The sequence below is a fragment of the Alosa alosa genome, chromosome 13 (assembly GCF_017589495.1).
Source record: "Alosa alosa isolate M-15738 ecotype Scorff River chromosome 13, AALO_Geno_1.1, whole genome shotgun sequence".
NCBI lineage: Eukaryota > Metazoa > Chordata > Actinopteri > Clupeiformes > Clupeidae > Alosa > Alosa alosa.
In genome coordinates this window covers 32,482,099-32,594,127 of record NC_063201.1, presented here as the reverse complement: position 1 = coordinate 32,594,127, position 112,029 = coordinate 32,482,099, and the positions used below count along the sequence as shown (strand labels likewise).

General features: G+C 42.0%; 2 protein-coding genes across 3 annotated transcripts; one reads left to right on the top strand and one right to left on the bottom strand.

Moving 5' to 3' along the window:
* Positions 1-9,367: 9,367 nt before the first annotated feature.
* entpd3 (ectonucleoside triphosphate diphosphohydrolase 3) lies at positions 9,368-64,355 on the top strand. Of its 2 annotated transcripts, none has more exons than XM_048260455.1 (10): positions 9,368-9,531; positions 10,072-10,194; positions 11,419-11,536; positions 12,632-12,791; positions 26,562-26,721; positions 26,892-27,119; positions 27,986-28,258; positions 29,013-29,123; positions 61,652-61,773; positions 61,872-61,971. In XM_048260455.1, exons 2-10 carry the CDS (start codon positions 10,075-10,077, stop codon positions 61,873-61,875), a joined length of 1,296 nt encoding a protein of 431 aa, XP_048116412.1. In that variant the 5' UTR covers positions 9,368-9,531; positions 10,072-10,074; the 3' UTR covers positions 61,876-61,971. The 2 variants fall into 2 exon arrangements, with proteins under 2 accessions (XP_048116412.1, XP_048116411.1); XM_048260454.1 differs by having other exon boundaries at positions 9,372-9,531; positions 61,652-61,786; positions 61,872-64,355.
* Positions 64,356-72,219: 7,864 nt separating this feature from the next.
* LOC125305605 (gamma-aminobutyric acid type B receptor subunit 2-like) lies at positions 72,220-99,740 on the bottom strand. Its single transcript, XM_048260448.1, has 20 exons — positions 99,418-99,740; positions 99,237-99,278; positions 97,582-97,719; positions 95,367-95,537; positions 91,878-91,979; positions 91,586-91,651; positions 90,345-90,533; positions 89,896-90,138; positions 89,629-89,689; positions 83,660-83,737; positions 83,422-83,572; positions 83,176-83,308; positions 82,979-83,086; positions 82,573-82,695; positions 82,330-82,434; positions 75,245-75,469; positions 74,600-74,734; positions 73,739-73,850; positions 73,518-73,590; positions 72,220-72,438 (listed from the first exon to the last, which is right to left on the bottom strand). Exons 1-20 carry the CDS (start codon positions 99,652-99,654, stop codon positions 72,312-72,314), a joined length of 2,619 nt encoding a protein of 872 aa, XP_048116405.1. The 5' UTR covers positions 99,655-99,740; the 3' UTR covers positions 72,220-72,311.
* Between the last annotated feature and the right edge of the window lie 12,289 nt (positions 99,741-112,029).

Here is a 112,029-nt window from a genome sequence, read left to right as displayed (position 1 = left end):
GGTAGAGTTAAGTAGTGGTAGAGATGTGCTCCAAAGTACTTCAACAGTGTCTCTGAAAAAAAAAAAATATTGCATAAGTGCATATTTGATCGAAAGCAGAATGAGTTTATTTTGCTATCATTACTTACACTCATCAACAAGCAATTCCACATGTAACAATTCATATTCTATTGGCAAATGAGGCATAATCAAAAGTAACGCTTAACATGGTGATCTACTGCAGCCTAAATATTAGGGTAGCACCGCTACATCACTTGCCACTATCTTAATCAAATGTAAGTTTATTTCCATCACAGAAGTCTCCCCACCCAACATGGTATATTTTCTCAAACACTACCATCTCTCACCAAAGATCTTAGAGCAGAGCGCACGTACTGTTCCATCTTTGCCTATGAAGCTGGAACGTTACCGATGCCCAGAGTCGCGCTAGTCAGTGGGTTGGGACTGGGAGCCTGTGCTTAGGGACCGTTCGTTATTTATAATCGGGGTCACCGGAGGGATTTTGAGTGTTTCAATCAAAAATTGCATGACCCTGAAATGTTTCAACAACCCTCCAGCAGTGTTTTCAAAAAAGACATGACCCTCCCCAGCCAATTGTCGATACCTTCCGATCACGTTATAAAGCGCTATAACACATCGACGTATGCTATCGTTCTAAACTCACCCTGCTTTCTGATCACATCACATCACACTTCACCAAGATGGTGGCCATTTCAGTAGATTTATTCACTAACATTGTTGTGGAAACACAATAAGCATGGAAACTAAATGCACACTTCCTGCAACTGCATTAGCCTAGGCTACTTGAAATAAGTTACTCCTCTAGTAAGTATTCACATGAAATAAAACAATAAAACATTGAGACCATTTAACAAAGCACACTGGGTAATAACAAATTCAACACATGAACTTGTTGCTATGGACTCGTCTCTAGGCTTCCTCAGTCATTGTAAAGCTGCGGCTGAACATTATCCAAAACTCTCAGACGAAGGCCAATTTGGGAGCATGCTACACTCCTTACTTCTCAAATGACTTGAAAAGGCCGTTTGCACAATTTCATTTTGCCTATTTCACTATCATTTTAACTTTTCCCCGCTGTCTTGCCGTTTTAATATTTTCCCGTAGAATATCACTAACTTTAATTTACAACATAAGCCCACCTATGGCTAGGGTACATGCTTGATTGAACATCCAAAACAATCCCAATATCCTTGACATCTGAAATACACCTAGATAAATATATATTAATGGCCCAGGCTTCCAACTCAGCGGTTAGAAGCGTTCTTAAGGTTAGGGCTGTAAGGATTTACACGGGCAACTAGCACGCTAGTTCAGTCTGCCTCCGTTATATAAGTCTCAAAAACAGGGTGACAATGCATATGGCTGGAATTCCTAATGCAATGTTTTTGTTCAACTCCTTGAATTAAAGCTGAAAGTCTACACTTCAAGCACATCTTAATTGTTTAACTTCATGTCCATTCTGGTTGTGCACCGAAGCAGAATTATAGAAATTGTTATTATCCAAATACTTATGGACCTGACTTTGTTGATCTAGTTTTGGTGATCTTGTTTTGTTTTTGTGGTTATTGTGATCAAAAATCTTTGTGTTTGGTGATCACAGTTGTTTCACATTTTAATTTTCATTTATATTTATTCATTGAGCTAACACTTTTTATTCAAAGCAACTTACAGATGAGGACTGATGCTATAGTGCAAAAAAACTTTTAGATAATATCCTTGGATACAAAGAAACAAATGTATGCATGATGCTCATTCAGTGCTATACAATGGATGCAGCAGAATGAGCACAGAGTAATATGGAGGAGTTTATGGGCAGTTCCGTTATTGATTACTACTTGTAATGGCAATTAGGGGACCCTTTTATGACTCTCCTCTACTGTATTGACTCTGTGGTTGGCTCTCTGTATATTGTGGTCTCCAAGTGTGCCCAGTCTGGGGCCAATCTTGTGTTTCCAAGACTGATGAAATCAGATTGACAGTGGCAGTTTATGTAGGTAAACCTTTTTATATTTTTATGGAGGGGATATCTCCCAGTTTGGTATAATTCACAGGAAAAGGCTTGCATCAGTTAGTCCAGTGTTTCCCAAACTTTTTTTCTAGGGACCCATTTTTAAAAATGACAGACTATTGCGGCCCAATTCACTTCAAATGTAACATGCAACCACCAATATTGCCCAAAATGTCGATGTTTAAGGCCACAGGTTCTCAAACTTTTCTATAACCATTCTACAGTGCCATATCTAAGTGGTTGGATCGATATCTAATGCCTATACAGTAGGTCTGGCCCACTACTAGGGTTTGGTGATGCACTGACTCCTCAGTTTTCCCACAATTCTGCAATCTCAAAGCTGTTAAATTCTAGCTCAGTGTTGTACACACAAAACCTCAGGTTGTCCTCATCCTGCTTTGAACACCGTTGTGTTGCATTTTGAACACCATCAGCTTGGGAAGTTGGAAATGACTAGCCTACCGAAAAGATGAATTTTAATGTACATCCGAGAGTTTGGGGATATTCTATAACAGAGGTCGTAATTTGTCCGCCACTCAAGGCCCTTGCACCTGCCACCTCACATAACACCGTGGGCAATTCTGATGTAAATAGCAAATAACGACAGAAATATTATTTCATTTTGTGAGTGAGATATCCGCGCTCCGGCGTCCACTCTGCGACGTGTTCGCCCCCCAGTTTCAGAGCTATTCTAAATGCAAAAAGGCACAGGAGTTATGACAAAACCGTGACTTAACAAGCTAGATCCTAATAGAAAGCTGTTAGCTTTTCTAAGCTATATAAGGTATAAGCTAGGCCTATTACACAACATAAATTGTCACTAGGCTATGCTGGCGACCCAAATAAAATATCCTGCGACCCAGTCTTTGGAATCCAATGAGTTAGGCTATAGCTCCCTTTTAAAATGAGACCTGACAGAATGGAACGACTAGTGAGGCATATGAGAGTATTAAAACCTTACCTTTGGAGCATGTAAGGGCATACTTCAAAGTCATATCTGATGGTAATACAGGCGCTAATCCATTGAGTGATTTGAAAACCAGTCAAAGGATCTTAAAATCAATTCTTAAAACTAACAGGCAACCAGTGAAGAGACATTAGTTGTGTCTCAACGCCCCATCAGGGTTGCAGATATGTATTCCCTGTAGTTTTGTTTAGACCATTGGTGCTCTCCTATATTCGCCCCAACAAGAATCACGCTGAATCATGCTGAAGAGGGCCGCCTGGCCCGTAACATTACTGGGGCGATTAAAGAACTATGAGTGCTATCCTTTATTCACACATTTAAACGGACGCTTCAACAAGTAGCCTGTGCCATTGTTCGTCTTTGAAGATTTGTTTTGCTTATTTTTTTTTGTGTGTATTGTTTTATTTGGGTTTTGATCTATATGTCATTTTTATTCTTTGCTTAACATGTATGTGGCTGGGGGTAATTAGTGCCCTGGGCCATGGTGCGTACTATGGAATACAACCCTATCTATCTATCTATCTATCTATCGAGATGGACCATGACCCTCAGTTTATAAGCAGTGACTTCATAGATAGATAGATAGATAGATACTTTATTGATCCCCAGGGGAAATTCAAGGTCTCAGTAGCATACAGACATCACAAACACATTCACTAACAGCAGAAAAAAGTAATTAAAAGTACATAATATAAAAAACACAACTAAGCAATAAGGACAGTAGAAGATAAAGAATATACTAAAATACACATTATACTAAATAACACTTGATCTAAATCAATTCTTAAAACAGTATCCACATAATGGGTGATTAATCAAGAGGCGCTTGCAATGACTGAGGCAGGGACTGAGCCTGTGATTCTCTGTGCATAATAAAGTTGCTTCCCAGACATATTGGGTGTGTTCGAAACGGGAGACAGCTGCCTACTGCCTCCCTCCCTACATAGAGAGCTGTCTCACTAGACATGACTTTGGATTAAATGCATCTTTTAAAAATGAGCGTAGCACTCTAGAATCTTTGGTTAACACTACGGTATGACGTTAGCAAAGGCCTGACGTTAAACTAAATTAGCTTACATAAGCTAGCAGGCTAACGGTATAAATTAGTTTTACGGCCGGCAGATATATCAGACCAGACGCTATTAATGGTTACAACAATGACATAATCAGATAGTAAATTGTTTATTTCTAATCTGTAATCTACAAATCTAAGCAAAATAAGGTCACACAAATGACATTTTAAACAAATTCAGCAGCCATTACCGATGTCATCTGCCATGTTTGTTTAACTTTCACAGTTGTTTCAGACGTTGCCGCAAGGGATTATGGGTAGGAGGGAGCATGAAGTGTGCATCGATGCTGCCTTCAAAAATGACCGTTATTTGGGAATTCTAAGATATCTTAAAAGGCAGCAGAATTTGTTTTTTCGGTTTCGAACCGCACTTGCTGCCTTGCTCCCCAGTTAGATATCTTAAAAGGCAGCAACTTTACCCGTTTCGAACACACCCATTGTGTTCTGGCCATGCCCACCTAGATCTTCTTTCAGGGAGATACTAGTCTTTTATATATATATCACATTATATATCACATTATATATATATATTCTATTTAATATATATATAATGTGATAGGATAGTGGAGAATGACAGGAAGCGAGTGGGAGAGAGAGTCGGGGTGGGATCCGGAAAGGGGCGGGAATTGGACCCGGGTCGCCGGAGTATAGTGCAGGTGCCCCAGCCAGTTGCGCCACGGCCAGGGAGATACTAGTCTGGAACACCATACAGTAGTTCACTAGCGTTTCCATCGGTCGGCAGATTATTTGCCCAATCAGCGATGAGAAGGGATGATGCTATGATTTTGAAATCGAAAGTGGCTGTGGTAAACGGTAGTTGCAACGCCTGCAAACATATAAAATTGCAGACAGAAGAATGTCTAAATTTATGTACAGCAAAAGGTGGGCTCACACACATTGTTTCCTGACTGACGATACATTCAGTTTGTAAAGTTCAGGCAAAGCAGGAAGTAACGTCAGGAATCCCTGATCAATGTGATTTGTTAGACTGGAATCAATCATTTACATCGATCACAAACAAAGTTAGCGTTACATCAATGCCCGTCACCAAGCCAATGTTGGAAAGGTTTTGTAATCGTGAGTGACCATATTCTATTCACAAAGTGGACGAGTTTGGTTTACCAGACTACAAAAAGAGGGCATGTGAGTGAACTTTTTAAAGATTCCGGTTAACCCAACCTGTTTTCTAATAGGATCTTACAGTGTAGTGGCTGACTTGTTACGTCTAATCCAGTCATTATTAATGCAATCCAGAGACAAAAGGAGAGAAAAGACTTTCAGGATATGAAAAGCCTCAAGAGTGTTCATACCATCACTCCCAAAATCTAATTTTTAAATGATATCCTTTCCGGCATTCTGAAACCAGTCGGTGTCAAGTCACATAATTTGCTGCTAAAAATACTGCTAAAAATGCTCTGCCTGTATGATGTTACCAAATGGTGACAGCATTGACTTGTGTTGTTCATTATAACTATTTCAAAATTCTATTATTCTATTCTATTATTCTAAAAAACTATTCTATTCAAAATACTATTTGCTAAAAGTCACTAATTTTCTTTACTCAGTAAAAGTTTCTAGATTTTTAACTATTGTCTTGTCTATTTTGTATGTGGCTAATTGAAATGTCTGAAATTTAAATAGAAATAATCTGTCAAGAATATGTTGCAGGGAAGTTGTGTTATGAGTAATGTAAAATTAATTAGTTAATCAAAGATGATAACTTGCAAAGAGTTGGTGATAGCGAATAGAGAACTTCATCATAAGTATAAGTACTTTTTTGATCCCGTGAGTGAAATTTGGTCTCTGCATTTAACCCAATCCGTGAATTAGTGAAACACACACAGAACACAGTGAACACACAGTGAGGTGAAGCACACACTAATCCCTGCTACAACAGCGGCACTCAGGGAGCAGTGAGGGGTTAGGTGCCTTGCTCAAGGGGAATTCAGCCGTGGCCCAGTGGTCGGGGCCCGAACGGCGACCCTCCGGTAACAAGTCACTGCTAACCAGTGGGCCACGGCTGCCCTGTGTGTGTGTGTGTGTGTGTGTGTGTGTATGTGTGTACATGGCCAAAGTGATTTAGTAATTTAAAGTAATACAGTAAATTTACATATTGGGGATAAATTACAAATCTCCACAGAAATACAAACATTACCATATGGAATTTAAACATTAAATGTCCCCGTCAGTAACTAAACTGCTTAATAATATACTAGTCAATAGTAATACTGTGAAATTGAAGCTGATCGAAGCTGTTAATGGCTGTAGGTACATTGGTATTTGCTTTTTCCCATCAAGCCTTTTATGACAGGTCACTGAAAACCACAGAGCTCAGGATTCAGATTTCTAGCCACTGTAACCTCATCCTGTGTGTGTGGGTATGCTTGTGAGAGTGGGCGTGGGGGGGTGATGGGGTGTGTGTGTGTGTGCGCATGTGCGCGCACGCGAGTGTCAAGACGGGTGTAGAGAGAGCTCCACTAAACTACCCCAACACAGTCCATGGTAACTGCCGTCGTTAATGCAAACAGATGCAATATGCTTTACATTTGGAGAAGGAGGTGTTGAGTATATCCTTAACATATGCTGTACTGGGGCCTATTGCACAAAACTAGGATAAGGGATTAAGCCGGGATATCTTGGTTATCCTGGCTCAATTTATCCGTGATCCAGTTGCACAAAAGCGGGATAGGGGGCAGCAGGATATGTTATGGTATAAATCACCATGGCGATTTATTCTGTGGAGCTAGCCTGCTCCAGACCAGGCTAAGTTCCAGGATCTATTTAATCTCATCCCTTATCTCAGTCAGTAGTCACCACAAATGGAAACCAATAGTTATTCCACTGCCCACTACACATTATCATCACATATAACTAGACCCACTGTCATTATTTAAACGTTTGTGATCATTAATTAACTTTTACATATTGCCATTCCCGACCTGTCATGCGACAATGTGACGTCACGGGAGTGCCTAACCATTTCGCGCATGGTGGTCGCGGCACTAGTTGCAATATTCTCCTAAACAGAGGTGTTGATGTTTGTTGCTGTTGTGAAAAGGCTATCTACCTACTTCACACCGTAGAAGAAGCAATAAAGCCGCTCTAGTTATGTCTAGTTGCCATGGTGAATCAGTGAATCTGTGTTCGGTGGCGGGGTCTATTTGAGGGAGCCGTGAGTGCACACTTATCCAGGATAGGTTTCACCTGGCTTGATGAATCCGTGTCTGCTCATCCTGGCTTGCTCGTCAAGTATAAGTATAAGTATACTCTTTTGATCCCGTGAGGGAAATTTGGTCTCTGCATTTATCCCAATCCGTGAATGTGAAACACTCAGCACACAGTGAACACACAGTGAGGTGAAGCACACACTAATCCCGGCGCAGTGAGCTGCCTGCTACAACAGCGGTGCTCGGGGAGCAGTGAGGGGTTAGATGCCTTGCTCAAGGGCACTTAAGCCGTTCCCACTGGTCGGGGCTCGTACCGGCACCCCTCCGGTTACAGATCCAGAGTGCTAACCAGTGGGCCACGGCTGCCCAAATCTGTGTCCTTATGTAATATTTATTCTGAATTGTGGACACAAATAAAGAAGTAGAATGTGTGCGTGCCTGTGTGTGCATACATGTGAGTGTGTGCGTGCCTGTGTGTGTGAATGTGTGTGCGTTCTTGAATGTGTGCTGTGTGTGTGTTTATGTGTTTGTGTGCATGCGTGTATGTGTGTACAGTACGTGTACATGCGTGTAGCCGTAATCCCACGAAACTTGACATTCAGAGGGTGTCATAATCCTATACAGGGCCGGTTCTTCCTATATACACACTACGCAAGTTGCGTAGGGCCCCGCAAGTAAATGAAGGCCCCGTCCCCCGTCTCACCTTGAGTCAAGTGAGGACAGGTATACAGTTATAGCGAGTGTCTCATACATTATGAAGATGAACATGACACCAAATTACCATTCAGGGCATGGGAACCGGAAAAAGAAACTTCACGAGAATGAACAGCAGGAACAACAGTCGGGTAAACTTGTGTTCGTTCCATGGTTTAATGTCAACATACAGTATACTGTATCTCTCCAGCACATGTTGCTGTCCCAGCCTAGGCCTACCTAACAGGGCAGTAAATCCCCTGGTCTGTGTGTGGCCTGCTTGCCAGCCTTTCCCAGTCAAAGTACTTCGCAAAGTTGTGAAATATAATTGCATATTCCGTGTTTTGAATGGGGGCAACTTGCTACATTTTTAAAGAAAAAAAAAAACGATTCTTTAAATGTGTTCATAATAACATGCAGCTCGGGATGAAACTAGCAGTTTTTCAGCAGAAACACAAGACCTGTTGAAACTAATCAGTGATTTCACTCTTCCCATACATTTTTAAATGAAGTAAATAGTTTAATAATATTTCAGTCAAGCTTTAGTTGGTTTAGATAGCCAACGTATGTAAAATGGAAAGTAGCCTTAAGTATTAACTTTGATTTACTGTGCTGCATACTGAACAATAGATGCACATCGTAAAATAGGCCCATATGAAGTATTAAAATGATTGTATAAAATAGTCTACGTTTGAAAAAATATTGAAGGGAATCAGGGGGAGCCAGTTTAGTAGCCTACTGTATGTCTTTGGCAAGTAGCCTACTACAGACACAGATGAAGAACAGTCAGCTTCAGCCAGTAGGCTAGCACAACAAGACCCTTACAAAAAATAACTGCATTACTTCAAGTGTCAAACTGCAGACTTCTGAGTATCAAAACCACAGTTTTGGAGGAAATATTTGCAGTTCTTATACAGGAAATGCCAGTATGCATACTGTAATTTATTGCAGAAATGCAGTATTTTGGACATGAAAATACTAGGCTACTGCACTATAGGCTACTGTAGTACTGAAACTGCAGTTATTTTTTGTAATGGGGTATGTACAGCAAGCATCAAATGCAAGCAACCCAGACCCAGACCCAGACTGGGCATTTATAGCTGTGAAGGTGAGTCACACACAATTATTTTTGTTTTTCCTAGTCCTTTATGGGGAAAACACTATATTAATGACCACTGCGCAGCGAAGCGGCGGTCATATAGGGTTTAGTCAGAGTTTTTTTGTTTTTTCCTTTTTTTCAATAATTTTGTGTCAACTATTCACGGGACACTGAAAGACCGGGTGCACGAAACTTGCCCGATAAACCTTCGCTGTGCGGCGGCCATAATAAGCCATCAATATCTGTGCATCAGTCTTCTTGATTCATATTTTGTAAAACAGGAAACCTCACCAAAGATCTTTGCTTAAGTGATCACATGCCTTTTAATGGTTAATGTGGGAAGAGCTTGCTTCTGTGGGAGGAGTTTAAATGGAATGATGTAGTCTGCTGGAGCAAAAGATAGACCCATGCAGTTACAGCTACAGATGCAGGCTCATGTCCAGGCAGGCTTTTGAACTGAAGCTGCATTCTCCAACCTCTCAACAACTGGTTTGACACAAAAAGGTAAGTAAAAATCCTTGCATAACAAGTGCCTCCAACAGCACTCTAAAGTATCTGTGAGTGTTAGTGTATGTATAGGCAAACTGTGATAGTCATTTAGAGCAATGGATGTATTTAAATGAAGATACTGGCGAAAAATTACAAATCTCCACAAGAAGAAGTTTGAATAAAAGAGAAAGAAATATAGATCTGTACCTAGGATTAGGGATGCTTTGTGTCCATAATAAGAGTGATGTGTGTATATATATATATATATATATATGATTTCTTACTAAATATAAAAGACTCCATTGATTTAAGCAGCTTTACTCTCACAACAACGTAATATGTGTAAACAAAGTACGCTAAGCACCAGAAAAACAAATGCACAAGCCAGTTGTCAATCAACATCGGTGCTTTTACTGGTGTTTGTGCTACAAAAATAATTATAGATTGTTAGATCAGGTTAAAATATGTCAAGGGTGCTTATATTGTGATCTACTGCAGCTAAGTACAAAAAACACTGTCACTCTTTTATATTGTTTTGTTTTTGCCTGTTCACAGATAATGGCTTCAAAACTGGTGGCAACCTTAGCTTCATTTCTTCTCCTGTCAAGTGTAGGAGTAATCATTGCCATTGCTATAATCCAGACATACAAGATAACCTATGTGTCTCCAGGATTAAAGGTATGTCAGTAAGTCATAAAAAGTGGCACACAATTACAATTAGATTAGCATAAAAGATTAATATTTGAGGAGATGGATCTAATCTTTTCAGAAATTCTCTATAATGGATTTAATTGAGTAGGACACACGATTGCTGTGTGGTATCTTAAATGTAAAAAGTTTCTTGCTACAGACAGAAATAACGCACCATCAAGAAGTGGTGTCTATCAGAGAAGTGAAGCAGTTGAGTGTAATCACTGGTGCACCAGATGCATTGCCACGCCTGTTGGGTAACATACTGGGTGAGAATGGGTCAGAAATTCCAAATACTCTGTAGAGAAAAGCATATAATACATAATTTCCATATATTCAGCAATACAAAACAACATTCTTATATATTATGCAATGGACTCGAGTAAAAAGGTACATGTGTAAAAAAGTACAAAGTATCAAATAAAGGTCAATAATTTAGACTTGATTCAGTATTGCAGTAGTGACCCAATCTGCACACATTTCTCTATTTTATTTAAGTAATTGAATAAGAGCTGGAAGTAGATAAAAAGGAACAAAACAAATTAAGGGAGATGAGCAATGACTGTGGCATTAATATTCAGAGGTCAGTCTCAAAAGCACTGGAGAGCTTTTCAAGCCATATATTTTGGGTTCAAAAGATTGGAGCCAAAGCCACCCCACCCACCCACCCCTCAAGTCTATTTAGAAATAGTGCTTCTATAGTGTCATTGTGAATGACATAGAATTGTATGCCATGGAAAGAATGTTAACATAATGTCTGATGCCTGGGGCAAACTGACTGGATCAAAGGTCATATTTGTGACTTGCTTTCTACTGAGGGAGAGGTTGTTAATTGCAGGCGTCCTCATAGTGAAGGCGCTTTATGAAAGTTTTGTTCAGACAGGAAAGATGTCAATGTGTTCCACTGTGATCCATTCCATATTAGTTGAATTTTGCTTGCTTGAGTTCCATCAACAATATTGGAGTGCTGGTTAGGTGAGAAGAATTGTTCAAGTCATTGTCATTATTCATAATTATCGCCAAAATAATAATAATAATAATAATTAATAATAAATAATACATCAAGGTATATTGAAACTACAAACCCACAAAGCAAAGGTGGTCAGTTTTCATATTTTTCCAGTGTTTTTGTGGTAATCATAAGAATGCAAGAATGCATAAATGTAAATGTAAATGCAATGTCATATGTTAATATCACTTTTCTTTGTGCAGTATGGGATTGTCTTAGACTGTGGCTCCTCCCGCACTACTGTGTATGTATATGAATGGCCAGCAGAGAAGGAGAATAATACTGGGATCATTACAGAAACTGTTAAATGCAATGTTAAAGGTAAAATCAATATATCTATATATATCTCTCTCTCTCTCTCTCTCTCTCTCTCTCTCTCTCTCTCTCTCTCTCTCTCTCTCTATCTATCTATCTATCTATCTATCTATCTATCTATCTATCTATCTATCTATATATATATATATATATATATATATATATATATAAAGTTTTTGGGAACACTGGATTCATATTACATACAATGTTTACCATTTAGATTTGCTTATTTAAATTTAACTGGAAATATCAATTTTGGATTATCAGCCAAATTGCATTCAAATTATATTGAAGAGGTTAATTAGGCCTACTGTTATACTATTTTACACTGTTTTTCTGTACAAGCCAATAAGGTAAATTTGTGTACCTGACAAGTTTCGGCTACCTTGCCTCTGTAGCCTTGATCAGAGGTGTCACGTGATGTTGGTGTGACGTTGTCTGAGATGTGTTATATGGCGTTTTCCATCCCACCCAACATGCAATAAAACGTACATAGGAGAGACAGGCCGGCAATTCAGCACACGAAAAAAGGAACACCAGAAAGAATGGAAAACGTCTGGAACGCTCATCCGTGCAACAAGAATGAAAGCAACACAGGAAAATCTGAAATCTGCCATTTCAGACCACTGTAAGTGGGAAAACCATCTAATGAACTGGGATGCAGCCAAGGTCATCAGAACGGAAAGCAACAAATTCCATCGATGGATCAAAGAGGCGGTTGAAATCAGGAAGCGGGCCCCAAAGACTGTAAACCGGGATGAAGCCTACCAACTATCCCACACCCGGAGCACCCCGGGGGGACACGCCCATCCCACCACATGAGGTGGGATGGAAAACGCCATATAACACATCTCAGAAAACGTCACACCAACATCACGTGACCCCTCTGATGAAGGCTACAGAGGCAAGTAAATTTGTGAGGCTACCTTGGGTAACTTTACACAAATTTACCTTTTTGGCTTGTACAGAGAAACAGTGCATTCAAATGATTTAAATCCCTGCTGCAGGTTTGAATGCAATAAAACAATTGTATTGAACTGAACATAAATATATATATTTAACATTGGTATTTCTATATACATTTAATTATTTACCTTCCAGGTCCAGGCATCTCTGACCTGGGTCGTAATTCAAGTCAGGATGAAGAAACATGGAAACATTTCAAGAGCTGTATGGTACAAGTGAAAGAAAAGATTCCAGCTTTCAAGCACAACTCCACTTCCATCTTCCTTGGAGCCACAGCTGGAATGAGACTGTTACAGTACGTCTGTCAGCATGATATGAATACTACTAAAGCTTTTAAGTGGGGTCTAATTGGCTAACCCTCTCTTTCTCGCCAATAAGGCTATATTAACAAGCAGGAAATTGGCTGATGAGATGCCTGTAAATCCCATTTCATATTGATTAGTCTGGCATTACTGCACTTACAAACACTAGGTTTGTTTTAAATGTGTTTGAATGTGATTTTAGCTGAAAGAAAACCCTCTGATGGAAAGAACAAAGCCATATCATTCTGTCAAGAGAGAACACCTAGTGGAGAAATGCATTTTATTGAAATGGAACGTACAGTACCATGCAGAAGTCTAAGGCCACCTTACATATTTTGCTTTAGCAATGTTAAAGGGACAGTATATATTTATTTCTCATGCTTTATTACAATGCAATAAGGAAATACAGGAAATACACACAGTATTAAAAAATAAATGTTTTTGTTCTGGTTCTGGTAATGTAAAGTAATAATGTAATGCAATGTGATGTAATGTAGCACACCAACCATCAGTGCTGGTTTGGTGGGAGTGAGAGGGAAAACTTAACCTAATTAAGTGCTACGGGGTTTGTTATCTTATTTAACTATTTATATATAAGCAAACCAGACCCCGGTTTAAAATGATTAGGACAAGGTTGATAATTTACAATTAAAAATGTAAGTGAAGGAAGATACAGATGGTAATTACAATATTTGCAGAATGAAGGTAGGCTATTTACCCCCCAAGAGATTTTGGTAACGCTTTAGAATAACATGTGCTTATTAGGTATTAACAGTGCATAATAAGCTGTTAACAATTGATTACTAACAGTTAGTTAATGGTTGTTATCCTTTAATAACATTAAAGGATGTTTAACATGCAGCTTGTAAGTGTAAATAAGCAGCCTTTTCAGTTACTTACAAGCACATTTGTTAACAGTTGTTGCGTGTTGATGGTGTATAAGATAAAGAGGTGGATAACTAATTCTTACCTATTTGTAGTAAATTTTGCAGCCCCCCAATCTAAAGCGAGGACCATGTAGCCTATAGTTCCACAAGCCCAACTTTCTATCTATACTGATGAACATTTTCGTCAGCAATATAGGAACAGGAGTGTAGCTCAATAAGTAGGGATGCACTCTCTGACGCAGAAGACCCGGGTTTGATTCCTGCTCACTGCAGCAATTTTGAAAGTGCATTTCTCACAGCTAAACCAAGCTAGATAGATAGATACAGTGTATAGAGATAGAAGGTTGGGCTTGTGGAACTATAGCCTACATGGTCCTCGCTTTAGATTGGGGGGCTGCAAAATTTACTACAAATAGGTAAGAAAGGTCTTATACGCATATTAGTTATCCACCTCTTTGTCTTATACACCATTAACAAGCATTAACAAGCTGCTTGTTAACACTTACAACTGTTAACAAATATGCTTGTAAGTAGCTTAAAAGGTTGCTTATTAACACTTACAAGCTGCATGTTAACAATTAGTTAATGTTATTAAAGGATAATAAGTAATCCTTTACTTGTTTTAGTAATGAATTGTTAACTGCTTATTATGCACTGTTAATACCTAATAAGCACATGTTATTCTAAAGCGTTACCGATTTTTTTGTATTTGGTTTTGTACATCAAGAAAATATGTCCTCGTTTTACTAAATCATGCGCTCATTTTACTGAATTGTGCACTCATTGTAATAAATAGTTCACTGTGAGCTCATTTTACAAAAAATGGCACAATTTAGCTAAATGGCAAGTACAATTTAGCTAATGAGCCCAGTTTTTGTATATCAATGACACCGCCGGGGTTACACACACGCACACACGCACACACACAGAGAGAGAGTTGGGGGCAGCTGTGGCCTACTGGTTAGCGCTTCGGACTTGTTACCGGAGGGTTGCCGGTTCGAACCCCGACCAGTAGGCATGGCTGAAGTGCCCTTGAGCAAGGCACCTAACCCCTCACTGCTCCCCAAGCGCTGCTGTTGTTACAGGCAGCTCACTGTGCCGGGATTAGTGTGTGCTTCACCTCACTGTGTGCTGAGTGTGTTTCACTAATTCACGGATTGGGATAAATGCAGAGACCAAATTTCCCTCACGGGATGAAAAGAGTATATATACTTATACTCTACTAAATACAGTAGTTTGCATTGTTTTTGCACAACCTTGAATTTAGTGTTGAATTTCATTGTTTATGTTTTAGTTACTTGATTTATTATAGTTATTTTTAAAAATTCAATTGAAATACATATGTGCTTACTATAGTAACCTCTGCTGCCCTTAAAGGGGCAGGAGCTACATAAATGGCCAAATGGAACAAATCAAAGAACAGACTTGACCTCTTAACCTATTTTGGCAACAATAAATATTATTAACCATACTATATTAAATACAAATATAACCGCAAGCGGTGATTTACGGGGTCCGAGCAAAACGAACATGAGGTAGCATAGCTTTTTAGTTTTACATATGCTTTGATTGTTTGGGCCCAATTGTTCTAAAGAAACGTGATCGGATTTCGGCTATCGGATTGGATCAAATCTTGAAAATGGCTTGTTCAAAGGGAAACAAGGATCCTGAAATTCGATTAGATCACATAATCTATCTGATCTGGATAAAACCTTCACTTTGTGTTGTTCAAAACTTTTGAGTTGGATTGGAATAAATTTGATGCTTAAAATTAGGATTACCCTGTGCTGTAACGTTATAGTGTGCTAACCAGGGTGCGATTTGTGTAAAAAACCAGAGGAGGGGTGATTTTTTTAATAAGTTTGTAACCCCCCCCCCCCCAAAAAAAAAAAAATGAACGAACGATTCATAGCCTAGTAATGTCATGGCTAATAATAGCCTATATTAATTTTGCCACCTTTTGTAACATTTTAGTTTTAGTTTACTGTGGTGTATGACTTTAAACAGCGAGTGTGTTTGGTATGATGATCAGCTCCTCTAATGCAGGGTAGGACTACGTTTTGACAAGCATACAAATTCACCTTGTTCTTGCCCCATCTGAAATTACTCCTCTACTTTTGCTGCCTCCATCCTTTCTGTATTTGTTGTGCAAAAAAACGTTGTATATGATGGCACTGAAGTCTTAAGTTAGTGAATTGGCTAACAGTTTTAGTTGCGTAGGCTACGTGCATTCTCTCTCCTGCTGATTTGCGTTCAGTAGCCAAGTGCGTAATATTGCAAAAGTTGAAAAAATAAATGTGTTTATTGTAGCCTACAGAAAATAAATAGCCTACTATCATACTGTCAGTTAATTGGCTACAGTGCAGTGAAGAGTTTGGAGAGTAAAGTTATAGGGCAACTTGAAGTTTTATGAAAATAATTTATGAACCAGAACATAAAGACCATGAAGCTTCTATTTCTTGCAGCTGTTAAAACACCCGCTAGATAGTTTAAATACCCACCAACATTCGTTTTTGCAGTACAGATTATTTCTGAAAGTTATTTGTCTACTGGCTCCTGGCTGATTTATCAAACGAGTGCTTTCTCGTTCGTCTTCCGCAAACTACAGGTGTTTCGATAAAGAGCCATTGAATAAGCGATGCCAAGCAATTTCTGTAACACTTTTTGTGACATTCAGCAAATATCTCCTCATTTAATGTAAGTTCCTTCGGACAATAGGCCTATACGTTCTACTCTACGTGCAGTTGTCCTCCATCTTAGTTGCATCAGTTTTCTAATTTTGAAGGTTCTAAAATATGACTATATGCTTCACTGAATCCTTCTCGTATTCTTTCATTTGTCCAGCTAACTTTTCCATTGAAACTAGCCATTTATGATGGATTACACACTCGACATTCTGAAATGTCCTGCACGATCAAGGCCAAATTAAGTTATCACGCAGCCACTGTGTCAGCACAGCAGCATGAGTGCTGACGGTGACGGTGCGTTTCTGATGTCAGATTATTATGTAGGCTAGCCTACTAGACTGTTCTCACGTTGCAGCGCTTTACTTATATGAAGTAGCATTAATCAATATAAAGGGCAGAGGGGGATAAATATTGTCCCCACCAGGGATAAAAATAATTTAGCAGAGGTAGGGATGGGAAAACCAGAGGGGGGGAAATCCTCACCATCCCCCCCTACAAATCGCACCCTGGTGCTACCCTCCACAACCTAATAGTATTCTAACAAGACCCTATTCTAGTGTGCTAACCTCCACAACCCAACAGTATTCTAACAGTAGTATTCTAGTGCGCTAATCTCCACAACTCAATAGTATTCTAACAATACTCTATTCTACAGGACTATGCATTTGTCATGGATAAGATGAAGGGTCTGATAATGGAAGGCAGTGTTTCCCACAGAATGGAATTGTATTTGTGGTGGTAGGTGAAGAGGGGTGGGGGTGGGTTCTGTGTTGGAGTCAATAAGATGAACAGCCTATAATTATGCAGTTATACTTGCCTTGCACGACAAGTCCTGACAAATAGCTGTAACGTTATAGTGTGCTAACCTCCACAACCCAACAGTATTCTTAACAGTATTCTATTCTAGTATGCTAACCTCCACAACCTAACTGAAGGAACTGTAGGGGGCGATGTGGGTCTAGGTAGAGTGAGTGTGTGGCGAGCAGGCAGAGCCTCGGTCAGAAGGCTCAATGGTATGGAGTGATGACACGAAGATGGCAGGTTTCGGTGCAACACAAGTGAACTTTGAGTTTCAATTCATTTGTTCTTTTGTTCTTTACTTGTATGTGTGCTGCATCAAAGAGGAAACAAACAGAAAATGGAGTAATCAGTGAAATGGGGTAAATCAGTACAGATCCCAACTCACAAACAAACCAATTGACATTTGAACAATAAACTGAAATCATATGGCTATATAAGGTACAACTAAACAATACTTGACATCCCAAGTCAACCAACATCACCTAATCATCTCTCACATGGGACTCCAACACACCAAACCAACAAACAAAGACCTTAACTTTACACATGATGGCAGAGCTACTCTACAAACTGATAAACATCACAAAAGTCATAGTGAGGGTCATTTATGGCGGCCTTACATTGTACGATTTTGGTCTGTTTTCACAGTCGCCGACTAAATTTCCAAAGTCGGACAGAAATCATGGGAGTTGTACTGGAATCGAAGCGCGCTCCCGTCAACTAGATCGTTAAGTGTAAGGTGCCAGTCTTAGCGGTTTTAAGTCAGTCGGAGTCAGTCTTTTTCTAGTTTTGCCGTTACGACAATATCAAACATGTTTGATATTATCGCAAGTCTTTCTAGTCGTGGCTCATGCAAATAGTGACGTGAACAATATATAAACCAATAGTGACCTCTCTCCAACACCGAACAGGAAGGGGCAAAGTAGGCGACAGCTGTAGCAAGGGACCTGATGAAACCCATGAATATGATCATTTGATATTTTGTTTCTTATACATCATTAGTCGGCTCTTCCATGTGATAGAACAGCTCTATATCTGTTAGGGATGTCACGCATGAAACAATGCTGCAGAAACACGAAAATATGATTTTAGTAGGCTATCATTTCAGTTCCTGTTGATATCTATTGCACGATGGGTAATAATTTAAAGGAATCTAGTTGCAGTCTTGTAAATAGTGATCCTGCAAGATCTCTAGTCATTGCAAAATCATAGTCTGTGACTTAAAACTCTATTACTTGTCTTTAGATGTGAGAGGGTCTGAGACTGTAGTCTTTCAAAAATATTTTCCAAATCTGAAGATTTGATAATTTTTGAAGCCGGTGAAACTTTTTATGATGTTTGGCTTTTCTCTGAAATTGTGGCAAAAGTAAACATTTTTAGAGCATAAGACCAGGGTGAAAAAGATGCATCTAAATGTAGAGATTAATATGATGAAAGAATTTTGAGTCTAGGTCAATCTGGTAAGGAGAAATAAGCATTTTTTGACAAGAGCGCCACCTTTGGGTGCAGTACCCAAATTTTGGGTTACGGGTAGTGGGGGGTACTGGTAACAATACTTGAAAATGTGAAGTTTCTAGGACTTATGTTTATAGGAATATAGGTGATCTAGGAAAAATGGCCTAAGTGGTCTAACTTGGCCTATATCTCTGAAATGGAACAAAATATCAAAATTCTGAGCGATAACTTTTGTGAGGCTTGGTCTAAACATTGTCTGTGAGAATTTTGGTGAAGATTTAATTATTTTTGAAGAGTGTGAAACTTTTTATAATGTTTGGCTTTTCCATGAAATTGTGTCAAAAGTAAACATTTTTAGACCATAAGACCAGGGCCAAAAAGATGCATCTAAGTTTAGAGATTAATATTATGAAAGAATTTTGAGTCTAGGTCAATCTGGTAAGGAGAAATTAGCATAATTAACTTTTTTTCCCAATAGCGCCACCTTTGGGTGCAGTACCCCAAATTTTGTACTGGCACTGGTAACCATACCTGAAAATTTGAAGAGTTTTGGAGTTACGGTTTAGGCTGCAGTATGACTTTTACAGAATTTTGGCCAAAAATGAACGGTACAGAAACAATAGGGGTCCTGCAGCTACGCTGCTCGGACCCCTAATAATATATTCATGACATTTAATAATATATATATGACATTTAATAATATATATATATATATATATATATATATATATATATATATATATATATATATATATTACTTGTAGTAAGTAAAACTATTCACTACATTTTGTGCCCAAGCAACCTAGTTACACTCTTCCCCTTCTAAAAGTTTTTGATGTCCCCATCTAACTAAAGGTAAGAATTTAGTGCTAAGATCACTGAATATGCTGCTAAGATATAAAACCCCAAGGAAACTATTTGAATCTAGCACAACCAGAGCATAATGCCAAAGGGTGACCCCAAAAGGTGTGGCTTCCACATCTTCCCAGGTCTTTGTAGGTCCCATAGCCGGCAAGCACTCCTCTGCTCAAGATATTCAGTGTTCTATCACAGGGATTTCCTGGAGCATCGTAGCCAAACCTCGCCACGGGTCTACGCTCTCCTCGGGGTCTCTCAGTCACCGGGCTTCTCTGAATGTCAGCCTCACTGTCTCTGGAGTCTTCTCCCCCTTCTAGAGCCATCTCTGCAGCAGGATCCAGGCTGGAAAAGACCTCTACGACTGGCATATCACCGGATCAGCAACATCACACCGTTCAGCTGCGGGTAAGTGGATCAAAGGTAAACACTCTTTCCAGGTTCCTTCTTCTCCCTTGATGCTGAGGACAGTTGGGATCCAAGGCAGACATATTCGGACTCAGAGGAGCTTGTAGCAGCAACCTCAACCAGACCCCCTGTCTATTGACATCTCAAGTCATCAAAGTCAGGAGGCGCTATCCGACGGGACCTTTCTCTGAATGGCTTTTTACCACTCAACCGGATCCAATGTTCCACCCCCTTGGCCAGTCCGACATCCCACTCATCCATGGAGAATACTCCTGTCCTCTCAGCCAGCTTTCTTGAGAGCCTCGCTTTCCACTCCTCAGGAACAGGAGAGTCTTGAAATTCAAACAGGGCTGGGTTAATCCTTCTAGTGGAATTCAGCTCAGCTCCTTTGGGCTCCACCATGGCATCAGCAACATGAAGGTGTACAATAATACAGTAGTGCCAGTAGGAATGGAGGTCTCCTTGAGCATTCCTTAACATGACTAGAAAATTGTTCTTGTCAAGAGCAGAAGAAAACAGCATAGTGGGCTGGACAAACACACTGGTGGGGAGAGCAATAGAGGAGGTGCGCTCTGTGATGAGGTTGCCTTTCTTTTGTGGCTGCACTTCATGTGCCAGGTGCTTGGTGTACCAGCTGTCAAAAATGATGGTCACTTGTGATCCACTCCACTTTAATCTGAGCTGTGGATGGTGGCCCCACAAGACCTTCAGGCAAACACCCAGGTCAAGTTCTCACTGCCCCTCTTCTTACCCGGACATCAGAGGAATCATTACCAGCTGAGCCACCTCGTCCTCTTGTGCGCTGCACATCGATGAACTTCTGGAAAACTTCTGTCGGTCTTCAGGAGCTCTGCACTTTGTGGCAACATGCCCATCCTCACCATCCTCACCACATCGGTAGCAAAAGAGTCTGTGAGTATGCACGGCGCTAATGGGGGCTGGGGGAAGTCGGCTGGTGGGCTGGTCTCTCTGTGGCTGCTGAGGCTGGATGGACAGTCATGACTTTGAGCTGCTTTCTTAACTTTCTCACTTCTTTTTTCAGAGCATTTACATCTCCACTCTCACATTCATTGTCAGTGGAGGGCACTGGCGCCACAACACTTTTCACATGAACAGTAGTGTTGAGACAACCAACTCTTTTACACAAGTTGGTTCAACCGGACAGGCCTACCTCGGTTACAGTCTCGTTCAGTAAGTAGCCTGATGTGCGGTCTCTTTGTGACAACCGAGGCCAGCAACGTTAACTTTTAACATTTAACTTTATAACTACCCAGATAACGTGTATTTGTAGCCTACAGTATGTGATGTAGGCTACTTCCCCATCGATAATGTGTGAATTGCCATGAACATAATCATCTACGATGTACTAGAATAAGGCTTGGTTAACTTGCCGAGAACCTAGACCGTTTGATAACATTAGACTCACCTTCGGTTACGGTCTCATTCAGTAGCCTGGCACGGTCTTCGTTCACATTCACTAACATTTATAACTTCAAGATAACAGTATGAGATGTACTTCCCCATCAATAATGTGTGAATTGCCATGAACAATCATCTACGATGCACTAACAATTAGCTGGTTAATGAATCAAACTGGACGAGAACCAAGACACTATAAAGGGTACAGAGCAGTTGCATTGTTACATTCGGTCTCCTCGTGACAGCCTGCAGCCTACAGTCATTCACTTCTAAGCATTTATTTAAAGGTAAACTATGCAGTATTGGCATATTCCTTACTGTTTTCTCGGTTTTTGCTTCTTTTTCGCTGGTTCTGTCATGATGAATGTCTGAGAAACTCCATCGCTACCTTTTTCTAGCCGGTGCCTGGCGTGTATGTGTATTTGAGTAAAGCAATTCGTTACACTCGTTATACTTCCTGACACTGCCCACCGCCGGCCCACAGTTGCAAGGGTGGTTTTTCCGCTCACAGGCGCTAGGGTGAAGCGAGACGGCCACCATTCAACCCGAAAAAAGTCATATAACCATTCCAATGACTCTGAAGCTGTTAAATTAAGGTAAATTAAGAAAAACTTGCACATTAAGCTAAAACTACAACAACTTGGTAACTACCAAGATAACATTAGGCCTATGTGTATTTGTAGGTATGTGATATAATACTTTCCCATCGATATAAATTTCCATGAACATAATCATCTAGTTTATTAGTTTCAACGGGTTCTCGCATGTTTCTGCTGAAAAACTGCTAGTTTCATCCCGAGCTGCATGTTATCATGCATTTAAAGATAAGGTTTGTTTGTTTAAATGTAGCCAGTCGCCTGCATTCAAAAACGGAACATGTGATTATATTTCACAACTTTGCTAAGTACTGTGACTGATAAAGGCTGGCAAGCAAGCCGCAGACAGATCAGGAGATTCACTTCCCTGTTTGGTTGGCCTAGGCTAAGCCAGCAACACGCGCTACATGTAGACATCAAATCATGGAATGGACACAAGTTTACCCGACTGCTGTTCCCGCTGTTCATTCTTCAGTTTTTTGCCATGCCCGTCTCTTTTATTGAGCAATGCACCAAGGGGTGTGGGAATTAAAGTCACACTATGCAAGATTTTCAACTTTCCGAAGCCAATTTGATGGTAAACAAACTTGTACTAGGTTAAAACGTTCACCTAGAATAGCTATACAGCATAGACGTAGCGAGTCCCTACCGAGAAAACCAGCCATGCAACTTCCAAGAGCGGCGCCAAGCCAAATCTCATGAGAATCGTGAAACATTACCTTATCAGTAGATATAGCTCTTTGGAGATAGTTTTTGCCTATTGTTAATCATTCACCTCCCCAACAAAAACCTTTGCATTGTGTACAGGGGGGCAAAGTCATGAGAAGTTTGCTATGTACAATAGTAACATATAAATACATTGTGACTCTAGAGGGAACTCTACACTTGCCAAAAAATACCTAAACCTACCTTTAAATACCTAAGGAGGGGTCTAGCGCATTATCTAAAAATTGCTATCGTACATTACCTAAAACGCATTACGTCACTGACCAAGAGAAACATGGTCAGAAATCCATGAGGAGTTGTTTATATGTTATTTTAAGAGTGCATTATCAACAGTGATATGGGCGGGTGCACAACACATCCTGCTTCTCTCATCCACAGTTACGCTGCTTGCTAATAAAGGGAATGACAGATGTCATTCTCATTGGTTTAAATTATGTTTTGATTGATGAATGATGACTGATTGACAATCATAGGAACGCCTTGTTGCGTCATCTGCTCGACGTTTGATAACGTTTGATAAAAAAAACACTCCCAATGTGGACTGGACAACCCACTAAATTTAATTAAGCAATTCACTAGTGACCATACGTTTTAGATCGCTAAAATAGGGGCCGTAAGGTATTTGAGCGCAGCGAAGCGGCGGTCATATTTTTTTCCGCATGTGTAATTTTCCATCAAGGATTCCCGGGACACTGAAAGACCGTGGTGCACGAAACTTGGTGGACATGTAGCCCCACAAGGATAGCGTAGGTGGCACTCTTCCCTGTGGCCAAAAGTCACCAAACAAATATCAATCCCAATGCCCTATTGCAGTGACAGGGACACTGTACTGCAGGAGATGTTTTCCTTTGCATGAATGTTAAATTGAGGTCCTGACTCACCATGGTTGTTAAAGATCCCATGGCACTTATTGCAAAGAGTAGGTGGTTCCTTGATTTGCTTTATTTACGTACACATACATAAAGACACACCCACACACACACACACTTACATAAAAACACACACACACTACACATGCACACACACATACATGCACACACACGACACGCACAAACACATAAACACACATACACACACACACACCCTCACACACATGCACCCACCGTGGCCCACTGGTTAGCACTCTGGACCTGTAACCGGAGGGTTGCCGGTTCGAGCCCCGACCAGTGGGCCACGGCTGAAGTGCCCTTGAGCAAGGCACCTAACCCTTCACTGCTCCCCGAGTGCCGCTGTGGTTGCAGGCAGCTTACTGCGCCAGGATTAGTGTGTGCTTCACCTTACTGTGTGCTGTGTTTCACTAATTGACGGATTGGGTTAAATGCAGAGACCAAATTTCCATCACGGGATCAAAAAAAAGTATATATACTAATACTATACAAACACACCTACATACGCAAACACACACACACACACACAAAAAACACACACAAAACACATATACACAAAAACAACCATACACTCTGCACACACTCAATTACAAACACAAAAAAGGAACAAAGTAGGAAATGAACACAATTTGCTAAGCGTGAATTATTTGTGTGGAAAAAAATGTGCTGGACTGGGCAGCGGTCACATTTTGTACCTCTCTGCGGTACATATAGTCTCTGAAACAATCTCCTTCCAAACTTTCTGACAGAACCTTTTTTCTCCTTTAGTCCCGCTCCTGAGCCAATCAAAATATTACAATATTAACAGTCACATGAAAAGACCAATCGCCAAACAGCTCACAGTGCATGCAGCAACAAAACAAAAACAAAAAAGACTTTAATTACTGTGATAACCTCTGCTGCCCTTAGACCTTAAAGGGACAGGAGGTACATGTAAGGGATAATGGACGACACGGTGGTCTGTTCACAGAAGTTAATGCACGATCGAGGTTGTAAAACGGCCCCGATGCGAAGCGGAGGGCCGTTTAAACCTCGTAAGTGCATTTATTGGTTGCTACGGCCAAAGGCGCGTCGTTAGTTCTATCTCTCCCGCTGTCAAGCGGGCGTATCCCACGATTCTGATTAACTTTAGCTTTGAAACATTGCTATTTTACTTAGCCTGCTGTCATCCATCTAGCTAAAAGCCACCCCCGCCATATGCTACAATGTTGCTATTTTCTGAACGTCTGCATTTTACAGCTCAGATGCAACATGACAGTTCATTTAAACTTCACAACGAGTTCGGCAAATTAATATACAAGTGTGATACGGCCAAAAAAATGGATCTACTTCATAGGTGTGCAAATAACATACGGTTAATGGTCGTTACGGTTAAATTATGTAGGACAATGGGAAATTCAACCAAACAGTGGAATAAAAATACATAAACGCCCAAACGGAACAAATGAAAGAACAGATTTGACAATAAATATTATTAACCATACTTTGAATACAATAATATATTCATTACTTTTAATAATATATGTATTACTTTTAGTAAGTAAAGCTATTCACTACATTTTGTGCCTAGGCAATTCGGTTGTTAAATCCGATGTCACGCGCCCAACAACTTTTTCGTCTAAAATGCTTACTAGCGCAGCTAGCTGGTTTTTGCAACTTGTAAACATTGTCACCCTCACCTACTGTAGCTGTGCAGCTAGATGATACAATCAAGGGGTAACGCCCGGGCTTCCATGAAAAATAGGATTTTATTAGGTTGAGGCAACAAGTGAGTAGTAGGACGACAAAAGGCTGCTCTGAATAGTGGTAGAAATAGTTCATTGTTGCTGTCTAGGGAGAAAAACGAGCAGCTCTGAAAGCTGTTGGACCCGGAGAGAGTCCAGCCCGAATGGCTTAAACCACATTTGAATGTGTTGTTTTAGTAGTATTTTAATGACCAATTTTGCCAGGTTTACTGAGCCATCATTCCCCACCTAGGCCACTGATGGGCAATGTGTCAAAACTAGAACCAACCGGCTCCATCTACAGCTTCTCCCAGCGAGATTGTTAACACTGCTAAAACAATGGAAGAAGTGTGGTCTGCACAATGCAATTGCTCCAAAAATATAAACTCTATTATTTTAAAAACATAGCAACGTTTCAATCACCCTGGATCTTCGTCAGGCAAACATTTCTTTGGATGTGTGCGCCCACTCTCCAAAACATTGCTAAAACAACAAATCTAATGGTGGCCTAAGACTGATACCACAACAAGAAGTACTTGGGTAATGCGGTAAAATTATGTAGGATGTATAGTCGAATACATTTTCATTGTGCTGTTGTAACAGAGGTCGGTTCGTCCGCTGCTCACGGGCCTCGAACCCGCCACCTCAACACACACCGGTGTGGGAGTTGGACGCTCTAACCACTGAGCTAAAAGCCCAGGCTTCCAACTCTGTGGTTAGAAGTGTTCTTAAGGTTAGGGGTGTGAGGATTTACACGTGCAACTAGCATGCTAGCTCAGCTCGCTTCCGTTACACTGAAGTGTTCCATTATTTAGGTAAAATAAGAATAGTATTTCCAGAAAATGGGTCAATGATAAATAAGTGATGATTCAGTAATTCAGTGAAAGCAACACGATGGAAAATTCTTATTTACCCCTTAGCTTCAATTTTCCAAGCATCGGGTGCATCTTTAGGATCATTATTCAATGTGCACGGTAACATGAAAGTCTTATTTTGTAATTTTATCAGACTGCCTTTAGCCAGTGCGTCCAAAATTAGCCAGTGCGTCCAAAAATGACAAAAAGGGTCATGTTCCTGCACAGTACATAGTGCAATACCAGGCATTCTGGGCAAGCAGTAGCAAAGAGATACCATACTTCCTACTATAAGTAAGTCAATCAAAATAAGTTTACTTAACAATAAGTTTGGTGATGTTATTTTAAGGGAAAATAATTGCATAGTATCTCTTTTCTTTAAATTTGAATTTCCTAATTGAGTTAAAATTCCATTTCTGAAATGTACATTGTGAATCCAACATTCATTTCTAATCCCTCTGTAGGCTTCAGAATGAAACCGCTTCAAATACAATCTTGCAGGATATGAGGAATTACCTGCAATCATTGCCATTCCAATTTCAAAATGCTTCTATTATTTCTGGAGAAGAAGAAGGGTTGTATGGCTGGATAACAGTGAACTATTTAATGAATAACTTTCTGGAGGTTTGTCTTTAATATTCTGTTCAAGGGACACTTACCGGTATTCATGTAGGCTCATTATACCTATACAATTACCTAGAAGTTCTGATATTCATTTTTACTCAATTCTTTTGTAATATAACCAATATATATCTGCCTATCTAAATGTATAATAATGTTTTTTGTACCTGTAGAGGGACTTGTGGAACTCCTGGGTGCGCCCCCATGGAGCTAAAACAGTAGGCTCCCTTGACTTAGGAGGAGCATCCACCCAAATTGCATTTACAACAACTGATGACGCCATGGGGGAGGGCCTGACAAAGGTCACTCTTTACGGTTATGACTACACAGTGTATACTCACAGTTTTTTGTGCTTTGGGAAAAATGAAGCTGAAAAAACTGTGCTTGCGAAGTTCGTCCAGGTACTGGCTTTTCAAGGGTATTGTTAACATTTGAATGTGTTTTTTGTCATGCACTCTCTTCTGCAGTGCTGATGTATTTAGTAATAAATGCATTTCATGCTCTTGAATTTTGCACTAGCAGGGCTGATGGGGGCAGCCGTGGCCCACTGGTTAGCACTCTGGACTTGTAACCGGAGGGTTGCCAGTTCGAGCCCCGACCAGTGGGCCACGGCTGAAGTGCCCCTGAGCAAGGCACCTAACCCCTCACTGCTCCCCGAGCGCCGCCGTTGAAGCAGGCCGCTCACTGCTCCGGGATTAGTGTGTGCTTCACCTCACTGTGTTCACTGTGTGCTGAGTGTGTTTCACTAATTCACCAATTGGGTTAAATGCAGAGACCAAATTTCCCTCACGGGATCAAAAAAGTATGTATACTTATATACTTATACTTGATGGATCCTAATAATATATTCTCTCCATAATTGAACAAAACTATGATGTCTGTTTATGTTTAAACAACAACAGATTAATCCTATGAATCAGTTATAGATTATACATTCTGTAAATATGCTAATGATATCAGAACATTTTTAATCCCATGGCACTTGAATCAAGTGTAGTATTAAATATAGTATGACTAAGACACTAAGTATTGTGATCAAAATTATCAAAAGATGAAGGATACATACTGTATTCGGGTCAAATCTCTTGATCCATTTTTAAAAGTTCCACGTTTAGTTTGCTGGTCATGGACTGTCATGCTCCCATATTTCAGATTCATAATTATATTTGGCCATAATTGAACAGAATGTTTACCTTGATATATGGTATACATTATTTTTCTATGTGTAGCATTTATATCTACAGATTCTACATTATCTGTTCTTTAGGGTTCTACTGACCTCAACAATGTTCAGAATCCCTGCTATCCTGTTGGATTCAACATAACAATGACCGAAGAGTTCATTTTTGGCAGTGAGTGCACCAAGGACTTACGAATATCCAACTACTCTCCAGAGCGGAACATCACCATATTCGGAGGAGGAGATGCAGCCGAGTGTAGAAATGCTGTGAGACAGATATTTAACCTCAGTTCCTGTGATGGTTCCCAGAATTGCTCATTCAATGGAGTCTATCAGCCACCAGTGTCAGGACAGTTCATGGTACTACTATCTCAATTAATCTCAATATAAATGCATAGTGTGTGTGTGTGAGTGTGTAAGTGTGTGAGAGAGAGAGAGTGTGAGAGTGTCAACGTAAATATAGTTGAGAATTGATACGCTGGGGCTTTACGTCAATGAGTAAATGACTAGTTCAATCATAAAACTCTACAGGTGGTACAGGTGTTTACACTTGTAATATGGCTTTATTCTTTAACTTTGACAGAGTGGGATTCTGTTCATGTCTTGTACACTGCCTGCCTGGCCAAAAAAAAGGTCACCACCTGGATTTAACTAAGCAAATAAATCTGGGGTTTCTGCAGTTAGTCAGGTACAGTACAGTAGGTTCAGTAACGTTATGTGCCCAAAGAATGAGGTCAGCTGACTACTTGAATATACTGAATGACCAGGTTATTCAATCAATGGATTTTTTCTTCCCATTCATTGAGCTCAAATTGTGAAAGAGTGGCTCAGGGAGCATGAGACATCATTTTCACTCATGGATTGGCCACAGAGTCCAGAACTTAACCCCATTGATAATCTTTGGGATGTGCTGGAGAAGACTTTGGACGGAAATAAATGTTGAGACATTGCAGAAGCTTGTGGAGATGCCGTAATCAAAGCTAAAGACGGTCCAATGAAATATTAGAATGTGTGACCTTTTTTTTTTGACCAGGCAATGTATGTAATAATTATGTTATTTATACTGTTTATATGTTCCGTGATATTTCGTCACCATGTGTGGTTTTGGATCCAGGCCTATGCAGGATTCTACTACACTGCCTGGGCTCTGAAGCTTGTTGGAGCACCTACTCTTGATAAGTTCAACTCCACACTGTGGTCATTCTGCTCCATGGACTGGACAAAAGTAAGTATGCTTTACAAGAATCTGGGATGGAATACAGAGTTACAGAGACAGAGAGAGATGTATTGACCTGAATAGGATAATATCAGGTGTCAATAAGGGTACAAATTCATTCATTCATTCAACCTTTATTTATTCTCTGAGGTTTGTTGAAGGTAGTCCTCATTTCAGTGAAGCCGAGCTTACAGTAACAATGAAACAGCAGAAGAAATAGTATGACAATTGTACAACCCGAATTCCGGGACACTTTGTAAAATGTTAATAAAAAAAACAATGCCATGATTTACAAATCATGTCAACCCTATATTTAATTGAGAATAGTTCAAAGACAACATATCAACTGTTGAAGGAGAGAAATTTGACTATTTAATGGAAAATATAAGCACATTTTGAATTTGATGCCAGCAACAATCAAAAAAGTTGCGAAAGGCTGGAAATGTTAGTGATGATAGGAACAACAAAAGGAAGAACATTTCACAACTAATTAAGTGAACTGAAGTCATGAATGGGGATAAAAAAAGAGTATCCCAGATAGACTGAGACGCACCCTGGGTGAAGGTTTAATAAAAGTGGAGTGCATGGCGAGAAATTCATCACTTTATTGGGTGTAAGATAAGAACAAGCCCTTCGTCGTGCTTTGTGCCAGGTGTACGATAAAGCTCTGAGTCTCTCAGAAATAAAGATGAGGAGGTATTCATCACTCTGTGTAAACCAGTGTGGGCAAATGATGAAACAATATATAAGGATTATAATGTTTTTTAACATTAAATTGCGAGGGATTTGATGATTTCATCAGTAGGGCATAATATCATTAAAATATTCTGATAATCCAAAGAAATCTTAGATATATTAGATGGCCATGTTCTTTTGAACCTCAGATGGCACTGCATTAGAACCAGACCTTTTTCTGTAAAGTAAATCATTGTGTGGGCTCAGGAAAACTTCTGATAACCATTGTCTATGAGTACAGTTTAACGCTCCATTCACAAATGCTAGTGCTAATGCTAGTCCCATGCAAAGAAGAAATTTTATTTAGACACGATACAGAATTATTGTATTTAGCAGAAGCTTTTGTCCAAAGTGACATACAAATAACAACAATACAAAGTTAAATTTAACATTAAACAATTTAAAAAGTTGGTGGGGCAATTTCTCTGACGCTAGCTTAGCCACTTTTTAGAGTTTAACATGGTTTAAAACTCGCCGGTGATGCAAGAAGTTACTTGACGTCTTAAGTTCCATTGCTATGTCATATACCTGTGGTTTAACCCGTGTTGGGAGCGTTGCTCAAAAAAAGTAATGTATTACACATTACTCATTACTGTAAAAAATGTAATCCCTTACATTACTTCTTTACTCTCTTTACTCTTCCAGGCAGCGCTGCATGGAAGACATAGGATTAAGCAAGGGTTACAGTTAGGGATAAAGTTAGGGTTAGGTGCCTTGAAGTTGATGCTCTCATCCAGGGGTCGGGAACCTTTTTTGCCTGGAGAGCCACTTTTACCAATATTTTTTAATCTCAGATGAGCCACATAAAGACAAGAAAAAGTTTGGATATTTAACTTACAGTTACTTTCATTCAACAGAGGATTTTTTAATACATTTTCTACTAGTTTTAAAAGTAATGTGCAAGTAACTTGAAATGTAAAGTGGAATGACAGAAGTATAGGCCTTTAGGCTTCCCATGTAAGCTAAATACCACCCCCTATTTTACCAGTGTCCTTTGGTAAGCAAAGTAACATCATAGTTAACAACACAACACTCAATTTTCGAATGCTAAGATTACACTCAATTAGGCCTACTAGAGATTAGATTGGGTGATGGTCTTGTAGTCTGACTGGCTCATAATCAGTGAGGTGAAGTTTCATGCAAGAATTGAGGCTGTCATCATCTACAGTAAGGGCAATTCCACGCAAAACTGTCATATCATTAATGGCAACTAGTAGGCTACAGTTTTGCGCGGAATTGCCCTTAAACGTGAGCGCAGGTTTGTCTTTATATTTTTCATACGTGAGAAAGATTTCTCACATGCAAGTGGAACCGAACAGGGTTAGCACAGCAATACTAACTCGTTGCAGTGTGCGATATATAACGGGCAGTTCATTTCGCGTTTTCAGAATCAGTCTTCGGATGGAAACTTTCCCATTTCAGCCCACTTGTGCTCGCTCGCAAGCTATGTGTAACCTGCGTTGTGTTGAACCTGCGTGATTCAGCCCTGCACACACCCGGACTCGAACCCGCGAACAGCAGCACCTCGGATCGGGAGGCGAGCATGCTAACAATTGAGCCAATAGCCCAGGCTACCTGGCTCGCATGCCAGCAGCACTCTTGAGGCGTCGGGGAGTGAGGTTTACCAACGTTCCACAAGCACAGCTAAGCTAGCTGGCTCCGTTACATATGCTCGCTGACTTTTCCTTTTTGACATTTTCCTTATCTAGCCTAAAGCAAGCGCACACATCAACAATAACAATTAAAGTGTTCTCGTTGACTGAAATGGAGGGAGATCTGTGATTTTGTTTGATATTGACATCGCAACGAACCGCGAAACAATATTGTGCAAGCTACGGTTACGGAGTCAAGTGAGGTGGAAAGTTATATTAAATTACTCAGATAGACCTACATATTTGCCATGAAGCCTTGTCATTTTAATTTATTTGTTCATCTTTCGCCAACCCATGCTCTCATCGCTACCTTGAAGTTGACGCTGGGGGCTTAAACATGTCCAGTCCATGTCCATGTCCATGTGCAGTCCACTATTCCAACCACCCCAGGCATACTGGCATGAAAAACGCCGTGGAGATGTCTCTCTGTTCATCCTCGTTTGCCATGGCTGTGTAGTTGAGGTGAAGTGCGGCGATCGATATAATTTTTTGCTCCTCGTAGTAATGTTCTATTCGTGACAATTGATTGATTGACTGATTTAATTTCATTAACACACTAGATGAGGTGAGGGCAGATTCAAATTCCAGATTTCCACTAAAACTAGCCTAGACTATTTCATGATACATGATCATGCATTGCAATACATTTCATGTATTCACACCAAGTTGACCTACCATAACTTCCCAACCAGGGTTGGGTCAGATTACTTTGAAATGTAATCCATTACTGACTACAAATTACATGGCAATTTTTGTAATCAGTAACAGTTTGTTACCAAAAACATGTAACGTAATCTGATTACTTTAGGATTACTTCAATAAATATGCCCATTAAGTAAAAGACACCACCACAGAATTGATGAAAGAATTCTCATTCTATTTTTCTTCTCCACTCTTCTCCAAACATGCACAACTCAGCTTAACCTTTATAAGGGCACACCTGGACAAATAATTTAGCTTTCGCTGGATTTCTTTGACCCAGGGACATGGCCTGAGATTGGCATAAAAAAGGGAAGTATAAACCCAAATGACACCATGTCCGTTTCAATTGTGGGGGTGAGAAAATTATTATTTTGGGATGTTTTTCAACTGGGGGGACCTGGTGACTTTCTCAAAGTAAACGGTAACACTAAAACAAGAGGCTACATTAAGATTAGGAGGAAAAGATCAGGCAGTGTGCCGAGAGACCTGCCCCAATAGTAGCCTATGTAAGTTAGTAAGTAAGTATATCTTTTGATCCTGTGAGGGACATTTGGTCTCTGCATTTATCCCAGTCTGTGAATTAGTGAAGTCGAACTGGCAAGCCCAAAGGCCGAAGCCATAACTAGTAGGCCATGGCTGCCCCAAAAGGCAGCATTTGAACATTAAACCACACAATGATCCAAAACATACAGCCAAACAAGGCAAGAAATGGTTAACAGAGAACAATATCAACATTTTAGAGCGGACCTCAATCCGTCAAAAAAGTGAGCAAAAGGCCAAAGTGATGGCAAATAATCGGTCCTGCCTCAAAACCCAGATTGCTGCTAAAAAGGTGCAGTCTACAATCATTGTGGAGACATGAAGAGGCTTGGTGGGTATTATATGAACCATTTTGAGAGCTGTGGTGGTAAATAAAGATGTTTCCAGTGATTCCAGTGATTGTTCAAAAAGGGTATGAATAATTTTGAACACGCAATTTTTCATAAAAATGTTAAAGATAAAAACACTTTTTGTTTATTCCATGTTTTTACCACATTGTCTTGCAACCTTTTGGCATGTGCAAGTGTCATTTTAAGTAAGAACAAACATATTGGTCAAGAGAAAAATCAATATTTGCCAGGGGTATGAATAATTTTGTTCTTAACTATATCTTAAAAAAGTCTAAAAAGTGAACATCCGAATGAAATACTTGTCAAATTAAAAGATACCTAGGCTATCATAAAAAATTTGCATTGTTTGCATGATAAAAATGTAATCAGGTAATCCCCAACAATTAACTGTAATCTGATTACACAATTTTGTTATTGTAATCTGGGCTGATTATAGTTACTTGATTTTTGTAATCTGATTACGTACTGTATTTTCCGGACTATAAATCGCTCCTGAGTATAAGTCGCATCTGTCAAAAAAATGCATCATGAGCAGGAAAAAAACATATATAAATTGCACCGGACTATAAGTCGCATTTATTTAGAAATGTATTTCACAAAATCCAAAACCAAAAACAGACTATGTAACTGGATTATTGAGGCTAAAAAAGATTAATGTTAATGAAGACGAAGGAGTGAAGGCAGCCAAGAGGAGGGCAGGAAGGTAATTGCAAAGCAAAAGATCCACTGAAAGAAAATGCCATGTGGTAGACCAAAATGTATCTAAAATGTGGAGAATACAATGCAATCAAGCATTTTGGGCGATGTGGAGTCACAAGCTGGCAGCAGATTAAATGCTCAAGAGAGAGAGAGAAAGATGCAGTTTTAAAAAGGCCTGACGGTAATTGTAAAGCAATTTACAAAAGATTCAATAAACAAAAATGCTGATGTGGTACATAAAAATTTAGCTAAAAATGTGGAGAATGCAATGCAATCAAGCATTTTGGACGATGTGGAGAGACAAGCCGGCAGCAGATTAAATGCTGGAGAGATAAAAAGATGCGGTTTTAAAAGGAAGTGCAGACCGAAGCTGCTGCAAGCAGGTGATATTTAGAAATATATTTCACAGAATCCAAGACCAAGAACAGACAGACTATGCAACTGGGCACATTGAGGCCAAAAATATTGAGAATTCTACAGGGAATGTTACTGAAGACGAATGAGTGAATAGTGGCAAGAGGCAAGCCGAAGGCTGCTGACAAGGGCCCGACGCTAATTGTAAAGCAATTTACAAAAGAAATCACTGAACAAAAATGCTGATGTGGTACATGAAAATTTAGCTAAAAATGTGGAGAATGCAATGCAATTAATCATTTTGGACGAAATATTGGCACAGGCTGGCAGCAGAACTATTGCTTGGCTGGCCACCTCCGAGAGAGCAAGAGAAAAAAAGATGTGCATTTAAAACCAGGGTCTAAATTCCAGTGCGGGATTGCGGGTATTGCGAATAAATTATTACTGGGTATTGAGCATAATAATAAAAGTCCCGCAAATCTAGCCATCATAATGCGAGAAATTCCCACACATTTTACAGCGCTGTCTGACGTTAATATAATAATGGAGCGGCCTGAATGCGCGACTATTGACGGACCAACTCTGACTTCAATTGAACCCCATGCAGAGACACACACGCGCGTGCGCAGGACCACTTTGGGGGTGCCTCTCTCTCGTTGCTCTCTCTCTCTCTAGGCCTTTTCACACAGATCACGCTAAATTTGCGGGAAGAGGGGACGTCTTTTTGCCGTCTTTTTGTGTCTGAAAGCGAGGTGAAAATTTGCCGGCCTGCTGATCTGTTCACATGATGCGGCATTTTTATGAAGGTATATTGGGTGTAAAAGTGGCGAGCACATTTAACTGCAGATTTTGCATGTGCACACTAAAGTCATAAATGTGTAACAGTAAAGTTGAAGTTGTACATATTTTTTTATATCTTGTTAACACAAAATAAGGGCTACGGGCTACACAAAATAACTTCATATAGCTGGACTTACCCCACGTTTTTGTCTGTTCTTGTGGCAAAGCATGTTTATAATCCAACGCTATCATGTGTTTCTCTATGGCAAAGCATGTTCATATTCCGGTTTTGAGATCCTAGCAAATTCCTGCATGGCATCCAATTCAAGGCTCACATTGCATCCCAATTTGTTCAACAAATAAACACCTTTTTACCTTTACTTTGTTCATGGCAATGCAGTAAAAAGTTGAGAATTATTATGACTGCATACACATAGGCACGCAGACTAACACGCAACCTCGGGTCAAGTCAGGTCAGATCAGTTCGTGTCACAGATATGGAGCGCAGAAAGGTCATTTTTCATCACTAAATAAAAAATGGCATTTATTTCCGTAAATCACACAGCACATATTTCTGTAAATTGCTCAGCCCCAGAGTATCCCTCCAACATGGCAATTATATTGCCCGATTCAGGACAGTCTGCCCTACACACACATGAAATGCATGTAGAGCTGTGAGCTTGCTGTGGTGAGATACATGTCTAAATATAATAATTTTTATAATACACTTTTTATATTTTAATTCTTTAAAAATCTAAATAAAATCAATGCTAGTATTAATACATGAAATGATGATCTGGATAGCCTAGACTCTCCTGAAAAAAAACAATATATAATATGTGTGTGTGGCACTTACAATGACCAGAATAAATCCTTATGAATAAAGGTAGTGAAAATGCCCTAAAAACAGCTTAGGGTTCTAAGGGTTAATTGAAACATGCTTCGCGCACAAATGATAGCCTAGGGCAAAGAGAATGGACATCTCAACATAAGGATACATTAGAAGATGATGATTAGTGTAAACTTTGTCACACGACGTAAAAACGCAACGTTCCATTCAGTCATAAATCATTCAAGCGTAGGCCTAGTGCTCGTTATGAAAAGAAAACAGCAGCTTAATATTTTTCAGGTGTTTTAACAGTAGGCCTAGGCGCACTGTTAGCAGTTATGCCGAAGGCAGTGAGATTATTAGGCATTGCATCCTGTCACTCAACATCGCAGTTCGGGTTGATAAGATTCAGTTAATGCAATTATGGATCGTCTCAAAGTTTGGGACAACCAAACAGCAGTGTAGGCAATTGTTAGGTTACCATAGCTGTCTTTTCTCTAGGCCTGGGCCTATCGGAAATCGTGACATAAGCACATTGTTTCTTTTTTCTTTTCTTTCTTGTTCGCGTGTTGGGTAGTGAAGCGATAATGCATTTAAAGCAGTACATCATGTGAGCCAGAGCCGATATGGCCAGAACTGCTTGCTCTGTAAAGGTATTTCTGTCCCACCCAAATTTGCTGAACTACTTGCGAAGTAGCCTATTCATCACAGACATAATGTATCACACGAAAGAGCTTTTTCTCAGCCTTTAAACGATGTTAGTCTACCCATTCATCTTGGTGGAAACTTTCCCTCAACACAGGACAAACCACCAGAATAAACAGCAGACCTCACCGAACATAAAGGTGTAAAGCCCTGCACAGTTAGCCATTCCAGAGTAATCCGGTTTTAAATTTGCAGCAATGTCTTTATGCATGTCTCCAACTTTGCGTTCCTAATGTGTTTAAATTGTTCAATAAGTCTACATGATTTTAACAGGCCGAATACAAAATAAATGTTACAAATATCGCCTAGATATCTGTAAGCATTACAATCAGAGGATAGCCTATACATATAAGGCAGACAGACGCTCATGAGTTCATGCTTTGTTTTATCGCTGGATTTTAGGATAGCCTATTATGGCAACTGATTCCATTCCAAGCTACAGTCAACTTGTGACGGTAGTGGGGTAGCGTAACGGTTGGGCGCCAGGTGGATTTATCCACCACCACTCAGACAGAGTGAAGATAAACTAAAGTTAAGAAATAATAACTAAATGGCTTTATAAAGCACCACAAAACATTGAATGATTTTAACTCTAACTAAAAGACTTCAAGAAATGCAAACATGTGTGTTCAAAAATGGAATATATTGTCCAGGACACACATGAACACCACACAAGCCAACAAATCACCACAACAGCAGTAGCAGTCCATTCAGCCTATTTTTAGGTCAGGCCACTAGGAGGCGGTAGGCGGTAGCCTCGACAAAAATGCAAAAAGGCAAGACACAAAAGGTCCAAAAACGAGAGGGAAAAGTATCTTCGGTCAAAAAAGACCTCTTCGGCCTAAGGCCACAATAAATTCAAACACTATGTAGCAGGTTAAACAAATTATGCTGCTATTACAAGCTACTCAAGTGCAGCACAAACAAGACCTTTTATTTAGGCTATAACTAATTGGCTACTATAACATAGCCGACTGCTTCAAAGCTCCCAGTGTGGATAAACCAATAAACAAAATAACATTAAATAGCAAAATCACTTAACAAAAGAAGAGCTCTCCAAAACTAGAGCACAAACGTGATTGCTTTCAGTTTACAGTTTAGATTAGATTACAATAAAGGCAGGCCGGCACCGGAGGAAAGGAAAATGTAGAAATAAAAATATCCCCAAAAGACAAAATAATAATCCCCAGGAAAACCCCTAAGGAAACCCTCCCCAGTAGCCTATGTAATCTATATTCAACTTAAACTCGCTACCACGACTAAACAACAAGAGCTTTTAAAGAGCACAGGACAACACAGAGAAGTGGGCCAGCTGCTACAACTTCGCTACTGTCGCGTGTCTCCTGCAAACAATGGTAAAACAGTTCTAATGCAAGGAGATCATGGAGCGAATGGAGTGCACACCAAAGGACCAAACAACTCGCACAAAACTACTAGCTTACCCACGTTGCATGACTCCTGCCAACAATGATAAGAAAGTTACAGCGCAAGGAGATCACGGAACGAATGGGGCAAGACAGGCCGACAGGCCAGGAACAACAACTTTGCTGCCGTGATCGCTTGCTGAACAATGATAAAACAGTTCGTTATTGCAAAGTGATCACGGAGCTCGGTTTGGACTAGACCAAACACGCACAAAACTCTGAACAACTCGGTGGAGTTATCAACCTGCCAAACAATGGAAAGACAGTTCTTTGAGGCTAGGCAATACTCACTGAGCGTCCGAGACAAGGACCAAACCAGGCCGCTCTCACAAGGCAAAACACTCTACCTGTCGTCACGTTCAGCCTACGCAGGGCAACACCAGCGAACCAAACACACAGCAGACGTAAAACACCGTAGAGGGAAACGAGAGAGGCGGAGACAGCGCTACCTGGGCTGTTATTTATAGACGCTGACCATCTTCCGTATGTAGCTGCCATGTTTTCATTATATTACTTTATTATAGGGGGTCAGGTTTGATCGCCACACTCTTCTCCCCTTAAAAAAGGACAAAAGTGGACCACCCATATTACAAGATATTCAATAGGTGTCTATACCTAAGAAAGAACAGAAACAAGAAAAGTTGATCGTAGGAGGACATCCTAAATGAAACCTAGGAACTCATCAACATCAGGTTCCGAAAAGATTTTCAAAAGTTGCTCTCGTTCTCTACGGTCAACTTCAGCAGCAGTGGGAAAGCATTGCTTAAGGCGGCTCACATGGACTGTACGCAAGTCCTCCCCAGAATCTTCTCTCACCACTTGATAGTTGACAGGTCCTAACTTTGACACAACTCTATAGGGTCCAACCCATTTAGGAGCCAACTTTGCCGAGAAACCACGAGACGCTTGAGACAAGGGATAAGCTCTCATCCACACTCGCTCTTTGTTGTCGTAGGTAATTTCCCGACGAGTTTTGTCGTAATTTCTTTTCTGTTTTTCTTTTGCTTTTGCCAAGTTCTTGGCTACTAGCAACCGGAGATGTTCAAGATCTCGCGGAGCTCTGTGATGTGACTGAGGCTGTAACACCCTATCAAACGGTCCCATTACTTTACCTCTGAGCAGTAGCTCAGCAGGTGAATGGCCAGTGGATTCCTGCACAGCAGTGTTGATGGCAAAACGCAGTTCTGGGAGGTGTTTATCCCATAGTTTGTGCTGATCACCCACATACGAGCTCAACATCGTCTTAAGGGTACGATTCACCCTTTCAGTGAGGTTGGTCTGCGGGTGGTAAGCAGTTGTTAGTTTTTTCACCACACCCCAGCGATCACAAAGGTCTTTAAAGACATCAGACACAAACTGCGGCCCACGATCTGATAAAATGTACTGCGGGACACCCCAACGAGTGAAAATGTCCTTAAGCAGACATTTGCTAATTGCTTCTGCAGTAGCTTGACGTAGTGGGAAGAGTTCAACCCACCTTGTGTAGTAATCTACCACTACCAGTAACTGGGTGTTCCTCAGAGAACTTTGCGGCAAAGGACCCATGAGATCAAGACCAAGCATCTGCCATGGTTCTGAAACTTCAGTCTGCTGCAAGTAACCAGCAGGTTTGACACACTCTGGCTTATGGGTCTGGCAAACACGACAGGTCTGGACATAATCTCCAACATCCTTCCACATCTTTGGCCAGTAAGCCACATCCATTACTCTTTTCAGAGTTTTATAACGACCCAAATGACCACTCAGTGGGCTGTCATGGTAAGCTCTGAGTACAGAGTCACGCAATGGTCTGGGGAAAAAGATCTGATAATGTGTACCCCGCTGAGGATGCACAGTTTTACGATAGACCTTATCTTCCACAATTGCATACTCTAAGGCACACGGACCAGTGGTGCTCTCTGCCTCAGTTACCATTCTGTATAGCCCCTGACTTTCAGGATCTTCCTGTTGTGCTTTCCACACGTCCTCGTCAGTCAAAGGGAATGGAACAAGCTTGTCTAAATCTGCACTGCACACAGCCAAGGAACTCTCACCGCCAAGGCAGATTGCACGGGAGAGCGCGTCAGGAGCAGCGTTCAATTTACCCTTCCTGTACTCTATGGTGAAACAAAACTCCTGCAGACGTAGGGCCCAACGCACCAGACGAGAGTTTGCTTTAGTGGTGTTGAACACCCAAAGAAGAGAGGAATGATCGGGTCACCACTACAAACGGTTTTCCCTCTAAGTAGTGTCTCCATCTCTCTAGCCCACATCACAGCTAGACACTCACGCCAGTGGTTGAATAGTTCTTCTCTGCACCAGAGAGTGACCGGCTCGCATATGCTAGCACTTCCTAATCAGCCAACGCTGACGATCTCTGAGCAAGTACAGCACCGAGACCTATGGCACTCGCATCTGTGTAAACAATGAAGGTGCAGTCAGTGTTAGGATGACCAAGGATCGGAGGAGCAGTCAAATGTTGTTTGAGGGTGTCAAAGCGACCTCTGACACTCAGCTGTCCATCTAAATGTCATCCCTTTTTCTTCTTTAGAGCATTCAAAGGCTCCAAGCAACGACAGAAAAATTCGGTACCTATGGTACCATCCAGCTAATCCAAGGAAGCGCTGAACTTCCTTCAGATTACTGGGAACTGGATAGGCTTTCACCGCTTCGGTTTTCTCAGAGTCTGCTCTCACTCCCTCCTTACTCACAACATGACCAAGGAACTTGATTTCTGGCATGCAGAAGTGACACTTCTTGAGTTTAAGGGTGAGGCCGGCGTCTCTGAGACAATTAAACACAGTCTGGATATCTTCAAAGTGTTGGTCAAGGTCAGCAGAATATATGATAATATCATCAAGATAAACAAAACAGCATTTTCCAAGACAACTTTGTAGAACGCTATTCATGAGCCGCTGGAAACTAGCAGGCGCGTTTTTTAGACCAAATGGCATTTTCTTGAAAGAATAGAGGCCAAAAGGAGTGATGAAAGCGGTAATGGGACGACTGGCAGGTTCAACCTCCACTTGCCAATAGCCGCTATTCAGATCTAAAGAGCTAAACACTGCAGACCCTGCCAGTGATTCCAGGATCTCATTCACAGTCGGCAATGGGAACGAGTCTCTCTCAGTGTGGGAATTCAAACGACGATAGTCAACACAAAATCTAGTGCTACCATCCTTTTTGGGTACCATAACGACAGGTGAAGCCCATGGGGAATGGGAAGGCTCAATGATTCCCTGAGATAGCATGTCTTCAATGTGAGCCTTTACTTCCTGACGTTTGTGAACAGGCAGGCGGTATGGCTTTTGAGTAACTACAACATCACCCTTCAGCTTTATTTTGTGCTGCAGCAAAGAGGTGTGACCCAGTTTGGTGGTACATACCTCAGGATTTGCCAACAGAAGAGTCTGTAACTTCTCTGCATTTTGACCACTTAAACTACTCAGACTCACAGCAGCTTGTAACAGTGACTGCAGGTCCTCAGCAGGAATAGACCTACTAGGTTCTGCCAAACTGGAAAATGGAGGCATAGTGGTTATGACAGTGGCAGAAGTCGTGGTTAGAGAGGATGGCTAGAATTCATCCCAGCAGGAGTAAAGCTACTAGGCTCCAGAGGAACAAAGGGAAGATGGTGGCAGAGAGAGCATGAGTGAGGCAGCAGTAGTGGTTGGAGAAGACTGAATACCCCAACTATCTCTGGGTCTTGCCATGACTTGAAAAGGGAAGGCTCTACCATGTTGGTCCCCCAAAATAGAATACGCTTGATCCCTCACATTAAGCTGCATTCCACTAACAGAAATGAAATCCAACCCAAGCACTAGAGGGATAGGCGAGGACATTAACAGCAAGCACGCAGATTAGAACCTCCAGCTATGTCCATGCATACTGTACTCCTAACACCTTGCAACCTACAGGATGGGTATTTGTACCGTTTGCAAGATACAGGGGTCCTTCATGCCATGGCTCAAGTTTCTCATTTTGGAGCTTTAATTGTGTTCCACAAATCAAAACTCATTAAGCTATATGTAGCTCCAGTGTCTACCAAGTGCCTTGCCCTGGCAGCTGCCTGACTGTGACTGGCACTGCCAACCAGCCTCAATACTACCACTGGACCAGACTGGGGAGGCATGGAGTTTGTCTTAGGCCTAACAACAGGCTGAGACTTAAGGAGGGCTGGTTTCACACTTCGTAACCGTGGAGACAGTACCCTTATTGGGGTTAGCCTGGCGAGGACCAAAGCTTTTCACTGGCTGATTTGAGGTTGAAACTGCGGACAGCTTCCAGGAGGGTGTGCGCTTTGGCAACGCCAGCACAAAGAGAGCAGCAGGTGGTTTGAAATCAGCTTTTGACTTCTCTTTGACAGTTCTGAGACATGGACAGGGGCTTCAATTTTAGGAGTTTAGTCATAAGGACCTTCTGCTCATACATTCTTTATGTATTAGATCTTTCTCAAGCTGCTGCCCAAGTCTAACAACTTCATCCACAGTGTGCGTCGTCCGCCAGTTGGCTAACTAACTGAGGATTCATTGTTTTAAAAAGCATTTTAACAATCTCATCTTCCGTCGCTTCAGGCTTCCACCTCTTGTACAGGGCCTGGAATGCGAAGGTGAAATCCCTCACACTCTCATGGGGTAACTGAACTCTATGTCCAGTTCTCTCCTCTAACTCATCTGCATAGTCTTCAGACAAGAGCGATTCTAAGAACTGCCTCTCAAACTCAACCCAAGTGTGCACCTTTTCTCTGGCTATCTCCCACCAGTTACATGCTGTGCCATGCAAGACATTCCTCATAGTGGCTAAGATCTCAGAATTGGACATGGAGTGCATGAAACAAGGAAGTCCTTACACTTAGGAAATATACAAAAGTGGGTCAGTGTCATCATCTGAACCACCGAAGAGGAAAAATCAATTTGATTGGCAAAAATGCCCGATCACCAGTATGGAGGAACTGAAGGTAAAGCATCAGGTTTGGACTCGGGTTCGACATTAGTAGAAGACCTCTGTTGATAACCGATACCAGTAAAAGAGCTCACGACTCTTGAAGGTGGATAAGTTGGTGTAACATTCAACTCATTAACTTTTTCAGCAAGACTTTCAACTGAATCTTTGATGCCACAAATCTGTAACTGCAGGTCCTGCAGCTCAGGCTTAACTAGTCTATTAAGTTGGTCAGAGACAGAAATAGAAAAAGAATCAATAAACCAGTGTGTGATGCTTTTAGAAGGGTCTGGAACTCAGTTGATGTCTGCTTAGAGTTCCACTGAATGTGTTCTATGCATTTTGAAGTAACTCTCTGATCGCTCTGCAATAGTATTAAGCAGGTCATCATTAAACTTTTTTTCCACTAAGCGAGAAACATCCTTTGCTTCAACAGCTTCTTTGGAAACATGCTTCAAGCCCTCCTCAAGCCATTGTCTCCTGACAGGCAATGGTGCTTTCAAACACTGTTTTCATAGAATCAATGGCCTGGGAGAAAACCTCAAGATCAACTATTGTGCCCTCATCATTATCTGGAGGAGGTGGTGGGAAAACAGGATTTTCTATATCTGAAGAGTCTAACTCTACCATTACACCAGGTGTAGGAATAGAAGGGGTAGTAGAGGGACATATCCTCAGAATCTGATATGGTCTCGACAGGGCCAAGCTGTTCCATGATTAAATTATTTTACTCTAATGTACCACAGATCAAAAGTACAGTAAGCAAATTCGAAACTGATTACACAATGCTACAGTCAGTCAATACAAATGCAACATATCACATAGATTCAAATTCAAACAGGCCTGCAAGCTCTTATCTGAATGATACACAATTCAACAATGAAATTCAAAAAACACTTCCAAGTTCAAAAATAAGTACAATAAGTACAGTTTGAGCAATAGTTCGGACCCCGTTGGGCGCCAATATCTGTGGCGGTAGTGGGGTAGCGTAACGGTTGGGCGCCAGGTGGATTTATCCACCACCACTCAGACAAGTGAAGATAAACTAAAGTTAAGAAATAATAACTAAATGGCTTTATAAAGCACCACAAAACATTAAATGGTTTTAACTCTAACTAAAAGACTTCAAAGAAATGCAAACAGGTGTGTTCAAAAATGGAATATATTGTCCAGGACACACATGAACACCACACAAAACAAACAAATCACCACAACAGCAGTAGCAGTCCATTCAGCCTATTTTTAGGTCAGGCCACTAGGAGGTGAGGCGGTAGCCTCGACAAAAATGCAAAAGGCAAGGCACAAAAGGTCCAAAAGCGAGAGGGAAAAGTATCTTGGGTCAAAAAGACCTCTTGGCCTAAGGCCACAATAAATTCAAACACTATGTAGCAGGTTAAACAAATTATGCTGCTATTACAAGCTACTCAAGTGCAGCACAAACAAGACCTTTTATTTAGGCTATAACTAATTGGCTACTATAACATAGCCGACTGCTTCAAAGCTCCCAGTGTGGATAAACCAATAAACAAAATAACATTAAATAGCAAAATCACTTAACAAAAAGAAGAGCTCTCCAAAACTAGAGCACAAACGTGATTGCTTTCAGTTTACAGTTTAGATTAGATTACAATAAAGGCAGGCCGGCACGGAGGAAAGGAAAATGTAGAAATAAAATATCCCCAAAAAGACAAAATAATAATCCCCAGGAAAAACCCCTAAGGAAACCCTCCCCAGTAGCCTATGTAATCTATATTCAACTTAAACTCGGCGCTCGACTAAACAACAAAGCTTTTAAAGAGCACAGGACAACACAGAGAAGTGGGCCAGCTGCTACAACCAGCTACTGTCGCGTGTCTCCTGCAAACAATGGTAAAACAGTTCTAATGCAAGGAGATCATGGAGGCGAATGGAGTGCACACCAAAGGACCAAACAACTTCGCACAAAACTACTAAGCTTACCCACGTTGCATGACTCCTGCAAACAATGATAAGACAGTTACAGCGCAAAGGAGATCACGGAGCGAATGGGGCAAGACAGGCCGACAGGCCAGGAACAACAACTTTGCTGCGTGATGGCTTGCTGAACAATGATAAAACAGTTCGTTATTGCAAAGTGATCCGGAGCTCGGTTTGGACTAGACCAAACACGCACAAAACTCTGAACAACTTCGGTGGAGTTATCAACCTGCCAAACAATGGAAAGACAGTTCTTTGAGGCTAGGCAATACTCACTGGCGTCGAGACAAGGACCAAACCAGGCCGCTCTCACAAGGCAAAACACTCTACCTGTCGTCACGTTCAGCCTACATGAGGGCAACACCAGCGAACCAAACACACAGCAGGCGAAACACGGTAGAGGGAAACGAGAGGCGGAGACAGTGCTACCTGGGCTGTTATTTATAGGCGCTGACCATCTTCCATTATGTAGCTGCCATGTTTTCATTATATTACTTTATTATAGGGGGTCAGGTTTGATCGCACACTCTCTTCCCTTAAAAAAAGGACAAAAGTGGACCACCCATATTACAAGATATTCAATAGGTGTCTATACCTAAGAAAGAACAGAAACAAGAAAAGTTGATCGTGGAGGAGGACATCCTAAATGAAACCTAGGAACTCATCAACATCAGGTTCGAAAAAAGATTTTCAAAAGTTGCTCTCGTTCTCTACGGTCAACTTCAGCAGCAGTGGGAAAGCATTGCTTAAGGCGGCTCACATGGACTGTACGCAAGTCCTCCCCAGAATCTTCTCTCACCACTTGATAGTTGACAGGTCCTAACTTTGACACAACTCTATAGGGTCCAACCCATTTAGGAGCCAACTTTGCGAGAAACCACACAGACGGCTTGAGACAAGGGATAAGCTCTCATCCACACTCGCTCTTTGTTGTCGTAGGTAATTTCCCGGACGAAGTTTTGTCGTAATTTCTTTTCTGTTTTCTTTTGCTTTTGCCAAGTTCTTGGCTACTAGCAACCGGAGATGTTCAAGATCTCGCGGAGCTCTGTGATGTGACTGAGGCTGTAACACCCTATCAAACGGTCCCATTACTTTACCTCTGAGCAGTAGCTCAGCAGGTGAATGGCCAGTGGATTCCTGCACAGCAGTGTTGATGGCAAAACGCAGTTCTGGGAGGTGTTTATCCCATAGTTTGTGCTGATCACCCACATAATGAAGCTCAACATCGCCTTAAGGGCAACGATTCACCCTTTCAGTGAGGTTGGTCCTGCGGGTGGTAAGCAGTTGTTAGTTTTTTCACCACACCCCAGCCGATCACAAAGGTCTTTAAAGACATCAGACACAAACTGCGCCCACGATCTGATAAAATGTACTGCGGGACACTAACGCAGTGAAAATGTCCTTAAGCAGACATTTGCTAATTGCTTCTGCAGTAGCTTGGCGTAGTGGGAAGAGTTCAACCCACCTTGTGTAGTAATCTACCACTACCAGTAACTGGGTGTTCCTCAGAGAACTTTGCGTGCAAAGGACCCATGAGATCAAGACCAAGCATCTGCCATGGTTCTGAAACTTCAGTCTGCTGCAAGTAACCAGCAGGTTTGACACACTCTGGCTTATGGGTCTGGCAAACACGACAGGTCTGGACATAATCTCCAACATCCTTCCACATCTTTGGCCAGTAAGCCACATCCATTACTCTTTTCAGAGTTTTATAACCGACAAATGACCACTCAGTGGGCTGTCATGGTAAGCTCTGAGTACAGAGTCACGCAATGGTCTGGGGAAAAGATCTGATAATGTGTACCCGCTGAGGATGCACAGTTTTACGATAGACCTTATCTTCCACAATTGCATACTCTAAGGCACACGGACCAGTGGTGCTCTCTGCCTCAGTTACCATTCTGTATAGCCCCTGACTTTCAGGATCTTCCTGTTGTGCTTTCCACACGTCCTCGTCAGTCAAAGGGAATGGAACAAGCTTGTCTAAATCTGCACTGCACACAGCCAAGGAACTCTCACCGCCAAGGCAGATTGCGCGGAGAGCGTCAGAGCAGCGTTCAATTTACCCTTCCTGTACTCTATGGTGAAACAAAACTCCTGCAGACGTAGGGCCCAACGCACCAGACGAGAGTTTGCTTTAGTGGTGTTGAACACCCAAAGAAGAGAGGAATGATCGGTCACCACTACAAACGGTTTTCCCTCTAAGTAGTGTCTCCATCTCTCTAGCGCCCACATCACAGCTAGACACTCACGCTCAGTGGTTGAATAGTTCTTCTCTGCACCAGAGAGTGACCGGCTCGCATATGCTAGCACTTCCTAATCAGCCAACGCTGACGATCTCTGAGCAAGTACAGCACCGAGACCTATGGCACTCGCATCTGTGTAAACAATGAAGGTGCAGTCAGTGTTAGGATGACCAAGGATCGGAGGAGCAGTCAAATGTTGTTTGAGGGTGTCAAACGACCTCTGACACTCAGCTGTCCATCTAAATGTCATCCCTTTTCTCTTTAGAGCATTCAAAGGCTCCGCAACGACAGAAAAATTCGGTACCTATGGTACCATCCAGCTAATCCAAGGAAGCGCTGAACTTCCTTCAGATTACTGGGAACTGGATAGGCTTTCACCGCTTCGGTTTTCTCAGAGTCTGCTCTCACTCCCTCCTTACTCACAACATGACCAAGGAACTTGATTTCTGGCATGCAGAAGTGACACTTCTTGAGTTTAAGGGTGAGGCCGGCGTCTCTGAGACAATTAAACACAGTCTGGATATCTTCAAAGTGTTGGTCAAGGTCAGCAGAATATATGATAATATCATCAAGATAAACAAAACAGCATTTTCCAAGACAACTTTGTAGAACGCTATTCATGAGCCGCTGGAAACTAGCAGGCTGTTTTTTAGACCAAATGGCATTTTCTTGAAAGAATAGAGGCCAAAAGGAGTGATGAAAGCGGTAATGGGACGACTGGCAGGTTCAACCTCCACTTGCCAATAGCAGCTATTCAGATCTAAAGAGCTAAACACTGCAGACCCTGCCAGTGATTCCAGGATCTCATTCACAGTCGGCAATGGGAACGTCTCTCTCTCAGTGTGGGAATTCAAGCGGCGATAGTCAACACAAAATCTAGTGCTACCATCCTTTTTGGGTACCATAACGACAGGTGAAGCCCATGGGGGAATGGGAAGGCTCAATGATTCCCTGAGATAGCATGTCTTCAATGTGAGCCTTTACTTCCTGACGTTTGTGAACAGGCAGGCGGTATGGCTTTTGAGTAACTACAACATCACCCTTCAGCTTTATTTTGTGCTGCAGCAAAGAGGTGTGACCCAGTTTGGTGGTACATACCTCAGGATTTGCCAACAGAAGAGTCTGTAACTTCTCTGCATTTTGACCACTTAAACTACTCAGACTCACAGCAGCTTGTAACAGTGACTGCAGGTCCTCAGCAGGAATAGACCTACTAGGTTCTGCCAAACTGGAAAATGGAGGCATAGTGGTTATGACAGTGGCAGAAGTCGTGGTTAGAGAGGATGGCTACTAGGCTCAGAGGAACAAAGGGAAGATGGTGGCAGAGAGAGCATGAGTGAGGCAGCAGTAGTGGTTGGAGAAGACTGAATACCCCAACTATCTCTGGGTCTTGCCATGACTTGAAAAGGGAAGGCTCTACCATGTTGGTCCCCCAAAATAGAATAATGCTTTGATCCCTCACATTAAGCTGCATTCCACTAACAGAAATGAAATCCAACCCAAGCACTAGAGGATAGGCGAGGACATTAACAGCAAGCACCGCAGTTAGAACACTCCAGCTATGTCCATGCATACTGTACTCTAACACCTTGCAACCTACAGGATGGGTATTTGTACCGTTTGCAAGATACAGGGGTCCTTCATGCCATGGCTCAAGTTTCTCATTTGGAGCTTTAATTGTGTTCCACAAATCAAAACTCATTAAGCTATATGTAGCTCCAGTGTCTACCAGTGCCTTGCCCTGGCAGCGTCTGACTGTGACTGGCACTGCCAGCTGCCTCAATACTACCACTGGACCAGACTGGGGAGGCATGGAGTTTGTCTTAGGCCTAACAACAGGCTGAGACTTAAAGGAGGGCTGGTTACGACTCGTAACCGTGGAGACAGTACCCTTATTGGGGTTAGCCTGACGAGGACCAAAGCTTTTCACTGGCTGATTTCGAGGTTGAAACTGCGGACAGCTTCCAGGAGGGTGTGCGCTTTGGCAACGCCAGCACAAGAGAGCAGCAGGTGGTTTGAAATCAGCTTTTTGACTTCTCTTTGACAGTTCTGAGACATGGACAGGGGCTTCAATTTTAGGAGTTTTAGTCATAAGGACCTTCTGCTCATACATTCTTTGATGTATTAGATCTTTCTCAAGCTGCTGCCCAAGTCTAACAACTTCATCCACAGTGTGCGTGCGTCCACGCAGTTGGCTAACTAACTGAGGATTCATTGTTTTAAAAAGCATTTTAACAATCTCATCTTCCGTCGCTTCAGGCTTCCACCTCTTGTACAGGGCCTGGAATGCGAAGGTGAAATCCCTCACACTCTCATGGGGTAACTGAACTCTATGTCGGATTCTCTCCTCTAACTCATCTGCATAGTCTTCAGACAAGAACGATTCTAAGAACTGCCTCTCAAACTCAACCCAAGTGTGCACCTTTTCTCTGGCTATCTCCCACCAGTTACATGCGGTGCCATGCAAGACATTCCTCATAGTGGCTAAGATCTCAGAATTGGACATGGGTCGCAGAGCAAGGAAGTCCTTACACTTAGAAATATACAAAAGTGGGTCAGTGTCATCATCTGAACCACCGAAAGAGGGAAAAATCAATTTGATTGGCAAATGCCGATCACCAGTATGGAGAACTGAAGGTAAAGCATCAGGTTTGGACTCCGGTTCGACATTAGTAGAAGACCTCTGTTGATAACCGATACCAGTAAAAGAGCTCACGACTCTTGAAGGTGGATAAGTTGGTGTAACATTCAACTCATTAACTTTTTCAGCAAGACTTTCAACTGAATCTTTGATGCCACAAATCTGTAACTGCAGGTCCTGCAGCTCAGGCTTAACTAGTCTATTAAGTTGGTCAGAGACAGAAATAGAAAAAGAATCCAATAAACCAGTGTGTGATGCTTTTAGAAGGGTCTGGAACTCAGTTGATGTCTGCTTAGAGTTCCACTGAATGTGTTCTATGCATTTTGAGAGTAACTCTCTGATGCGCTCTGCAATAGTATTAAGCAGGTCATCATTCGCTTTTTCCACTAAACGAGAAACATCCCCTTTAGCTTCAACAGCTTCTTTGGAAACATGCTTCAAGCCCTCCTCAAGCCTTTGTCTCTGACAGGCAATGGTGCTTTCAAACACTGTTTTCATAGAATCAATGGCCTGGGAGAAAACCTCAAGATAAACTATTGTGCCCTCATCATTATCTGGAGGAGGTGGTGGGAAAACAGGATTTTCTATATCTGAAGAGTCTAACTCTACCCGTACACCAGGTGTAGGAATAGAAGGGGGTAGTAGAAGGGACATATCCTCAGAATCTGATATGGTCTCGACAGGGCCAAGCTGTTCCATGATTAAATTATTTTACTCTAATGTACCACAGATCAAAAGTACAGTAAGCAAATTCAGAAACTGATTACACAATGCTACAGTCAGTCAATACAAATGCAACATATCACATAGATTCAAATTCAAACAGGCCTGCAAGCTCTTATCTGAATGATACACAATTCAACAATGAAATTCAAAACACTTCCAAGTTCAAAAATAAGTACAATAAGTACAGTTTGAGCAATAGTTCGGGCCCCACGTTGGGCGCCAATATCTGTGGCGGTAGTGGGGTAGCGTAACGGTTGGGCGCCAGGTGGATTTATCCACCACCACTCAGACAGAGTGAAGATAAACTAAAGTTAAGAAATAATAACTGAATGGCTTTATAAAGCACCACAAAACATTAAATGATTTTAACTCTAACTAAAAGACTTCAAGAAATGCAAACAGGTGTGTTCAAAAATGGAATATATTGTCCAGGACACACATGAACACCACACAAGCCAACAAATCACCACAACAGCAGTAGCAGTCCATTCAGCCTATTTTTAGGTCAGGCCACTAGGAGGCGGTAGGCGGTAGCCTCGACAAAAATGCAAAAGGCAAGGCATAAAAGGTCCAAAAACGAGGGAAAAGTATCTTCGGGTCAAAAGACCTCTTCGCCTAAGGCCACAATAAATTCAAACACTATGTAGCAGGTTAAACAAATTATGCTGCTATTACAAGCTACTCAAGTGCAGCACAAACAAGACCTTTTATTAAGGCTATAACTAATTGGCTACTATAACATAGCCGACTGCTTCAAAGCTCCCAGTGTGGATAAACCAATAAACAAAATAACATTTAATAGCAAAATCACTTAACAAAAGAAGAGCTCTCCAAAACTAGAGCACAAACGTGATTGCTTTCAGTTTACAGTTTAGATTAGATTACAATAAAGGCAGGCCGGCACCGGAGGAAAGGAAAATGTAGAAATAAAAATATCCCCAAAAGACAAAATAATAATCCCCAGGAAAACCCCTAAGGAAACCCTCCCCAGTAGCCTATGTAATCTATATTCAACTTAAACTCGCGCCGCTCACGACTAAACAACAAGAGCGCTTTTAAAGAGCACAGGACAACACAGAGAAGTGGGCCAGCTGCTACAACTTCGCTACTGTCGCGAATGGAGTGCACACCAAAGGACCAAACAACTCGCACAAAACTACTAGCTTACCCACGTTGCGTGACTCCTGCAAACAATGATAAGACAGTTACAGCGCAAGGAGATCACGCGAACAGAATGGGGGCAAGACAGGCCGACAGGCCAGGAACAACAACTTTGCTGCCGTGATCGCTTGCTGAACAATGATAAAACAGTTCGTTATTGCAAAGTGATCACGGAGCTTCGGTTTGGACTAGACCAAACACGCGACAAAACTCTGAACAACTTCGGTGGAGTTATCAACCTGCCGAACAATGGAAAGACAGTTCTTTGAGGCTAGGCAATACTCACTGAGCGTCCGAGACAAGGACCAAACCAGGCCGCTCTCACAAGGCAAAACACTCTACCTGTCGTCACGTTCAGCCCGCAGGGCAACACCAGCGAACCAAACACACAGCAGCAGGCGAAACACGGTAGAGGGAAACGAGAGACGGAGACAGCGCTACCTGGGCTGTTATTTATAGACGCTGACCATCTTCCGTATGTAGCTGCCATGTTTTCATTATATTACTTTATTATAGGGGGTCAGGTTTGATCGCCACAAACTCTAGCAGGCATTGAATGACTGGAGACTTTGTGAATTTATAGATTGACATAATGTGCTGTCTCTGCTATTGCTGCTTTTGATCAGTTAGATTTATTTGCAATCTCCTGTGGTGGGCTGGACATAGCATTAAAATGCCCGCCCATTCCCCTTTCCGCCTTGACCCATTCACACTGGTGGCGGAACGAAAAAACTTGGCAAAATGTCTAGGGGGCTTGGTAGTAAATTTGGCGAGACACTTTGTCCCGCCGTTCCGCCTCGGTCTATGTGAAAGGGACAGTCGTTCCGCGATTCTGGTAGCCTACATAAAATCGCGGCGATTTTGCCAATGAAAGGGCCTTCTCTCAGCAGGATTTGTCACCGCTGAAGTGAAATTATAGCCTAGGTGCTTCAACATCAACCGCTATCGAAAGGAAAGGAAAACAAACGTTTAATGATCAGGAACCGTCAGGAATTTTGCAAACACAGAAGCATGACCGCCTATAACACGAGTGAGCTCCAGAAATTGAAACTCAATCAGGCCAATGAAATCTTGTATAGAGTCGTTAGGTGGGCTTAACATAATGATTGATGGCAGAGTCGCAACGGTTTGGCTTGAATTCCCTGCTACTTGAAAACAAATAAGATGGTACTGTTGGCGAACAGTGTGAGACGAGTTAAGCTTTTATTAAGTTGGCAAACGTTTGAACTAGCGAAGTAGCTTCCCATGGTGGGAAACGCATGGGACTCATAGCGCTGCCGCTGTCCTATTGCGTGCAGAGGGAATTTGAAAGACAACTGATTATCCCGCCCCTCGGACTGAGCACTGCGAACGGTGAGTGCCCAGACCCTACATTTTAATGTGGGTCTGGCTCGTCAGGCTACTGAGGCACGCGACATAGAGGATATAAGCGCACATTTATCATCCTTTTCGGGAAAGCAATGTTTCACTAATATTACATGATAATAATAACTGTAAGCTGTAACACCTGCAAACTATAACTTTATGGCAAGCTAAAATAACACTTTAAGTTGGACATCGAGTCTACTCATGGCATTATTTGAAAACAAAGGCTAAAACACACATACACACCCACTAGGGTGACCCTCCAAACCAGCAAGGACGAGGTTGTGCACAACATCTATAGGCTACTATTATTATGCATGTTTTAAGTCTGACTGAATAAAATGAGTCCTGTAATTATTTTCTATGTTGAGCATTTACACGCTTTAGCCTACAATCTCCCCAGATACTATTAAGTGAAGATACACACATGCCAAAACATTTTCATTGTTACGGGCTATCATAATTATGACCGCCGCGCGGTCATAATTATGATTTCCGTCAAGGATTCCCAGGACACTGAAAGACCGGGGTAGACGAAACTTGGTGGGCATGTAACCCCATATGGATAGCATGGAACCATCGTTTTTCGTTTTGATCTGTAGCCCCCCCGCTGGACTGCACCCCCCGAAAGGAGGGTAAGGCAGACACAGTTTTCTGTAAATATCTCGAGAACCGTAAGGTTTAGGAGGACCTTTTTTTTTTATATATGTTGATCTCTAGGGGCCATGTCAACCCATTCCATAACCACTCATTTCATGTATAGTGCCACCTAGTTAAACACAAAAAAGTAAAAATGAGGTGTTGTAATCGCAGGTATCTGTGACCTAACATAGTCAAAACTGCACGAAATTGGAAGTGTAGGATCATTATGACACCCTCTGAATGCACGCCAAGTTTCGTGGAATTCCATTCATGGGGGGCCACACAATAAATTAATTTATGTTACTATACACCAGTTTTCTCTGATTACTTAAGGGGGCATGTCAACCCATCCCATTACCACTTATTTCATGTACAGCGCCACCTAGTTAAAAATTAAAAAGCAAAAAATTAGGTGTTTTCATCACAATATCTCTGGCTGACATGGTCAAAACTGCACGAAATTGAAAGTGTAGGATCATTATGACACCCTCTGAATGCATGCCAAGTAACTTTCGTTCATGGGGGGCCTTACAATAAAATAATTTATGTGTACATTTAGTGACCGTACATCAACAAGGATTCCCGGGACACTGAAAGACCGGGGTACACGAAACTTGGTGGGCATGTAACCCCACATGGATAGCATGGAACCATCATTTTTCGTTTTGATCTGTAGCCCCCCCGCTGTACTGGACCCCCGAAGGAGGGTAGGGCAGACACAGTTTTCTGTGAATATCTTGAGAACCGTAGGGCCTAGGATGACCAATTTTTTCCGTATGTTTGCCTCCAGGGGTCATGTTAACCCATTCCATGTGCACACACATACACACGCACACACATACATTCACAGTAATCATACGTATGACACATACTCACACAGTAGACATATGTACGCATGCATGCACATGCACAAACACACAAGCACGCACACACACACACACACACACACACACCCACACACATAAACATAAACGTGTACACGCACACATGCACACAATTCAAGAATTTCTCAGAATTATGAACAGGCAAGATGGGGGTGGAGTTGTATAAAATGAATTTTACATGTGAAATATGAAATATTTCACATGTAAATATGAACTAATCATGATTTGGTACTTGTTGTCTAGCAGATACCAGTGAGAATTGAGTGTGGATAATGCAATTTAGTGAGACAGTTAGAATCATATAGGCCTTTCAGCGTGATTTATTTTTGTGGAAAAAATGTGCTGGACTGGGCGGCGGTCATATTTTGTACTGCTCTGCGGTACATCTAGTTTCTGTCATTCTAGTGTCTTTCTGAGTGCATGCGTGTGTAGCCTACGTGTCTGTATGCCACAGAAATGTGATAGGTTTGCTTGTTGTACTGCGTCAAGATTGACAACAATTTCCACCAATCATGACTGACTTCAGATCTCAAAACGTTGAGTGCATTCTGAAGCCGGCCACTCGTTGATTTGTTGTGGATAACTTATTTTATTTTTTCTCCTCTCCGCATCGACGACAATCGAATAGCGCAATGTAAAATGCAGATGGCTTCTTTGCTACTGATGCATGTTGCAGAGAAACGCTCAAATGCATGTCAATCGAAAACGGAGGAGCAGGTGGTCACCCAGCCCTCCACACACACACAACAGCCCTCCCTGCATGAAACGTCCCTCTTCATTCTGCTAACATTTACAGTAGCTATTCTGACCTCTTCCTCAATTTGTCCCAGCTGGGTAACGTCTCTCTCCTCCTCCTCGTAACGTCTCTCTCCACCTCCTCCGAATTCACCTGTACTTCTCCTTCCTCTGTGTTACTACACTGCACATCAAACGTAACATCTCTCCTCCTCCGAATCCACCTGTACTTAAGCCTTCCTCTGTGTTACTACACTGCACATCAAAGCTGTGTTCCACTCCTTCAGCCTGAGCACTCGATGTCGACGGCCCTGCACCCGCTGTAACAGTCGACCTTGGGGTGAACATTTCTGTGATTTTGACATTTTGCTGCGTCCACTTGTATTCTTTTTAGCCTTTTGTCTCGCCCCCCCCCCTTGCACTTTTGTGGTTTATTAGGCATATTAAATTATGACAGCACCGGCCCAAAAATGTGCGTCGGCCCACGGTACGCCCGATGGCCAGTCCATGCCTGATGACTTCTCCATTTGACGTTATAATCGATTGCGGACGTGAACAGACAGCTACAGACACAGAGAGCACAGTAGGCCTACTTTCACTTTCTTTGCGTATTCATTACGTGAAAGATAATTAGTAGCAAAACAGCGATCAAATATTACATGACAGTGAGTTTTGTTTTCAAATGTTTTCATGTATGTCTAGATAACGGGTGAGGAATGTTTAGGAGACTCGTAAATCCTCAAATTTAGTCTGCGCAAAGCACAGCACCTTTATTTGGCCATGGCTTGTATTCGAGTCAGCTATATAGTCCTTTATTTCTTGCGTTTTATTGTGAGACATAGGCCTTTTCGTTTGGAGCGGCATGGGTAGGCTATCAAAAGCAGATGTTCAATTTGAGATTTAATTTACGTTTGGACTGTTTGATTATATTGCTAAATATCGGGACTGATGACCACTGAAATCTGTGGGGTATTTAATGGCTTACTATTAAGTTTCATGTAGTGTTGGGATTTCGATTGCCATCCACTTATTGCGAGATAAGGTATCCGCACTTTCATTCATTCATACGTGTGCTGTTCTGCAAGGGAAACCTTATTCCGTGTAGCCAAAGAGGTCTAAGAGCCTAAATTTTGTTATTTTTTAAATTATGCATGATTTACTTTCATAGGCTTCATAGGCTGATGCCTGGCATCAACAATTGTGTTTAAATGTAGGTTACTGCTTCAGCCTCTAGCTCAGAAGGGGGCGGCATGCGACTGGTAGCTTGAGAGCAATGAGAGCAATGTGTTGGAGACTCATGGTGTAGGAGAATGAATTTTCATTGGCAACCATTGCAACCAACAATATAAAATATTAAGAAGAGCTGTTTTATGAGTTAAATTGAAACAAAATTATACTGGCTTTTATTTGTCCAAATCTGAGGCCCGGCTATAAATAGAATCCCGGCCATAATTTGATGATTTAGGTATGCACGTGTGTTTCAGGCATAGTGCAAGCACTAATCTCTGACTGAAAGTGCACAGGACTTGTGCATTTGAGAGCGCTCTCTCGCGGCTGTAGACGTAATGTTTCACGTAGGGTTCATGTCAGTTAATATAAATTAACATTTAAAATAGTGCTGGGCGGTATGACCAAAAATGTATATCACGGTATTTTTCAAAATTCTTACGGTTTCACGGTATATGACGGTATTTTTTTTTCCATGCATAATCAGATGTTCACAGCATTTTCTACAGGTTTAGAGAGGAATTGCTGCAGTACATTGACTAAGGATGGTCTATTTTACTGTCATGATGTAGATCAGGGGTCTCAAACACCCGGCCCGCGTCAGGCCCGCGACGTATGTCAAAATAATAACGTAATCCGGCCCTTGAGACTTTTTAATTGCGACAAACAATGATACTGATTAAAATAGACGATAGTTCCAAGTACGGAGACGAATCTCATTTGTACTCTGCTCCACTATGTGCTAGACATCCAGAGCTTCATTAAAAAAAAAAAGTTTTCAGGAAATACTTGTATTACACTCGAGAAACACAAAGACGTGCATTTGTAATGACGCGGAAGCGATGCAGGCCATAGTGTTGCAGAAATTGAAGCAGAAATTAAGCAGAAATAGGCCTACACCAAATGTTGAAAAACGTTTACGTGTGATGAAGTCTTTAGGCTATGTTATTCACCTATTCTAAATCTGAAGGAGAATATCCTTTTGGAGATTATGATCGATCGTCTATTGAATGGAGGTGCGTCTGCGTGTATACGACGGTGTCCACTAAGCATACCATGCTTTTTTCGACCCTCCGCCCAACATAGCTTGGAGGTTGCAGTGGTAATCGTGATGATAGTGTCCGTAATGGACGTGGTACAGACAGCAGGCCTAGTAGAAATAGGGCTCTAAACTACAAAGTCACCCACAATATGATGCAAATTTCTGGGTACTCAGATTACCCGCGATAGGAACTGATTTGACCAGAATACTTTATTGTAGGCCTTGTGGTTTAGAAACCATATACATCTTAGGTGTTGGTATACATCTTAGGTGTTTTCCTGTTAATTTTTTATGTGGGTAATATGAAAAAAGGAAAGTAAACCTGCTCAAATATGTTCATCCAGTAGCCTATTTACTGAAAGGTGCATAATTTGAGGTGCTTGCCATCCAGTAGCAAATTAGATGGGTAAATGTACCCCCTTCATAAACTTTTGTTTTACTCAAAGATTTTTACATTTACAGTAGGACTTTATCTCTGACCACTTTCAAGCCATGGCCTTTTGAAATTTTGATATAAAAATCCAATGGTGTTGCTTTCTCAACCCTGACGCCTATAGTTTGCCAGGTTTAAAAAAGTTATGAGAGGAAAATATTTTTATTTGGTGTGAAACACACACATACCTGTTTTTATGCTTTTCATTTGTTTTATAATTTGTATTAATATTTATTTTATCATTATTTTATTTATAAGCTAAGGTTGCTAGCAGGTGTCTAAAACTAGATAAAAGCACTTGCACTTTCTGTTTGCAGTTTTGTGTGGTATTTGAAAAAAAGAACACTGCATTTTCAGAAATAGCCGGCCCTCCAATCAGATGACGTTGGCAGAATTGGCCCCCAGCTCATTTGAGTTTGAGACCCCTGATGTAGATTAACTCCACACTATTGGTAATGCAGTTTTGCATGGCCCCAGAAAATGATTCTGTTTACAAAGAGCCACTCATGATTCTAATGAAGAATCTAATACAGAATTTTTACTGTGCACATTTCACAAACATCTTGTATAAAATCAATACAAAAAGTAGTGCAACTTGCAATAATTATACTTTTTTGAAAATTATACAATTTAAAATAAAACCTCTCTCCTAATATGCTTAAATAGGCCTGTCAAATAGGCCTATCAGAAACATGCCTTATTGTTATTGTGTGGTTTACAGTGGTCGGCTAACGTTAACTTGATGTGGATGTCTTGTTAGCCTGCCATGAGCTTCGGTTCGGTTCGCTAGGCAAAACATTAACAAAAAAGTTAGTTTTGGTGCACTGATGACAGTCAGGATCCTTTCTAACTAGCCAGCTAGTATTGCTCAGTGCATGTCTATAACACATGCTTTACTTGCTACCTGGATAATTTCAGCGAATATTCTTAAGGTGAGATGAACGATAAGAACATTAAACTTCACTGGGTTGCTAACACGAAATCACCTACTAGCCAGCTAGTTACAGCTGTTGAACAATCTCAATAGAATTTTCGTGACGGTAAATCCCTTTCAATGCAGTATCCCTTAACGTTTTTCCTTAACTAGAGAAACAATTTAAGGTATTCTGTGCAACACCCTTAAATAAACCCCTTCCCAAAGAGAAATTAAGCCTTTAAGGCCCATTCACACCAAAAACGATAACGATAACGATAACTATAAATAAATATTGTTAATATGAATGACGACGTTCACACATAAACTAAAACGATAACGACATGAAGAACGATATCGTTGGGGATCACTTTCAGAGCGATTTTAACAACGATAAAATGCTAATAGCCAATCAGAACCCATCGAATTTTAGCCCTCACATTTATTAACACAATGAGAGACTTTGTTTATCGTTGTTCAGTGTGAACGCTTTTATCGTTGTGGTTATAGTTATAGTTATCGTTATCGTTTTTGGTGTGAATGGGCCTTAAGGGTCATACTTCTTCAGGGAAAAACTTATTGGGGGCCAAGCAGCGAAGCTGCGAGGACCTCATTATGTTTCTACGTTTTCCTATTATTATTATTATTATTATATGCAATGGAAGTCAATGGCAGCCCATAGAACCGTCTGGTAAAAAGTTAGGAAATTTGGCACACTAATTGGGGACGGTCCCATGATTCATGTCACCAAGTTTCATGTCGAACCCTCTAGCGCCACCAACAGGCCAAAGTTGGAAGTGTGTTCACTCACGTAACTTTTGACCCGTAGGTCCGATTTTCAAAAGTCAGGTATCGTTGGAATCCTTGGACCAAGCCGAGTTCAACTATGACATCATTTTCCGCCATGATGGATTTTCCGCCATTTTGGATTTCATCAAAAACACTTAAAATGTATCAGGGGTCACATACTTTCTCTGATTCCCACCAAATTTTACACAGATCATCTTCAGACCAAGCCTCACAAAAGTTATCACTTTTTGTCTTCGGAAGTATTACCGTTCGCCCGTAACAGCCAATCAAAATTTGTGGCGAAGCCGCCAAACAGGAAGTGAGCTCATATCTCAGCAACCCTTGCAGTCATCAAATCCAAACTTGGTATATGAACTCATGACTCCATCAGGAGGACACTCAAATTTGGTGACCTTTGACCTCTAGGGGGCGCTGTAAATCAGTAACATGCCTTTTGGACTGTAGCTGCTGTTGTGCCTACAATTACAATGTACTAGTGGTGTCTGTGGTAATACTGTGGAAGATCCTTATGTCGACAGATGGCAATTCATGACATCAACATAATTGATTTGGCCGCCATATTGGATTTAATCAAAACCACTATCAAATTTTCTTAGGTCACAAATTTCATCGGATCCTCACCAAAATTGACACAGACCATCTTCAGATCATGACTTATCAGTGCTTTGATTTCCATAACAATTGACGGAAGCGTTTGCCCGTAGCAGCCAATCGAAATTGGTGGCGAAGCCGCCAAACAGGAAGTGAGCTCATATCTCAGCATCCGTAGCATCTATCAAAAACAATATTTCAATATTTCTTGTAAAGTAAAGTTTGTAAACACGTTCTCAAAATCAACTTAATGCACGCACAACTTTTGTTTGAGCAGGAGAGAGAATAACAGCGCATGGACGCAGCAATTACAGAAGTTGTAGGCTAGGCTACTTGCTGCTTTCTTTTACTATCTATGGTTGCTGGTTATCAGCATACAATAAGCTGATTTAAGCTAATTCACTAACTCAAGACTTCAAGGCCATCATGGATATAAAACGTTTTTTGAAAACAACAAAAGGATGGAGGGAGCAAAGGAGGGAGGCAGCAAAGCTAGGAGTTATTTCAAAAGGGCAAGAACAAGGTAGGCAAAATTTGGGTGCTTGTCAAAACCTTAGCGTTACAGCTGGAATAATGCTTAGGCTGATGTTAAAGCGCACACAACGTTTATGTTTAAATGTTTAAAGCCATACACAACGGTAAATTGGAACTGGCTAAGGCTGGCCAAATTTCAATAGCCGTGTTTCATTGGTTCGTTTAGGTATGAAGGCTTTAAACATGAGGTTTCTCTCCCATCAGTGCTGACATCAGAGTTATGAGATGATCTCTAGTGGAATGGTTCCTGACAGAGATGTTATTATTTTTGCTCATTTTTGACCACAGGTATGATAGGGGAGTCATGGGAGGGTGGAAAAATGATCAGTCCCTTTATTTAAGTATAAGTATATACTCTTTTGCTCCCGTGAGGGAAATTTGGTCTCTGCATTTATCCCAATCTGTGAATTAGTGAAACACACTCAGCACACAGTGAACACACAGTGAGGTGAAGCACACACTAATCCCGGCGCAGTGAGCTGCTTGCAACAACAGCGGCGCTCGGGGAGCAGTGAGGGGTTAGGTGCCTTGCTCAAGGGCACTTCAGCCATGCCTACTGGTCAGGGTTCGAACTGGCAACCCTCCGGTTACAAGTCCGATGCGCTAACCAGTAGGCCACAGCTGCCCCTATTTTTTGTATGGATAAACACAACAGAGAAAATGAGGAAATAGATTTCAGCGCAATTACGACCAGGGTGGCGATTATAATGTAGACACCCACCACTACTGAAATATGTAAGGTTTACTGATTAATGGATGCAAGCTGGTAAGATCTTCCTGCATTTACTTATTTACTCGGCTCAGTGGAATCACTATTCAGTGCTAGTTGCAATTCCTCACTTTATTCCAAATTTAGTTTATTCTCCCTTTTGAGTAGTTTTAAAAATCTCATTCTGCAATTATTCAATCTCACTGTGTTGATTTGTTTTGGAATCCCTTAGCTCAAGAGGAACTACAACATTAATGAGAAGCATCTGAAGTCTTATTGTTATTCAGCAAACTATGTCTACACAATCCTTGTGGATGGCTACAAATTCAATACTGCGTCATGGAATGATATCAGGTTTGAAAGACAGGTAATTTGTGAATTTTACTTAGTAATTTGACTGTTTTCTCCACATAATATCATCTTGTAACTAATTATTGTATACATTGTTACAGGTGAAGAACACAAGTATTGCCTGGACACTGGGCTACATGCTAACCCTTTCCAACATGATCCCAGCAGAGGCTAAACATATGCATTTGCCAATGGAAAACACCCTCTTTGCTGGCATCCTCTTCCTTTTCTCAGCTCTGACAATTATAGCTCTTGTGTTTCTCATCATCCTTCTCATTAGAACCTGCTACTAATTTTTCTGTATACAGGGTTCCCATCCATTTTCACTGACAAAAGTTCAAAACCTTCATGACTTCCAAGTATGCAAGTATGACATTGCTGTCTTTAAACCACAGGCTAATTATAACATGTCACTTAAACAATGACATTGGGGAAAACATTGCTTTCTATGTTTTCTCCTCCACTTTTCCATTTCCATGAAAAAGTGATTGAATTCCGTGGCATGTACACCATCTCCTACCTATGTCCCTGGTAAAATGAAATGTCATGATTTTTCCAAAACTTTGATTTGATTTCTCCTGGTCTGGAAAATGGGATTTAACATTTCCATGACTTTTCCAGGTTTCCACCGTGGAAACCCTGTCCATAGTTACAGAGCTTGATTTGTTTTTAGATGAAGATAATGACATTTGAACACCAATTTGATATGAATGATAAGACGATTACCATGGTCCAAAAATGTCATTGACCAACATTAGTCTGCATGTTGACTACAAAATTACAACAGAGCTACCAGATAACATGTAAGGGATAACATATTGTCCACTGGTCAATATTGGAAAATAAGTCCAAGAAAACAGGACAAACAGGACCCTGGCGTGAAATGGTGGGGTCTTGCTTCGTCATGAATGAACTTATTTTCTGTGATTGACCAGCAGGTAATACATTATCCCACTTATTATAGGCTACTGATACCTTCAAAAACGAGAAAATAATCTTCACACAATGTATCTTTTCGTGGCTTCTGCTGAGAACTAAATAGTTTGAACTTCAAAGTTTTAGATGTTGAATAGCAACGATCTTGCTGACTTTCGATCTCAATGAAATTCCATTGTGATCAGTGAACGGACTGCATGCGGAGTGACATGAATCAGAAACACAAAACCTGTTGCCATTGACAGTGGTAATTATATGGAATTATCAGAACCTTGAACATTGGGAAGGCCCATTTATGTCAAGGAAACTTTCTGCAGCATTCTAAACAGTCATATAATACGCCAGTTGAAATTGATGAAATTCCTTTCTGTAAATATTAGCCCAAGCATGATATATTTCCGTATAAGCCTACTTTACTATAAAAACATATACACAATCTAATGCCAGATTCTCCCAGATTTGAACATGAGGTGTTGCTTACAATCCCTTCACTTTCCACCCAAAATGTTTGCAGTCACTCAGGTACATTTTAAAACATCATGTTCCGGTGTGTGCCTTTACCAGACTCACGCAAAGGGAATTGGGAACTGTTGTTAGTTCCATCTCTCTCGTTGTCAAGCAGGCATAACATAACCCAGATTTCTGTTGAACCTTAGCTTTGTAAAATTGCTGTTTTATTACTTAGCCTTCTGCCTTGTAACTGAGCTAAAAGCCACCTCGGTCATATATGCTACAATGTTGCTATGCACTGAACGTCGCTCAAATCGCTATTTTTATAGCACTAATGCATCGTGACGAAAATCCCTGACTGTACCTTATGAAGGTCTTCTGATATTAAAATGGTCCTTTTCCTCTTGTATTGGGGAAATGTAATACTATTCTACCTTTGTGATGAGATGATGACAGTTCAAAATAAAGAGGATGCACATTTATCCTTGAGCTTCATTATCTATGGTTTTGCAAAAATGTTTTGACCAATTATGTTTTGAAATACAAGTATGATTAATTATCTTGTATGGTAATCAAATGGTAAGAACTGAAATTGTGAGCTAAAGTCCAGATACCAGACCACCACTTTTGAGAATAGAATAGAACAGAATATACTTTAATGTCTCCATGGGGAAATTTGTCTTGGACTCATCCAAACATAACCCAGTGATAGACATACTGTACGTCAACAGGGACATGACAGAGAACACGTTACATAATAAATGTAACATAATAATAATGTAAACAGATGCAGCAACATGGGTTGTGTGCGTGTGACACTAAGCCCCAACGAAGAGTAGCCTACACTGATAGAGACGGTTGATAAAGAATATTTGGTATTGACATTGCAGCAGAACTAGCCTGCCTATCCCTGTGATCCCAAGGCTGAATGAGGTTAGGATGAACTGTATTGTATTCATATAGCACTGTACAAGCAGTGGGTAAAAGTGCTTTACATCGGCAAATCAATTAGAAAATATAAAAACAGAAAACAGAAAAGTTATATTACAAAAATTATTTAAAATAAAAAATGACCAAGTGATGTGCACACAACACAGGCCTGATCAATACGATAAAGTATATAAAAAAGTAAAACCACTTTGTTTACTGCTTGGAAAATGTACATAAAAATAAATACAAATAAATGTTGTAATTGTGTATATAAGTTGTTTTCTGACATTATTATTACCATACCAAACTCTGTCACTGTCTACATCATATAGGTGCTAGTGGCAGAACATTTTTGGTTCTCATAAGCTTACTTGTAAAAAATTCAAGAATTTTGTGAAGCAGCACAATGGAAGATTTGATCTTGGGGTCCCCCTACACTTGATAAGTGCAATAATAAATTAACTAAGTGTGCTTCTTTGCCCAACAGTCTGTAAAAAGAGAGCTCCGAATTTCTGTAAGTGTAATAATCCGGTTTTGAGATCCTAGCAAATTCTTGCATGGTATCCAATTCAAGGCTAATTGAATCCCAATTTGGGATAGAAACACTTTTTTGCTTTCACTTTGTTTATTGCAATGTTTCAAAAGTTGTTGTCAATACAAGAAACGTCACGGGTGCACACACACGCTACTGCGCAGGTTCAGGTCAAGTCAGGTCAGGTCAGTTCGTGTCACAGATGTGGAGCAGAAAGGTCGGAATGAGAGAAGTGAATGATCACATTTTTCATCACTAAATAAAAAATGGCATTTATTTCCTTAAGGCACACACACCATATATTTCTGTAAATTGCTCAGCCCCAGAGTATCTTATAATCAGTTGAAAATCTAAATCAAATCGATCAATCAAATGCAAGTAATAATACATCAAATGGTGGCAGATCTGGGTAGCCTGACTCTGTGCTAGTGAAATGCCCTGAAAATAGGCTGATACGGTTAAAGTGATTAACTGTAACATGTTTATATAATACCTGCGATATTTTACACTGTTAGCAGACACAAACAAAAATGTCCACACGAACATCACCACTAAAAAAAATCCATGAAACATTGACCTGCACATGAGAGCTCAGTGTGTAATGTCGTGATGTGTATGTGAAGAACCATCTTATGACATGGATTCAAGGTTTTCTAAACAAAACTTCAAAACTTATCGAGAGATGAAGCAAACCTGACCTTCCGCGTGTGTGTTGGGGAGTGCAATGCTCCAACATTCCATTTGTTTACTATGCGAGAGTAGGGGAGAACCGGTGTTCCAGTTTAGCTGGTGAGCAGGTTAACTTGTGATATTTGCATAAAATCTGTGAATATTCAACAAGACCCTACCTACTTGTTAACAACGCCTGCCTCCGCCCATCGAGTGCTGGAGATTCACATTTTCATGCTTAAGCATCCACACAAAATGCTGCGCAAACAGGAAATGTGTCAAAGTAAAACAACAAAGGTTTTGTTGGGTTTGGAACATGAGTCTCACAGAGGCAAAATAAGCACTAATACCACTACACCACAGAGATCATCACTTGACATTAGTAGACTAATACTAGTCTACTAGCTTACTAGCTATCCTGATGTCCATGTTAACTGGTGATAGCCTATGACATGAGTGAATGCATGCCTTGAATAATGCAGATGAATTTTGCCTTACCAGTAATTTTGCATCACAAACAGTAAGAAATTGGCATGACCCCATCAGACGTTGTTCGTTTTTTGTGCAGAAATCGCAAAAATTATAAAGATCACTTGTGGGCCTCGAACTGCTCACTAAAATGACAAGCTAGAAGCAATACGTACCCTGGCTAACCAGTTAAGCCACCAAATCGAGATTCGTGACGATTAGCATATCTTCCCATTAAATCAATGCGTATGTTGTCTTGTGACAGCTTGTTACTTTATTAGTTACTTTCAGCAGCTGCCAACAACACCCCCACCGCCTCAACATAAAAATGATAACCGATTTTGCCAATACTCATACTCATTTTAACAGTAATGTCAACAATGTATAGCAGACATCCCAACCTAACCTACTTAGATACTGAAATTCAGATGTTTGTTCAATAATGTCTAGTCAGTACACCAAATAAGGAAGGCCTATTGATAGAAATTGTGATAGTAAAATATGTAGATTTTGGTAGTTTGGCCTTTTCATGTAGCCTTGGCAACTAGCCATCTAGTATAGGCCTGAGTAATATGCAAATGAAATTACACTTGTTAAACTCACCTCAACAAGTCTTTTGCAATCATTTAACCCGCCGTGAGCAATGCTAAAGTCACTGTTACAAACAGTGCAGTGTGCAAGACTATCATTATATTTTACTCTTATGAGACAATTGGGTACACTTTTGTGTAGTCTGATGTGAAGTGGGTCTTAAATGTTCCTTTTTGAGGGGCACTGACTGCCATGCCGTCATGATCTGATTAATTAAGTTCGGGAGAAAACAGATATAAGCCCACCTACACTGAAAACTGATTGGTTGATTTAGCAAAACAGACCAGGATGCTCTCTGTCTTGGATGCGCTTCAGGCACACACGCACCACTCCTCTCTCTCTCCCTCTCCGTTGTGTGCGTGTTAAACTCAGATGCACACGCGTTTTGAAGTCCGGTCAGGCTTGCGTGCTCTAGGTTCCGGGAGATTTTATGTAATTTGCGGGCGTCAGGAAGCCGCTATCAATATGTGGGAGACTCCCAAAACTTCGGGAGACTTGGGATGTCTAGCTAGACAGCACTTTGTCGCCAGCACAGAATGTACAATGTACCTTAATGTTGTCATGTTTAGCTGACACAAACTCAAAATAATGACTGTATAGATAAAATGTGCATCTCTCTCCTCCCTCCATTGTTGTTTACGTTTGTGTCGCTGCGTGGTTTAACACGTGAGTTGTCCTCATGCTGAAAACGTGAGCATAGCCTATATTATTATATTGAGCAAGGCACCTAACCCCTCACTGCTCCCCGAGTGTCCACTGTCGTTCCAGGCAGCTCACTGCGCCGGGATTAGTGTTTGCTTCACTTCACTGTGTGCTGAGTGTGAATTCACAGATTGGGATAAATGCAGAGACCAAATTTCCCTCACGGGATCAAAAGAGTATATATACTTATACTATACTGTTAACTAAAAGTCCAATATATAAATAGAAATCGCGAAATCTTTTCAGCAGTTCGTGGTGTAGTGGTCTGGAAGATATAGTAGCAATATTCTCACCTCTTTTGTCATTGACATCCAAGGTTTGAATCCCAGCTAGATATCTGGTTGTTTTTTATTTTTTTTTCCGTTCATACAGTATGTGTCGTATTTGTGTGGATAATGCTTAAACGGACATGTATTAGACATAAACTGGTGATGTTTTCAGCGATATCTGTTATGTTATCTCACTTGCAAATAATTTGTGAAAATGTGAACCTCTAGCACTCCAGGGGCAGAGCAGAACGCTCTTATGAAGTAGGCAGGGTCTTGTTGAATATTCACTGATTTTATGCAAATATCACCAGTTAACCTGCTCACCAGCTAAACTGGAACACAGGCACAATCGTAACACCAAAGATCCTTGATTACTCCGCTTCCACCCTCTATGGTAACACTTTTCTATTCTCTCCGTTCAAACTCAATTTACATAAAGACGGACTGTGAAATTTGGCCAGAAAGGAGTCGTACATGTTTACTCCATGAAAGTTTAAATTTAACTTAACGGCAACATGTAGCCTACCTTTGTTACAACCTGACACAGCAGTGTTTGTTTTCAAAACTGTGCAACTCACCGAGTGGTTAGTGGTGTTCGTTGATTATTAAAAGCAAATATATCCGCACAATGGATGATTTCCAGCCATCTTAACCACTCGGTGAGTTGCACAGTTTTGAAAACGAACGTTAAGGGTTGTTTTAGGACATGTTTGAGTAGCCTACTACAGTATGCCTGTTGGCAGCCACTCAGAGTAGTCAAAGGCGATTCAAAACGAGTCAGAAAAGTCGAGACAGGACCAATCGTCAAAATTTCGGTGTCCACCACTCTAGTTCATCCAAAACAAACCAGAAAAGGGACTCAAAGTGCTAAATACCGGAATTTTCCTTTAAAGGGTGTACTTAAGCAACACCCTAGCAACCATCTCAATTATTCTAGTAACAACCAATGAACATTATTACCCAAAGCAACCAACACAGCAACTGTTTCATTTAGCATAGCAACTGCCATATCTACTCTAGCAACACCCTAGCAACCATCTCAATAGACTATGTGCACGAAACGCTCTATGTGAGCTGGTTTGTTTCCAGTGGAGCTAGGTGTGTTTGAACCTGCCGCTATTGTTAATGTAATTACTGTCTACACGGACCCATTTGGGTGTTGCACTAGGGAATCAGCATGTTACGATAAAGGATTTATGCATGTGTTAAAATTGTTTTGTGCACCTAGTCTATTACCCCTAGCAACAGCCACTTCTATATTGTCAACCAACATGATTACTAACCATCACTGCTGCTAAGACGGCTTTCTACAATGACAAAATCAACAGTGCTACAGACACTCGAAAACTTTTCTCAACCTTCAAATCGCTACTCAACCCTCAGCTCCATCCTGCCTTACTGCAGATACCCTCGTCTCATTTTTTACAAACAAAGTGGCGGCAATCAGCAGTCAATTCTCTACATGCCCACTCAACGCATCTGACTCAGATACCGCACTCCTACAACCTCCAGGGACTGCTGGAACATCTTTTTCAGCATTCACGCCTCTCTCCGAGAGTGAAGTATCTAGACTCCTGACATGCAGCCGTCCTACCACATGCTCGCTGGACCCTATACCTACGAGCCTACTTCAGTCCATCAGCCCGACCATCGCACCAGCTATCACACATGTGATCAATGCCTTGCTAACCTCCGGCACATTTCCAACAGCGTTCAAAATGGCCCGGGTAACACCGTTACTTAAGAAAGCTTCTCTCAACCCTGCTCAAGTCGAAAACTACCGCCCTGTCTCACTCCTGCCTTTCCTATCCAAAGGCATTGAACGCGCAGTCTCCAAACAGGTCTCTGACTTCCTTTCACAGAACAACCTTCTGGATCCAAATCAGTCTGGGTTCAAAAGTGGCCACTCTACCGAAACGGCTCTGCTGTCTGTAACAGAAGCCTTAAAAGAAGCCAGTGCTGGGCCCCCTTCTCTTTGCTATCTACACCACCTCCTTGGGACAGATTATCCGTTCGCATGGCTTCTCATACCACTGCTATGCCGACGACACACAGCTCTATCTGTCCTTTCCACCTGATGACCCCATGGTTTCAGCACGGATCTCGGATTGCCTCTCAGACATAGCTACATGGATGAAGGCACACCACCTCCAGCTGAACCTCTCAAAAAGCGTTTTCAGATATAACCTCCGGAGTACATGCGGAGGTTTGTCAAACGGAGGTCCTACCGGATGATTCAGATATGATGCTAACCTGCGGACCTAATACTGACCTTATAACGGACGTATGTGTGAGCGACATACACGCATTATTACAGAATCTCCGTGTGGTTGTCGAAAGTGAGGGGTGGGGGCTTGTAGAGTTCACAAGATGTGAGATATGACGAGAATATATCGCGCCGCTGCCTGTCACAGCTGCTTTTTGTTTACAACGTGTAGCCTATGCATTATGTAGGCTAAAGAAGACAAATCTATTGTGCGTAGGCTAATACTTGAAGTAGGCTAGTCAAGTAAGCAAACAGTATTTGTATGTGTGCTTCGAATAAACACATTTATCTGTTTTCAACGTTATGTACCAGAATTACTTGGCTATAGAACCCCACATCTGGTTTGCGTTGGAGAGAGAGCATGCACAAACTTTATGGTAGGCTACCAGCCAATTCAGTAGGCTAACTCAAGACTGCAAGGCCATCATACAACGTTTTAAGCAATAAACAAAATACTAACATAACAGTTAAGTTCTTTTTTTCATGGTTTATTTTTTCCAAAAGCATCCTCTCCCCATGTGTCTATTGCTTTTACGTAAGGAGCTTGTAACAAAGTTGGCTTTTCTTCGTTTTTCCTTTTCTCTAGGCATATATGCTCAACAAATATCAGCGAAGCTCAGCGAGGTATCAATGAACAGAAAACCATGTTGGCTAACAATTTATTAAATACTCCTGTTATTGTCGTCAACGACGCCGCTGTAGGCTACTGCCTTTTCAGCCTTCTGCTTATGGTGATTCAGTCTTTTGAATTCGTTTTGCCATGCAGTTGTAGGCTACAACGTCTCTTGCCGTTCCCTTCATGTGTTCTATCAAAATGTTGTATGCCCTCATGGACAGTAGCTCCGTGATGTCTGCATCTTTCCAGGTCGGAGATTTTCTGGACAGCATTATGCCACTCCATCATAACACTGGCATTTAAGTAAGATCTAACCACATGGACGCACGAAAGAAACGTCACCAACACGCCCTCTCACTAGGTGTGATCTTAACCGCATGTCCTACGCTTCATTCAGACACAGCACATTTACATAATGTCCGGAGGAAATACTAGGGGGGGAGTAGTGTAAACACCGGGTGAATTCGGACTTCCACATGACCGGTTATGTCGTTCAGATATACGGCCCCACCGTTTAACATCGGCAGAACCTCCGGTCTTACACGTATGTCTGAAAGCGCTTAATGACTGAACTGCTGGTCCTCCCAGCTAAACCTACCATACACCACGACATCAACATCAAATTTGACTCCCTGTCTGTTTCACCTACCAGGACTGCAAGAAATCTAGGAGTTGTTCTCGACAACCAACTAAACTTCTAAGATCATGTTGCCTCAGTCGCCCGGTCATGCCGTTTCGCACTCTACAACATACGGAAAATCAGGACTTACTTGACTCAAGATGCTATCCAACTTCTGGTTCAGGCAATAGTCATCTCACGCCTCGACTACTGCAACGCCCTCCTGACTGGTCTCCCAGCCTGCGCAGTGAAACCACTTCAGATGATCCAGAACGCGGCAGCGCGCCTGGTCTACAACCAACCCAAAAGGGCAACCCGCTGCTCATCCAGCTACACTGGCTACCTATGGCGGCCCGCATCAAATTCAAGGCTCTAACGCTTGCCTACAAAGTAGTCTCTGGTTCTGCTCCCACCTACTTGAATGCCCCCTCATACAGACATCACGCTACCTCCAGACCGCTGCGCTCCTCAGACGAACAACGTCTAGCTCTACCACCAGTATGCTCAGGCCAATCCAAACTTTTCTCATCTGTTGTTCCTCGTTGGTGGAACACACTGCCAGTTCCTACAAGGGCAGGGCCATCCCTCTCCGTTTTCAAAAAACTCCTGAAGACCCAGCTCTTTAGAGAACATCTCCTCTCATAGCAACACTTACAACAAGTCTTGCTGATCCTAGCACTCACCAGCCGTCTTAAACTGACACGTAACTGTTAAAAACAGCACTCACTGATGCACTTATTTTTACTGTACTCTAATGTTTTTTAAATTGTCCTAAAATTAATGAGAATTGCTCTAAAACTTAAACTGTTTACCATGTTGTTAGTCGCTTTGGCTAAAAAAGCGTCAGCCAAATGTAATGTAATGTAATGTAATGATTACCCTAGCAACCAGCATAGCAACCACTTTATTTAGCATATCAACCACCATATCTATATCAAATGCCTTTGTGTGAGCACAGAAGAGATCTATTACTTTTTCTGCAGGTTTCTTGTGTAAATTAGGTTTTTGGATAATATGTTTTTTACCTATGTATGTTTCTGTATGTTTCTAGATCAACCTGAAGGACTTTGCCTTCTAGACTGGTCTTTATTATTTTTGTAATAGTAGGATGATACATAAATACCACAGACAAATAGGTGTGGTCAGAGGTAGATGAATAAAATGTTGGAAAACAATTATGGCAACAGCTTAATGTCACTATTAGTAAGTAACAACATGTAGAAAAACATACTGGACATATTACATAACATATATTTAGAAATAATTGTCATCACTTAAGGCAAGAGGTCTTAATTGTAAGATCTCTGTATAAACTGTACAGATCAACAAAATAGCAGATAAGCAAAATAGCAATAGGCTTGTTTGCATATTGGGTATGGGTTTGTGTGTGTGTGTGTGTGTGTGTGTGTGTGTGTGGGGTGGGGTGGGGGGGTTGATCATTGAAGTGGTGGTGCATCAAAGCTGCCCGTAATGATCGATGCTTCTGATCTGTGTTAGGGACTGGGTGCAGGACTGTCCAGTGGTGTACTAGGACTGGCAAGGCTGGCATTCACTCCTCCAATAGACGGGAGGTAAGCATGGTGAAGGATGGGCAGCTGCACAGATAGCCTCCGCTGGATGCTGTTGGACAGAATTACAGAACTTTTGGAACAGATAGACAAATCTTTTCATTTTGCATTTGAAGAGTATTATGACAGTCAGTGGATCTTATAGATCAGGGATTCCCAAACTGTGGCACATGTACCACCGGTGGTACGCAAGCTTCCACTAGGGGGTACGCGAGATGAAAAGGGCAATGTCGGAAAGGTATTACATTTTTTTTTTAATCTTAAACCTATGTTCTCTTTGTTCTTTATGTTTCATAATGCGTCAGTAGAATGTTATACTTTTCTCTGTGTCAGATGGTGGGGGTATACGAGCCGAGTCAGGATGTAGGTGGTGGTACGCGGGGAAAAAGTTTGGGAACCATTGTTATAGGTGAAAGGATCTACACTAGGCCTACTTTTGATTAGTCTGGATTCACCAAACCATTTCACTTTGTGAATAGGGTCTAAGAACATTCCATTGGAGAATGTTTCCAATTGTAGTGTAACAGAGGTCGTAATTCGTCCGCCGCTCATGGCCCTCGAACCCGCCACCTCGACACGCACCGGCATGGGAGCTGAACGCTCTAACCACTGAGCTAAAAGCCCAGTCTCCCAACTCAGCGGTTAGAAGCGTTCTTAAGGTTAGGGGTGTGAGGATTTACATGGGCAACTAGCACGCTAGCTCTCCGTTACAGTAGCATCCTACTGTAATGGGCGTAGACTTTTGTTTTAACTTTAAAATCATTAGACCAGCCTAACCAATTGCATTTATAAAGGATTGCTAACCTTAGTATGTACTTTGCCACTTTTGCAAATTGATAATAAACATTGATATTCTTTGATGTTTTCTGGCATTGCAATTACCATTTTATTGCCTCATCTAGCTCTACCACTGCCACTTTCTATTTTGAAACTAACGTCATCCCCTCTGGTCGCTGATTGTTTCACCAACCTGTTGGCTGAGGGAAAATGACTGTTTCCAAACTGCTATCTCTGTGAGAAAATGAACTGAGATACAGGTGAGTGGAGCAAGGCTAGCACTTTGTCAAACTTCAGCTTCAAACTAACAATGTCATGTCATACAACAAAAAAGGACAGCAATATTACAATTACCGTTCTGGTGAGTTAATGTCTCTCAGCAGATCATCATCTGTCCTGGAATCTTCAGGAAGGGTACAGCATTTTTCTTTGAATGAAAATATTTTCCAGTTCACCAGAAAATAACATCATGACAGAACATATAAGATAGTAAGACCTGCATGTGCCATGGAAATGTAAAGAAAATGATATAGCTTTAATCTTACACAGTATATCATAGCAGTGTTTGCATTTACCTGATATATCTGCATGGGTGATGACAACATATTCTGAGCAGGGTTCCGGAAAGTTGTGAGAAACTGGTATGCCATCTAATTGCATGTTGATCTCCACAAGCTCACTATCAAGCTGATAAAAAAATCAGAGTAATGCAATGTATTTATATGACATACACAACATACCATCTACTGTATGTGGAACAACAGGGCATTCAACCTTGCCACCTAATGTAAGTATCATTAGTAGGGCTGTCAAAATAACTGATTAATTTCGATTAATTAATTTGAGAAAAAATAACTGATTAAAAAAAATAACGCAGATTAATCGATTCTGTATGACCATTGACCCCAAAACCGTTGTAGTCAGTAACCATTAGACTGTAAAATGAAGGAGAGAGAAGAAAATGTGCTGCCTAGATCATTGATTGGAACATTTACTTTTCAAAAACAGCTTGATGGTATTGGTAAAAATAAAGTGTTGATTAAAATAAAGTCCTCTGCAATGTATGTGATAAAAAAACCTTTTTAATTTATTTCTTCAGCATATTAGGTCATATCATAGATTATTATGGCCATTAAAATAATAATAAAAGAGTTTTTGAACTTTAATGTCACTAATGCTGATTATTCAATGATTGATTTGAATTTAAATATTTAAAATACTTTCACAGCAAAAATCATATATGCGATTAATTTAGATTAATTAATCACAGAGTATGTAATTCATTTTTTTTAATCAATTGACAGCCCTAATCATTAGTATCATTTTCTAAACAGGTTCTAAGAACAGTTATGCCTCTTTTGGTGAAAATGTATCTTGTTAGCTCAACAGTGGTTTAATTAGTTTTCTAAAACAGTCTATGTATTTGTTTTATTTACCTCTGCAACACGTCTCCTGAGCAGCTCATTGTAATTCTGATTGTCCTCCACCCAGAATGTCTTGTTTTGTCCAGCACTGGAGATGGAGCTAGATCTCCATTGATCCTTCCTCACCGTTGTCTGGCTTAATTTAAACTGATGAGATTGAATGGCAAACTTAGAAGGAGCTTTAAGTAGGATGAGCTATGAGAGAGAAGATCTCTTTGAAAACTTGTAAAAAATAAGTATGCCAAAATCACACTTTCAGTATGTAATATAGTTAGGTTTGGCTTGAATCATGTCTCTCAGGATGAATATTGAATGTGTCTCAGCAGGAACAAATGTCTAAACATCTCCACCCTGCCACAAGAGTTCAACAGAGCTTGGTAAAGGATAGATTTGACACTTTCTCTTTTGTATACACTAACTTATCATGTGGATGACACTCAACTTATCCTCTACCCCAGATGACAGCTACAATCTCCTTTGTTGACTGAGCCTCTTGATATTCATCGGCCATCAGTGAGGACAGACAGTAGCCAATGTAACATGACTTACAATGGCAAGGCTCAAAAAATAACTGACTTATTTTGTACCATAGGTTTTTAAAACACATGGAAATAAATAACAATCAATTAGCTGAAAAATATTTGAAGTCCAAATGACCTTTGGGATGAAAAGCAGAAGTAGTGTCCCAGTGGTGGAGATGATGATGACCAGTGAGATGATACAGAACTGCACATTGGGCAGCTCTCTTGTCAGGACGGAGGCAATTGCACCAATCATACACATAACGGCCACATTGTATACACTCCATCCAATGTATTGGCTGTCATTCAGGACTGGAATGCTTACATGCCGGGTCTCCCAGGACAGGAAACAGCAAAAGACCTGTGCAAAGGAATAGACTTTGTATAAGTTACCCATCCACTGTGTCTTCAAATATCATGTTGTAGCTACATTAAGAGAATTTTATCTTAATTTTAATTTTAATTGTTGAAATTCTTTAAGGGCATTTTTTTCTCTTTCTTATTTCTTATACATGGTGATAAATCACCAAATACAGTGGGCATTGCTTCGATTTGGCCAGCTTCCCTCGCGGTCCGCGTGCGGGATCACGCGACTTTAATTTGTATTTTTCCAGTGACGCTGCAACGACGCTGCAACAACCCAAACAACAGGCAGATGTCTCTTGTGAGCAGGGTGTCTCGTAAAAAGAAATGGAGCCTGGAAAACCCTACACAGACTTCACTACAGACTTTAGCAGACTGGTTTAGAAATAATTTAATAGCCAGAAATATGCCTGCCCTGCCCTAATAAAGAAATATTTGGTTAACTGCGAGTGAATCCCGTTTGCAGCTGTAGAAGAAACGCAGGACATTCCGGTTTTCTCCGAGTGCAACGATGATAGACATTTGGAAAAAATATAGAGCATATTAACCACCGTTGCTCAGCTCATTGAACGGTTTTGTTCAGAGCTATACATGCAACTGCATTTGACAAAGGACCGATGTATGTTGCTAGTGACAAAGTATTAGCTTTCAGTGTTTTACAATGTCTTTGTCATGGGGAAGTGTTTTTCCCCATGCATTTATTCTAGGCTAGTGTCAGTGACTGTCGCGAGAGAAGCGGGTTCTGTGTTGCGTTCATTTCAGTGACTGACGCGAGAGAAGCAGGGTCTGTGTTGTGTTGCGTTGCGTTAATTTACAGTATTTTCATTGGGCATGCCCTGCCGTGCCGTCCACAGCTCTTCAGTTCTGACAAAGCCGAAATTACTCATTTTGAAACAATGAGTGCAGGCCGCGCGTTTGTATGGTTATATTGCTTGACGGGGGGGATCCCAAGCAGCTTTCAGCCATAAGGCTACTTTGAGAACATTTCCTAATTCACCTATTACTTAACTATTTCGGCATAGCCTATAAGCAGTTTAATTAAATGTAATGTTAGTTGTAAACAAAAGGGCTACTTTCTGAGGCTTGGCCTCACAGATGCGCTCGTGCCTTAGATGGCAAGAAAAATCTATTAACTGACCGCCCGATTCACGTTGGCTGGGGGGCAGGGGGGGCCATCAGACATTTGTGCCCAGTTAATCCGGCCCTGCCCCCAACAAATCACACCTTCCCACCTCTGTGACAGCTTATAAGAAGTCGAGAGGACTCCTAACTCACAGACTTATTCACAAACTGGTTTTGTGGCATTTCGCCATGTTTTGAAATCCTATGCGGCTACAGCAGCTTCCAATCGTGAGGAAGCAATTTTGCATTGTAGGCATAACTAACATGCAATAACGCCGCCACCAACAACAACCAAAACTAGGCTACTCATTGTCAACATGTAAATTGAATGTAACATTATTGTGAATCAAATTAAAATGTTCTCTTTTGCAAACGTAGGCATAGGCATAGTAACAGATTAATTTAATAATGTTACAAAGATACTACATCAATCCGTATGTTTCATTAGGCTACTAGGCTATTTGTTTTGCCTTACTCTTGATTCATTTAGGCTAGGCCTTTTTATTCAGTTATTCATCATCTTCCGTCCTTGTGTAGCGCACGCATTCTCAGACCTGTCACCTGCCACTCATCATCGTAAGGGAGGTGTTTGGAATCATTCCCGCGTTACAATCATCAGCCAATCAAGGTGGTCACTTCAGTCATGCTCGTGCATGAGTATTAACGTCATCCATAGCAACGAAGACTCACTCACTCTTAGTCAAAGATTCTAAAGCACTCCGCTCCAGAATCTGTTCAGGAGTTGTCATTTTTCCTTACTAGGTCTGAAAGGCTTTATGAATAACTTAATAAGAGAAACTCCTAGCTAAAATATTTTATTTCTATTTAGGAGATAGCCAAGATAAAAGGCTTTGTGAATATGGCCCCTGGTGTCTAACCCAATGCATAGCCCATTTACACAAAATAATGGTCGAATATTAGGCTATGATGATCATTGTTATTTAAGAACATGCGTAGCCAAAAACATCTTGCTCGTAAAAAATCATCATACCGCACATTGTGGCGGGTCTGTTATTTAACCTACTTACTGTAGGCTGCGCAAACCACAGGCCTTTATTTTGGGCAAGCCTGCATTCGAGGCAGGCCTTCTGTTAAAGAATTTTATATAAAGCCTGCGATAACAGTAATCCTCCTGCCCCCGATACCACTGCTGTGGATAGTGTGGAATGTTCATGTAATCACACAATCCAATGTGTGTCTCAATTGTCCCCCACTGACCACCTCACACATTTCTATAGATTTTGCAACGACCTTACATGACACAATGCCATAGAATGCCAGTTTTTAGGACACAGAATAATGTTTGTAATGATACCAGTTAGGCCTACGTTTAACAGTAACATAAGTGTAATGAGCTATTCATTGTCGAAGGTGCATGGTGAAGTAAAATTCTTACTTTGGAAAACAAACATTTGCCGATATCATTGGATAGGGGATAGGCCTACTTTTTTACGTAGCACGTATTTTGAAACAATGAGTGAGCAGGCCACGCATTTGTATGGTTATATTGCTTGACTTACATCCCAGAGAGTATCCGATCCCCAGGCCATCCGAACTCTGAACTCACACTATACTGACTTTGCCCACATTCACTCCTCAGCACTCTCAAACATTTCCCAACTCTGAACTCACACTATACTGACTTTGCACTCATTTACTCCTCAGCACTCATGACCCCCCACACACACACACACACACACACACACACACCAACATGACTTTTAGCACTTTTACATCCCTCTCCCTATGCTACAGACCTTTTATTTATTTTCTTATTTCATCACACGTCAAAACACACACACACACACACACACACACACATATCTGACTTTCTCCAACTTTTGCACATCTCCATAGAACTTCTTCCTCCATCTATCTACCCATGTCCTTGATTGCCTAGCCTTACTGCCCCCCACCCCCACCCCACCCCGATCCCCAACACACACACAAAAAACACACACACTTACATCATCACTGTCATCACCTCACATACATACAGTACACTGCTTGCTACAGTAAGCCTCCTCTACATACTTGCTGCACACTGCCCCCCCTCCCCTCCCTACATACCCAGCACATTGTCTTCAGGATCTTCTCCAACACACATCCTCTACATACTTACAGCACACTGCCCCCATCTACCCACACACACACAGCACACACACACACACACACACACACACACACACACACACACACACACACACAGTCACTGCTCCACTCCCCTCCCGCCCACACAGACATCTTCACTGTCATCACTCACATACATCATACATACAGTACTCTGCTTGCAATAGTAAGTCCCTTCACCACACTTGCAGTACACTGCACCCCCAATACACAGCACATTGTCTCATGAGGAAGCTTCTCCAACACACATATTACACACTGCCCTCTCCACACATACACAGCACACTATCCCATCTCCTTGTCATCCCCCCAACACACACCAAGACCCTGGTAGTTGGGTTAGTATGAGCCGTGGATCTGCCCAAGGTTTCTTCCTTGGTAAGGGGGTTTTCCTTGCCCCTGTTGCTCTTGGGTGCTCCTTGTTGGTGCCCCCCAATCCCAATCCTCCCCACCTTTCTTATGCAGCCCTTGCCACTTAAAAACAACTAAACCCCTCTTCTACTGCACCTTTTACCCCCATAAATGCACAAATAGGCTGACACCAGACATAATTTCACTGCTATAACTATATGCATGTGACAATAAACTTCCTTGTATCCTTGTATCCTTGAGTAGGCTACCGCACCCCACAGTGATGGGCCTAGCGGTCTTACGCGTTCAGTGTGGGGTATAAACAAGCTGAGAATTTAGCGGTGTCACGTCTGCCTGTCACAGACGTGGGGAGCTCTTTGAAGCTTGGGATAATGTGGTACAGTTACTACAGTAACAGTATTTTATTTTACTTTTATAAAGGCTTTATTTGAATGCTGTTGGAACAAATAGTAGTTGATTATAAAGGCAACTTTCTGTTGCAATACTCTGTGTGTTCTGGATTGCAGGTAACTTGTTAAGCCAGTGGTTCTCAAACTTTTTCTTTCATTCCCCACTTTGATCAAGGGGGCATTGACTGATGATAGTGGAGATAACGTGTTATCCCGAGGCCTTTGCAAGTCAGCATCTTCGACGGTAGTCTACCCTATTATAAATATAAGTTTTCGATGTCCCAAACGGAGAGCCATACTTTATTGTTTTAACAATCTCTATGCTACTCACCAAAATGTAGGCATGGGAACATGATGAAGTATCCAACTGTTGTGTGTTAAATTATTGTGATTCTGAGCGGTGGTTTTCAAACATTATCATGGACTTCGGACATCTAGCGAAATGCAACAGGCTCATATTGTCCTCGCATTCGCAAAATGAGGACATACAGACTGCTCAGATAACAGGTGTACCTCCAGTTTTGCACGGTTTTAGTCAAGTTATAGGCCTGTTTACCTTTAAAGGTTCTGCATTCTGCATTTTGCAATGAGCAGTGCTTTCCCTTTTGAATTGGAAATGCTCTGTGTCATGGTGTGTGTGTGTGTGTGTGTGTGTGTGTGTTTGTGTTTCTATAGAAATGTTAATCCGGCCCTGCCCCAACAACTCACCTTTCCACCTCTCCACCTCTGGCCTATGTCCAGGAGGAGGAGGGGCCTGAGGCCTGGACAAAGTCATCAACAGAGTCATAGCACTGAAGGGAGAGGCAAATGGCATATGATCTCCCCACGGGCCAATGGATGTACAAGTTTTCTCCTGTGCCTACGATATTTAATCCAGTGTTTTGCCAAATTGCTATTCATTTTAACGAATATTTATGATAGTATGAAGTACTTTTTGTACAGGCTACTATCTTAATTGGTTTATACTCAATACTTGACCAATGGCTATTGCATCTTTCTATTGCAAGTGAGAATGTGGCAGGTGATCTACTGTATAGGCTTCATAAAATAAAATAAACAGGGGTGCGTTTCCCGTACAACTACGGAGGTTAGCTTTTTACTAACGTAGTACGATGCATCGTTCAACTAACCAACATGTAAGTTACGACTGTTTCCCAAAACTGTTGTACTTACATAGTACTTGTAAGTTTGGACCATGATAGTTTCCAAACTTCAGTAGTCTGGACTAAGGTGGTTAATGACGTTTAGTAGCACGTGACGGGCACACCTGCACATACAGTAACAGAGACTTAATGATGGACTACCTTAGTTTAATCCGTGAAATCTGTTTTTCTCAGGGTCAGCAAGTTAATTCGTTGGTTCATATAGACTGACCTTGTAAATTAACCATTAAATGTGCCGGTGAAACAGTTGTGTACTCTATTGTTATTTATCCCCTATTCACCCACGCCATCAATTCTGTGGCGCAGTGCGTTAAGGCCGGCTAATGACAGCCGCCGTTACGCAGCAGTTATCAGCCCCCTGTCCAAGAGTTCGAATTTGGGTTAAGCGTAGTTAGCTTTTGGGAAACGCACCCCTGATGTCTGATGTGTGATCAGTGGAATATGGGGATATGAGGGAAGTGGCAGTGTTTTTTTGCGTGTCTGCAGAAGTCAGCCAAATATTAATGTAATTCTGCAGCATAAAGCAGATGTATTTGTTTATTGTACAGAAAAATAAAAATGACATGTCAAGCAGTCAATTGACTACATTGCAGTCAAGAAGTAGGGCAAATTAATTTACGAAACCAAAACGTGGGTCATAGCCTAATTGTCTAAGCCTCTATTGCGTAGCCTGTTAAAAACGTTGCTAGATAGTATTAAATCGCCAACAACATTGTTTTCTGCAGAAGCCTACCCAAGGCTACAGATGAATTCTGAACAGTTATTTCTCTACTGGCTCATTATTATCACACAAGATTTGCGTAGTTGCGTTACCCCCAACACTGACAATAACGTAGATAGCAAATTAAGATATTTTTTTTGTTTTGTGGAGCGGCACTGGTAGGCTATTAAAATCAGATTTCGATTTTTGTTACCACCGTGTAGTCAAGCCTTAAGCCATACCCAAGTAGCCTAAATCGAGGTAATGTTTAATTATGCATGATTTATTTTGTTATTGAATTCGTAGGCTGGGATTCCTCTCTGCAACAATTATGTTTAAAGGTAGCCTCCTGCTTTTTCAGAAGGGGCGGCAGTCAGGCTACTGACAGAGCGATGTACAGTGGCAGAGCGACGCAAAGTGGCTGAAAGTGGTGCTAAAGTTTTACGCAGCTTCACGCCATGTAATGCGCGACTGAAGTGGCCATTTGAAAGCAACGCCCACTGTATATGTATGTATGTTTGCAGTAATCTTCAAAATGTGTGCTGAAATCCAGTTCAGAAATATCATGCTCATGACTGTATGCTTGGCAAAGCACATTGAATGACCTCTGTGTATGAAATGCGCTATAAATAAACTTGACTTGTATTGACTTGACTTGACTTGGCACTTCAGGGCATTGTTCTCTTCAGGGACATCACAGATAAACATGATTTACTGTATAAATGACTGTCTGATCAAAAGATCGGATCTCAACAAATAATTATTGAGCATTAGCATACAGTTAGGTCTTTTCTATTGAGCAAAACATTTTAAATGGGAAATTATGTTACCTTTTTTGAATAGTTCATATTTGCATATATTAGCATGTAGTTTATATATGAGCACCCTAGCTCAGTAGTTAGACCATTCCATGGAACCATTTGGGATGATTCCAATTTGTTTTTAACAACCCCTGTCCCATCACTCCAGAATTCATTCTTACCATGAGAACACCCTTGTAAACAAACAGAATGGCTAGCCAGGTGGCTGTGTGTGCACTCTCACAGCGCTCCAGGAGTGTATAAAGAGCCACATCATTCCCATCAACCTGCAACTCAAAAACAGATATCGGAGTGAGTGTGGCTTACAATATGATGATGTATCATAATTTCAATGAGGAAAGAACACTGGGCTATTAAATTGGGATTTGTGTGTGTGTGATGCTCAAATCAACAAGATAAAATACCTCTGTCCTGTATTCTTCTACTGTCCTCCTTAAGGGATCCGTGAAATGCCAGCAGATTAAAATGCAAAGATCAATCAGAAGCATTCCACCAACCACCACAAGCAACCGTAGATCTTTAATGACCTTCATGGGGAACAGTAGGTTTGTGGTGAGATGAATGGATATATGGGTCCAGAAAATGGGAAAATAAGGGAGAAAGAACAATAGAGAGAGATTATTGTCATTATTGACATTTAGGCACCTGCAAAAGAGTTATACCTGTGCCAACAATACTCTACTTTACCACGAATGGCAAAACATGTGTGTGTTTCCACAAACAGAAATGATTCATTGATTTTGATACACATCAAATAAAGTCTGAATATTTACAATGAAGTCTTATGGCTATTATGATTTACACAATTACCTTTTTCTTAAGATGCACATTTTTAAAGATTGCATATACTCTCCATGTTTTGGCAAACATGGCGCCAAATGCCATTGTAAACCCAATGCTTAGAATCCATGAGCGAATCTGTCCGAGGAAAGTACATTTACTTGGATTAATATGGTAAACTTCAGACCCTAAAAAACTGAAATGTATGATTTGTTTGAGTCTCTTACTTTGCATAGGATTTCAAATGATCCATCTGAGATTAATGACCCATCTAGACCAAAAATGATGACGAAGGAGTAAGAGAGCATTCCACCCAAGATTATTATATTGTTTATGAATGGACTGGACATTTGTATGATCCTGGTAAAGGAGAACAGTTGATAGTTTAATATTATTTGCACAGTGCATACCAACTTAATGATTTAAGAATGGAGAGCAAATGTAAATATGTTATGTCAAAAATGCATGCCTACCGATGATGCCGATGTTTTATGTTGAAGAACAGGAAAGAACTGGCCATAAGCATGCCTAATATGGAAATAGCTGACAGTATGCTATAGACCACAATGTTTATCTGTCCTCTCTGATGCAGCACCATAGTGATATCCCTTGGGGGGCCTTTTGCTATAGAATAGTATAAGGAAAGAATATTAGCGTTGGTCTACTGGGTGGCCTGCAGAAATTTGCTGAATTAAGGTCCTGAGCTCCAACCTGTGAACCGCATGTTTTTGCTAAGATCCAGTCTGTCTTCAATTGTGTTGTATTCACCAACTTGTATTTCACTGCCATCTGAAGACAGAGAAGAAAAGTGTACGATCTGAATACCTGTTGGCACACCTATTCTACATGTTCCATAATGTCAATTTATTAGCCATTACCGTTAAATGTGGTCACCAAGTCTAATGTTCTATCCTTCACTAGCCTTGATGCACTAAATAGTCGCAAGTAGTAAATGCACCTAACCAGCAATCACAGTCGTCTGAATAATATAACTAGATGTACCGCATAGTGGTACAAAATATGACCGCCGCTCAGTCCTGTACATCCGTTCCGCGAAAATAAATCACACTTCACCTGTAGGCTACATTGTATTTGGGAAAAGCAAAAGGTATCAGCATAATGTTATTTATTTATTCATTTATTTTTATGTATTTATAAACAAAAACATCTCTGTCAGTTCCATGCCGTTTTCAACAGCTATCAAAAACAAAGGTCATTTTTGGATGGATGGATTTTTTGTGAATGTTTCTTCTTCTACATAAGATTTTAGTCATCTTTAGTTCATGTAATGCTTTATTGTCAATGCACAAATTAAGTAACAGTAGTCTGAAACGTTATTGTTGATGCACAAATTAAGTAACAGTAGTCTGAAACGAAATGCTGTTTTACATCTAACCAGTGGTGCAAATAACTGACATGTCCAAATGGGCCTTGATGAAATGCATCGCTAGACTGTTCGCTAGACTGTTCGGCAGAGGCAGGAGGGACCTTGGTGAACACTGATTCCTATGAAGGTGGCACTGATAACACCACTAGAACACCAACGGACCCCAGAACACCTTCACGTTCAGACACCCAAGAACCAGGACCGAGGACTGAAAGGAAAGAACCAGGAAGGAGGCAACCAGTGAAATGGCCAAAAGCGAATGAGACCGCAGTTTGGCAGCAGCTGGACAAGGACCTCAGCATCATCCTAGAACACTCACTACGCGGGCAGGTGGAGACCAAGCTGAACAACATTGGGGACATACTGTATGAAGAATGCAGAGGCAGGTTTGGGACACTGGCAGCAAAGCGGAGCTCCGGCCCAAAGCAGAAGGGGAGGAGGAAGAGGGAGATTGAGGCACTGGTGAAGAGGCGGCGTCATCTTCGAAAACAGTGGAGGAAGGGGAGTCCAGAGGAGAAGGAGGGCCTGAAGCCACTGTGGGAGGAGGTGAAAAAGAGCATCGCCAGCCTACGGAGGGCGGAGCACATCCGCAGGCGCAGAAGGCGGAAGGAGAAGGAGAGAAGCAGCTTCTTCAGGAACCCCTACCAGCATGCAAGACGGCTGCTTGAGGATAAGAGGAGTGGGAAGCTGGAGATCAGTCAGTCAGAGCTGGAGAACTACCTCAAGGAGCTCTACAGCGACCCAGCAAGACAAACCCCGCTAGGACCACCAGGGTATGTTCCTCGCCCAGCTCCGCCAGCTCACCTATTCGACACTGCTCTGCCCAAGCTCAGTGAGGCAGCAGAGGTTGTTCGGAAAGCAAGGGCAGCCTCAGCACCAGGCCCCAACGGTATACCCTATAAGCTGGACAAGTATTGCCCAGGGGTCCTGAAACATCTATGGAAGCTCTTGAGAGTGGCCTGGAAGAACCAAGTCATCCCGACAGAGTGGCAAAGAGCAGCCACTGTCTTCATCCCGAAGGAGGCTAACTCCACCACCATCGGTCAGTTTAGGAGTATTGCGCTCCTGAACGTCGAAGGCAAGATCTTCTTTGCCATCCTAGCCAGGAGGTTGACCAGCTACCTCACAAACAACGGGTACATCGACACCAGCTGCCAGAAGGCTGGGGTGCCAGGCTTCCCAGGGTGCGTGGAACACTATGCAGTGATATGGGAGCAGATCCAGCGAGCAAAAAGAGAGAAAAGCGACCTGCATATGGTGTGGCTAGACCTCGCCAATGCATACGGGTCAGTTCCCCACCAGCTAATCAAGTATGCCCTGGACTTCTTCCATATCCCTGTCTGCATTCGCGCCCTGGTGTCAAGCTACTTTGCAGACCTCCAGATGTGCTGCACACATCAAGACTTCACCACGAGCTGGCAACGACAGGAAGTTGGCATTGCCATGGGATGTTCAATCTCTCCCATCCTGTTCGTCGCAGCATTTGAGGTCATCCTCATAGGAGCAAGGAAGATGGCAGGAGGGGTGAAGCTACCATCTGGACAAAGGCTGCCACCAGTGAGAGGCTACATGGACGACATCACCACCATCCTCCAGACAGCAGCATGCACAGCGAGACTGCTGAAGAGGATTGACGAGCTTGTGACCTGGGCAAGGATGAGAATTAAACCTGCAAAGTCACGCAGCCTGTCCCTTAGGAAAGGGGTCAGGAGCGACCACACCACCTTCATTGCAGGTGGCGAGGAGATTCCGTTGCTGGCTAGTCAAGCCGTCCGTAGCCTCGGTCGGACCTACACGGCAGACCTCTCACGGCAGATGGGGGAAGCAGTGAGGAAGCAGCTTGCAGAAGGCTTGGCAAGGATCAGCAAGAGCCAGCTCCCTGGCAAGTACAAAGTATGGACTTACCAATTCATACTGTACCCAAGGGTGATGTGGCCACTGAAAATGTGCGAGGTCCCCTCCTCAGTGGCAGATAAGATGGACAGGTTAGCAAACGGGTTCATCAAGAAGTGGCTGGGACTGCCAAGATGCCTGTCAGATGTGGGGCTATTCGGGAGGAACATTCTCCAACTGCCATTGCAGTCCGTCAGCCAGGGATACAGGCAGGAAAAGGCTTGAATGGTGCTTGAGCTGAGGGAATCCACTGACCAGCTAGTGAGAGCAGCTGGGCTTCAAGTAAGAACAGGGAGGAAGTGGAAAGCCCAGGAGGAGGTTGACATGGCCATCAGCAGGTTAAAACACCAGGAGGTCACTGGAAGAGTCCAGGAGGGTCGAGCAGGGTTGGGGAGGGGCGAGACCCCCCTCTTCTGGTCCAAGGCCTCCAAGGAACAGAGAAGAGCCATGGTGGTGGCAGAAGTGGCAAGGACGGAACAAGACCGTCTACGTGTCAAAGCGGTGTCTCAAAGCCGGCAGGGAGGCTGGATGTCTTGGGAAGGCGTCACAGGCAGGCCCATGTCATGGGCAGATCTATGGAAGACCCCCCAAGCCAGACTCCGCTTCTTAATCAAGTCCACCTATGACACTCTGCCTTGCCCCCGAAACCTCAACCTATGGTTTGGTGCGGAAGAAAGCTGTCCCCTGTCCAACACCATCAACGCAAGCCTCCAGCACATCCTCTCTGGATGCATGACGGCACTGTCACAAGGCCGCTACAGGTGGCGGCATGACCTGGTGCTGAAAAAGCTGGCAGAGGTGGCAGAGGTAGGCAGACAACAGGCCAACAGCCAACCTCCTGCCCCAGTGAGACGGCACATCTCCTTTGCTAGAGCTGGGGAAGATCCCAAACCCACCCACCAGACAGCAACACCAAGACTCCTCTCACCCGGTGGTGAGTGGACCATGAGGGTTGACCTGGGGAGACAGCTCCATTTTCCAAGGGAGATAGTGGAAACATCGCTCCGGCCAGATCTGATCTTGTGGTCAGTTCCAGACAAGACCATCCTGATGGTGGAACTTACTGTCCCGTGGGAACAAGGCATGGAGGCTGCCAATGAACGCAAACGTTCCAAGTATGCAGACCTGGCAGCAGAGTGTCAGGAGGCTGGCTGGAAAGCCATTACACGCCCTGTTGAGGTGGGGTGTAGGGGCTTTGTGGGCGCCTCAACAGTTCGCCTGCTGCGAGACATTGGCTGCACAGGAGCAGGGAGCCGGAAAGCCATCAAGGAACTGGCGGAGGAGGCAGAGAGGGGCAGCTTCTGGCTGTGGCTGAGGAGGAGAGATAGAGGGTGGGGGCAGAACACCTAGGGCATCAGCAGGGGGTGGCAGGTAGAGATACCAGCCATCGCTCCGCCACCAAGAGATGTACTGGGGTTAAAGGAGCGAAACATCAGTGACTGGTGGTCCCCAGCTAATGACCCGTTCCTGCCCATAGGTGTATAGGGGAACACACTTGCATAGAGTGCACTGGTGGAGATAACCTAATTTTTTGGTTACACATAACCTAATGGTGCACATAACCTAATTTTTTTAGTCCCTGGGGACAAAATGAAATTTTTCCGTAAAAGTCTAGTGGGGCTACATACCCACCAAATTTCATGTACCCCGGTGGTTCGGTGTCCCGGGTATCAATGACCAAAAATTCAGGAAGTAGATGACGGGCAAAATTCTTGAATTGTGTGCATGTGTGCGTGTACAAGTTTATGTTTATGTGTGTGGGTGTGTGTGTGGGTGTGTATGTGCGTGCTTGTGTGTTTGCCTGCGTATGTGTGTTTGTGCATGTGCATGCATGCGTACATATGTCTACTGTGTGAGTATGTGTCATACGTATGATTACTGTAAATGTATGTGTGTGTGTGTGTGTATCTGTTTATGCACATGTGTGCACATGGAATGGGTTAACATGACCCCTGGAGGCAAACATACGGAAAAAATTGGTCATCCTAGGCCCTACAGTTCTCAAGATATTCACAGAGAACTGTGTCTGCCCTACCCTCCTTTCGGGGGGTCCAGTCCAGCGGAGGGGCTACAGATCAAAACGAAAAATGACGGTTCCATGCTATCCATGTGGGGGTACATGCCCACCAAGTTTTGTGTACCCCAGTCTTTCAGTGTCCCGGGAATCCTTGTTGGTGTACGTCACTAAATGTACACATAAATAATTTTATTGTAAGGCCCCCCATGAACGAAAGTACACAAAACTTGGCATGCATTCGGAGGGTGTCATAATGATCCTACACTTTTAATTTCGTGCAGTTTTGACCTTGTCAGCCAGAGATATTGTGATGAAAACACCTAATTTTTTTGCTTTTTTAATTTTTAACTAGGTGGCGCTATACATGAAATAAGTGGTAATGGGATGGGTTGACATGCCCCTTAAGACCAACATATATAAAAAGGTGGACCTCCTAGGCCCCACGGTTCTCGAGATATTCACAGAAAACTGTCTCCGGCCACCTACAGGCCAGTTGGTGTATAGTAACATAAATGAATTTATTGTGTGGCCCCCCATGAACGGAATTCCACAAAACTTTGCGTGCATACAGAGGGTGTCATAATGATCCTACACTTCCAATTTCATTGCAGTTTTGACTATGTTAGGTCACAGATACCTTCAATTACAACACCTCATTTTTACTTTTTTTGTGTTTAACTAGGTGGCTATACATGAAATGAGTGGTTATGGAATGGGTTGACATGGCCCCTTGAGATCAACATACAAAAAAAAAAATGGTCCTCCTAAACCCCTACGGTTTTCGAGATATTCACAGAAAACTGTGTCTGCCCTACCCTCCTTTCGGGGGGTCCAGTCCAGCGGGGGGGCTACAGATCAAAACGGAAAATGATGGTTCCATGCTATCCATGTGGGGTTACATGCCCACCAAGTTTTGTGTACCCCGGTCTTTCAGTGTCCGGCAATCATTGACGGAAATTTGGGCATCTTGAAAAAGAAAAAAAAAAAAAAAAAATCTGACTAAACCTATATGACCGCCGCTTTGCTGCGCGGCGGTCATAATAATGACGTTGATCAGTGGTTGAAATATAGCAAAAGCTTTTGAGACTAGATCTATATGTGTCAAGGTAAACCAATTTCACAAAGTTGCATGAAGTCGTTGTGCAGTGTTTCTGGTTATGGCTGATTCATTTATTTATTTATTTTTTATGTATGTTTAGTCAATCTAAACTATGGTTGATGGGTTTCTAGGAGCATGCACACTGACATTATTGAGAAAATAAATATTTCAAAGGATAAATAAGACTGCAAAATGTGGTTTAACATGTCTGTGTAGACAGCACACCATACTTAACTAATTGTGAAAGTTTGAGAAAGAAAATCCTCAAATAATTAGTTATTTACCTTGAAGCTGGGTAAATCTGATGATTCCCATTCTCTCTCCATTTTTAAACCTCACTTGGCCCTAAACAAAGAAACTATCATCATGACAAGCACATTTGTGGAAAAATCAAAGCAAGATACTATAATTATAATTCTTTTATAATTATAATAATAAAAATATATATAGACACACTGTTTGTTATGTTTCTATGTCAAAAATGTCAATTTAATAAAAGTGTTATATAAGGCAGTGTTGCAGTGTTGAACACAATATGTTTTAATACTCACAGTGACACCCAAAAATGTGGTTTCGTTCATGGCCTCAATAATCATCTGAGACAGCTCTTCATCACTGACTGTATAGTTGTGGTGCAGACTGTACTTCTCATTGTGTCTCATAGCCTCCATAACTCGTGTTAGTGCTTTTGTGACAACCCAGATGGCATCATAGGCAAAACCATGGAACCTGCTGGAGTTAACACCTTTCTGAATGCAAAGCTGGTCATATTCTTTCTGATACTCTTGTGGTGTCTGAGAATAAATGAGATGTAAACAATTGATCACCAAACCTTGCTGAAGGCAGAGTACAGACATATCTGTACTCACCTAGTATTTCTATTTAGCTATCCATCTATCTTTCTATCTATCTATCAATCTATCTTGCTATCTATTTTATAAGGCATTTTTACAGTTTTAGTTTGAATACTTTTCAGACAGAAATTGTGAAGCAAACTCACCTTTCCAGAAATGCCCCTGGTCTCTTTGGAACTAAGGGGCTCAAAGTCCACACTGATAGATCCCTCCATGGCCTCCATGAGACTCAAAGAGGAACAATTCACTGTCCCTCTGTTAACCCACCAGTTCCTCTGGTTCCATCTTGGAATAACCCACTGATACCTACTGCTGAACATGTTCAAATGGTAAGCCTTAGAAAGGATGACAGTAGAAAAAGGAAATACGTTTAGCTGATTTTACAACTTAATTTGTATGTATCTCTCTACAGAGTGTTATGGTTTGTCCTTTTTGATCCAATGGCAGCACAGCATTGCAGACTCCATCGAGGGGGACTTGCTGCCTATGTGCATATAAATTGCTAATTCTATGCTAACGAAAGTCATCAATTCATATTTACAGGTAAATAATGAAAACATGGTTTTGAACACTACTTTACATTTTCAGCTAATCACCATTAAAGGATAATTCCAGTATTTAGCACTTTGAGTCCCTTTTCTGGTTTGTTTTGGATGAACTTGAGTGGTGGACACCGAAATTTTGACGATGGGTCCTGTCTCGACTTTTCTGACTCGTTTTGAATCGCCTTTGACTACTTCAGAGTGGTTACCTACAGGCATGCACAAACATGTCCTTAAAACAACCCTTAACATTCGTTTTCAAAACTGTGCTGGTGATGTGTACATGTACATTTCATAAAATGCTGAAATTAAAAATAAATCTGTTAAGTCACACACATCCTCATGTTCATTAGACAGACAAAAACATACTGTAGTTCACACCCTCAGTCTACATCCACAAAAAAGTTCCTCAGAATCAGAATTGGACACATTAGTAAGGAAGATATTATAAGGAGATATTTTTGGGTAACAATAACATTGTTACCCAAATATATCTCTTTATTTCATTTAAGTCTTGCTCTCAATTTCTGCTAGGGAGTTTTTGATGATCACAGTAGTCTTTTGATCCCCTCAGGGAAATTTGGTCTCTGCATTTATCCCAATCCGTGAATTAGTGAAACACACTCAGCACACATTGAACACACAGTGAGGTGAAGCACACACTAATCCCGGCGCAGTGAGCTGCCTGCAACAACAGCGGTGCTCGGGGAGCAGTGAGGAGTTAGGTGCCTTGCTCAAGGGCACTTCAGCCTACTGGTGCCTACTGGTTGGGGTTCGTACCGGCAACCCTCTGGTTACAAGTCTGAAGCGCTAACCAGTAGGCCACGGCTGCCCCAGATACTCACAGAACAGAAGATTTTAGCTGCTGTGCTTTCATTGAAAAGTCCAATAATGATCCTCACATCATTTTCCTGAAAAAAAGTGAATCATAGCCTCATATGATATATTGTGTGTAATTAGTCTATATATACTCTGTGAATAAACTTATTGTATGAGATTTTTTAGCTGGCAATGAAACAAAAGCCAATGCATTTATAAATCCGTTATTCTCATCTGTAATGGCAAATATGGTCAGAAGATGGTAAATACAAAACTCACAATTTGCAAATTTCAAATAAAATGGAAAATTATAGTCACCTTCAGTATTCTTAGGCTGACAGAGGGATCGCCGATGAAGTTTTGTGTAGCTGCTATCTGAATGTTAGCCCTTAACAGCACCTTCATTAAATCTCTTTGGACCTGTTGGGTTAGGTGGTTGCATGTCATATCAGTAATGTCTACATTTAGTCTAGCTAATTCAGGTGATTAATTATCAGAATGTTGAATTTCGAAATCCTATGGGGGTCTCCCATGTGTCTAAGGGTGCATAAGTCAAAAAAAGTGCTTAACTAAGCACTTTTTCAGCCTGTGCAAATTCTCCCCTTCACTTAGCCTACAGCTGTCATTTAGCTGCAATGGAAGGAGTTACGCATCAACCCCAAAATCTAGGCGTTTCTTATGAAACTCTTGCGTGCATTCTGCCACTGACTTAAGCACCTTTTCAGCTACGCGCCCCAGAGGGCTGTATTAAGGTTGAGCACCACTACAAGGCGAAACAGCATATTGCTTGATGTTGGCAGTAGACCCAGTTCTAAATACATGTAGGTTACACAGAATGTTACAAATGAACATAACAGTATCAAATCTTGTGCTTAATAGGCTGATACAGCTTTATGTTGTTAAATAGGGAAATCCGTTATAATAACCCACTTTGAATATTGGAGCTTACAGACTGTGCATCTTCAGTTTTAACTTGACCCATAGCCTACTTTGTTTGAATCTGTCCATTTCTTCCCAATTTGACTGAAGTCATCTATACATTTGCACAGACGTGTGCACTATTGGCGAGCAGCATAGTTTATATTCTCCTGTCTCTTGATTTGTTTGTAATAGAGGCTGATATTGTTATGCCAGTCTCTATTGTATTTAAAACTGCAGGCGTCATTCTACAGCTACATTAGCATAGATACATTGATATTATGAAAAACAAGTGCCATTGAAACAGTGAGTTTTAAATTTATGAATTTACACACCTCAAGCACGTCTTGACTCCTACAAACCTCAAAGCAAAAGTGAAATTGTCAATTCTTTGTTAGTCTATACAGTATGATGATGACACACCATTTTACTGTAGGCCGTTCACTATTCAGTTCACCATGCTTACATTTTCAAAATCAAAGACTGGTTTGTGTTCTTTCTGGACTTAAATGGCATTCAGAAGGTCAACTAGAAAGTCCACATTCCACGTTTTCATATCAACCTAAATTAATGAGGTGGTGGATCAGTTTGGCTTTATCTTAAATAATTTGCACCTCTTTCATAAGGCCGCCTTGATTTCAAACTTGCGCGCTGTGGGTATGACAGAAGCGGGAATGGGAGTGTGCATAATTGTGTCATAAGTGTAACATAAGTGTCTGCTCGATAGTGTTCAGACTCTGAGGCTTGTGCCAATTGAGCTGTACATTGCAAAAAAAAAAACTGTTAAAAATCTAGTAGTTATTGTTTTTAGTATAAAGAGACGTACGCTTTGCGCTTTCTCGTAAATTAATCTATCTATAAATTACAGGAACGTCTGTCTGTCAAACTTGGCAGGTGTCTTGCTGCGGGCATGGGTAAGTGCAGTGCCAAGTTTGCCGTTGTTTGGATAAGAAATGCAAAAGATATCATTAAATATATTGGTAAAAGAAGGCTTTTACCACTCTTTTATAACCACTCCCCCTCTCACACAGCACAGAGCAGGACCAGAGACAGAGAGGGTAAGCAGAGTTTTGGCAGCACTGAATCAGGGCACAGCACGGGTCAAGATGCAAGATGTTTGGATGATTATCATGTTTGACCTCAACAATAAAGACTCCCTGTATGCGGTTTGCTTGCATAGAATGATTCTGCGGATTTTGTAACACGCCAACAAACACTGGTATGCAGTGGCTGTTCAAAACAACGTAAAAATTATGTGCAATACTGACTGCAAGGTCCCAAATTGAAATGAGTGATAGGGTAATGGTCCCGAATTTAAGGATATTTCAGAATGCCACACAGCTAGAGTGGCAGACAGGGCGACATGTCACTTATGCTTACTTACTACCAAAGACAGTTTTTGAGTCACATCGTTGCAAATCACATATGATGATGCATCTTTCTACAAAATGGTTTGTCTTCTATATCATTAAGTTATTCAATAGGCTAAACATATAGCCTTACATCAAAGCTTTAGGCTGATGTCATTTTGATCAGCTACAGACAACAAGTAGTAGACAGAGTGTGATGTCACTTTTAGGCTACCAGATATTTTTTTCCCCAAAACAACATACATTATATTTTAACCCTGGACCAAACAAAATATACCAGAGAGGTAGCTCCCTCAGGTCAGTATTCCCAGAGAAACTCCACTTAGGGTTTTTTGCTACCACTTAGTGGCTGCTACCACTTTCTTTGTTTCCAGTTTTCGGAGCCTGGGCTGTCTTAACATTTTTTTACACTGCTCACGGTATGGGCATGTCTTGAGGAGATGATTGCTGAATGTGACAGAAAATGTTATGAACTTCAAAATGTGTAGGCCTACAATAGGCGTAGGCCAAGAATGACACTTGGTTAGATTTATTTTTTTGCAGTGTATGCAAAAACAAAATTTGCCAGCAATTAGTTTCATATAAAAGAAAGATGTCTGCCCAACGACTTTTGACTTTGTTTTTAAAAGTGCTTATTCAAGTTCAACTTGATGACGTAAATTAGGCTTTGTAGTTTTTATATGAATAAAATGACATGAAGTTCTCGAATAGGAAGGTCTTCATTTATTTCATTTATGTAGACGTTTGCAGCAATATATCTTAAGCTCTCATATAAAATAACTGTCAGATAGCCTTCTAAAATCAGAAGCTTCAAAATAAACAGTAATACACATATCGATTGACATGTGTATCACTGTTATATTCTTAAAAGGCTTACACGCGATGTACGCACAAATGGGAGAATTCGGCCCTAAGTGCCTACTCCATGTTGTTCAGACTCTGACGCTTGTGCCAATAATAATAATAATAATACATTTTATTTAAAGCGCCTTTCAAGTCACCCAAGGACACTGTACAATAAGACAAAAGGATATAGACATAAGAGTAGCATAAAGACATCAAACAGAGACAGTATACAAGAGAACATGGACATAAAAGCAACATATACAGGGACAGTACCAGTAGACAGTACACTTAGTAAAACACACTATACATTCAGCAGGAGACAGACATAGCCAACAAAAGTAGAATAAAACTGAGCCAACTGAGCTGTACATTGCAAAAACGGTTAAAAATCTAGTTGGTATTGATTTTAGTATAAAGAGACTTTGAATCATCTTTAAATAACTGTCAGATAGCATTCTAAAATCAGAACCTTTAAAATAACCAGTAATACACATATCGATTGACATTGTGTATCACTGATATATTCTTTGCACACATATTGAGTTTGTCATTTGGTAAGATTCTCACAGAATGGTTAATTTGCCATGGAATGAGCATATGACCAGTTTCTGGGGAAAAAAACCCCTTTGTGACTATAACTAAAGTTGTAAGTTGTCTGTAAGATAAAACTTACCTCAGAGACTCCCTGGCCATCCTGAGTCAGTATTCCTACCCGATTCCAGTTATAGTGTTTGACAAATTTTATCACAGCTGGATGAATTGCATTGTCTGATGGGACAATTCTGAAGAAGTTTGGATACCTTCTTTTGTCCTCAAATGCAGGAGCTGTCACAGCAAAAGACAGCTAAAACAAATTGATATAATTCCTTAAAGATCATGTGCAGTACAATGTAAAACTATTTTAAAACTACTACAAGTGCAACTCCCAGTTAATGGGTCAAATATTTTAGAGATACAGATTCCACCCAAGATATCAGTATATTGAAATGGTTTCAATTTTATTTGAACAGATGTCATGTTTTTTTGCTGTTTTTTTTTTTTAACTTCTGAAAAATTATTGGTTTAAATCAGTGGTACTTCAACTAATCATTCACTCATTTTTCATGCTGAGGTGTGCATATTTTCAAGTTTTTGTAGCGAAATGAAAAAGTAGCCTACCCATGTCAATATTACCACCAGCAATTTCATTATGTAAGCAATTTTATACTTCTGTGTGGCTGTTTTTTTAGATCTATCTATCTATCTATCTATCTATCTATCTATCTAAATGCCTCTTTTTCACAATCTGTACCCCATCCACTTCACTCCATCTTTACCCTCTATGCTGTATATTTTCATGTTTTTTCAAACTCTATCATTTCACTCCTTTTGGCTTTCTGTTTTTCATCTCACTCTCCCTAATTTAACATGACATAACATGTTTTCTCTTCTTGTCATTTCCATTCTCTTCATGCTTTAACAAGTTTAATTTAACCCTTTGGAGCCTATGTTTTTTTCAGTGTAATTTAGGACCATCTATAGTGGTTTTGACCGTTCGATCATGCAGCGGTGTGCAGATCTAGCTGAATCTTTACAACCATGCCTTACGTTTAGAATGGGCCCGCTGATTTGACGATACCAGACCAGAAGGCCATTGAATTTTCTTCCTACAGATACAGGTGTTGTTATAACTTCTCTGTACTCTTTCAAAGTTTACAATACTTTGCTTTGTCTGTAGAAACCCTCACCACACTACTGTATAGTGACGTGGCACCCTGCCCAGTTAGCATCACTGTAAGGCCATTCAGTAATAATGCAAATAAACCGTCTTGCTCAAAACGTGTAGCCTGGCTAGCGCCACCACTTCTCAATGAGACGTGGTCTGGGAACCAAACGTTAATTTTCTCGTATTTGAAAAAAATGCCCAGATCCGTTTATTGGGTGCCACGGATGTCTATCAAATGCGTCTGTGCATAGCTCATCATCGTCTTGCTTTCCCCCTTGTTCTGTGATTGGTCCCCTATCTCAGGCGAAAATTTGCTCCATGGTCTCCAGGCTGCCTTAGCAGCGTGAATCAAATTGCGCGCAAGGCAGCATGGGAACACCCAGGCTACAAAACGCGCACCAATGAAAGTAATTTGCTCTCAATCAAAAGTTTGAAGTTGTTAACAACCGTTGTTTTTACTCTGGGTTTACCCTTTAATCTTAAAGTTTAAGTTTAAGTTAAAGTGTATTGTAATGTACTCATAAAATAATTTATCAGTAATTACATCTATTGTGCTCAAGAGCCAGCTCAACTTTAAAGAATAAATTAAATGGTAGTAATTAAAAAGGTATATTAATTGTGTGTATGTGTGTGTGTGGGGGGGGGTATGTGTGTGTGTGTGTGGGGGGGGGGGGTAGTGAATATGGTAGTAATGGGGTGTGTGGGGGAGGTGGGGTGTGTGTGTGTGTGTGTGTGTGTGTGTGTGGGTGGGGGTGGAGGGGGTATGTTGTGCGTGTTCGGTTTATGAATGTGTGTGTGTGTGTGTGTGTGTGTGTGTGTGTGACATGTGTATTCTTATATTAAGATAAAATAATTAGTTGGTATCATAAAGACACTTACCTAGAGCTCATTACAGCCAAAGTGAATTCAATAACAATTTGTATTATTTTAAGACATATAATCAAGAAAACAAACAAATTTGGCTGCCAGTGCATTAAGCAAAATTGTCTTGATAAGATGTCTTATTTTGCATGCACTGGTATTTCCTTAAGGAAATGCCTCTCTAATTTAAATTGTTCCACTTATTGTTCCACTGAACAAAATACTGACAAAAGCAAACCCTTTGCAGGATGTAATGCCACTCTGGGCAACTTCCCCAGTATTGCCATTTAATTATTAAGAGGCTAGACATTCAGTCATCTACCTGCACAAGATTCCAGCCCTGAAGAGACTCAGCAATGATGGAAGTCACAGATGGACAGACCCCTCCAAAGATCATGAGGTATTTTGGACCATGGCATATGGCATCAAAGAAAGCTTTCAAGCCAATAGCATTGTCACACTAAACAGAGAGAAAGACAAGAGAAGCAGGAAGGGAAAGAGTAAACTGACAAATCGTTTGACAACTGGAAGTCATATAGGAAACATCAAACCAGCATCATAATCACTGTATCCTTTTCCAACTGGCCATAAGGCAATGTTGAAAAATAATCTTACACTTTAAGAGAAATATAGCCACTCTCTTAAAGAATAAGTCATTGCAAACACCAAACTTTGGAATTAAGACAGATTGGACAGAGTCATGTAACTCTACAAAAAGCATTTAATACCAAATATACAAAAACAATTATGTGGAATGCTATTGTAATTACAGTTTTCGCCCATTGCTTACACACTAAAATGTTTGAATGCTTAGATCAAAGCCTCAATATCTAAACTTCTTGTAGCATACTTTAAACGCTGTGTAACCATAGCTTAAACACATTTTTTGCGGGGTGGGGCCTGACCAGAGCTGTTATTGGATCAATCCAGTGTCAGTATGAAAATGAACCAATGGGCCACTGACTGTCCTTGCTTTGGGCCGATCGTTGGCCAATCTAATTAAATTGTATATTCTGTTGGCCCAAAGGTGCGTCAGCCCACTGGGAAAACGCCTGCTATGACAGATGGCCAGTCCGCCCCTGACCCAGCATTAGCCCAACTACCCCACTCCCCCTCTACAGCCATAGAGCACTTCACCCCTATACACCATGGCCCTTTTGGTGCTTTTTTGCACATGGACTGTGACTGTCTACCTTGGGTCTCAATAACCCCCCCATCTGTTAGCACATGCTATACATATTTATTATCTATTTACCATCTATCTATTTACTACAATAACTATCTATTCACTATAATAATAATAATAATAATAATAATAATAATAATAATAATGGCTTACATTACTATAGCGCCTTTCAGGATACCCAAGGTTGCTTAACAAACAAAAGGGAGAGGTAGGGAAGGGGGGTCACTGGCATCGGAGAACAAGTGTGCTTCTAGGTGTTTTTTGAACATGCCTAGGGAGGGGGCAGTGCGTATGTGGAAGAGTAGACTATTTCATAGACTGGGGACAGCAGCACAGAAGGGTCTGTCCCCAAAGGTCCAGAGTCTTGTGCGGGGAATGGCAAGCTGATCCTTGTCAGAGGATGGCAGGGACTGTAAGGGTGAAGGAGATGGGTGGGGTGCAAGTGCGTGGAGGAATTTGTAGGTGAGGAGGAGTGTCCATGACCATCTACATCAGCTCTCAATGGCCGCCCATATGTTGTACTTGCCATGTAATATGTATTATTTATTCATGAACTGTTATTTATTTATCAACAATCTGTTTGTACTTGCTTTTTAATACTTATTATTCTATTACCAACCATTTATATACCCTGTAAATACTGTCTCAGCAGCACTTCATCTATTATTTACACTACTTACTAGATGCAAAAATGCATTTTGTTGTACTGGTGTTTTACTCGTGCAATGACAATAAAGAAAAATCTTAACTAATGCTTCACTGAGAGGAAAAGGCAAAACGTGTATACTGACAATGTAACAGATCGTATTGTAGATACACTGAGATGCATCATCCTGTGGGAAACAACATCCACTCATTTCAATTCAGCTAAAGGTGCTGTAAATATCTTGTATAGACAGACAACCACAAAAACAACAAAAACAAAAACAAATCAAAGCAAAAGCACTAGAGAGATATGAAAAATTACTTTACCTGCGAGTTGGCAAAATGAAACTCTAGCTCATAGTTGCCTAAAGGAGCTGGTTGCTTCCTCAGGTGTTGCTGGGCCAAGTGGACAGCTGGCAGTGTTGTCTCTGTGATATTGCCACACCCAAGTTCATCTGTGAATGGCATAATCCACAAGACTGGCAGTGTGTGTCGACCCTGGCATAAACACAAAACCAAATGTTCCAGCAGTCCCCAAAGTACCAGTACCTTCCAAACATCCATTGTCCAACTTTCAGTTTAGTATTCTGGGGGAAGTGTAGGCTAGTGGGGGGAACTTCAGTGTCTTGCTTAATCTACCTTCATCTGCTCAGACTGCACAGAAGTGCTCTGTGGAAGGGGCACAAGGCCCAGAGCAATCCACTGAAAAGGATTATGGGATAAAGGCGTTACCCTGAAGCTGATGACCACATACATCTGTCACTGAGTATGGACTAACCCTAAGTCGAGTGGACAGGGAAAAACTTAACACGAGAGACAAATTCTTGTAAAGGCTCCAGAGAGATCAGGGCCTGTATTCACAAAGCATTTTATCTTACCACTAGGAGCACTCCTAAATCGCACTAAAAACTTTTGCCTAGGAGTTTTCTCTTAAAAGTTATTTACAACGCCTTTCAGACCTACTCTTTGTTACCTTGGAAATCCAGTGTTCTCGAGAGAGAGCACAATTTGAATTTGCTCAGCGAGTCACTCTGTCAATTCGCCTTATTCACCTGGCTGCCAGAACGAGGCTACAGGGTACACTTGCCATCACACTTCAGTCCAGCAGATGGTGGTAATGCACTCCGTTTGCAAACTGCCAAAAAAAAAACTCACTGAAAAAGAAGAAGAAAGTTACTCTGGCAGGCCCAGGCCAGCCATAGCCAGCGAACCCTTCTTTTTCCGTGAGTTTTTTTGTGTGAATACGGGCCCAGATAAATACCAACTTTTTATATAATATTATGTTAGCTTTGTGTATGTACAAGGATACAAGGAAGTTTATTATCACATGCATATAGTTACTGGAAGTAAGAAATGCAGTGAAATTATGTCTGGTGTCAGCCTATTTGTGCATTTATGGGGGGGTGGGGGTAAAAAGTGCAGTAGAAGAGGGGTTTAGTAAATTAAGTGGCAAGAGCTGCATAAGAAAGGTGGGGGAGGATTGGAAAGGCTAGGCAATCAAGGACATGGGTAGATGGAGGAGAAATCAAAAATAACTAGAGAATGTAATTCCAGGGAATTACGAGTGCATGAAAATGACGCTAGGACAGACATGGTGGTTGCACAGCTGAATAAAAGTAGACAGTTTAAAAGTTGAATATAGATTGGGAGTTGATCACACTAGTTGACTGAAAAGCCCAGGCTGCCAAACAGTTGTGGGCAGAGGACACAATTGGCGGGAGTCATAGCTGATGACAACTGACAGTTGGATTGGTTCAAATATTTCATAGGGAATTATTGTAGTGAGGACTTTTATTTTGAAACAGCTTTGGGCAGAGGAAACAGTTGACGGGAGTCATAGTTGATGACAACTGACTGTTGCTAGAGTAGTAGAGTATTATGGTGGTTGCCATGCTGGTTGCTAGGTTTTAACTGTGAATGTGTACTTGAAGTTGTCAGGAACTTTGTTGGGTGGTGGATCTTGGACAGACATGCAGAGAAGCAATGAGTTATGATAAGTCTTTACTTTCAAAAACACAGGATACAACAAATGCAGTTCTTCCGTTCAGTTCAGTTCAGTGGAAGCGCCCAGAGTCCCGAAAACAAAAGTTCACAGCCAGCAGTCCAATGACAACAAAAAGTCTTCAGTCAAAAATCAAAGTTCCAACAAAAGGTATTTCAGCACAAAAAAATAGGCTTTTCAAATTCTCAAAAATGCAGGCAGAAGTCAAAATCAAAACAAGAGCTCAAGAATTAGTAGCACAGACAAAGAACGGGTACTCACACTGTGTCTCTCAGGAAAACTCAGCAAAGACTAAGAAAAACCAGGATCTTAAATAGGCTGGTACATCAACCCCAATTATCCAATCCTCCAATCACAGAAGGGTTTCCATTAACCAAAGAAAGGGGAGCGAGTAAACAAAACACACAAAGGCAGAATGGCGACATCTTGTGGGCAGGTAAATACATGGCAGGCACAAAAGTCTGTAGGACTTCACAGTACCCCCCCGCCTAAGATCGTCTCCTGGCGATTCCAGGGCGAGGGGTGCAGACAATGAAAGTCCTCACCAAAGCGGTCAAGGCACGCCCCTGGGCGGCACTCCAGACCGCTCCTCCGGACCGTACCCCTCCCAGTCTACGAGTTATTGAAGACCCCCCCTGACACGGCGGGAATCAAGGAGCCGGTTGACAGTGTAGGTGGTCTGGCCGTCGACGAGCCGGGGAGGAGGCGGCGGCCTGGGGGCAGGAAGCAGCGGCGAAGTGACCACCGGACGGAGACGGGAGACGTGGAAGGTCGGGTGGACCTTCATGGAGCGGGGAAGGAGGAGGGTGTAGGCCACAGGATTGACCCGGCGAACCACCTTGAAAAGGGCGATGGGCGGGGTGCAAGCTTGCGATTCTCCACCCTCAGCGGAAGGTCTCGAGCGGAGAGCCAGACCCTTTGGCCAGGCCTGAAGGTGACCAACCTCCGGTGCCGATTGGACTGCTGCTGGTATTGCTGGGAAGCTTTCAGTAGAGCCCGTCTGGCCATTCTCCAGGTGCGCCGGCATCGTCGCACAAACTGCTGGGCTGACGGCACCCCTGCATCCACCTCCTGCTCGGGAAACAAAGACGGTTGGTAGCCAAATTGACATTCAAAAGGTGACATACCAATGGCAGAGCACTTCAAGGTGTTGTGAGCATATTCCGCCCAAGGAAGCTGGGAACACCAGGAGGATGGATTGGCAGATACTACACATCTCAGGGTTGCTTCCAGGTCCTGATTCAGCCTTTCGGTCTGCCCATTAGATTGGGGGTGGAAGCCAGAGGACAGGCTCACAGTAGCACCCAGGAGTTTGCAGAAGGCTCGCCAGAAGCAGGAGGTAAACTGGGGTCCGCGATCAGAGACAACATCCTGGGGGAGACCAAAAACTCGAAAAACATGGTCACACACAAGTCTAGCAGTTTCACTGGCCGAAGGCAATTTTGGCAAGGGCAAGAAACGACATGCTTTAGAAAATCTATCAATTATGACCAAAATAGTGGTGTTACCTTCTGAGGCTGGTAGGCCAGTGATGAAGTCTAGAGAGATGTGTGACCAAGGTCTACGAGGAATGCACAGTGGGTGAAGAAGACCCTGGGGTCTCTGACATGGATCCTTTCCCTGGACACAGTTTGGGCAACTGGCCACATAGGTCTGTACGTCTTTTTTCATATTCGGCCACCAGAAGCGACGTTGAATGAACTCAAGTGTCCTAGAGGATCCAGGATGGGCGGTGAGACGGGAGGCATGGCCCCATTGAAGGACTTGTCCATGTGCAGCGAGAGGAACAAACAGGAGGCCTGCAGGGGGAGTGTGAGGGCCAGGATCGTTGTTTAAGGCTTGCTGGACAACAGCGGACAGGTGCAACAAGTTGGGATCTTGGAATGATTGTCTCCGGGGGGCTGTCTTGGTTGGCTGGCTGGAATAGGCGAGACAGTGCATCAGGTTTGATGTTCTTGGAACCTGGCCGGTAGGAGATTGTGAAACTGAAGCGGTTGAAAAAGAGGGCCCATCGTGCCTGCCGGGGGTTTAACCGTTTAGTCTGTTGGATATATTCCAAGTTCTTATGGTCGGTCCAGACAACAAAAGGGTGATGAGCCCCCTCGAGCCAGTGCCGCCACTCCTCCAAAGCCAGTTTAACAGCAAGGAGTTCCCGGTTGCCGATGTCATAATTCTCTTCAGATGAAGACAACTTCCTCGAGAAGAATGCACAAGGGTGCACTTTGCCATCAGGGGACCTCTGGGACAGGACCGCTCCAACTCCAACATTAGAGGCATCGACTTCAACAATGAAGGCTCGAGTGGGATCTGGCTGACAGAGGATAGGGGCTGAAGTGAAGCGCTGCTTGAGGTCTTCAAAAGCCTTGTTGGCTTCAGGGCACCATGAGAAGGGGGAATTGTCTTTTCGAGTGGCTGCAGAGATGGGGGCAGCGATTGAACTGAAATTGCGTATGAATCTCCTATAGAAATTGGCAAACCCCAGGAATCTCTGTGTCTCTTTGATGGAACTGGGTACTGACCAATCCCTGACAGCTTCCACCTTTTTTTTTTTTTTTTTTTTTTTTTTTTTTATTTGCAAACATCATTGACATTACAGAAAATGCAACACTACGACATGCACATGAATACTACATACGACAAACAGACGTACATTACATAAACACATACTGTAACTTAACAAGACATCACATTGACTTGGCTTCCACAAACATAACACAACATAACATTAATAACAGAAAGGCTAAGGATGATTTGCGTCCAGGATGATTACAGATATGATTATCAGGGATGAAATTGATGACCGGAATGAAAAGGGGGGGGGGGGGGTGCGGATGGTAGCTCTAAGAGTGTGAATGAGGTGGTGTTGGGATGGGGGTGGGGATGGGGGTGAGGGGTAGTGAGTATGTGAGGATGTATGTGTGTGTGTGTGTGTGTGTGTGTGTGCGCATATGTATAAGGCTGGTTTGCTGTTGGGCCAGGAGGAGAGAAGCTGGAACATAGAGAGGGAGAGAGGGAGGGTTTCAGGAGAGGAGTTGTAATTATTCTATTAATGATAAGTATAATAATAGGAATAACTGATTGCCTGGTTGATTGCCTGACTGATTGCCAACCTGGGCACCCATTAATGGCCACAGTTCCACCCAGCCCCTGCAGTTATGCTGCGACGAGCTGACAGAGGGGAGGACCTGCGTGCCACCCATCGCCTCAGGCCCCCAGCATATGCACACATCCCCCACTACCACGACCAACCACACCTCGCCCCCAGACCTTCACCCAACACGCCACTCTTGACCTAAATATGTACAGTATGTGAATGGCTAGGTTGAGGGGTCTATCTAGAATGTAGCATTAAAAGAAGTGGGCATGCATGGTGAACATCTGTCAGGATTTCCCCATGCACACCACACTTACCCTGTGTAAGATGTATGCCTCAACAATGTGTGCATTAAAATAAGTGAGGCATGCAGATAGACACCTGATGAGGCATCTACCTGCACTCCACTCTTACCCTAGCCTGTTTTGTAGTTTTTGTTTATGTATGTCACCTAACATGTAGTGCGATTAAAAGAGAGTAAAGCATGCTGTGTGCTTCCAGGACAAGGCGTGTGCATAAGCGTATGAGGAGGGTGCACACCGGGGGCCCAGGGCCAATAGATAACCCACAGGACCCAACCATTGCCAAAACCACACAGCGACCCGCCAGGACCGAGTCTCCCAAGCCATCCAATGGGGCCCCGGCAGAATAACGATGGGAGAGGCAGAGAGAAAGAGTGAAATTAGTAAAGTTATCAGAGAATGTAAATAAAAGGGGGAGGGAAAGAAGGGGATGCTATTTATATTACTACTACTACTAATAATAATAATAATAATAATAATAATAATAATAATAACAATAATAGTTCCAGCTACCCTCCCCTGCCTAGTGTTCGATGATATGTGTATCTGTTGATGAAGTGTGTTATGATCGTGTGGAGATGGAACTCAGGCAAAGAGGGTCAGGACTGTAAGTAGGTGATAAAGGGGTACCAAGGAGAGGTTGTATTCTGAGTATTGATTAAGTTTGTAGTTGATAGGTTTTCTAATGATATATAGTCTGTTAACAAGTTTTTCCAATGAGTGATGTGAGCTTTTTTCTTAGATTTCCAGTTCATGAGGATTGTTTTCTTGGCGATAGTCAGCGCTACCAGTAGTGTTTTATTGCCGGAGTTGCTTAAATTGACTGTGGATGTATCACCAAGTATGCATAAGGAAGGGGATGCTGGGATGTGACAGCCAAAGATGGAAGAGAGAGATTTTGTGACACTCACCCAGAAGTGGTTGATTGGAGTGCAATGCCAAACCGCATGAATGTATGTATCTGGGTTATTTTGTGTGCAGTGAGTGCAAAGATCCGAGCCAAACCCCATTTTTGCCAATTTATGTGCAGTGAAGTGGAATCTGTGAAGAACCTTGTATTGTATTAGTATTACAGGAAAAGCAGTACTCAGAGGAAGAATCATCTCATATTCAGTATACAAAAAAAAGAAGGAAAAAGAACAGGAAGTAGAACTCAACAATAAAATTAAACAGTTAGAAGAAACCAATGCAAGCAATCCAACTGAAGAAACACAGGCAAAACTTAGGAAACATAAATTCAAACTCATTGAAATACTCAATAAACACACTCAATTTATGATTCACCGTCTAAGGCAGGAAAACTTCCACCATAGCAATAAATCAGGTAAATACTTAGCAAATCAAATCCAACGCAACAATCCCGGTCATAAAGAACTCAGGAGGGAAGCTAACCAGCTCACCTGAAGAAATAAATCATGTTTTTTACCAGTTTTACAATAAACTATATTCTTCAGAAATAAACCCCAACCAGGAATTCATAGACTCTTTCCTAAACAGCATCGAATTACCACAACTCAATGAGACCGAAATAAAAAACCTAGAATCACCTATAACTCAACAAGAACTGTTTGATGCTCTGAAACAGATGCCCGATAATAAAGCACCAGGTCCGGATGGCTTTCCTGCTGAGTTCTACAAACAATTTTGGACCATCTTAGCTCCACTTTTCATCAGAATGATTAATGAATCAAAACAGAAAGGACGTCTTCCAACTAGTTCCACCACAGCCTCAATTTCACTGCTCCTCAAGCCCAATAAGGACCCAACATTGCCATCCAGCTACCGACCAATTTCTCTCCTCAATGTGGACAATAAGATAATCGCAAAAATGCTAGCACACAGATTAGCAGAGGTCACCCCATCCATTATCCACCCAGACCAAACAGGCTTCATTAAAGGTAAAATTTCATCCACCAACACCCAGACTGTTAAATATAATGTATCACTCTACAAATTTTCAAGATAATACCATCATAGCAACTCTGGGCAGAAAAAGCTTTTGATAGGGTGAACTGGAATTTCCTGTTTTCCACATTAGGGAGGTTTGGCTTGGGAGTCGTTCATTAACTGGATTAAACTTCTATATACCTCTCCTTCAGCCACAGTAATCACCAATGGACTAACATCACAAAGTTTCACTCTTCACCGGGAACTAGACAGGGTGCCCACTCTCCCCTCACTATTTACAATCTTCATTGAACCCCTAGCAGCTGCCATCCGTCAGAACCCCCTCATCAAAGGTGTCCAGACTCCATATATGCATCACAAAATCAGCCTTTATGCTGACGACATTCTTCTCTTTCTTCAAGACCCCACAACATCAGTAGAAGAAACCATCAAACTCATTGACACATTCTCTAAAATTTCTGAATACTCAATCAATTGGAATAAATCTGCAGTTCTCCCATTACATCCCAACAGCTGGGATGTGACAGCCAACTCTTCACCTATCCCACTCTGCACTAACTATATCACTTACTTAGGGATAAAAAAGTCTCCCCAGGCTGTCAGACTTATTTAGCCTAAATTATTCCCCTCTACTCACTTCAATAGATGATGACCTTCAACGCTGGAAGAACCTCCCATTATCCATCATGGGCAGAATCTCAGTAATCAAAATGACAATACTGCCCAAAATAAACTATCTATTCTCTATGATTCCAACCCAGCCCACCACCCTCTGGTTTAAGTCTCTCGATTCATTAATCACTAAATTCTACTGGAAAGATAAGACCCCAAGGATCAAACTCGCCACTCTCCAAAACCAAAAGCAATGGGAGGACTAGAGGCCCCACACTTCCAGCACTATGCCCTGGCCAACCAGCTCCACTTCATCCACAAATGGCTACACCCCACCCCTCAGACAACACCTGGTTAGACCTAGAACAAACAATCTGTAAAAGAAATTAAAATCTCAGATCTCCCTTTCTGCAGTCAGTCGGTCAAAAAACATCCATCCTTCAAAGCCCCAACAATTTCAGCTACTCTGACAGCCTGGTGGAGATTCTACCACATCACTGATTCACCTATAGCACCATCAATTCGCACCCGATTTGGAATAACCCAGATTTCACCGTCAATAAAAAAACACTTAACTTTCACACATGGATGGGAAAGGGCATCACTCACCTTCAACACATTCTTCAAGACAATAATCTGGCCTCATTTTCCTGTTTGGTCCAGAAGCACGCATCGAGAGTAAACACTTCTTACAATACCTGCAAATTAAATCATCTATCCTAGGAAAAATTAACATCCAGACAGCTAACCTTGACATTCCCCCACCAATCTCAGAGCTGCTTAATATTCCCTCTCCCAAAAAAATACTCTCCCAAATTTACAAAATTATATCTTGTTCAGAAAAAACAATTGGCCTGCCATATCACAAATGGGAATCAGACTTATCAATTACTCCCGGTGCCGACTTCTGGACCAAAATGTGCAAAAACATCTACCTCATGACAAAGAATAGTAATCTACAACTAATACAGCTTCCACCTTCTTAGGATCCATCATGATTCTGCCCTCGGAAATGATGTAGCCAAGGAAGGAGACCTTAGGGACATGGAACTCACTTCTCGGCCTTAGCGAAAAGGTGATTGTTGAGGAGTTGATTGAGAACTGATTGGACATGTTGGATGTGCTCAGGAAGGCTCTTGGAAAAGATCAAAATGTCGTCTAAATAAACGAAGACGAATTTGTCCAGCATGCCACGAAGGACATCATTGATGAGAGCTTGGAATACAGCTGGGGCGTTTGTGAGACCAAAAGGCATGACCTGATACTCGTAGTGGCCATTAGGGGTGTTGAAAGCAGTTTTCCATTCGCCTCCTTCACGGACACGGAGAAGATGGTATGCATTACGGAGATCCAGTTTGGTGAATATTGTTGCATCCTGCAAAAGTTCATAGGCTGAAGACATGAGGGGGAGAGGGTAACGATTTCGTACAGTGATCTTGTTGAGGCCCCTGTAGTCAATACATGGCCTCAGACCTCCATCCTTCTTGCCCACGAAGAAGAAACCTGCCCCAGCCGGTGAAGAAGAGGGTCGGATAAAGCCTGTGGACAGCGCCTCTTTGATGTAGTCCTCCATGGCAATGCGTTCTGGCGCCAGAGGAAAAAAGATGCCCCCCTTGGAGGACAGGTGCCTGGCAGCAGATCAATGGTGCAGTCATAAGCCCTGTGAGGCGGTAGAGTCGCTGCTTTTTTTTGCTGAATACTTCCTTCAGATGATGGTACTCTGGGGGGGTACTTTGGACAGTCGAGGCGGTGCTCGGAGGTTGACTCAGGAGCCGTCTGGGTTGACTCGGGAGGAGCTCGGGTTGACTTCGGGGAGAACGAACAGATGATGCACAGGAGCTTGGAGACAAGGCAGGTGGTGTGTGGCGCGAGATCCCCATCCATGGATAGTGCAGGAACTCCAATCGAGATGTGGGGCGTGGCTGGTAAGCCAGGGGAATCCCAGGACTACGGAAACTCAGGAGACTGGATCAAGTGGAATGAAAAGATTCTCCTCGTGGTCACCGATCTGCAGATGAATGGTAGAGGTGGTCAATTCAACAAGGCCTGCTCCTAAAGGCCGTCCATCCAGAGCTGTAACAGAAAAGGAGGATCAGCGGAATCTCCAGGTAAGCAGCGCGAGAGAGATCCATAAAGTTGCCAGCTGAGCCAGAGTCAATGAGTGCCTGTAGAGAATGTGTCTTGTGACCCCAGGATATGGCGAGAGGAGTTTAAACCCAGAGGCTGAAAAGCTCAGGAGAGGAGTTCACCCCCGCCACAGATCTCCTGGTGCTGGGCCGGGGCTTGGCTTTTCCCATTAGTTCAGGGCCGGCATTCCGAAAGTGTCGGGTTTCCACAGTAAATGCAACAGCGTTCCCTCATCATGCCGGTCCGCGTTCAGTTTGGGACGGCGAGTGCCACCCAGCTGCATGGGCTCTGGCCCACCATCAGAGGACTGTGGAACAGGGGTGTCATTGACTGGGACCCGCAGGGGGGAATCTTCTTGAGGCCTTGTGCGCTCCTGGAGTCGGTGGTCCAGACAAATAACCGGGCAATCAACACTTCAAGTTTTTCAGCCTCTTCCCATGAGGCTAGCTCGTCATATCACGGTCTGATAGTCCATGGTAAAATGTTGTGAGCAAGGCCTGCTCTCCCCAACCACTTTCAGCTGCTAGGGTGCGGAACTGGATGGCATAGTCAGTTGCTGACTGGCGACCCTGGCGAAGTTGCAGGAGCTTGTTGGCTGCTGTGCGACGCTTAGCGTCGGTCGCGAAGACTTTCATCATCTCCTTGGAGAAAGCCGAGAAAGAGCTGCAAACAGGACTGTTGTTCTCAGAGTCGTGGCCCAGGACAGGGCTCTTCGGTCAAAAGAGTTATGATGTAGGCCACTCGAATGATCAGTTGGATAGGCGGCAGGCTGGAGGTCAAAGGACAAGCAGCACTGGGTCAGGAAACCTTGCATCCCTTTGGGATCTCCATTGAACCTCTCTGGAGTTGGCAGGCGGGTTCACGGCTGGGTGGGGTGGGAAGCTGGTTGCTCGGTGGAGGATGCGGCTGGTGGTGTTGGCGAGCCAGTTGAAGGGCCTGGTGGATTTCATTCAGCATACCCGGCATGTCTTTGCATTTGTGCCCCCCACTGGGATAGGGCTTCTTCATGCGGCGCGATGGTGTCTTCTTGGCTGTTGACAGCTGTCACCAGGTGCTGGAAGGTGATTTCGAAGTTCTGTGCTGGGGCAGAGGCGATCACTGGCTCGATATGTCCATAGAATTCCAAGAGTTCCAAGATGCGCATTAATACGCGGCGACCTCTCTCTGTCCCAACAAATGCGGTGTTTTTGTTCGTTTAAAAGTGTTTGTCCCGAAAGTTTTCGTGTTCGTCTTGTCTTACTCACGCATTACTATGGGTACAGCAGGCAGTTTTAATTGACATCTGCAAAAGCAAGTTTTGCAGCGTTCTGGACTTTGCAACAGATGCTAAAGGAACTTCGGACTACTCCGCCTGCAACAACACCGACTCGCCTGCTACTCCCCGAAAGAAAGTCGCCGAAGATTGTGCGAGAAGCAGAAGAGGGCAAGGAGCTGAGGCGTCAGCCAGGCTAGCGGCCAGCCCAACTTCGCCCAGCCATACCATCCATTCTCCTGGCAAATGTCTGCGATCACTGGACAACAAAATGGATCACATACGACTGCTGAGATCAACGAACCGGACAGTAAGTAACTGCTGTGTGCTCGTCTTCACTGAGACTTGGTTAAATGACAACATTCCGGACTCTGCTGTACAACTGGAGCAGCTAGCATGCTATCGAGCAGACAGGGCCATTGTAAAGGAGGTAAATCAGGAGGAGGAATCTGTGTTTACATCCGACGAATGGTGCGGGACACTGTAGTAGTATGCAAACACTGCTCACCACTGGCAGAGTTTATGATCATAAAGTGCCGTCCTTTTTACCTGCCAAGGGAAATTACTCTTGCGATTCTGCTAGTCGCAGTATACATCCCGCCTACCAACAACAACAACAGCGATAAGAACGCGGCTCTTAGTGAACTGTACCAGGCTGTCAGTGAACAACAGACGGCTTACACCCAGACGGTTTTCACCATCTTCACTGGAGATTTTAACCATGCTGATCTAAAACTGTACTTCCAAAGCTACACCAGCATGTTGATTTTCCAACAAAGAGGAGATAACATCCTGGACCTGGTCTACACCACACACACAAAGGAGCATACAAAGCCACCCCCTCCCCACATTGGACTTTCAGACCATATCACTGTTATGCTAATGCCGCGATACAGACAAAGGGTAAAAGCGAACAAACCGGTTCGTGTAAGCAGGTAAAAGTGTGGCCTGAGGGAGCCTCCGATGCTCTTCAAGACTGCTTTGACACAACAGACTGGGAAATGTTTAAGCAGGCAGCCACTTACAACAACCGGACAGACATAGAGGAGTATACAGACACTGTAACCTCTTACATCACCAAGTGCATCGATGATGTGACCCACACAAAAGACATCATCACTGGCTAACTGGAAGCCATGGCTGACAGGGGGGATGTCCTCAGGCTGCTGAGGGCCAGAGACAAAGCCTACAGAGCTGGGGATGAAGCTGGCATGAAAACAGCGAGAGCCAACCTGTCCCGTGGCATCAAGGGAAGCAAAAAGGAATACACTCACAAGATAACCACCCACTCAAAGACAGCAGGAACTCCCACAAAGCCTATGGCAGGGCATTCAGGCCCTCACGGACTACAAGCCAGCGCCACAGAGCTGTGAGAGCAACATCCCTCTGCTCAACAACCTGAACCGCTTTTTTGCTTTGGAAGCACAAAACAGCACCTGCCCACAGAAGACCCATCCCCCCTCTACATGAGCAGCCCCTGTGCCTCTCTGCCGACAGCGTGAAGAGGACACTTGCTGCTATCAACACCCGTAAGGCAACAGGTCCAGACAACATCCCAGGTCGCGGCGCTGAAGGACTGCGCCGGGGAGCTTAAGGATGTCTTCACAGACATCTTTAACACTTCCCTGAAGCAAAGCCATCG

Bases quoted from the DNA above. Each gene is read 5' to 3' on its own strand.
- entpd3 (XM_048260454.1), top strand. From the start codon at position 10,075: ATGGCTTCAAAACTGGTGGCAACCTTAGCTTCATTTCTTCTCCTGTCA. The intron at 10,195-11,418 runs GTATGTCAGTAA...TTCTTTGTGCAG, and splicing joins ATGTGTCTCCAGGATTAAAG to TATGGGATTGTCTTAGACTG. The intron at 26,722-26,891 runs GTTTGTCTTTAA...TTGTACCTGTAG, and splicing joins TAATGAATAACTTTCTGGAG to AGGGACTTGTGGAACTCCTG.
- LOC125305605 (XM_048260448.1), bottom strand. From the start codon at position 99,654: ATGGATGTTTGGAAGGTACTGGTACTTTGGGGACTGCTGGAACATTTG. The intron at 91,652-91,877 runs GTGACTATAATT...ACTTTTTTTCAG, and splicing joins TCAGCCTAAGAATACTGAAG to GAAAATGATGTGAGGATCAT. The intron at 82,696-82,978 runs GTAATTGTGTAA...TTCCCCATGAAG, and splicing joins ATGTGCATCTTAAGAAAAAG to GTCATTAAAGATCTACGGTT.